Source organism: Pinus tabuliformis, chromosome 5_2 (genome assembly GCF_031772625.1).
Source record: "Pinus tabuliformis cultivar Carrire ecotype Pingquan chromosome 5_2, CPIR1, whole genome shotgun sequence".
Classification (NCBI taxonomy): domain Eukaryota; kingdom Viridiplantae; phylum Streptophyta; class Pinopsida; order Pinales; family Pinaceae; genus Pinus; species Pinus tabuliformis.
This window is the reverse complement of record NC_142306.1, coordinates 363,270,110-363,414,288: the sequence shown is the minus strand read 5'-3', so window position 1 is coordinate 363,414,288 and position 144,179 is coordinate 363,270,110. Positions and strand designations below refer to the sequence as shown.

The following is a 144,179-nucleotide window of genomic DNA, read 5'->3' as shown; positions in this document are numbered from 1 at the left end:
TCTTCAAAAATAATTTGAATCCACTCAATTTTCTTCCCCATCTTACTCAACATGAGGTTCAATGAATGTACAAAACAAGGGGTCGAGAAGATGTTATGATATTTTCCTTCAATAATTAGGCTTGTTTCTCTACACACCATTGCATTGTTAGTTATTACCTTGACAACATATTCAGGCCCCACAAACTCAATTGCTTCAATCAAGATGTTAACAATGAATTGCGAATCTTTCAACTACCCTTCACAATGCACTTCCTTCAAAAACATTGATCAATGACCTATTCCTTTTCATCTTTCCATTCACCAAAAATTATGGAAACCCATGAAATGCACAATGCATTGTGAATGAGGCTTAATTTAGATTCCAAATCTAACTTCTCGACACTAAACATTGTAGTGTGGACATTCTTATATCTAGGGCTCTAGTACACTTTTGGGGCTTCATTTCCTACCATGATCATATTCTTCTAGTAAGGAGATCACACAAGGTTAAAGGGAAGGACATTTACATAAATTATTTTACATATAGATGCATCTACCTTCTCTTGAGCATCATTATTGACATTCTTTTTAAAGTGGACCCGAATTAGACCACTTTGAACTAGGGTTGCCAATTCCATAAGAGGGAGGTGGAGCATTTCATGAATTTGTTCCCTACCATGTTGGTTGTTTGAATTGAGAGGAAAGATTTGCCTCATTTTCTTTAGCATCTGCCTTGTCTTGTTCTTTATGATATTTTGGAATTTTTTTTTTCTTAAATCTTTCCCATCTATCCCATCCAATTTAGGTGGGCCAATGCATATTTTAATGCCATTTCCTTTTAAACCAAGTAAATGTTCTTTATCATGGATGTATGATCCCTTAAACTCCTTTTTATACTCACTACAAAACCATTCCAATGATCCCCCTCCTCGGATCTTCCCAACAACAATTACATATTTCCAAAGTGGTGACTTTGGATCAACTTTAGGGGTAGATTCAATTTCATGTTCATCTGTCTCAGACTCATGAATAGATGAGCTTTAAGTTTCCATGATAATGATGTAAATGAATTATGAAACTACAAAATAAAATTAAAAAAATTCTTTGTAATAGAAAATGGAAATTAATACTAAATAGTCTCCATTCGAAATATTAGACTTTGGTCTATTGTGCACACAAATTTGATGGAAAAAAGATTGGAATCATATCAACCACCACTATTTAGTATTTCAATTTTCTATGAAGAAATTCATTACAAGGAGTTGGAGGCAGGGAATGGCTCATGTCTCTATGGAATTTACTACTTGAAGAGGGTATTGAGGATCTTCGCACCTTGCTAGGAATAGGTCCAAAGGTTGCAACTTGTGTTGCACTTTTTTTTTTCCCTAGATTAACACCATGCCATTCTCGTTGATACACATGTATGATAGGTGAGATGTTTTCTTATGTTAAGATTCACAATTTATGAAGAAAATTATTGAAATCAATCCTTCTTACAATGGCTGGGGTGAAATTGATTTCCAATTCTAGCAAAAACAACTTTAACCTAGGCATTAAGGTATGCTTTCAGCCTTCAGGTTACACATAAGTTCACAATGCACATTATTTTTTTTTTTGTTTATTGAATTTACAAATTGATGTTTAGTTTAATAAGTCTTTTTACTTGTGAACGCTGAAGAAATGATTTTTCTCAAGGATACAATTTTTAATTTAGAAATTAGTAATGACTATTTAGTATTTACAGGTGTTAAGTCCTAAATTTAAATGTCTTATTTATTAGAGCCTAGAGGTCTCCTTCATGCTTCTATGTAGGGTTTGAAACTTGAAAGCCTGAATAGATTTTCTCAAGCACTAAATTACTAATTGAGGTATTTTAATTTTCCTAGCTAATAGTGGGAAATGAGGAAGTGAAGGAAGACATAAATGGTAACTTACCTTAGTTAAATTCCCCTCTGGATCTGCCTTATTAAATTTCCCTTTGTCACTGTCACCCGTGGTCGCTGGTTATTTGAATTTAAATTTTCCTTCTGGCTCCAAGTTTCCAACTAAACCGGCAGCTTGGTAGCTTCAAGAATTTGGATTATCAACCTATAATCTAATCTCTTGGAGGCTCTAATCCTAAGCCTTATCTCCCCCCAACTCCAATCTTATCTTTGTCTGCGACTCCAAGGTTATCTCCCTCTAGGTGGTCATAGATGAGTTCAAAAATTCCAAATCAAGCAGTGAGCTCTGTTGGTGACTCGGGCGATACGTTCAATAGTGGTCAAAAAATTACAATATGACAACGAAAATTAGCATATGTGTCGTTCGAATGGGACTATTCATTATAATCTATGGTCAAATGACAAAGATGATTTGATCTCTGGTCGAATGTCGAGCTAATCACAAAAATTATGCCCCTTTCCCCGCATTAGGATTTTTCTAGAGTGGTCCTAATTTTTGTGGTCCGATTCCGGATTTCTAGAAACATATCCAAAAAAATTTGAAAGTTAAAAAAACATACTTGAAACCCAATCTACCATTTCTGATCTGATGAGTCATCTTAAATACATTTTTTTATCGTTTTCAAAGGGATCGTACAAGGATCATATCTATTTCCATATCAGAAATGGGGAACAGAGTTTCCGAAAGTTAGCCTAGTCATTTCTAGTAACTTAGTGCATAATAGTGTTACATTATCTTCATGAATCTAGTAACACGATAAGATGATTATCTTCACAATTTATTTGTGTTTCTGATTGTGTGTAGCCCCCGAATGATCGTATCTCAAGATTCTCTTTCAATCCAAAATATGACTATTTGGTGGCCACTTCTTGGGATAATCAAGTTTGTTCTCAATTGTCTTCATTTACCGTTTACTGAAATAAGGCTAAGTTATTATAAATGTAATGATAATTTGTCGGACCAATAACAAGATTGTATCTATATTTACCTCATGGTAAATATTTTAGATTGTGTCACTATGGGATCTTGGTTAGATTGTAAATAATGGGTGTTTCATAGTCCTCACCAAGGTTCAAATCCCCTACAAACACATTTTCCACTTTAGGTCCATCTTTCCTATGTCGGTGGGTTGTCCTAAGTGGTTAGTGCTTGGTTCAAGTCTTAGTTGACTTTGGCACAAAAAATAATCCTCAGCCATGACTTCTCAGCTAAAGGTATATTTTTAGAGTGTTTTAATTCGATTACATTGCATTGTGACATTCTCATATTAGAAAGGGCATGCTTGCTGCATAGTGATAATGGGAAATATCTTTCCAAAATAATTTATTTGGGAAACATTCTAGCTTGGTTTTGTGGTGTGGTTTTCATATGTTCACCTACAAAATTAAAATAAGGTTTTATATGAAATAAATTAGGCCCTTTATATTGGAGATTAGTTTGCCCGAGGAACTATTTTTGGTGAATGGACTAATACATGTATAATATTTGATACCCAACATTGCTTCACAAGCCCAAATGATATTATATTTTTCAAGGCATTTTGAAATTTCACCCTTTCGATGTTATAACCCCCCTGTTATTGAAATTGAACAAAACTCATGCTAATTTATGCGAATATCTTACTAATGTGAAAATATTGTTTTTGAAATGTACTATTGGGACTATGGCTACACCACCCTTTTCTTCATTGATCTCAAAGAAAGTTATTGATTTTATCTCATGTGACTCCAAGCTTTAGCATACCCTCAAAATTCATGGTAAGCCAATAAGTGGCATAGTGGTTTGATATCTAAAATACATGGATGGCATGATAAGCATAATAATGTAGCTTTGAGGTTATGCATGACTAGTCATACTAATTGGTCTGGATTCCCAAAGTGTAAGTAGTGGCATTTGCAATAACATCTTCTCAAATTATTGGATCTCTTATTTGTTCATCGCAAAGGATAAAAACCATTTTCTATAGTCATTTCTTATATGGAGGAACAACTGCAAGATATTCATCTTGCTACTCTAGTACTTCTAATTCTGATGTCCAAAGTGACATTTTACACATTTATTACATACATGGCTACTTCCTTGGGAGAAATTGTGCTTTTAATGCACTAGGTCATGATTTGGATCTATTCTGTGTGCATTATTTCTTGAGCACCTTTGGCACAAACAACTCAATATTCATGCCTAACTTAACTTCTAGTGTTAAATACAAGAAAAGAACAATAGTTACTTCACTCACTACTTGTCATTGGAACACCATTTGGATTTTCATTAGGATTTATTGCTAGAACAATACCATAGTTCCTCCCCAAAATATATACAAGATATGGAACCATTATTAATCAAATATGAGGAGTAATAGTGCCCTTTTTCTTGGTATGTTGATCACACCACCCACACTAAGCCTAGAGGGAACATTATTGTGAGGAAGAGGTTTAGACTTCCTTAGCTTCAACATGGTACCATAATTTTCTAGGAGGCTGCATTTCACTTACATTCTTAAAAAACATTAGTTTTGGTCTCTTGGGAAGCTGGTGGAATGTTTTCCTTACACAAAAACACACATATTGATGCTTGGTTATTAGGTTCACAGATCTCTACTCAATGGCTTAATTAAAGCATGATGTTGAAAAATACTTGGCGTTCCCTTTCTTAGTTCTCATAAACTTGAATTTTGGATAGTTTATTTTGGGTTGTAATGCATTGCACGAAAGCCATTTAAGTTCCCTTTTTCACAATTCATTTTCTTTGGGAAATTCTCAATGTGAAAACTTCACTAAGGTTAGTGCCATTGGTGTTATGGAAGTAGGCACATAAGGCACTGTTGAGATTGCGGTGGGAACTTACAGTGTCCATTTCCATTACCATTGGTGGCATGCCTAGAAAAATACCTGGCGTTCCCCACCTTTCTTCTTCTAATTTGCAACAATCCAATAGTAGTAGTCTTGTAGAAAATTTCATCAACACTGGCATGTAGCAAACCAAATGAGAAGGTGTTTTGTTGGAAAATAATGGTGATGTTGGAGCATCATTTGATCATGGAAATAATGCATCTAGACCTCCTATTCTCACAATAGAAACAACTTCTTTTCCTTTGAAATTTTAAGTGCAAAATTCACTCCTTTTGTTACATCACAACCAAATTCTAATTCTATGGCTCACTATAGTGACACTCCAAGTGTCATTTACTTATCTGATGATGACTAGAGCTATTGTAAAATATATATAATTTTTTTATTTCTTTTGCAGATAATACTGGAAAGCCTGCAATTTTTTTATGTAAATATATATTGTTTGTGATTTCTTGTTAGAAAATCTTATTTGTTAGATTAATAAAGTGGATAGAGATGTTGGAATTCTAAATTGCTATCGAGTTCTATGGGAGATCTCTGCCAAATTTTTCTATTCAAATTGTATAATTATTGGGAAAGTGTTCTCCCTTACCCAGGCTAAATGATTAGAGATAGTGAAGACTGTAGTAATTAAAAAGGTTCACCCAAATAGCTTAAAAAGGGGCCCAAATAGTTTTCTCATTGCAGTCACCATGCTGGCATTATGATGAAATATTTCATGCTTGATATGTATAATCTTCCAATCTCATGTCAATTTCATTCTTATCACAACTACCTACAACATTTACCGGCCATTGTACCAAGGTCATACCAGTTATGTTACTAGCTAGGGCATAGTCATTAGGAGCATTGTTGTAGTTTTACAGAAAACAAAAACCCCGTTGAAGGTAAATCCTGTGAAATACAATCTGTGATCTATTATCTATAGGCCCACAACTAAGGAAGGAGGGATGAAAAAACATCCACTTGAGTTCTCATTGGCATAAACTTATATAATGATTATATGTTCTTTCTCATTAGTAATTTTCAATCTCGGCACAAAGCTATCATGTGTTTTTATCCACCATTGAACCCATAAGTCCATGTAGATCTGTTGAAATTGATCCATTTAATACTGTATTCGGTATTCAATCCTAACATTCCCATCCAGCCCACAGCCTTTCCCCTTGTCTTGTGTTACTCCTAATATTTTTAGTTAAATTTGGGACCCTGGGTGGACTATGGTTAGGGAAAAATCTACGTGATAGATGTGAAAGTTTGTCCAATCTTAGATTGGTATGCTCCTTAGGAGATATTTGCAATTTGTTGCTCCATTAAGTATTTCTTTCTTGTTCTCTAATCTCGTGTTTTTAATAGATTTCAATTGATAATATCCTATATATATTTCAATGGTGATTCAACGAGGGGAATTGATTTCCATCAGATGATTTCAAAGGTCATTCAATAAGGGGTAGATGATTTCAAAGGTGATTCAACGAGGGGAACTGATCTCCTTCAAACACAAACATTTTTTTTTGGGAACGACCATTAAAGTTGTTGAATCCTATAGTTTTCCTTTTGCAAGTACACATCCAAATCTTTAATTTCCATTTTTTAATTAGGTAATCTATTGAAATGCTTCTCTAAATCTCCCGTGAAACCATTCTTGACATAATCCTTGCAACATATTCACTTTTTTCCTTAGATGATTCTGGTAGAAGAGCTATTGCAAATTCCCAATCCAGAGTTTCAGTGAAAGTATCATTTTTAGTATTTTCATTTAGTACCTTTTGAAAAGTATCAATTAGTATATTTAAATAGTTATTTTAGTTTTCATCTACAAAAGCCATATGATTTATTTATATATTATGGGGATCAACACTGAAACCTCTACAATTATGTCTTTGTTGTACATAGGGAAGTTTAATTATCACATGTTTGAAATTCAATGGAAATACATTGTGATATTAATGTTGTAAATTTTGTTTAATGTGTCCTAGTTATTCTTGGGAAAATATGATATTTTGGTTTATCCTATATCATCTTAATATGACATAAGTATTTCTACCTCTTTGTGCCTTGTCCAATCCTATAGATTCATATACGTGGAACTTTTGCATTATATTCTATATTATATAGGCATGCCAAAATTAGCCTTTTTCCACATTTCCATTTGGATGATGAGGAGCTTTCAACATACAACATTGATGATTTCCCTCAGACAAAGGCTAGGTCAAGGGTGAAACATGTGCTTGAAAAATGTAGAAGTTTTATCACTATGTTTCTTATTGTTGCTCTGATTGGCACATGCATGGTTATTGGAGACTGGGTGTCGACTCCCGCCATTTCTAGTATGTTGTGATCATATGATACATCTTCATAATATCTAACTAATTATATTTCCATTGCATAAAATACATTGATGTCTTCATAACATCTGACTAATTATATTTCCATTTCAATTTTTTTTGCAGTGTCAAGCATCAAACTCTCAATGTCACACCATGAATTTAAGAGCTCCTTTTTACATTATAACTCTCTTGATATGCCAACATTAAAATCAATTTTGAGGGAGCCTACTACACCTTGTGTATGCTCAAACCCCAAAATGATATCTTATGATGGTGCTAGAAATAGTCAAAAGTACTTATCATTGCTTTTACGTTTTTCTGAATGGATTGTGTCATAAATGATATTATCAAATGTACCTTCTTCATTAAACCATGAGAACACTATAAGGGATGCAAATTGTAGACCCTTTTCGAAAATTTAATCGTCAATGAATTTTGTACTATATGAAACCCTATCAATGGAGTTGGAGTGTAGTGTGGACTAACTCTCAAACACAGAAAGGAACTATTAAAAAAAATGACTCCCAAGACGCAAACCATGGAATTTTGTGAAGCTATTATAAGCCATGAACCAATGGAAATACCTCAATTTTCAGGAATAATGTTCACCCTGCCTGAGCTAAACTCCTGGTTTCATTTCCCTAAATTTTATCTCCCTTTTTCTTCGCCAATGAGGAAATTACAGAACCATTATGCTTAGGATTTTCTATGCACTTATATACTAACTTTCTTTATGACAGTTTGGTATAAAATTCTTGTATAGACACAATGCATACAATCCTTTCTCTTATATTCATATGCATCCAATAGCCTAGTGTTGAAATATTTCATTGGTAATGTAGTTGTAATTGTGTCCTAATTGTTCCCTATATGATTTATATGTTCACGTTCATTCATAGGCTTAGCGAAATAAGATGAAGTCATGCTATGACATTATTTGTTCATTACATTCCTCTAGTAATTGTTATCAGTGTTACCATTTAAATTTGAATGATCTCCATAGATTCTTATATGTATGTTACCACTAGTGTGTTTACATAAGTTCTTATACATTAGAAAACAATTTTCTTAGTATATCCCTATTTTATATTTTATAAGCCAATGCCATCTAGCTATTAAATTCTATTTTTTATTTATATACCTAATATAGGTATAATTGAAAGGAGTAAAAAGAAGGCTACACATTAGCGAACCAAGAACATTGTTGATGTCATATTTAAAAAATTTAATATGTTTATTTTCTAGTTAAAAATTATTGATATGATAAACGTCTAATGCCAAAGAAGTGTTATGTGATGTTGGGAATAGTTTAATCATGGCATTTGGATACAGTCCACTCATATTCTGTCATTAATGCATTTGGTTAGGCATTAATGTAATCATTTATTATACTACTAGTTTGTGGTTAATGCCAATCTAGTTAGCTTGATGTATGCCCATAAACCAGTGAAGGGATAGTTCCCAGCCTAATTGAGTTCTGTCTATGTACACTAGAAATGTCATTTGTAAGATATCATCTTGTGATCTTCTTGATCTCTCTAACAATTTATTTATGTGTAAGGTCAACTATATCAAGTTTTTCACTCTACTTTTCATGGGTTTATTTTGTATAGTGCTTGTTGCCCCTCTCTAGTGCACTTTATGGCTCATCTCTATTGTAGTCTTGTTTTTCCCCTATTTATTGTAGGATTTTGGGTTTGTTGTTGATTCCATTTGATCCCCTCTATTTTCTTGTGATATCAAGATGTGAAAGTATTTATTTCACTTGTAGTGCGACCTTGTCAACCATGATATCCAAAATATTGTAAGGTCTAGAAACGACTAAGTCTAAAAATTCATATTACAGAAGGAAAAAATGTCAGTAAATAATATAAATAAATATTGGCACGATAGAAGTCTAGGGAACCTTAAAAAATGAATTATTTGATTATCATAAACATAAATGATGGCATTTTAATTTTTAACATGGTAACATGTAAATGAAGATAGTAAAGAGTAATGTATTTCTCCACAACCTGAAGACCACACATGAACTCTTGAATATAGATCATACAAAAACTATCAAAAATAGCTCATCTTGTATGGGAAAATAGTTATCATGTTATCCCATTTCATTTATATTTCAATTCAAGTATGATAGACAATAACTTGGATGATAGAGAAAAATAAAAGCAAGATGTAGAAAGTCGTGCCCTTAAATTGATCGAGCATGTCTGAAGAGAGTCTAATCTACCATGCTTGAGCACATCGTCCATTGTAAGCAGGTTGTTCTACATGTATCTTTCCACACCAAGTTTAGAACCCAATTATTTTTCCGACATGGAATCAAGCATCAATAGATGTGAAATTATAGACACTTTCCTAGATATACTCTTATTAATATCAGTGAGAAACTAGAATGCACGCAATGAAATTTTGTGTATCTTAAAAGTTTTCATATCAAAGAAGCACTTTAATATGGAAGTTACTTGACAAAAGACATTGAAGCTCATCCAAGGTAATAAATGGGCATGATGAAGATACTTTGTGGAGTCTCTAGTGCTTGTCCCCCTGCCTTTTTCAACTCAAGGTTAGATTAGGATGAATTTCATTCTCAATTTTTTCTTGTTTTAGGTTATATTATTCTTAAGAAAATTAGGATGTTGTGCCAAGATCCAATTTGTTTTAATCTTGATATGAATCAAAATAAATTTGAAAGAGAATACTTCTTGCACACTCATAAGGACTTTCCAAGGATGCAGTTAAGTCTCAAGAGTTCTTGGAAAGGAGTAAAATCTAGCATCTAATCCACATTTCCATTATGATTTTTTATATTGTTTTAATCTATAGCTGAGTTGTTGAATAATAATAATAATGGTTGTAAAGGGTGTATTTGTAATCATTTGGGCTTGGATCATCTAGAGATAAGGTTTGCAAGAACTGGGATATTTAGTATTATTTTGCTATTAGGATGAAGTTGGTTGGTGGTGATTGAATCATTTACAAGAATTTCATATTATTTCCTATTAGTTCATCATGGAAAATTGAATTCTTTTGATAAGGGTATTCAAATGGTTCCATGGTTTTCCATGCTTGAAAAGTTGAAATTGGCCTCAAAATCGATTTTTTTTAAATCAAATAAAAGTGTGTTGCAACAAGAGAAAAATACATCAAAAAGATGAATCACATATTTGTTTATCTTTCACAGGTTCCTCAGATTAGGTATATAGAACTTCAAAAATGTGACCAGACTTAGTTAGATTTTAGAGGTTATTACATCCTTAGAGTTTACAAGTGTCTAGCAAACATTGGCATCTAGAATTCTACATTAAAGCTCGAAATATTCATCCTAAAGGGCTATCATCTATGCTATAGCCTCTTCTTCATCATCAAGAACAAGGTAGGGATTCTTGTCTACTGGTTGGAACTTGTAAAATGTGAATATATAGAAAGCAAGGGTTACATCCCCTTTTGCACCATTACTCACCCACCTGTACTTATACATCATGATTGTTATGAGGGTGTAAACAAATATTCTTGTAAATTACAAATAACTAAAAAAAACAATGTAAAATTGCCTGAAAAGGGCCAATTTTTCCAAGTTCCTAGTTGCCTTCCCATCAGTTTTGGATGCTTCATGGAGATTCTTCATTGACCAAACAATTGGAAAATTGATTGCACAACAACATATAATATCTATAAGCAAAATGCATGATCCCATGTAAACCAATCTTTTGTAAAAGGTCTAGCCTCAGTGATAACTATGTTCGCAATGTTAGAAAAAACTTGCAATGGGATCATGATCATAAGAACATTTTTCTCTCTTTCCTGAAGATAAGGCTTCAAAAAGGATCAACCAGTACTTATGATAACTATTACAGTGAACATCAGGATGCCCTTAAAGAACCCAAAGACATAGAAGGAAATGTCCCATCCATGGGCAGTCCCTGTCTTCTTAATATACAATTTATCCTCGGCTATAGAGGTCATATTTAGTTCGTTGAAGAGGAGAAATGCACACATAAGAACATGGCTTATATGCATTGTGGCCCTCTATTTTACATAGACATAATTAATCCAAACCACAAGGAAAATCGCATACAAAACAATGAAACAAAAGTAAAGTGAGCTCAATTGGGTCTGACCCGCAGGAAGGAAATCCTTCACATTTCCCTCCAAGTTGTACATTTCGATGTGGACATTCATTGCAGATCTACATTGAGTATGACAATTTGCAAAAAAAAGACTATACTCATTGGCATCTACAATAGGGTGTGAGTTATTATATGTATTGTCTACATGCAACTCCTTAAAGTTGAACAACGACTTGATGTAATTATTGTTGAGGACACAATAATTGACATTCTCCTCCAATTCTACCAGAATCTACACCAAATATTCATCGGATAATAAGAAAAATCCCATCATAGAGAGATCCAAATCAGGGCCTTGTAGTGTAGTCGCTCATTCCACATGTTTTACAAATATTTCAACATGCCCTGTGTGAGTGAACCCAAAATTTTCAAACATAATCATGGCTCTATAAACTGAATCTATTATAGACTCCCTAATCTTCGTATAGAAAATGGGTAGGATTGCAATCCAAATTGTTGCTATGACCTGAACATAGATGCATAATGTAGTGGGGAATTTGAGTTTTTAGAGATCTGTGGCTTGAATCTTTTGAATCAAAGACCGGAGAATCCACAGTTTTAACATTTTTGTACCAACGTTTCAAATCCCAAATGGGATCCATCATTAGGATATGAGAATGATGATGACAGAAGAGCAACAAAGAAATAATAAATAGTGATGAGGATAAAACTTTTAGAATGACAAACAGTCGGCTGAAATGATTTTTAATTAATTTTAATTAATTTTATAAAATTTTTTAATTAATTTTATATAATCTAAAATTAATTTGCTTTTTTTTTTTTTTTTTTTAACATATTAGATTGTTTTATTAATATATTATATATATAATATTAATCTGTTTTAATATTAATTTGATTTAATATATAGTATTAATTTGTTTTAATATTATTAATTTGTTTTATTAATTTGTTATAATATAACTTTGTTTTATTAATTTTATACCTAGAACTAAATGAAATTAATATTAACTCTAATATGAAATTAATTTATACCTAGAACTAAATGAAATTAAAATTAATTCTAATATGAAAATTAATTTATACCTAGATCTAAATGAAATTAATATTAACTCTAATATGAAATTAATTTAAACCTAGGGAAATAATAATTCTAGAATATTAATTTGTTTTATTAATATTATTATATGAATAATATTAATTTGTATTAATATTAATTTGTTTTATTAATTTGATATAATATTATTAATTTGCTTTATTAATATTAACCTAGATCTAAATGAAATTAATATAAATTCTAATATGAAATTAATTATTAACCTAGGGAAATAATAATTCTAATCTGAAAATGATTCTATACCTAGGGAATATTAATACTAAAATGAAATTAATTTTAATTAATATTAATTCCTAAATAATTTAATTAAATTATTAATATTAATTATATTATATTAACTATTATAAATAATTAATATTTATAATAAATTAATATAATATATTACTCAATAGCAATAAAGAAATTAATAAACCTAGATTTTTAATGGAAATTCTAAACCTAGACCTAAATGAAAACAAAGACTGAAGACACAAGAAAGGAGAGGGATAACTTACCTGCTGAGGCCTTAACCAGGGGATGCGCTTGCATTTGCGATTTTTATTTCCTTGATCAAGGGAAGCCAGCTCCCGCTAATCTCCACGCCATTATCTCTGTTCAGATTATGAGGATGTTTGATAATTTCAAGCGCTTCTCTGATCTTTCGTCTCTGATGTTGCTCTTCCTTAGCGATAATTGATGCGCTTTCCAGACGGATATGGTGTTTAGTTTTTAAGGAGTGCTCTGCCAGGGCTGAAGTACGAGATCTTCCGCTCTTAATATCCGCGCCATGTTCCTTGAGTCTTGTCTGGAGGGAGCGACCTGTTTCACCAATGTAGCTTTTTCCACAGGAACACTTTATTTTATAAAGTCCTTTAAGCTGATGGTTGTCGATATCATCTTTAACAGACTTCAAGCTTTCTCTGATAGTACCAGGAGCTGAGAAATGAGTGATAATGTTTTTCTTTTTTAGGATTTTAGCGACTTTGTCCGTAATCCCATGGATATACGGTAGGAAAACAATACCACAATTAGGCTGGTCTTGAGCCTTAGGCTCATGAGAAACCAAATTTCTTTCAGCTTTCTCTATGGCCTTTTTGATTTCCTGCTCCTTGTAGCCAATACTTTTAAAAGTTAAGATTAGATGCTTCTTCTCTTCTTCTGATTTATTAAGGTCCCTGCGCAGTCTATACTCCTACCTGCGTGGCTACTTCTTGTGTTGGCCTCTGCGTGGTTAATACCACCAACGTTCCTGCTACCATCTTCTACGTTGATCATTTCTGCGCAGTCATCTTCAAAGTCTTTGTGATCATCTTCAGTACTACCTACGCAGATAGGTTTTGTACCCTTCTTATTGCTTTTATTAATACCTGCGCAGATGGGTTTAATACCTGTGCCTTTACCTTCAGTGTTCACAAATGGACAGGCATTGGTTTCTACGTCTTTACCTCCAGCGTTCACAATTGGACAGGCACTGGTTTCTGCATTGCTGCCTTCTTTCGAATTGCTGATCCCTGTGCAATCTTTCTGGGTTGAGACTTCGTTATGGGAATGGACTGCGCAGTTACCAATCTTTACATTCTGCGTAGGGTTCAGGGATCCAATTTCATCAAACTTATTTAATAGTTTAGTCAATTTCTTGCGCTGCCTAACCAAAGCAATCTGTCCTTCATTATCAGCTTTGAGAGTAGTCCTTGCATCAATGATAGCCCAGAGATTCTTACTGATGCTGTTAGCAAGCTTAAGGTGGGAGGAGAGAGCTAAACGACCCAGGTTTTCCAGAGCAACTTTAACCCTTCTGATTTCTGACCGAACTAGAGAGCTTGATCAAGGGAAGCCAGCTCCCGCTAATCTCCACGCCATTATCTCTGTTCAGATTATGAGGATGTTTGATAATTTCAAGCGCTTCTCTGATCTTTCGTCTCTGATGTTGCTCTTCCTTAGCGATAATTGATGTGCTTTCCAAACAGATATGGTGTTTAGTTTTTAAGGAGTGCTCTACCAGGGCTGAAGTACGAGATCTTCCGTTCTTAATATCCGCGCCATGTTCCTTGAGTCTTGTCTAGAGGGAGCGACCTGTTTCACCAATGTAGCTTTTTCCACAGGAACACTTTATTTTATAAACTCCTTTAAGCTGATGGTTGTCAATATCATCTTTAACAGACTTCAAGCTTTGTCTGATAGTACCAGGAGCTGAGAAATGAGTGATAATGTTTTTCTTTTTTAGGATTTTAGCGATTTTGTCCATAATCCCATGGATATACGGTAGGAAAACAATACCACAATTAGGCTGGTCTTGAGCCTTAGGCTCATGAGAAACCAACTTTCTTTCAGCTTTCTCTATGGCCTTTTTGATTTCCTGCTCCTTGTAGCCAATACTTTTAAAAGTTAAGATTAGATGCTTCTTCTCTTCTTCTGATTTATTAAGGTCCCTGCGCGGTCTATACTCCTACCTGCGTGGCTACTTCTTGTGTTGGCCTCTACGTGGTTAATACCACCAACGTTCCTGCTACCATCTTCTGCGTTGATCATTTCTGCGTAGTCATCTTCAAAGTCTTTGTGATCATCCTCAGTATTACCTGCGCAGATAGGTTTTGTACCCTTCTTATTGCTTTTATTAATACCTGCGCAAATGGGTTTAATACCTGTGCCTTTACCTTCAGTGTTCACAAATGGACAGGCATTGGTTTCTACGTCTTTACCTCCAGCGTTCACAATTGGACAGGCACTGGTTTCTGCATTGTTGCCTTCTTTCGAATTGCTGATCCCTGTGCAATATTTCTGGGTTGAGACTTCGTTATGGGAATGGACTGCGCAGTTACCAATCTTTACATTCTGCGTAGGGTTAAGGGATCCAATTTCATCAGACTTATTTAATAGTTTAGTCAATTTCTTGCGCTGCATAACCAGAGCAATCTGTCCTTCATTATCAGCTTTGAGAGCAGTCCTTGCATCAATGATAGCCCAGAGATTCTTACTGATGTTGTTAGCAAGCTTAAGGTGGGAGGAGAGAGCTAAACGACCCAGGTTTTCCAGAGCAGCTCTAACCCTTCTGATTTCTGACCGAACTAGAGAGCTTGATCAAGGGAAGCCAGCTCCCGCTAATCTCCACGCCATTATCTCTGTTCAGATTATGAGGATGTTTGATAATTTCAAGCGCTTCTCTGATCTTTCGTCTCTGATGTTGCTCTTCCTTAGCGATAATTGATGTGCTTTCCAGACAGATATGGTGTTTACTTTTTAAGGAGTACTCTGCCAGGGCTGAAGTACGAGATCTTCCGTTCTTAATATCCGCGCCATGTTCCTTGAGTCTTGTCTGGAGGGAGCGACCTGTTTCACCAATGTAGTTTTTTCCACAGGAACACTTTATTTTATAAACTCCTTTAAGCTGATGGTTGTCGATATCATCTTTAACAGACTTCAAGCTTTGTCTGATAGTACCAGGAGCTGAGAAATGAGTGATAATGTTTTTCTTTTTTAGGATTTTAGCGATTTTGTCCGTAATCCCATGGATATACGGTAGGAAAACAATACCACAATTAGGCTGGTCTTGAGCCTTAGGCTCATGAGAAACCAACTTTCTTTCAGCTTTCTCTATGGCCTTTTTGATTTCCTGCTCCTTGTAGCCAATACTTTTAAAAGTTAAGATTAGATGCTTCTTCTCTTCTTATGATTTATTAAGGTCCCTGCACAGTCTATACTCCTACCTGCGTGGCTACTTCTTGTGTTGGCCTCTGCGTGGTTAATACCACCAACGTTCCTGCTACCATCTTCTGCGTTGATCATTTCTGCGCAGTCATCTTCAAAGTCTTTGTGATCATCTTCAGTACTACCTGCGCAGATAGGTTTTGTACCCTTCTTATTGCTTTTATTAATACCTGCGCAGATGGGTTTAATACCTGTGCCTTTACCTTCAGTGTTCACAAATGGACAGGCATTGGTTTCTGCATTGGTTTGTCATTCTAAAAGTTTTATCCTCGTCACTATTTATTATTTCTTTGTTGCTCTTCTGTCATCATCATTCTCATATCCTGATGATGGATCCCATTTGGGATTTGAAACGTTGGTACAAAAATGTTAAAACTGTGGATTCTTCGGTCATTGATTCAAAAGGGGAATTTGAGGTTTCCCATGGCTGGAACACCCAATTTTGGACGCAGGTCTAAGTTTTTGAGAAAAAACCCACAAGGAATCAAGACTTGTGGAACATTCTAAAGCTAGCTGAAAACATGGGAATTGTTAAACTATAGGTGAGTGAGCCAGAGAGGGAGGGAATCTATAAAAGGAAATAGGAATCCTACATGGATAGAACAGAGATAGATTGTTCATAAGGGGAAAATGGTAGTGAATTTTCTTGGCTAGGGTTATAAAACGATAAAAATCCAACTAACCCACCTCTTACTTCGAATCCAAGCATGCATCCACCTCAGTATCAATTTATGAACCAATTTGCTAGAAACTACATGAAATATTGATTATATATATAAACCAGTTGAAGTGGCTTGTTGCATTGGTTCTGTACTGAACCAACCAGTTTGATATGGAGCCAATCATTGAACTAGTTCAAGGGCCAAACCATCTTCTTTGAGGGTCAAATTGACTAAATTAGCTGGTTTTGGTTTTGGCTTTGGTTTGGTTGGTTTCTAAAACCCTTGTAGTTTGAAATAGATTTTATCATTTTAGGTAATTCTCTTTGACTTTTTACATTAGGTTCTGAGAAGTTTGACTTGAGTTGAAATTGACATTTTGCAATAATTATTCCTTACAATATTTATGTTTGGATTATGTTTCCGTTCTTGGTCAGTGGTCTTGGTTTCCAAAACAGAGGTCAGCCTTCACATACAAATGATAAGAATATAGAGCCTAGGTAATACTATTTATTGCAATAGTGTATCTGAGTTTGTTCATCAAAATATCATTTTACTTATTTATCTTATGTTGCAATTCAATTATTTTCTTTGTCCATTAGAGTTATGAAAATGAAGAATAGTTTACATACAAGTAGGAAGGAGGATTAAAAGCAATCTAGGTGATTACGTAGTTAACTGTAGACTTGAGAGTGTTGAGATCATTGAATTTAAGAAAACTTATTGTAACCATGTTATTCTCTTAAGTTTGCAGTGAATAACCCACTACAGTCACAAGATGAAGTAGAAAAGAGGGTAAGGAGAAAGAGGACCAAATCAGTAGTTTCCACCAAAACACGCAACTTGGATGTAGATGATAGAAGGATAAATGAGTTTGGGACATTGGCTTCTCTTGAATACCAGGCTTAAGGACTTGCATGTGAAAATAATAGAAGTGATAGTTTTCAATTAGTTTTTGGGGTCACAGGCCAAATTGAAGAGATATTATCAGTTCTATATCATGATGGGGACGTTTCTTTCATTTGTAATTCATGGGACAATAGGGTGAAGGGTGAGCAAATGAAATTATGTGACAAAGCAAGATTTGTCAACCAGAAAACATGTCATCCCAAAATTGTGAAATATATTGTTCCAAGTAATGAAGGCTATGAATATTGTGAAGGAAGCAGAGAAGGCCAAGTGGATGAAGAAAGGTGCCTTTAAGGAATTGAGGAGGATGGAAATTTTTTCTTCAAATCAACATAAAAAAATGACAGGGCTTACAAGGTACATTTTCATGTAATTCAACTATTTTTTTGTTTGTTTTAATTTCAATTGTATATAACATGTATATGATCATCAAATATTAAATCCACTGTATAAAATCCTTGACTCGTCCAAATGATTTGACAATGTCATCAAATATTAAGTTGTATAAATGTTGAGAGTGATGGCTTCGTCATGGGGCTAACATTTCTATCTAGTTTGCAGCAAAGTGAATGGAAAGTGGTGGCACAAAGACCTACAAAAATAGATAATGTAGTTGAGCACCATGGCTTTCTGATATATGAGAGTGAGATTCTTGCATATAGAGATATTGCAACACATATGAATGATTGGAAAGAATTGGTTGAGGAAAGCAAGCCAGGGACACTAGTGAAGGCACAATTAGCTAGGCGTATGAATTGTGGAGACCACTTTATCCATCAAGCTAAAGCCCATAAATCATTTATTTTCCCATAATTATTTACTAAAATAGCAAGTGAAACATAATGTAGTTATACAATTCAAACTTCATATGCTATAACTTATATGCACTCTTTGGGTGTTTTCATTTTTGTATATTGCAAAGCTTCTTCATTACATTCCTTGTTCCTATATATTTTTTGTTTTGCTATATTGTACACTTGTTTGTATTCTAAATGTGTGAATCTTTTTCCTCCATTCCTCACAATAGTGTATTTCCTCTTTGGAAAAAAATACCTCAGTGAAATGAATTAGTGTACCTAGGGCATTGGTGAGAAGCATTGGACCAACTGCTAGAAACAATTTTTTTTCCAGAATTCATTGGACATGTATGCCTTGCCCCTTGTGAAGGTTTGTGTGTAATAGGAATAATTAAAAATCCAATATCTATTAAAAGTATTCAATGCTCCATCATTCATAAAAGATTTCTAAGAAGCTAAATGGTTCCACGTCCACGTAAGAAGAGGAGAGGGTATGTGTATTTCCTTTATAATTCTTAATATCATTCTTATTATGCTTATCATTTGTAAAATAAATTTATTGTTTTCTATGACGTGGTTAAGTAGATCTTGATATGGATGGGTCATTAGATGTAGGAAGAAACTTGTTATAATGGGCAGTGGGCTAGCTAGTTTGGTTGTTGCCAATCAACTTAATAAAGCTTGTGGGAACTTTGTCACTGTTTATGAATGTGTTGATAGAATTGGAGGTCTAATGATGTATGGAGTTCTTAATATGAAAAACAAACTTGATTTTATCCAATGATGTGTTGATTTGATGGTAGATGAAGATGTTATTTTTGTTATGAATGCAAATGTTGGAGTTGAATGTCTTTTCTCTGTGGAGAAGCTTCACACTCAAAATGGTGTTCTTATTTTGGCATGTGGTGCACAAAACCAAGGTAAACTTTCTATATTTAATTTTAGTTCATATTGTTCCCATAGTGTTACAGGGAAAAGTGTCTATATAGAACTGCTCTATCCCACTAAGGTGTGACAGCTGCCTTAGAAACAAACAGATTAAAGCTACTTTCATTTTTCCTTTATGAATTATAAATAGAGAGGAACAAGAAGACCAACCTCTGTCTTGCGCTAATCTCTTGATTTGATTCCTCTCTTCTTTGATAGTCTTTCGCTACTTGCTCCCTTGCACGCCCAGCTTCACAAAGTACCTATAAGATCATAGTAGCATAGTACTATACAAAGACATAGATCTATAATCATAAACAATCTAGGATCAGATGTAAATTGACCATACAAATGCAACAAATATCAGTGACACAAGAGTATGGAGTAAAAACTAGAATAGCTTTTTATTGATAAATAAGAAAGAGCCAAGAGGAGTTACAACCAGTTGTTCTGACCCAGCATCAACCTCTCAGCAAAGAAGCCCCTCTTCACCTCATACAAAGCTTAGATCACCCAACAATCTGATGTTTGTCTCAAGAAACGAACAACAATTCCTTACAATATGCCAAATTCCAGCCTCTAGATCTCTGGGATGAGGGATCCATATATAGATATCTGTAATGGAGATGAGTCAGCTCATGATTTGATTAGTGTTTTCCCTTTGATAGTTCTTGCTTCCACTTGGAGATTGATGATCTCTTACTCATCCTTGGTCGAATTCAGTGAGGCAAGTGCCATAGGAGAAGTTTCTGGAAGCTTCCATTGCCTCTCCACCTCGCGGAATGACACTGCCATTTGTCATTTCTCGCCCATCGCACCCCATAGGAGGTCTTTTTGAAATGCAACGCACGCACACAGTGTATTTAGGTGAGATGCAACGCACCTGGCCAGTGGAGCAGCTGAAATGATCCTGTTTTGACCAATTCTGAACAGTTTTTCATGGAGAGCGTCTGGGAGAAGCTGTAATCTATTGACCTTGTTCCTTTAGGGGTTAGAACAACACTTTTAGGGAATTACGAGCCCTTGGTTTATGGGCATTTCATGCTTGGGGTTGTAGTGCCCAAAAATGTCTATAACAGTTGCCCCCTAAAGCATGAGGTCGTTAATCTTTTGATGTCGGGTGAAATGCTTTATTATGAGGATCCGAAGTTCTTTCAATGCTGGGAGGAGACCTGTAATAAGATACAATACAATACATTATCTTCATAATATTTTCATGATCTAGCTGAGGCGGGCATTCCCATGATTAGCTTTATAAATTCATTTTCATGTACATAGGACAGACAATCGTCTGAGTGAAGACTGATGATTCTGATAGAGCCATCATCCCTTTGATTGGATGATTATCTGTGCAGCCATGATGTACATTTGATGTTTTTATTTTCCTGAATGTATATCGCAACACGGATGGATGAAACTAGATCTGGGGTCTTCAATCTCGTTCGATCTTCACTCGAAGTACAAGCCTATCCATGTGAGAAATGTACTCAAGTCAAACATAGAAAGACATCACTTGATTACCAGCCAATGATGTAAGCTGTTAACAAGCGCGAGAGGAATCACCGATAATGATAATGACCCTCAAGGTACTACAGTACAATTCACATGGTGTGAATAAAGGACTTGGCGTTGAACACCACGCAAAATCTTTCGGTCGAAGGTCATTGATGTAAACCTGTCGCCGGAAGTGAGAAACTTGCCATTGAGGCATGCAAGCTTCAAAGTACTAAATGGGGTGTTCCTAGATCAACTTCTTGGATAATGAGCTGATGTCGACAAGAAGTGATCCATCATAGGAGGGCCTTAATGAATCCCACATCAATGACATGGAACGGTGCAAATGATTTTAATGGAGGTGAAAACGATCTGGTGATATAAAGTTCAGGGTGGCGGTCATGAAAGAATGGAGTATAAATGTATTGTAGTGGGTGAGACACAGGTGAATTCTCTGAATGACTTCTCTTGAACATATCAGTGACACTGACATGATGGATTGGTAGCATTACCCCAAATGTGGATGGTGTGATGGGACCATGGTGATGTGATCGGTGAATGAAACAACCCAACCCGACTTGGATGCAGACTAAAAGTGTCATGTTCAAGAGCGACTTGCTACCAACAAAGTTTCTTCAAGTTTTCTTCCCAATTTTCCCCAGTCATTGCTGACCAATACCTCTTTATTTTTGTCAAGCTTGAGGAGGATAACATATGCCTGTTCTATAATTTGTCCTTCAGGCAAACCCATCACTATGTTTTAACGAGCCTAACGATAGTGAAACTCGTTCTCGTCTATAGACAAGTTTGTCACTATTAAAATTTTAATGAGTTTAACGACAAAGATAACTCGGTCCTTTTCAATTTTAGAGAGTCTGAAAAGGAATGTAAAGGTAAATCCAAAATTCCTTTTTCGTCATCTAATCCCTTAAGTCCGGAAAAGTATAAAACAATACAGAAGGTATGAATTTTCGATAATTTTAACGAGCCGAACAAAACAAGTGCTTGATCGTTTTGTGTAATAATCCCTCAAGTCCAAAAAGATTAAAATTTAGAGGAGGGATAGCACTTCTGGTCCCTTTAACGAGCTGGAGAGACCAATGGCTCGACAATCCTTTCATATTTTACGAGTCAGTTGAAAAGAGCTTAAAGGAGACTTGTCTTTTGAGGAACAAGTGATAAAATGGGTAGCAACTGATTCCAGGTAAGGTTTGGAATTTTCCAATCATGGCAGTGTTATAAGGATGGCTAGTGAGATCACTCTTCGCAGCTGTTCCTCAACATGGGTAAACAATCAAATGGAGGTGAATGATCGGCCAATGCAAAAGTGGAGGTGACGGTGCAAACACGACCAAGGCTTTAAAGGCCGAAGTATTACATTCACGATGGTTATTTACCGTAAATTGGTTCATTTTTTAATGAGATTAAACACTAGGGGAACATGTGCTCATTGCTTATGTTTATTTTTTAACGGGCATGAAGTCCACGCTAAAACTGCTCGACTGAATGGTCTCTTTTTGACTTTACCATAAATAGCTTTGTTCTTTCAAAGATTGTACTGTATTTTCAAATGCTTCATCAAAATAGTAAAAAATGAACCATATATGCTTGAAAAATGAGTTAGAACACTAATATTTTACTTCAAACTACGTAAAAGGTAATGAAAAGTGTTTTTACCTCTCATTTTACCATTTCATTTGAGCTTTGGTTTGTTGGAGTTTTGAAGGTGCTTTCCCCCTTTGATTTTCATCAGTTGATTTCGGGAGATTTTGTGGACGATTCTCGGCGCCGTCTGGACCAGGTAGGAGCTAAACCTGAGCTCTTTCATTTCATGCTTTCCATTTTGCATTCTGAGCTTGATTCCTGGTTTTTTTGGGGTTTGAAAAACTCGTTCTGCCTTCAGCGCACCCTCTGTGTATCGAAAGGTGTGTTGGATGTTGGCCTGTCTAATGGCCATCTGACATGCAACGCACCCAGAGTACTACTGTAGGTGCGATGGGCACAGAGAAGGAATTTTATGCACAATTTTTGATGGAAATTTTGCCTGTTTCTTACCAAAATCAGGATTTAACTCTTCTCTTATTTTTTTTTCAGAGATCTTTGGAGTAAGATGACCATTACATGGCGAGAACGTGAGCATGAAGAAGAGGACATGTTTTCCCTACATGATCCGGTTACAGTAAACGCACTGCGGAACTGTGGCTTGCTGAAGCTTTTCTGCATTTCTAGCATGAGACAACATATCAACTTACTGGAGTATTTGCTCAATGCTTGGGATCCTACCAACCAGGTGTTCTAGATCAGGGGAAAATCTATCCCCTTGACTATAGTAGACATCTATTTCTTGACTGGCTTGTCAAGGCTGGGTGCCCCCATATCTGTATCGGGTTCGGTCCGAGGAGGTGAATTTGTGAGAGATTATGTTCGCCGGTATTGCAGAGAGGGATCTCAGCCGAGTAAAGACAACAAGATCATCATCCGTGATGTCACTGACAGGTCCCTCAGGACTATTCTGTTTACTTTTGGTAGGATGGCTGGTGGTGCGGCTCTTCATGTGGCCAACCGATCTTATATCCAGTATGCCTTGGAATGCCTCCAACCGAACGTGTTCAACTGGTGCGACGCAGTACTTCTTGTGATGAAAGAACAGTTGACCAAGATAAAGAGCGGAAGGTTGAAGAACTTTGGGTATGGTTCTATTTTTACCGCCTTTGCCTTGGAGAAGATACCATTGATGCAGCCGCAGTATATTGCACTCGATTTACCTTCACCTACTAAACCACGTATGCATAGATGGGTTGACCATATGTTTAGGCATGCTGGCCAGTCTCAGATTTCATTTTCTGATACCTTCTTCAGGTGGTTTGATCATCTTAGATGGTTTATTCGTAGTATCCATATGCTGGCATGGACTTCCGGGGTGATCCAGATTTAGTATTGCCGGATGGCGAACAGTGGGGCGCCATTGGTAAAATCTTTGACCATATTCCTATTTATCGTTTTTCATTTATAATGTCCTTGTGCTCTATTCTATCAAGACTTTAATCAAACTCATGTGTTCATGTAGATGTTGGTCCTGTTCGACCAGTAGTACACCTGAGAGTGCCAGCTGCCGCCCTAGCAGGAGAGGTTGTTGGAAGGGCTATCCTTCACGACCTCGATGTGGTCGAGACTCTCACAGCATTACAGGAGCAGGTTGAGGGCCTCACTCTTGATATTCCAGATGTGAGGACTAACGAGATGCCCTTGAGGTTGCAGCGGCATACTACTGGTGTGCCAAGACGATGGACTCGTCTCTTACGCATGATCGCACAAGCTGTGACTTGCTATCACGAGCATCATTAGACTAGGGTGCCCCCTAGCATTTTGCGTTTTTGGTCACTTGACCGATTTTGTCTTGGTTACAGAACATTATGTGTAAACCATAAACAGTTATATATATTTTTTATCTTCGGAGTTTTATTTTGGTTAAGTTACATGATCCAAACGCAAACATTGATGGTATGCTTCTTTTTATAAATGTTGCAAATGTCTATCTAACACATAATTTTCCAATGGGTCAGTTAATGTGTTTAAGTTTCTAGAAATATGTTGATATTGAATAAAATCAAATTGTCTTTCCAAAATCTTAACCCTTAGGAACATGCGATAAATAGCTGGATTTCGGACATAATAGATACCAGTGAGTTGTAGTATGACAAGTTGTGAGTCTAGCCTAACAATCAGTCGGCGTATACCATGTGTGATGGCATCAGAGAGAAGTTCTATCAACGCGCTATATTCAGCGATGTTATTTGTTGATCGACCAATACATACCCCTCTAAAACTTACTAACTCGCCGCTTGGATCAAAAATGGCCCAGGCCGCGGAAGATAGTTTCCGCGAACTACAACTCGCTCTGTCGGCATATCCAACACATGACTCCAATAGGTTTGACATCTGCAATAAATGTAAAAAGTGGATTACTTGACCAAAATAAACACTTTAGAGAAAACAAAAACATAACAAAAGCATACAAGTTACCATTACGCATAGTAACGCTTGAGGTACAACCCGTTACGATGTTGCGCCAGTGGAATTCTGTCATAATCCATTAATTTGTAGGCTCCTTTTGCTAACACTCGTTTAACAATATAGGGGCCCATCCCTAAAGACTTAAATTTACCTGCTCCCAATTTATCGGATTCTTGGTCATAAAGCAAGACCAAGTCACCTTCTGAGAAGACACGGGGTTTGACATTTTTGTCGAACTGCGCTTGACTCGTTTCTTATGGGCTTCGTTAGCCAAAGCGACATCACGACGGGTTTCATCCAATTGGATTAGTTCCAAGAAACGAGCTTCTTATTCTGAAGTTCCGGGGAGGAGATCAATTGCGAGTTTGGGAGACGAGATTTCGCACTGGATTGGTAAGACTGCTTCGAGGCCATATACCAGTTGGAAAGCTGTAAACCCGATTGCATTCCCTACTGATTTTTGGTAAGCCCACAAAGCTGAGTACGGTATTAGGTCCCATCTTCTTTTGTGCACTCCAATCATCCTTTGCAGTATGCATTTCAGGACCTTGTTGATTGCTTCAAATTTTCTGTTGGCTTGCGGATAATATGGAGTAGAGCTGTCGTGAGACAACCCTAGTTTGGCAGCTAACTCAATCATCGTGTGATTGCGAAAATGCGATCCATGATCTGTGACTATAGCTTGTGGTACGCCGAATCTGGCGACTACATGATTGAAAAGGAAGAGGGCAGTTGTTTCACCAGTATTATCTAATGTAGGCATTGCCTCGACCCATTTGGTAAAATAGTGAACGGCGACCAAGGATAATTTTAGGGGTGAATGTTCGCCCTTTGGCGAAATTAAGGGGTTTTAAATTTTTAGTGGGCGAATATTTTGTATCATAGTACATTTTTACAAATCACCTCAAATAGCCCACCTTATTTTAAGGGAGAGGGTAAAAAAGGTAAATTTAGCCCTTGAAATTAGGACTTACAACCTTCCATTCGCCCATTTTCGAGAATAGGTTTTATTTAAGTGAATCCATTCGTCCATTTTCAAGAATAGGTTTTATTTAAGTGAATCCTATGGGCCAAATACCATATTTATAAAAGAGGTATGGTAAATTAATAAAAATATAAATAAATGAGAGGTATGGTAAATAAATAAAACATTTTTTATATTTACTCCATAAGTCAGCTTATATACATGTAAGGGTGTAAACAAATAAAAATATAAGTAAAGTGGATGTATGGTAAATAAATAAAACGTTTTTTATATTTACTCCATAAGTCACCTTATATACATGTAAGGGTGTAAACAAATAAAAATATAAGTAAAGTGGAGGTATGGTAAATAAATAAAATGTCTTTTTATACTTACTCAAAAGGTATGGTAAATAAATAAAAATATAAATAAACTAGACGTATCGTAAATAAATAAAATCTCTTTTTATATTTAGTCCATAACCCTCGTTCTATTTATGAAGGCTCAAGAAAGAGGTTTTATTTAAGTGAATCCTATGGGCCAAATACCATATTTGTAAAAAAGGTATGGTAAATTAATAAAAATATAAATAAACGAGAGGTATGGTAAACAAATAAAACATTTTTTTATATTTACTCCATAAGTCACCTTATATTTACGAATACTCAAAAAATGGGTTATATTTAGGTGAAACCTATGGCCAAAATACTATGGGACAAATACCATGGACTAGATTTACCATGCAAAAAACCATTATTAACCCTAATATTAGAATTAATAAAAACAAAAATGGCACATGGTATTGACCCATGGTATTCACCAAAATGGCACATGGTATTGACCCATGGTATTCACGTGGAATGTAGCATATTTAAATGGGGGAATTAAACCAGCATGTAGCCTATGCTAAGATTCACTAGGAATTTACAAAGTTTTATTATTTATTGAAAGACTCGCCAAGATCTTACAAGATTTTATAATTGAGTAAAATATTCGCCATGCCTGGTGAGAGATTCGCCAAAAAATTATATATACATATTATATTATTGATAAAATCGCCTTCCATTTTTCCTATATACCATGGAGATTCGCCCATTTATTATATTTATAAATTTAGGGGGGTTCTTAAAATTTTCCCTGACGGCGACTATGGTATACCCATGCCCCCCGGTCGAGGTGGAGTTACATGTCATGAAATCGATGCCCCATTTGGCGAATGGCCCGACAGCAACTATTGGCTGCAGAGGTGCGGGTGGTCTTCTGGTTTTGCTATCAAAAATTTGACAAGCATGACAACTTCTGACTGCGTTTATGCAATCTTTAAACATTGTTGGCCAGAAGTATCCTGCTCGTAAGATTTTCTGCGCTGTAGCATAACCAGATTGATTCCCCCCACACGTGCCTGAATGGCAATCATTCAGGACTTTTTCGGCCTCCTCATGCATGAGGCACCTTCTCAGAACTATATCAATACCGCGACGGTAAAGTGTATCACCGACGATCATGTAGTTTTTTGCTTGGTATCGAATACGTTTTTGTTCGGAGCGGGAGGTGTTTGGCCTATATTTTTGGGTTTGGAGATAAATTATTATATCTCCATACCATTCATTGCTTGAAGATATCAGAAACAAACTTTCGTCCATGATTGTTTCTTTGGATGTTTCATCGTTGGACGACGATGGGAGATCGCATAATAATTCTGCAAAAACCAAAGCTCTCTTTGACTTGGATTTTACAAATTCCAGATCAAACTCTTGTAGGATTGCTATCCATTTTGAATATTTGACCCCCAGCAACTGTCGCGACAATATATAAGTCATGGGGTTGCAATCTGACAGAATGGTAGTTTTTCGAAAGAGGACATAGTGTCGAAATCTCTGTATCGCTTGAACAGCTGCGAGCACTAGCTTTTCAACATAATAATATTTGCTTTCTATATCATTTAAGTTTTTACTTAAATAATATATAGGATGTTCGATTCCGTCATCTTCTTGAACTAAACCATTGCGATGGTCGTATCCGCTGCAACTAGATATAGGTTAAAGTCTTTTTGATAATCGGGGGTGTACATTAATGATGCTTTCACTAGGGAATCTTTTAAAGCATCAAAGGAAGCTTGCGCAACCTGATCCTAGACAAAGGGTACTTCCTTTTTCAAAAGACGTGTATATCCTTTAGCAAGTTCAACGTAATTTGGAATGAACCTCCTTAGAAAGTTTTCTTTCCCTTGGAGTTTCTGAATCTGAAGCAAATTCGAAGGTGGAGGCAAATTTATGATTGCCTGAACCTTACATGGGTCGAGATGAATCCTGTCCTTTGAGACTACAAAGCCAAGTAAACGACCAAAACTGACGCAAAATACACATTTGTGTGGATTGAGTCGTATCTTGTAGTGTCAGCAACGTAGAAATATCACTCTTAAATGCTGCGGGTGATCAGTCCGCTTTCGCGAATGAGCTAGAAGGTCGTCGAGGTATGGTTGAACGATGTTTTTGATGTCATGGAAGGCATAATTCATTGCCCTCTGAAACGTCGCCCCTGCGTTCTTTAAACCAAAGGGTAATTTTCGATATGCAAATGTGCCCCATGGACAAATAAATGCAGTCTTTGAATGGTCCTGTGGGCGGATATTTATTTGATTATACCCGGAGAATCCATCCATGAATGAAAAGATTTCGCATCCGGCGCATTCATCAATTATCTGGTCGATGAAGGGTGTAGGGTAGTTTTCTTTTGGACAAGCTTGATTTACATCCCTATAATCAACGCACACTCTAATTTTTCCTTGTTTTTTCATAACAGGGACAATATTCGATACCCAATCGGTTAGAGGAACCGGGTAAATGAAACCAGCATGGAGAAGTTTCTCAACCTCTGCCTTAATGGCAATGGCTTTCTTGGGGTGAACCTACCGTAGCCGTTGTCGTACTAATTTGACATCTGGATACATCTTAATTTCATGTCCAATGATACTCGAGTCAATGCCTGGAATTTCACTATATGACCAAGCAAAGACATCTCTGAATTCGCAAAAAAGAGCATCATATATTTCCAGTTCTGAAGGAGAACAACATTTTCCAGCATAAATATTCTCTACAACATCTGTTTTGGTCGAGATATTTATGGCGATAGTCTCTTCAATGTTGGACAAGTTTCGCTCAGAATCCACCGTGTTTACAGTATTTGATAGAAAATCAAAAACTGAAGGATGATAAAGGTCATCCGGGGTATCTTCTCCACAATCCAGAAGAAGGGAACGATGGTGCGAATCATTCCATGGTGCTCCTTCAATTACCATTGATTGAACAATTCCTTCGTCAGTGATATGCACTAGCGACCAAGGATCTGAAGGGGTACCATATTCCTCAAACCTGCCTATCCAAACGCTTGATGAGCATTGATTTGGGTTTACCTCCCATGCTAGGAACATTGATTGCTACAATATTTCCGTTGGGCTTGGAGGAAAAACCATTGCATGATCGATGTAGATATCGTTTTCTGAGATCTTTTTAGAAGATATCATATTGTAGGTTCCTACCGACGCTACTTCCGCCAGATTGATTGGAGGTGGAAGGGTGAAAGTTCCCATTAATATAGGATCTTTTAGTAGGCCTACTCTGATATTTTGAAGCGAATGGGGGCTTCCATGGATCATAGGAATGCTTCCTGTAACTTGAGAACCATTGGGGAGGAAGTTTTGTTGATCGACGATTGTAATCCCTTCTTGGAAGGGAAATGCAATCTTTCTAAAATAGGTCGACACAACAGCAGCCATAGCATATATCCATGGTCTTCCTAGTAGGATGTTGTAATCGAGATTTCCATCGATTACTTCAACATCTATTTCTATTGTTTTCCCTCCTAGTTCAACCTTCAAGTTACTTAAAATACCATATGGGGTATATGTCCTTTCGTCGAAGATCGCGACAAGGCTGGAGATCCTAAAGTTTTCCAGCAACTCATCGACATAATGCATGTAGATTCCCCCTAATCAATAATTGTTCGATGAACGGTTTTGTTGAGGGCTTTCACTTGAACAAGAAAGCTATTTGAGCTGGTAATTGAGGATCGTATCCTTTATGATCGAAGGATACAAGATTGGAATCCTTTGGGTCTATCCCACCAATGGCTGATAATAAAGCCTGCTTTTGGGATGGGCAATTTTGTAGTACTTCAAGAGTCGACATAGCGGATGGCGATTGGGCCAAATCTTCCACTATATTATAATGCTATGCTGCTCAAGCGCGGGGATTAAATGTTGACTTGTGTACTACTCCCTTTGATGGTTTTATTGTCAACTCAGGAATGATGGGCGGCACAACTTCTGTCGAAGTTGTTGTCGAACTACTAGGTTGATCTTTATCCTTGTTGTTTGAAAGCTGTGGATTCCCATAATCTTTGTTCCTTGTCGATATCAAAGCATCATTTTGCTGTTTTGAAACCGACAACATTAGCACTTGAGACAGGGAAGCATTTCCACTTTCAACCAGATTTATTCTTGGATTTGGAAACGGATCAGTTAACAATGCAGAGGTTTTTGAATTCTTGAAGAATTTTTTAAGCTTAGCTCTATGTGGACAATCTGCGGTCCGATGATCCTCATCGCATATCATGCACGAAAATTTTAGTTTCCTACTTCCAGGAGGGTTTGCAGAAGATTTTTCAGGTGATGATTCTTCCTGTTTCTTCTTCTTCCCTTTGCCTTTCTTCTTGCCCCCTAGTTGATTGGTTTCTTTGCCTTTATCTATCGATACAGCATTTACTTTCGAGGCAAGAAGTTCATCTTTTGCATTTTGACCTGAAATCTTACGGGCCATTTTGGATGTAGCCTTTGTCGATTTCGTGTCTGTTGCACCAATCACGCCATCGCCGTCATGAGAGTCATTGTTTGATTTAGGAGGAGGAGGAACTGAGAATTCCGGTCTAGGGGCGTCAGGTATTTTATCGTAGAGCATGCCGGACTGAGTGTAAATCAAGTCCAAATATTGCGCACGAGCGATTACTTGCTCTTCTGTTACGACTCCCCCTTTTGCCACATCTTCCGTGATGGAAGGTAGTAATGACATGATAAACCATTTAGCTAAGAGCTGATCGGGAACATATGTTTTTACCATTCTACGGCGACATCGCCACTCATGTATATGATTAGATATGTGAGTGGCCGTTGTCTGTTTGAAGTTGGTAAGGAGTTCTGTTCCCGTTTCATACCTTATTGGCAATTGAAAATGGGTTAAAAAGGTTGTGGCTAAGGTACTGAAGTTTTCAAATGAAGCTCTAGGCAATTCGATGTACCATTTTGCTGCCGGACCAATTAACGTCCTCTGAAAAAGGTGAAGCCTAATCGAATCACCATTTAGGGTGTTTGATGAACACCACAGATGAAAGGTCATCATGTGATTCGACGAATCTTCACCCGGATTTCCATTAAATTTAGGAATATCTGATGGAAGTTTATGCGGAATCGTTGGCCACCAAGGGGCGTAAGTGATTGGATCATTTGTTAACCGATTTAAATCAAGTAACTCTAAAGTTGCCACGAAGGGTAATTGTTGCTTCAGGTTAGGTGAAGCATACCCAGGATAAGATGGGATTACCTAAGCAATTGGTCTTTGCATACCGGCATAATGCATTTGATGCTGGTAACTTTGGTAAGGTTGGTGGGCATGACCATTGTAAAATGGTTGATTTTGACCATTTTGAATATAGGGCTGTTCACTATTTGCAAAGATTTGTTGCTAAGAACCTTGGTATACTTGTTGGAATTGCGGTTGTTGGTATTGTACTAGCCATGGTTGTGAAGCCATATGCTGTTGCCCGATACTAACAGTTTGACCAAGATGAGGGGTAATTATACCCATCTAAACATGTGTTATTCCACCAGTCCGCGATTGTGGTTGAGTTGCAGGGTCAAGGGGCTGTTGCATTACAACCTGAGAAACCTGAGGTTGGCATACAATAGGTAGCGCTTGAACTTGCGACACTGTCACAATAGCTGGCGTAGTTGGTATATTTGACATAGGTAAGCATTGTTGCAATGAATATACAACTCTTGGTTGTTGAGGTAGCATCGGTACCCAACCGCTTGAGGTAATTCCAGTATACTGCCCCCCATATGGTGGTAATCCAGAACTCAAGGGAATGGTTTTCCCTTGAGGGTTGGACTACCCAAATTGACCTCCAAATGGATCAATTCGTTGAGACTCAACATAAGAGTTTCTGGATATTATTCCGGATGAACAAACAAGAATAGACCATACTGTCAAAATGGCCCCTGAGTGGGCTCCTTCTAGCGACTGGGAGCTAGTTGGGACAGATGGTATACCGGTGAACATTGTTAGAGTGATATCAGGGAGTTATGCCGTCGCTGTGTCAGACGACACAATCCTAGATGTTGATGGTCATTCAGACATTTCTAGTCTATCCAAAAGATTACCTAGCGATTCTATAGGAGCTTCCACTAGCGGTAGACTAAATTCTGATGAAGAAGGATATAGAGTGATCCTGAATCCAAATTGCAATGGAGTACTAATTGGAGGATCTTCCACAATCTCTTCTATGGCAATTAGACCAGGTGGAAGGGGTATACCATCAGGTCCGTAGAATATTTCTGGTGCCGAAGAAGGTATGGAATCGGCAGGGACAGATGTTTGAGGAGCAAGACTCTCCGAACCGGTTGTAAATGGAATTGGTTCGGTAACACAAGTGCTTACCCTCAAACTAGGATCAGTACTACTGTGCTTTTGTGGCTGCTGAACTTCTTCTGTAGAGGCAGGGATTCCAAAAATGTTTGGAGTAACCGGAGTCTCTGATGTTGTTGGAACACTTGTTCTAACTTTAACATGATATTTGGAACCGGTTAAACGAGTTCTTTTTGTCCGTACTAGCTTCAATTTTGGAGACAAAGACAGTTGACTCGTAAGCCTCCACGAACGACGGGGTTTCAATTGACTTTCTTCCGCGATTACGGATTACTCAATCAACTAAAAATAAAGGGGAAGTATGTTTCCGAATTAAATGAATTTTAGACGCTTTGACACAACTTGTTTTTTCAATTTTTAAGAGTCGAGAAAAAACAAAAGATGACTCTAGTCTCCTTCGATTTTTAATGAGCCTGAAGTGACAAGTGCTCAGATGGACCTTTTCTGTTAAAGAGCCTGAAAAGGAACGAAAGTGATTGCTCTGGAAATCTAGGTAGAGGGATTACCAAACCAATCGCAAAACTGCAGAATACTTTTTATGGTACGGCAGTCAATCTTCCCGAATGCTATGTTCAGTGCATTGCAATCGATAGGGCCACAAACACGGCTTCCTATGGATAAAGGATTAATCCTATTGGGGTCTCCCAAAATATACTCGATGGTACGTGGGAGCACAAGTCCGTACTGGCAATTATCGTCTCAAAGTGGAGGAATCACCCAACCATCAGTGAGAACAACAGTTACCAGGCTTTACAACGCCGGAATACGTCTCTAGCCTAGACTTCTAAATGTTGTGTGTTAAGTTCCAAAGCGTTGTTAGATTCATTGAATTTATTTTATAGTTGATCTTGTTTATGAAGTTTTCCTTTCAGGTTCACCGCGAGATGTAGATGTAATTCCTAAAATGCAATCTAAGATGACAAACAATCTTTTTATCTTCTTTGTGCAATGAAAATCCTAGCTACTAAGGAAAGAAAGACAGAATCTTTTCACAAAGAGCAAAGAGCACACTCTAAATGCACTTTCCTAAATCAAAACAATCAGACTGTATATATGCAAATGCACATGCATGTATTTGTTTTTCGACTTTATTAGTATATGAATGATAAAAAGAAAGTTGATGCACAAATCTGAATTTCTTTTCAAGTGACAAATATCAGCAAGTTTCTTTTCGAAATAAAAAATGGAGACGATCACAACACCTTATGATTTTGAAATGAATACTCGTTTTCGACACTGGAAAAATTACAACTTCAAACCAAAAACAATAGTAACAGGATAATCGACTATCTACAGCAATCAAACTCTTTCCTACGATTGAAATCGACACTTGCGATAGTTTCAAATCAAAGGACGACAGTACGATTATGCTACTTTTGCAAAGGAGAACTGAAAATGATTCAACAAACACACAAAAACATTTACAGTTATTTTGTACAAAGGAGGCGGAATAACAGCAAGGAAAAGGGGTCTGAAACAGACATATACTGATCACAAGCAGCAAAATTCAGGAATAGAACTGGAAAGAATGAATCACAGAAACCAACACTGCACAAAGCCTAGTATGATCAGCGCACCTGCAACACAGAGAATTTGAAATGCAGTGCACCTTCTCCACTCGGGAAGTGCGCTGAAGTTTAGATTCTCTGAACAGTACCTGCGCTAGGCTAGAAACAAGACTCTGTTTGGGTTCCGGGTCACAGTTTGCAGTTCAGTTCATGGGTTTTGGCCGAGCAAAAGGTAATCAATAATGCAACAATCAGGGGTAGATCTAAGGAGGATCTAAGAGCTATCACAAGGGCAATCAGAGAGTTTGTGAATAAGTTGTTTAAATCATAAACAGATCCAGTAGATGGATTGAAGTAGCATTTATCTACTTTGCATTTGCTATGGCAAATGCAGTTCGAATGCTACCTGTAAGTTTGTGAAATAGACAACAAGGAATGATAAACAAACAAACTAATTTCTCCCCAGTGGAGTCGCCATTTTGTTACAGGGAAAAGTGTCTATATAGAACTGCTCTATCCTGCTAAGGTGTGACAGCTACCTTAGAAACAAACAGAGTAAAGCTACTTTTTTTTTTTCCTTTATGAATTATAAATAGAGAGGAACAATAAGACCAACCTATGTCTTGCGCTAATCTCCTAATTTGATTCCTCTCTTCTTTGATAGTCTTTCGCTACTTGCTCCCTTGCACGCCCAGCTTCACAAAGTACCTGAAAGATCATAGTAGCATAGTACTATACAAAGACATAGATCTATAATCATAAACAATCTAGGATCAGATGTAAATTGACCATACAAATGCAACAAATATCAGTGACACAAGAGTATGGAGGAAAAACTAGAATAGCTTTTTATTGATAAACAAGAAAGAGCCAAGAGGAGTTACAACCAGTTGTTCTGACCCAGCATCAACCTCTCAGCAAAGAAGCCCCTCTTCACCTCATACAAAGCTTAGATCACCCAACAATCTGATGTTTGTCTCAAGAAACCAACAGCAATTCCTTACAATATGCCAAATTCCAGCCTCTGGATCTCTAGGATGAGGGATCCATATATAGATATCTATAATGGAGATGAGTCAGCTCATGATTTGATTAGTGTCTTCCCTCTGATAGTTCTTGCTTCCACTTGGAGATTGATGATCTTTTACTCATCCTTGGTCGAATTCAGTGAGGCAATTGTCACAGGAGAAGTTTCTGGAAGCTTCCATTGCCTCTCCACCTCGCGGAATGACACTGCCATTTGTCATTTCTCGCCCATCGCACCCCATAGAAGGGCTTTTTGAAATGCAACGCAGGCACACAGTGTATTTAGGTGAGATGCAACGAACCTGGCCAGTGGAGTAAGCTAAAATGATCTTGTTTTGACCAATTCTGAACAGTTTTTCATGGAGAACTTCTGGGAGAAGCTGTAATCTGTTGACCTTGTTCCTTTAGGGGTTAGAACAATACTTTTAGGGACTTAGGAGCCCTTGGTTTATGGACATTTCATGCTTGGGGTTGTAGTGCCCAAAAATGTCTATAACACATAATAGTCGAGGCCCTTGCTGTACAATGTCAATTTATTTTATATCTATAAATTGTCTAGATCTTCATATGCCTGACCATGAATTAATGGAATACATTTTGCTATGGAGTTCCTTCATTCGAATATCGATAGTTTTGTGCACAATGGATTGTGAGATGGAAAGCTTATTTCTGCAAAATGGAAAATCGTGGCTGTCATTAGAGGAGGAGACACTAGAACTAATTGTATAGCAAAAACCGTAAGACATGGATGTAGCAATGTTGTGAATTTGGAGCTCCTTCCACAACCCACCAATTCTCATGCTCCTGGTAATCTTTGGCCTCGGGTTTGTCTTTATTTATGTTCATCTAAATAAAATTTGGCTATCTATTATTTTCTAGCATGTTGTATCCTAGTACAATTCCATGATTATGGGTCTTTGTTCACTTTTTGGTAGTGGCCTCAGGTTTTCCGAGTAGATTATGAACACTAGGAAGTTATTACCAATTTTGGTAAAGATCCCAAGTCATATTAAGTGTTGACAAAAAGGTTTATAGATAATGACAATGGAGATTATAAAGGGATTGAATTGACCAAGGTCAAATTGGAAAAACATGAGCGGAAAGTTCCAGCTAAAAGAGATGGAGGGCACGAAGGAGATTATAGAAGCAAAACTTGTTTTCTTAGCAATGGGATTTCTTGGACTAGAACAGGTAAGCTATATTTTTTTAAGCATAAACATTGTTGCTAAGGTGATATAAAACTTTAACTTTTTTATTGATAAGAATAATGTAATGATTTGGGTCCAATCTGAATTTAGTTGACAACATTCATTTTTGAACTATGTTCTCTTCTTTGGAAAATTGAGTAATTCAGTGATATTGCACCCTTCCCAATCCATAACCTTGAATACATGTCTTTTGAACATTTATATTTTGTCTAAAAGATATTGGACATACACGCCATATTTTCTAGAATTTCTCCATTTACCTCCTCACTCTAATTCGAGTTTTTATTTGGTTTGACAAATTATTGTAGAGAAGTTTGATATGGAAAGGGATAACAAGTCAAATTTCAAAGCCAACTTTGGTGATTTTGCAACAACTATTGATGGTGTTTTTGTTGCTAGTGACTGTAAACATGGATAATCACTAGTTGTTTGGGACATTGCTAAAGCAAGACTAGCAGAAGCCCAGATAAATAAATTTGTGATGAAGGAACACCAATTGATCAAAACTTGTGAAGATAGTGAAGGACAAGGATAAACACCCAATGTTGACTTTCAAAACATAAGTTCCCCCTAGGAAACTTGTTATATAAACTCATAATCCCAGGAAAAATGGAAAAAACATACCTAATCTAGATTTAAATAGGAACGCAACAAATTACAGAGATAACCATAAAAACAAAGATGCAGTGAAAATAATACTTCATTTCATTAATGTAAAATACTGAAATATGCTTACAAACATAAATGGAAATAAACAGCTAGGGTGATGGTAGCTTATCTCTGAGAAGAGATGTGGCAGCTACATGCCTCTGAACTATGTTACAATGAGGCTCAAATGCCTATTTAGTTTAGAAACAATGGAAAACCCTAAACATCCAAAAACCTAACCCTAGAAGATGAAATGCCAAACTGTGCGCCACATTTTTGGTAAATTGGTACATCAACTTCCTGGGGTCATAACTTTGGCACCTGATCTCTGTTTCACGTGTACAATAGCTCGTTAGAAAGATCTATCCAAGAACTATAACTTTGGGATGAGAAACTTGGATTTTTGAACACATGTTGCTCATAGATTTCCCAAAACACGTCGTTTAGGGCCTCATAACAGCTCTGGAAGTTCAAGTCCCAAAAAAACTGTTAAAAATAGTAAATTATGCTACAATTACGGAAACTGAAACGCTGAATGAGATAATTGTGGGGGTCCAAGTGGGATATGTTGGTGGCCACCAACATCCACCTGGATCATTCCTCCCCTGTTAGCAAGAAATGGTCCCCATTGCATTAAGTTCCTCCATTTGTTGAACTTCGTCCCTGGTGAGCTATTCTACAATCTCTGATGTGTCCAGTAATGCTAGGAAACATGGCCGACGATGGTCCACATTGAACACTCGGTGCAAGCGAAGGAATGGGGGAATGTTGTGCTCTAAAGCATTGTTTCCCACAACCTTGGTAATGATTTAAGGACCATGTCGGAGTGGTCAGAGCTTCTCATGGGCTCTTATAAGGCATTCTTTTGACCAATGCAACCAAACTTTGTCATCCACCTGAAACTTGTGTGGTGCCCTTGTGGGTGAGGATAAGTTGTTCTTGTGTTCTCTGATGACCATATCCCTATGTTGCTTCTTCTGTGTGGAGGAACCCTTCGCGGGGGTCATGGATGTGGCGACGATCTTCCCCTTACTTTAGGAGTGAACCAGAAAGAAAATGAATTTCCTGGTCTAGGAGATGAGCTTGCTCCATTTCTTAGTAGTGATTAAAGAGGTGGTGATACGTGGGGCTACCTCCAGTATTCTGTATAATGAATCACCCAAGTAATAATAACAATGTGAGGCCTTGACTCATACACATCATGCCACCTCTATAAGTATGGCTGGCCTAATAATACATCACAAACATCCCGAGGTGCAACATCACACAATACCTCGTCTATGAAGGGTTTGATGTTGTAGGGTAGGTAGCACTGCTGGCGGACTTGGAGATATCATCCTTGGTGAAGCCACCCAATACTATATGACTGCAGGTGTGGTGTAGTCGGTAGGCCCAACTGCTTCATGACCTCTGCTAAAATGAGGTTCTTTTGGCTCCCACTGTCAACAATGAATTGCAGGGGCAAACCCTTCACCCACATCTGTGAGTGGAAAAGGCGCTCCCCCGACTATGGATCTTCAGGCTCATTCTTCTAGATCTTGGCGGTGGAAACAGTGGCGTTGGGCTCCATGCCAATGATCTGCTTCCCTTTGCCATTCCCCTTGTCGGGTTCTGACTCAGTGTAGGAACATGTATCTAATTTGAACCCTTCAACTCGGCCACTAGCGACTGCTTGGTCTAACACTCACTTGTGTTGTGAGTGGGACTCTTATGGATCTCACACCAATTTCCTGTGTCATTCTTCAACTTCGTGGTGTTGTCCTTTTCCCGCGGCTTCGATGGGTTATCTTGGGTCACCACTCCTTGGATTTGTCCTTTGGTCTTCGGATTCACAGATCCAAAATCTCGCTTCTTCTGTTTTAACTTTTGCTCAATTTTGACAGTGTATCGATATGTCGTGCCAGGTGAGGAGATGTTCAAGAACTCAATCACTTCCTGGATGTATCTGTGTAGGCAGCTATGGTATTTGAGTACGAAATGTAGCTTAGAGTCCTTGATACCCAACTATGTGTGAAGGGTATGGAAAATGTTTGTGAACTCTGACACATCTTGGTCCCTTCCCTGCTGCAACATGGTCCACTTTATGTATTTGTCCTTGTAGCTTTTGACAGGTTAGTAATGCTCCTTGATGGCATCCCAGAATGAATTCCAAGTGGGTGCAGCTGAAAATAGTGAGCCTGTACTTTCATCCTTCTGCTCACAGTAGGTTTCCCACCAGTCCTTGACGTGGGGGGCTACTTTGAGATGAGTGAAAATAATCTTTTCTCGACCGGAAAAATCATGAACAGAAAAATAAACATCTAGCAGATTTAACCATTTATCGATGGAATTTACGTATATCTGACCCTCGAATATGGGGATTTCAAAATTAACTTGTACCTTAAATGGTGTGGCGTTTCCAGAGTAGATGTTGGAAGCCGATGTGTTTCCCCTAGGTAGCCGGTGAAGGATCTAGGAAAAGTTGTTCGTCATCGCGTTCAGTTGTCGCTTGAGGGCTTCTTCGAGCAATATTTTGATAGGATCTCCTTCCCCCTTGTCTTTCTTTTCATCCGCCATGGAAGGCCGTGAGGATTTGTGAGGCTGGTCTTGCAAAGGTTCGACCAGTTCAAGCCCTAACTCCTTATATCCCGACCTTGTTGGGGACATGCAAAGAAAAACAGAGAAAGAGCAGATTGCTCTGATACAACTGATCCGGATTTAAACAGGAACACAACAAATTATAGAGATAACCATAAACACAAAGATGTAGCAGAAATAATACTTCATTTCATTAATGTAAAATACTGAAATATGCTTCTAAAAAGAAATGGAAATAAACAACTGGGGTGATGGTAGCTTATCTCTGAGAAGAGATGTGGCAGCTACATGCCTTTGAACTGTGTTACAATGAGGCTTAAAGGTCCATTTATTGTTGAGAAACAATGGAAAACCCCAAACATAAAAAACCCTAACCCTAGAAAGTGAAACACCAAACTGTGGGCCTTGTTTTGGGTAAATTGGTACATCAACTTCCCGGGGTCGTAACTTTGGCACCAAATCTTAGCTTGATGCGTACAATAGCTCATTATAAAGATCTATCAGATAAATATGACTCTAGGAATATCTAACCCATATTTCACAAAAAAACATCGTTTAGGGCCTCAAAATGGCTCTGGAAGTTCGGGACCTCAAAAAACTGCTAAAAATAGTATATTGTGCTACAATTATGGAAACTGAAAAACTGAAAGAGATAGTTGTGGGGGTCCAAGTAGGATATGTAGGTGGCCACCAACATCCACCTGGATCAATGCCGAACACGGTACTCACATGCCTTTTTATTGAATTTGTGAAAGGATTCAAAGGTCGAGTACTTTCATTCGAGTGTCTCACATTGATATTCATTGATACTAACAAGGAGGGTATTTTAGAAGCATTAACTGCTTGGCCCAAGGAAGTTGTCATGGAAAAAGGGTCTATACAATACATTTCAGTCCCAATGGACATTTCATCATTTTCATTTGTATCCCATTTTTTGCCTATGTACACTGGCTATGGCATTGTTGTTTGAAATCCATAATTATTTCCTTGGAGGATTGCAAATGCATTTTCCTAGTCCATTTTATTGAAATGGCACTTGAATTTTCTCTCAGGATTCTACATGGTGATAAATGTTTAGTGGTGTAGAGGGATAAATGCATCTTTGAGTGTATGGAGGTAGTTGACATGAGAAATTTAGAAATGTTATTTAAACAATTGATAACTTCTCTGTTTGAATGACAGAGACAAGAAGGAATGAAGACATACATGAACATAACTTCTGGTCGTACAACTGTTGCACAGGTTTCATTTTTTTGTTTATTTGTTTGTTTGTTTTGTTTCTTTTTTTTCTCAATTTTTTTATATGTTCTTTCTTAGTATACTATTTGATCTATTTTTTTAGTAACTTTCATGGAAGAAAATACAGGGACGAGGAGGCACGCGCTGCAATATTGTTGTCTTTAGGTTCCTAGATTGAAAATTCACTACATGGCTTTGTACAAAATGTTGCTTCCTTCTTCGTTATGGAACATAAAAAGAAGGAAAATTTGTGAAGAGCACACCTTCGTAGTCTAAAATTAGCATGCCAGAACTCAAATATTTCAATGCGGGTAAATATTGTGGTCTAGCTCTAATGGTTCAAAAGTTTCAAGTTATAAATGATCTTATAGGTTTCAATATTTTGTTTTAAATGAAATATGCCCATCTTGAAATTTCTTTGGAAGATGGTATTAATTGAATTAATTGCTTTGTATTTTTCAACCAAATGATACCTTTGGTGGAGACATTGATACAACTTGATAAAAGTGGTGCTTCTAAACCTGCACAAAGACTAGAGAGAATGTATGCTCTTATTCTTGTAGCAAAGATTTCAGATGTGGATATGAAAGCTAGTTAGCGAAAAATTGATCGTACAAGGAATTTCCTTTCCATCCATAAAATTTGGAGGCAAATAGTCACCCATATTCACATGATCAATAGATGTAAATTAACTATACAAAAGATTACAAATAATAAAAAGATGTCAATATCTGCATTCTGTTCTTATGTCAATGTGACAATGGTTTTTTGTACTAAGGAGATATATCCGGTTTTTCACTACATGTGAAGTCACAAGTAGACTCTAATGTCTCAAGGGTTATAGACATTGTTGAATTTACTTAACAACTGGTGCTTATGGTTGGAAGTGATCCTAACATACCCTTTTTTAAGAGTCTACTATATCATATCTCTTGCTCTGTATAAATTATGTTTATCCCTTATGGACTCATATGCTTTGCATCTTATCAATATGTGTGTATCTTATAGATATAAAATATATGAGGCATTCTCCATTCGCCAACCCTGTATTGATTGTTCATATTTTCACCTTTGATGCAAACAAGCATTGATCTGATTTAATCATAAACTTTCTTGTCCATGATAGTCTTGTTATAGGATGTACGATGCATTCATGCATGCTTAAGTATGTTTCCTTGCCTTGGAGAGAGAGAGAGAGAGAGATGTGAACACTGGTATTTGTTTCTTTCAAGAGTTGAACAACTACTGGGCTTGCATGTATACGTTGGGAGTGGAGGAGACAGGTAGCTCCTAGAGTGGTATTCTGAGAAAGGTGTGCATCTCAATCCTTTTCTATTATTTTTGTGCCATATCAGTTTCAAGGTTATGCTTACCTTATGGAAATGGAAAATATTGGATGTCTTAAGTTTGTAGTAGTTCGGGGTCCTCCTCTAATCAATGTTATTTGCAAACAAATTTAATGTCTTTATACATTTGAAGTCATCATTGTAGTTGGTATGATTAATAGATTATTTCCTACATAGTTTTCTTATGAATTTTGATACTATAGGTATAGAGATGATTCTTAGTGTTGAGGTGGTGAAATTTGAAATTGCCACCAAAACGTATAACTTTCAGATAGGCTACTTTGATCATTACAACAAGTTCCACTTTAAACGCTATATGAATTTATATATATTTTTCAATAGATTAATAATAAGATATTGTTATACAATTTTTAAAATAATATTTATATTAAAATTATCTATGTAGAACCAATTACTTTTCAAGTTACTTATTTTTTTATTTATTTAATTAAATTGCTTACTTCATAGTTTATTCTTCTAAGATATTATATTAACTATTTTTATCTTTTTATTAAACTTATTATAACAGATTTGGGTGGTGGCAATGTGAAAAAAATAAGAAGTAGTGACGTTGCCACCACGTGGATCTTGTTCATTATACGTTGGTTTTTTCTTTCCATTTGTTTTCACAAGTTATCAATAGTTTGAGATTTTTAGCATGTAACTTAATTGGAATGACTGTGCCAAAGGTTTTCCTAAAGGTTGAATACTAATTTCCTAAGGTGTCATTTTTTATGATGACATTTCTTTTTGTTTATACAGGTCATCTAGCCACATAATGACCACTATTATCTAATTGATGAAAACTTGTTCGAGTTTCTTGCTTTTCTGGGGAAAAATGACATTGACATCGTTGATGTTTAGGTATATGTCGTATACTTTTTTTATATTCTAATTTAGTTTATATTCTAGTGTTCATAATCTTTCGTGTCTTATACTCTACATTGCATCTTCTTTCATTTTCAGACGAGGAACTCAGTATTGAAATCTCCAAATGTGCTCCCCCTTTGTGTATGCCAAAGTGTACCAATCTATCCATCTGCTCTTGCTGAATTGTGCTGTTCATGCTCCCCTTGACTGTAGGCAAGATCTGCAAAAGATGTTCTTCAAGAAGAACAAAGACTTATACATCATAGAAGACCTTCCTATCACCAAAAGACTCAACATACATTCATCACCCAACCTAGTGGGGATATACCAATATTGACTCATCCACCTAACCATGTGAAGATACATGATAATACATGAACATTTCATCATTCATCCCAGGCATAGTGGGGAAACCAACATAGGCCGTTACATGACCTTGACATCATAAAAGAGATACATGACATAGTGATGAAATATCTAGACCAAGACTTATGAAAGCCACCAACAGCATCATGATCTGTACCATAAGCATCAGCCTGCAATACCATTCCTAAACAGTAAGATGTATCATTTAGCTTCATAGACTTTATCAACACCTTCTAACCATAATGCCAACAATGCATTATTTGAAGAATATTCTCCCCCTGAGTGTAAGCCAACCATGTCTGAACCATTTCCTGAGTCTGTTCTGCTCCCCCTGAGCCTGAGCCAACCATGACTGAACCTGGGTCTGTTCTGCTGCCCTTTCTCCATATACGCGACTTTGCAGCCTGTAACTCACGTATATACGCGGCTTTCCTTCATGAAACTTGCGTATGAGAATTAGAACACTGAAGTTTTACACCTTCAGCTCCCCCTGAGTTTGTTATGTCTGTGCTGTGCTGAGTACCCTGTGCTGTGCCATATTTTTCTGACTGAACTTCCTTTTTCTTCCATATCTTCAAGCATGTTGATGATTTCTTCTTATCATGAGCTTTGTTCCTGCAATCTCTTGCTTTATGTCAAAACTTGTTACATGCATAGCATCTTACATGTTTCATATTCCTCCTGTAGCAATCAGCAGCTTTGTGGCCAAGCATATTGCAAGAAAAACAATATCCATTAAAGTACCTCGAATGTGATGATCTTTCTGCATGATGGTCTTGATGTTGTTCTTCCTTTTCAAGACATTGCTTCTCCAAGGTCTCTTCAGCTTTCCTTCCTTCATCCAACTGATGCCTTAGTTTGAGGATCTCGTTTTCTTGCTCTTTATTCAGTGCTAGCAGCATTTCTCGAATTCTGGAGGCACATTCTAACTGATCTTCTAATCTGATGATTTCTTCCTTGAGGGCATTCTCCCTTTTGCTAGGTAGATCTTGTTGATCTATGATTTGATCTGATGCTTCATTTGCTTGTCCATCTTCAATCTAAGATGCTTCAGGATCTGAACACTTGCTTCCACTCAACGGCAGGTTGTCATTTTTCCTTTGAGCTGTCTTCTTCTTCTGACGTGCTTTCTTCCCCATTGTTCTACGAATCTCCTTCAAGCGATCAAGCTTCTCTGAAGGACCTGCTCTGATACCAATTGTTGGAAATAATACTGAGAGGGGGGGTGAATCAGTATTATTAGATCAGATAAAACTTTTCAATTTCATACTCAGAAACATATACGCGACTTCAGTTAAGTGAGCCCGCGTGTACACGCGACTGTGTCTAATGCAACTAGCGTATATCCAGAGATCTTATGATTCAGTTAATCTTATCTTCAGTAAATGCATCAGAACATTATTAAGCATATTAACAGTAAACAGGTGCAGTATAACAGAACAGATCATCACACAAAAGCCACACACATGAACACCATGATATAAGGTGGAAACCCAATGTGGGTGAAAATCACCTGCTGCAATTTGTCTCTTTCTTCTTTAATGAGAACTTCTTTTACAATGTACTGGTGCAGTCCTTTACCAGCACGCAGGCTACAACCTGCAGAGGGCTACAACCCTCTTAGCTCTTGTACTAGCCGATCCATTTACTAGTACGTAGGTGCCTACCTACAGAATGCTTCTTTACTCGTTTTCCAGCTGCTAGTGGAAGGGAGCTACAACCCCCTGGCTCTTGTACTGGCTGATATGTTTACCAGTACGTAGGTGCCGGCCTACGAGCTACCCGGGACCACGTTTCATACATTTTCATACTGGATCCATAAGACAATCATCATTGTAGTACAACCTGCATCATTAATCACTGAAACACCCAATTCTGAATCACTGTAACCCTATCAACAATAACCAGACAATCATAGCAACAACCAGATCCAGCTCCATATTCAAATATCATACTTCACATTGTATACGCTACTTGGATGAACCCAACCTGCGTGTATACGCTCTTTTACCAAAACCAACTCGCGTACAGATCTATAAATTCAACCTTAAAACTCTGCAGCTATATCAGACATCAAAACATACCCAGATCATAATAATAAACATGCGTCAGTAGATCTAGTCTATCCAGAGTCAAACCATATGAAGATAATCATTCCAAGCCTTGAGATCTCGTTCCATCATTCATCATCCTCCACATGGGTGAAACCTTGGTTCAGATCACCAACCCATAACCAGCACTTGGATCACACACTTTCTCAGATCTTCATCACTCACCCTTTGCCTAGTGATCTATGATAGCTGCTAGTGGAAAGCTAAACTTGTACTGATATGAGTACTCCTTCGCATACTGGATCCTGCTAGGATCTGTCTGAATCACTGATTAAAGTTGCACTCTACTGGATAGGACTGAGCACTCTGCAGGACCCAGATCAGTAGATCTAGTATGCATCATTCCAAGCCTTGAGATCTCGATCAACAAGATCACCATCAGCACGTAGCCTTAGGCCTTGTTCAATTAGAAACACAATACCATCAACTTCAAAACTAGGGATCGACACGCCCGTCGAGACACAATGGTCCGAAACCATAGGCACAACTTCCAAGGACTAACCGCCATGGACCAAAGGTACTTTTCCACATACACGCTTTTTCTGAAGCCAACCTGCGTGTACACGCGACTTGGTCTTAACAAACCTGCGTGTATGAACTTCCTTGGCAAGCTGTACTAGGATTTGTCTTCTGATTAAGTTTCCATCTCCTGTACCAACTTCTGAGCATCTGTACCAACCTCTGAGTGAGTTGCCATCAAGGACAACACTTGAATCATAATGCCAACAATCTCCCCCTTTGGACTTGATGGCAACCACCACACCAAGTCACTCTCCCCCTTTGACATCAAGGGCAAAGGGTGGACCAAGATATTCTCTTCTTTGGTATACCCTCTCCTGTCCATACTGCTGTCCATACTCCCCCTGAGTACATGCTGAAATCTCCAAATGTGCTCCCCCTTTGTGTATGCCAAAGTGTACCAATCTATCCATCTGCTCTTGCTGAATTGTGCTGTTCATGCTCCCCTTGACTGTAGGCAAGATCTGCAAAAGATGTTCTTCAAGAAGAACAAAGACTTATACATCATAGAAGACCTTCCTATCACCAAAAGACTCAACATACATTCATCACCCAACCTAGTGGGGATATACCAATATTGACTCATCCACCTAACCATGTGAAGATACATGATAATACATGAACATTTCATCATTCATCCCAGGCATAGTGGGGAAACCAACATAGGCCGTTACATGACCTTGACATCATAAAAGAGATACATGACATAGTGATGAAATATCTAGACCAAGACTTATGAAAGCCACCAACAGCATCATGATCTGTACCATAAGCATCAGCCTGCAATACCATTCCTAAACAGTAAGATGTATCATTTAGCTTCATAGACTTTATCAACACCTTCTAACCATAATGCCAACAATGCATTATTTGAAGAATATTCTCCCCCTGAGTGTAAGCCAACCATGTCTGAACCATTTCCTGAGTCTGTTCTGCTCCCCCTGAGCCTGAGCCAACCATGACTGAACCTGGGTCTGTTCTGCTGCCCTTTCTCCATATACGCGACTTTGCAGCCTGTAACTCGCGTATATACGCGGCTTTCCTTCATGAAACTTGCGTATGAGAATTAGAACACTGAAGTTTTACACCTTCAGCTCCCCCTGAGTTTGTTATGTCTGTGCTGTGCTGAGTACCCTGTGCTGTGCCATATTTTTCTGACTGAACTTCCTTTTTCTTCCATATCTTCAAGCATGTTGATGATTTCTTCTTATCATGAGCTTTGTTCCTGCAATCTCTTGCTTTATGTCCAAACTTGTTACATGCATAGCATCTTACATGTTTCATATTCCTCCTGTAGCAATCAGCAGCTTTGTGGCCAAGCATATTGCAAGAAAAACAATATCCATTAAAGTACCTCGAATGTGATGATCTTTCTGCATGATGGTCTTGATGTTGTTCTTCCTTTTCAAGACATTGCTTCTCCAAGGTCTCTTCAGCTTTCCTTCCTTCATCCAACTGATGCCTTAGTTTGAGGATCTCGTTTTCTTGCTCTTTATTCAGTGCTAGCAGCATTTCTCGAATTCTGGAGGCACATTCTAACTGATCTTCTAATCTGATGATTTCTTCCTTGAGGGCATTCTCCCTTTTGCTAGGTAGATCTTGTTGATCTATGATTTGATCTGATGCTTCATTTGCTTGTCCATCTTCAATCTGAGATGCTTCAGGATCTGAACACTTGCTTCCACTCAACGGCAGGTTGTCATTTTTCCTTTGAGCTGTCTTCTTCTTCTGACGTGCTTTCTTCCCCATTGTTCTACGAATCTCCTTCAAGCGATCAAGCTTCTCTGAAGGACCTGCTCTGATACCAATTGTTGGAAATAATACTGAGAGGGGGGGTGAATCAGTATTATTAGATCAGATAAAACTTTTCAATTTCATACTCAGAAACATATACGCGACTTCAGTTAAGTGAGCCCGCGTGTACACGCGACTGTGTCTAATGCAACTAGCGTATATCCAGAGATCTTATGATTCAGTTAATCTTATCTTCAGTAAATGCATCAGAACATTATTAAGCATATTAACAGTAAACAGGTGCAGTATAACAGAACAGATCATCACACAAAAGCCACACACATGAACACCATGATATAAGGTGGAAACCCAATGTGGGTGAAAACCACCTGCTGCAATTTGTCTCTTTCTTCTTTAATGAGAACTTCTTTTACAATGTACTGGTGCAGTCCTTTACCAGCACGCAGGCTACAACCTGCAGAGGGCTACAACCCTCTTAGCTCTTGTACTAGCCGATCCATTTACTAGTACGTAGGTGCCTACCTACAGAATGCTTCTTTACTCGTTTTCCAGCTGCTAGTGGAAGGGAGCTACAACCCCCTGGCTCTTGTACTGGCTGATATGTTTACCAGTACGTAGGTGCCGGCCTACGAGCTACCCGGGACCACGTTTCATACATTTTCATACTGGATCCATAAGACAATCATCATTGTAGTACAACCTGCATCATTAATCACTGAAACACCCAATTCTGAATCACTGTAACCCTATCAACAATAACCAGACAATCATAGCAACAACCAGATCCAGCTCCATATTCAAATATCATACTTCACATTGTATACGCTACTTGGATGAACCCAACCTGCGTGTATACGCTCTTTTACCAAAACCAACTCGCGTACAGATCTATAAATTCAACCTTAAAACTCTGCAGCTATATCAGACATCAAAACATACCCAGATCATAATAATAAACATGCGTCAGTAGATCTAGTCTATCCAGAGTCAAACCATATGAAGATAATCATTCCAAGCCTTGAGATCTCGTTCCATCATTCATCATCCTCCACATGGGTGAAACCTTGGTTCAGATCACCAACCCATAACCAGCACTTGGATCACACACTTTCTCAGATCTTCATCACTCACCCTTTTCTTTGCCTAGTGATCTTCTCCTTATATAGCCTTAGGCCTTGTTCAATACCAAGAACCAAAACCATAGAAACACAATACCATCAACTTCAAAACTAGGGATCGACACGCCCGTCGAGACACAATGGTCCGAAACCATAGGCACAACTTCCAAGGACTAACCGCCATGGACCAAAGGTACTTTTCCACATACACGCGCTTTTTCTGAAGCCAACCTGCGTGTACACGCGACTTGGTCTTAACAAACCTGCGTGTATGAACTTCCTTGGCAAGCTGTACTAGGATTTGTCTTCTGATTAAGTTTCCATCTCCTGTACCAACTTCTGAGCATCTGTACCAACCTCTGAGTGAGTTGCCATCAAGGACAACACTTGAATCATAATGCCAACAATCTCCCCCTTTGGACTTGATGGCAACCACCACACCAAGTCACTCTCCCCCTTTGACATCAAGGGCAAAGGGTGGACCAAGATATTCTCTTCTTTGGTATACCCTCTCCTGTCCATACTGCTGTCCATACTCCCCCTGAGTACATGCTGAAATCTCCAAATGTGCTCCCCCTTTGTGTATGCCAAAGTGTACCAATCTATCCATCTGCTCTTGCTGAATTGTGCTGTTCATGCTCCCCTTGACTGTAGGCAAGATCTGCAAAAGATGTTCTTCAAGAAGAACAAAGACTTATACATCATAGAAGACCTTCCTATCACCAAAAGACTCAACATACATTCATCACCCAACCTAGTGGGGATATACCAATATTGACTCATCCACCTAACCATGTGAAGATACATGATAATACATGAACATTTCATCATTCATCCCAGGCATAGTGGGGAAACCAACATAGGCCGTTACATGACCTTGACATCATAAAAGAGATACATGACATAGTGATGAAATATCTAGACCAAGACTTATGAAAGCCACCAACAGCATCATGATCTGTACCATAAGCATCAGCCTGCAATACCATTCCTAAACAGTAAGATGTATCATTTAGCTTCATAGACTTTATCAACACCTTCTAACCATAATGCCAACAATGCATTATTTGAAGAATATTCTCCCCCTGAGTGTAAGCCAACCATGTCTGAACCATTTCCTGAGTCTGTTCTGCTCCCCCTGAGCCTGAGCCAACCATGACTGAACCTGGGTCTGTTCTGCTGCCCTTTCTCCATATACGCGACTTTGCAGCCTGTAACTCGCGTATATACGCGGCTTTCCTTCATGAAACTTGCGTATGAGAATTAGAACACTGAAGTTTTACACCTTCAGCTCCCCCTGAGTTTGTTATGTCTGTGCTGTGCTGAGTACCCTGTGCTGTGCCATATTTTTCTGACTGAACTTCCTTTTTCTTCCATATCTTCAAGCATGTTGATGATTTCTTCTTATCATGAGCTTTGTTCCTGCAATCTCTTGCTTTATGTCTAAACTTGTTACATGCATAGCATCTTACATGTTTCATATTCCTCCTGTAGCAATCAGCAGCTTTGTGGCCAAGCATATTGCAAGAAAAACAATATCCATTAAAGTACCTCGAATGTGATGATCTTTCTGCATGATGGTCTTGATGTTGTTCTTCCTTTTCAAGACATTGCTTCTCCAAGGTCTCTTCAGCTTTCCTTCCTTCATCCAACTGATGCCTTAGTTTGAGGATCTCGTTTTCTTGCTCTTTATTCAGTGCTAGCAGCATTTCTCGAATTCTGGAGGCACATTCTAACTGATCTTCTAATCTGATGATTTCTTCCTTGAGGGCATTCTCCCTTTTGCTAGGTAGATCTTGTTGATCTATGATTTGATCTGATGCTTCATTTGCTTGTCCATCTTCAATCTGAGATGCTTCAGGATCTGAACACTTGCTTCCACTCAACGGCAGGTTGTCATTTTTCCTTTGAGCTGTCTTCTTCTTCTGACGTGCTTTCTTCCCCATTGTTCTACGAATCTCCTTCAAGCGATCAAGCTTCTCTGAAGGACCTGCTCTGATACCAATTGTTGGAAATAATACTGAGAGGGGGGGTGAATCAGTATTATTAGTGAATCAGTATTATTAGATCAGATAAAACTTTTCAATTTCATACTCAGAAACATATACGCGACTTCAGTTAAGTGAGCCCGCGTGTACACGCGACTGTGTCTAATGCAACTAGCGTATATCCAGAGATCTTATGATTCAGTTAATCTTATCTTCAGTAAATGCATCAGAACATTATTAAGCATATTAACAGTAAACAGGTGCAGTATAACAGAACAGATCATCACACAAAAGCCACACACATGAACACCATGATATAAGGTGGAAACCCAATGTGGGTGAAAACCACCTGCTGCAATTTGTCTCTTTCTTCTTTAATGAGAACTTCTTTTACAATGTACTGGTGCAGTCCTTTACCAGCACGCAGGCTACAACCTGCAGAGGGCTACAACCCTCTTAGCTCTTGTACTAGCCGATCCATTTACTAGTACGTAGGTGCCTACCTACAGAATGCTTCTTTACTCGTTTTCCAGCTGCTAGTGGAAGGGAGCTACAACCCCCTGGCTCTTGTACTGGCTGATATGTTTACCAGTACGTAGGTGCCGGCCTACGAGCTACCCGGGACCACGTTTCATACATTTTCATACTGGATCCATAAGACAATCATCATTGTAGTACAACCTGCATCATTAATCACTGAAACACCCAATTCTGAATCACTGTAACCCTATCAACAATAACCAGACAATCATAGCAACAACCAGATCCAGCTCCATATTCAAATATCATACTTCACATTGTATACGCTACTTGGATGAACCCAACCTGCGTGTATACGCTCTTTTACCAAAACCAACTCGCGTACAGATCTATAAATTCAACCTTAAAACTCTGCAGCTATATCAGACATCAAAACATACCCAGATCATAATAATAAACATGCGTCAGTAGATCTAGTCTATCCAGAGTCAAACCATATGAAGATAATCATTCCAAGCCTTGAGATCTCGTTCCATCATTCATCATCCTCCACATGGGTGAAACCTTGGTTCAGATCACCAACCCATAACCAGCACTTGGATCACACACTTTCTCAGATCTTCATCACTCACCCTTTTCTTTGCCTAGTGATCTTCTCCTTATATAGCCTTAGGCCTTGTTCAATACCAAGAGCCAAAACCATAGAAACACAATACCATCAACTTCAAAACTAGGGATCGACACGCCCGTCGAGACACAATGGTCCGAAACCATAGGCACAACTTCCAAGGACTAACCGCCATGGACCAAAGGTACTTTTCCACATACACGCGCTTTTTCTGAAGCCAACCTGCGTGTACACGCGACTTGGTCTTAACAAACCTGCGTGTATGAACTTCCTTGGCAAGCTGTACTAGGATCTGTCTTCTGATTAAGTTTCCATCTCCTGTACCAACTTCTGAGCATCTGTACCAACCTCTGAGTGAGTTGCCATCAAGGACAACACTTGAATCATAATGCCAACAATCTCCCCCTTTGGACTTGATGGCAACCACCACACCAAGTCACTCTCCCCCTTTGACATCAAGGGCAAAGGGTGGACCAAGATATTCTCTTCTTTGGTATACCCTCTCCTGTCCATACTGCTGTCCATACTCCCCCTGAGTACATGCTGAAATCTCCAAATGTGCTCCCCCTTTGTGTATGCCAAAGTGTACCAATCTATCCATCTGCTCTTGCTGAATTGTGCTGTTCATGCTCCCCTTGACTGTAGGCAAGATCTGCAAAAGATGTTCTTCAAGAAGAACAAAGACTTATACATCATAGAAGACCTTCCTATCACCAAAAGACTCAACATACATTCATCACCCAACCTAGTGGGGATATACCAATATTGACTCATCCACCTAACCATGTGAAGATACATGATAATACATGAACATTTCATCATTCATCCCAGGCATAGTGGGGAAACCAACATAGGCCGTTACATGACCTTGACATCATAAAAGAGATACATGACATAGTGATGAAATATCTAGACCAAGACTTATGAAAGCCACCAACAGCATCATGATCTGTACCATAAGCATCAGCCTGCAATACCATTCCTAAACAGTAAGATGTATCATTTAGCTTCATAGACTTTATCAACACCTTCTAACCATAATGCCAACAATGCATTATTTGAAGAATATTCTCCCCCTGAGTGTAAGCCAACCATGTCTGAACCATTTCCTGAGTCTGTTCTGCTCCCCCTGAGCCTGAGCCAACCATGACTGAACCTGGGTCTGTTCTGCTGCCCTTTCTCCATATACGCGACTTTGCAGCCTGTAACTCGCGTATATACGCGGCTTTCCTTCATGAAACTTGCGTATGAGAATTAGAACACTGAAGTTTTACACCTTCAGCTCCCCCTGAGTTTGTTATGTCTGTGCTGTGCTGAGTACCCTGTGCTGTGCCATATTTTTCTGACTGAACTTCCTTTTTCTTCCATATCTTCAAGCATGTTGATGATTTCTTCTTATCATGAGCTTTGTTCCTGCAATCTCTTGCTTTATGTCCAAACTTGTTACATGCATAGCATCTTACATGTTTCATATTCCTCCTGTAGCAATCAGCAGCTTTGTGGCCAAGCATATTGCAAGAAAAACAATATCCATTAAAGTACCTCGAATGTGATGATCTTTCTGCATGATGGTCTTGATGTTGTTCTTCCTTTTCAAGACATTGCTTCTCCAAGGTCTCTTCAGCTTTCCTTCCTTCATCCAACTGATGCCTTAGTTTGAGGATCTCGTTTTCTTGCTCTTTATTCAGTGCTAGCAGCATTTCTCGAATTCTGGAGGCACATTCTAACTGATCTTCTAATCTGATGATTTCTTCCTTGAGGGCATTCTCCCTTTTGCTAGGTAGATCTTGTTGATCTATGATTTGATCTGATGCTTCATTTGCTTGTCCATCTTCAATCTGAGATGCTTCAGGATCTGAACACTTGCTTCCACTCAACGGCAGGTTGTCATTTTTCCTTTGAGCTGTCTTCTTCTTCTGACGTGCTTTCTTCCCCATTGTTCTACGAATCTCCTTCAAGCGATCAAGCTTCTCTGAAGGACCTGCTCTGATACCAATTGTTGGAAATAATACTGAGAGGGGGGGTGAATCAGTATTATTAGATCAGATAAAACTTTTCAATTTCATACTCAGAAACATATACGCGACTTCAGTTAAGTGAGCCCGCGTGTACACGCGACTGTGTCTAATGCAACTAGCGTATATCCAGAGATCTTATGATTCAGTTAATCTTATCTTCAGTAAATGCATCAGAACATTATTAAGCATATTAACAGTAAACAGGTGCAGTATAACAGAACAGATCATCACACAAAAGCCACACACATGAACACCATGATATAAGGTGGAAACCCAATGTGGGTGAAAACCACCTGCTGCAATTTGTCTCTTTCTTCTTTAATGAGAACTTCTTTTACAATGTACTGGTGCAGTCCTTTACCAGCACGCAGGCTACAACCTGCAGAGGGCTACAACCCTCTTAGCTCTTGTACTAGCCGATCCATTTACTAGTACGTAGGTGCCTACCTACAGAATGCTTCTTTACTCGTTTTCCAGCTGCTAGTGGAAGGGAGCTACAACCCCCTGGCTCTTGTACTGGCTGATATGTTTACCAGTACGTAGGTGCCGGCCTACGAGCTACCCGGGACCACGTTTCATACATTTTCATACTGGATCCATAAGACAATCATCATTGTAGTACAACCTGCATCATTAATCACTGAAACACCCAATTCTGAATCACTGTAACCCTATCAACAATAACCAGACAATCATAGCAACAACCAGATCCAGCTCCATATTCAAATATCATACTTCACATTGTATACGCTACTTGGATGAACCCAACCTGCGTGTATACGCTCTTTTACCAAAACCAACTCGCGTACAGATCTATAAATTCAACCTTAAAACTCTGCAGCTATATCAGACATCAAAACATACCCAGATCATAATAATAAACATGCGTCAGTAGATCTAGTCTATCCAGAGTCAAACCATATGAAGATAATCATTCCAAGCCTTGAGATCTCGTTCCATCATTCATCATCCTCCACATGGGTGAAACCTTGGTTCAGATCACCAACCCATAACCAGCACTTGGATCACACACTTTCTCAGATCTTCATCACTCACCCTTTTCTTTGCCTAGTGATCTTCTCCTTATATAGCCTTAGGCCTTGTTCAATACCAAGAGCCAAAACCATAGAAACACAATACCATCAACTTCAAAACTAGGGATCGACACGCCCGTCGAGACACAATGGTCCGAAACCATAGGCACAACTTCCAAGGACTAACCGCCATGGACCAAAGGTACTTTTCCACATACACGCGCTTTTTCTGAAGCCAACCTGCGTGTACACGCGACTTGGTCTTAACAAACCTGCGTGTATGAACTTCCTTGGCAAGCTGTACTAGGATCTGTCTTCTGATTAAGTTGCCATCTCCTGTACCAACTTCTGAGCATCTGTACCAACCTCTGAGTGAGTTGCCATCAAGGACAACACTTGAATCATAATGCCAACAATCTCCCCCTTTGGACTTGATGGCAACCACCACACCAAGTCACTCTCCCCCTTTGACATCAAGGGCAAAGGGTGGACCAAGATATTCTCTTCTTTGGTATACCCTCTCCTGTCCATACTGCTGTCCATACTCCCCCTGAGTACATGCTGAAATCTCCAAATGTGCTCCCCCTTTGTGTATGCCAAAGTGTACCAATCTATCCATCTGCTCTTGCTGAATTGTGCTGTTCATGCTCCCCTTGACTGTAGGCAAGATCTGCAAAAGATGTTCTTCAAGAAGAACAAAGACTTATACATCATAGAAGACCTTCCTATCACCAAAAGACTCAACATACATTCATCACCCAACCTAGTGGGGATATACCAATATTGACTCATCCACCTAACCATGTGAAGATACATGATAATACATGAACATTTCATCATTCATCCCAGGCATAGTGGGGAAACCAACATAGGCCGTTACATGACCTTGACATCATAAAAGAGATACATGACATAGTGATGAAATATCTAGACCAAGACTTATGAAAGCCACCAACAGCATCATGATCTGTACCATAAGCATCAGCCTGCAATACCATTCCTAAACAGTAAGATGTATCATTTAGCTTCATAGACTTTATCAACACCTTCTAACCATAATGCCAACAATGCATTATTTGAAGAATATTCTCCCCCTGAGTGTAAGCCAACCATGTCTGAACCATTTCCTGAGTCTGTTCTGCTCCCCCTGAGCCTGAGCCAACCATGACTGAACCTGGGTCTGTTCTGCTGCCCTTTCTCCATATACGCGACTTTGCAGCCTGTAACTCGCGTATATACGCGGCTTTCCTTCATGAAACTTGCGTATGAGAATTAGAACACTGAAGTTTTACACCTTCAGCTCCCCCTGAGTTTGTTATGTCTGTGCTGTGCTGAGTACCCTGTGCTGTGCCATATTTTTCTGACTGAACTTCCTTTTTCTTCCATATCTTCAAGCATGTTGATGATTTCTTCTTATCATGAGCTTTGTTCCTGCAATCTCTTGCTTTATGTCCAAACTTGTTACATGCATAGCATCTTACATGTTTCATATTCCTCCTGTAGCAATCAGCAGCTTTGTGGCCAAGCATATTGCAAGAAAAACAATATCCATTAAAGTACCTCGAATGTGATGATCTTTCTGCATGATGGTCTTGATGTTGTTCTTCCTTTTCAAGACATTGCTTCTCCAAGGTCTCTTCAGCTTTCCTTCCTTCATCCAACTGATGCCTTAGTTTGAGGATCTCGTTTTCTTGCTCTTTATTCAGTGCTAGCAGCATTTCTCGAATTCTGGAGGCACATTCTAACTGATCTTCTAATCTGATGATTTCTTCCTTGAGGGCATTCTCCCTTTTGCTAGGTAGATCTTGTTGATCTATGATTTGATCTGATGCTTCATTTGCTTGTCCATCTTCAATCTGAGATGCTTCAGGATCTGAACACTTGCTTCCACTCAACGGCAGGTTGTCATTTTTCCTTTGAGCTGTCTTCTTCTTCTGACGTGCTTTCTTCCCCATTGTTCTACGAATCTCCTTCAAGCGATCAAGCTTCTCTGAAGGACCTGCTCTGATACCAATTGTTGGAAATAATACTGAGAGGGGGGGTGAATCAGTATTATTAGATCAGATAAAACTTTTCAATTTCATACTCAGAAACATATACGCGACTTCAGTTAAGTGAGCCCGCGTGTACACGCGACTGTGTCTAATGCAACTAGCGTATATCCAGAGATCTTATGATTCAGTTAATCTTATCTTCAGTAAATGCATCAGAACATTATTAAGCATATTAACAGTAAACAGGTGCAGTATAACAGAACAGATCATCACACAAAAGCCACACACATGAACACCATGATATAAGGTGGAAACCCAATGTGGGTGAAAACCACCTGCTGCAATTTGTCTCTTTCTTCTTTAATGAGAACTTCTTTTACAATGTACTGGTGCAGTCCTTTACCAGCACGCAGGCTACAACCTGCAGAGGGCTACAACCCTCTTAGCTCTTGTACTAGCCGATCCATTTACTAGTACGTAGGTGCCTACCTACAGAATGCTTCTTTACTCGTTTTCCAGCTGCTAGTGGAAGGGAGCTACAACCCCCTGGCTCTTGTACTGGCTGATATGTTTACCAGTACGTAGGTGCCGGCCTACGAGCTACCCGGGACCACGTTTCATACATTTTCATACTGGATCCATAAGACAATCATCATTGTAGTACAACCTGCATCATTAATCACTGAAACACCCAATTCTGAATCACTGTAACCCTATCAACAATAACCAGACAATCATAGCAACAACCAGATCCAGCTCCATATTCAAATATCATACTTCACATTGTATACGCTACTTGGATGAACCCAACCTGCGTGTATACGCTCTTTTACCAAAACCAACTCGCGTACAGATCTATAAATTCAACCTTAAAACTCTGCAGCTATATCAGACATCAAAACATACCCAGATCATAATAATAAACATGCGTCAGTAGATCTAGTCTATCCAGAGTCAAACCATATGAAGATAATCATTCCAAGCCTTGAGATCTCGTTCCATCATTCATCATCCTCCACATGGGTGAAACCTTGGTTCAGATCACCAACCCATAACCAGCACTTGGATCACACACTTTCTCAGATCTTCATCACTCACCCTTTTCTTTGCCTAGTGATCTTCTCCTTATATAGCCTTAGGCCTTGTTCAATACCAAGAGCCAAAACCATAGAAACACAATACCATCAACTTCAAAACTAGGGATCGACACGCCCGTCGAGACACAATGGTCCGAAACCATAGGCACAACTTCCAAGGACTAACCGCCATGGACCAAAGGTACTTTTCCACATACACGCGCTTTTTCTGAAGCCAACCTGCGTGTACACGCGACTTGGTCTTAACAAACCTGCGTGTATGAACTTCCTTGGCAAGCTGTACTAGGATCTGTCTTCTGATTAAGTTGCCATCTCCTGTACCAACTTCTGAGCATCTGTACCAACCTCTGAGTGAGTTGCCATCAAGGACAACACTTGAATCATAATGCCAACAATCTCCCCCTTTGGACTTGATGGCAACCACCACACCAAGTCACTCTCCCCCTTTGACATCAAGGGCAAAGGGTGGACCAAGATATTCTCTTCTTTGGTATACCCTCTCCTGTCCATACTGCTGTCCATACTCCCCCTGAGTACATGCTGAAATCTCCAAATGTGCTCCCCCTTTGTGTATGCCAAAGTGTACCAATCTATCCATCTGCTCTTGCTGAATTGTGCTGTTCATGCTCCCCTTGACTGTAGGCAAGATCTGCAAAAGATGTTCTTCAAGAAGAACAAAGACTTATACATCATAGAAGACCTTCCTATCACCAAAAGACTCAACATACATTCATCACCCAACCTAGTGGGGATATACCAATATTGACTCATCCACCTAACCATGTGAAGATACATGATAATACATGAACATTTCATCATTCATCCCAGGCATAGTGGGGAAACCAACATAGGCCGTTACATGACCTTGACATCATAAAAGAGATACATGACATAGTGATGAAATATCTAGACCAAGACTTATGAAAGCCACCAACAGCATCATGATCTGTACCATAAGCATCAGCCTGCAATACCATTCCTAAACAGTAAGATGTATCATTTAGCTTCATAGACTTTATCAACACCTTCTAACCATAATGCCAACAATGCATTATTTGAAGAATATTCTCCCCCTGAGTGTAAGCCAACCATGTCTGAACCATTTCCTGAGTCTGTTCTGCTCCCCCTGAGCCTGAGCCAACCATGACTGAACCTGGGTCTGTTCTGCTGCCCTTTCTCCATATACGCGACTTTGCAGCCTGTAACTCGCGTATATACGCGGCTTTCCTTCATGAAACTTGCGTATGAGAATTAGAACACTGAAGTTTTACACCTTCAGCTCCCCCTGAGTTTGTTATGTCTGTGCTGTGCTGAGTACCCTGTGCTGTGCCATATTTTTCTGACTGAACTTCCTTTTTCTTCCATATCTTCAAGCATGTTGATGATTTCTTCTTATCATGAGCTTTGTTCCTGCAATCTCTTGCTTTATGTCCAAACTTGTTACATGCATAGCATCTTACATGTTTCATATTCCTCCTGTAGCAATCAGCAGCTTTGTGGCCAAGCATATTGCAAGAAAAACAATATCCATTAAAGTACCTCGAATGTGATGATCTTTCTGCATGATGGTCTTGATGTTGTTCTTCCTTTTCAAGACATTGCTTCTCCAAGGTCTCTTCAGCTTTCCTTCCTTCATCCAACTGATGCCTTAGTTTGAGGATCTCGTTTTCTTGCTCTTTATTCAGTGCTAGCAGCATTTCTCGAATTCTGGAGGCACATTCTAACTGATCTTCTAATCTGATGATTTCTTCCTTGAGGGCATTCTCCCTTTTGCTAGGTAGATCTTGTTGATCTATGATTTGATCTGATGCTTCATTTGCTTGTCCATCTTCAATCTGAGATGCTTCAGGATCTGAACACTTGCTTCCACTCAACGGCAGGTTGTCATTTTTCCTTTGAGCTGTCTTCTTCTTCTGACGTGCTTTCTTCCCCATTGTTCTACGAATCTCCTTCAAGCGATCAAGCTTCTCTGAAGGACCTGCTCTGATACCAATTGTTGGAAATAATACTGAGAGGGGGGGTGAATCAGTATTATTAGATCAGATAAAACTTTTCAATTTCATACTCAGAAACATATACGCGACTTCAGTTAAGTGAGCCCGCGTGTACACGCGACTGTGTCTAATGCAACTAGCGTATATCCAGAGATCTTATGATTCAGTTAATCTTATCTTCAGTAAATGCATCAGAACATTATTAAGCATATTAACAGTAAACAGGTGCAGTATAACAGAACAGATCATCACACAAAAGCCACACACATGAACACCATGATATAAGGTGGAAACCCAATGTGGGTGAAAACCACCTGCTGCAATTTGTCTCTTTCTTCTTTAATGAGAACTTCTTTTACAATGTACTGGTGCAGTCCTTTACCAGCACGCAGGCTACAACCTGCAGAGGGCTACAACCCTCTTAGCTCTTGTACTAGCCGATCCATTTACTAGTACGTAGGTGCCTACCTACAGAATGCTTCTTTACTCGTTTTCCAGCTGCTAGTGGAAGGGAGCTACAACCCCCTGGCTCTTGTACTGGCTGATATGTTTACCAGTACGTAGGTGCCGGCCTACGAGCTACCCGGGACCACGTTTCATACATTTTCATACTGGATCCATAAGACAATCATCATTGTAGTACAACCTGCATCATTAATCACTGAAACACCCAATTCTGAATCACTGTAACCCTATCAACAATAACCAGACAATCATAGCAACAACCAGATCCAGCTCCATATTCAAATATCATACTTCACATTGTATACGCTACTTGGATGAACCCAACCTGCGTGTATACGCTCTTTTACCAAAACCAACTCGCGTACAGATCTATAAATTCAACCTTAAAACTCTGCAGCTATATCAGACATCAAAACATACCCAGATCATAATAATAAACATGCGTCAGTAGATCTAGTCTATCCAGAGTCAAACCATATGAAGATAATCATTCCAAGCCTTGAGATCTCGTTCCATCATTCATCATCCTCCACATGGGTGAAACCTTGGTTCAGATCACCAACCCATAACCAGCACTTGGATCACACACTTTCTCAGATCTTCATCACTCACCCTTTTCTTTGCCTAGTGATCTTCTCCTTATATAGCCTTAGGCCTTGTTCAATACCAAGAACCAAAACCATAGAAACACAATACCATCAACTTCAAAACTACGGATCGACACGCCCGTCGAGACACAATGGTCCGAAACCATAGGCACAACTTCCAAGGACTAACCGCCATGGACCAAAGGTACTTTTCCACATACACGCGCTTTTTCTGAAGCCAACCTGCGTGTACACGCGACTTGGTCTTAACAAACCTGCGTGTATGAACTTCCTTGGCAAGCTGTACTAGGATCTGTCTTCTGATTAAGTTGCCATCTCCTGTACCAACTTCTGAGCATCTGTACCAACCTCTGAGTGAGTTGCCATCAAGGACAACACTTGAATCATAATGCCAACAATCTCCCCCTTTGGACTTGATGGCAACCACCACACCAAGTCACTCTCCCCCTTTGACATCAAGGGCAAAGGGTGGACCAAGATATTCTCTTCTTTGGTATACCCTCTCCTGTCCATACTGCTGTCCATACTCCCCCTGAGTACATGCTGAAATCTCCAAATGTGCTCCCCCTTTGTGTATGCCAAAGTGTACCAATCTATCCATCTGCTCTTGCTGAATTGTGCTGTTCATGCTCCCCTTGACTGTAGGCAAGATCTGCAAAAGATGTTCTTCAAGAAGAACAAAGACTTATACATCATAGAAGACCTTCCTATCACCAAAAGACTCAACATACATTCATCACCCAACCTAGTGGGGATATACCAATATTGACTCATCCACCTAACCATGTGAAGATACATGATAATACATGAACATTTCATCATTCATCCCAGGCATAGTGGGGAAACCAACATAGGCCGTTACATGACCTTGACATCATAAAAGAGATACATGACATAGTGATGAAATATCTAGACCAAGACTTATGAAAGCCACCAACAGCATCATGATCTGTACCATAAGCATCAGCCTGCAATACCATTCCTAAACAGTAAGATGTATCATTTAGCTTCATAGACTTTATCAACACCTTCTAACCATAATGCCAACAATGCATTATTTGAAGAATATTCTCCCCCTGAGTGTAAGCCAACCATGTCTGAACCATTTCCTGAGTCTGTTCTGCTCCCCCTGAGCCTGAGCCAACCATGACTGAACCTGGGTCTGTTCTGCTGCCCTTTCTCCATATACGCGACTTTGCAGCCTGTAACTCGCGTATATACGCGGCTTTCCTTCATGAAACTTGCGTATGAGAATTAGAACACTGAAGTTTTACACCTTCAGCTCCCCCTGAGTTTGTTATGTCTGTGCTGTGCTGAGTACCCTGTGCTGTGCCATATTTTTCTGACTGAACTTCCTTTTTCTTCCATATCTTCAAGCATGTTGATGATTTCTTCTTATCATGAGCTTTGTTCCTGCAATCTCTTGCTTTATGTCCAAACTTGTTACATGCATAGCATCTTACATGTTTCATATTCCTCCTGTAGCAATCAGCAGCTTTGTGGCCAAGCATATTGCAAGAAAAACAATATCCATTAAAGTACCTCGAATGTGATGATCTTTCTGCATGATGGTCTTGATGTTGTTCTTCCTTTTCAAGACATTGCTTCTCCAAGGTCTCTTCAGCTTTCCTTCCTTCATCCAACTGATGCCTTAGTTTGAGGATCTCGTTTTCTTGCTCTTTATTCAGTGCTAGCAGCATTTCTCGAATTCTGGAGGCACATTCTAACTGATCTTCTAATCTGATGATTTCTTCCTTGAGGGCATTCTCCCTTTTGCTAGGTAGATCTTGTTGATCTATGATTTGATCTGATGCTTCATTTGCTTGTCCATCTTCAATCTGAGATGCTTCAGGATCTGAACACTTGCTTCCACTCAACGGCAGGTTGTCATTTTTCCTTTGAGCTGTCTTCTTCTTCTGACGTGCTTTCTTCCCCATTGTTCTACGAATCTCCTTCAAGCGATCAAGCTTCTCTGAAGGACCTGCTCTGATACCAATTGTTGGAAATAATACTGAGAGGGGGGGTGAATCAGTATTATTAGATCAGATAAAACTTTTCAATTTCATACTCAGAAACATATACGCGACTTCAGTTAAGTGAGCCCGCGTGTACACGCGACTGTGTCTAATGCAACTAGCGTATATCCAGAGATCTTATGATTCAGTTAATCTTATCTTCAGTAAATGCATCAGAACATTATTAAGCATATTAACAGTAAACAGGTGCAGTATAACAGAACAGATCATCACACAAAAGCCACACACATGAACACCATGATATAAGGTGGAAACCCAATGTGGGTGAAAACCACCTGCTGCAATTTGTCTCTTTCTTCTTTAATGAGAACTTCTTTTACAATGTACTGGTGCAGTCCTTTACCAGCACGCAGGCTACAACCTGCAGAGGGCTACAACCCTCTTAGCTCTTGTACTAGCCGATCCATTTACTAGTACGTAGGTGCCTACCTACAGAATGCTTCTTTACTCGTTTTCCAGCTGCTAGTGGAAGGGAGCTACAACCCCCTGGCTCTTGTACTGGCTGATATGTTTACCAGTACGTAGGTGCCGGCCTACGAGCTACCCGGGACCACGTTTCATACATTTTCATACTGGATCCATAAGACAATCATCATTGTAGTACAACCTGCATCATTAATCACTGAAACACCCAATTCTGAATCACTGTAACCCTATCAACAATAACCAGACAATCATAGCAACAACCAGATCCAGCTCCATATTCAAATATCATACTTCACATTGTATACGCTACTTGGATGAACCCAACCTGCGTGTATACGCTCTTTTACCAAAACCAACTCGCGTACAGATCTATAAATTCAACCTTAAAACTCTGCAGCTATATCAGACATCAAAACATACCCAGATCATAATAATAAACATGCGTCAGTAGATCTGATCTATCCACAGGCAAACCATATGAAGATAATCATTCCAAGCCTTGAGATCTCGTTCCATCATTCATCATCCTCCACATGGGTGAAACCTTGGTTCAGATCACCAACCCATAACCAGCACTTGGATCACACACTTTCTCAGATCTTCATCACTCACCCTTTTCTTTGCCTAGTGATCTTCTCCTTATATAGCCTTAGGCCTTGTTCAATACCAAGAGCCAAAACCATAGAAACACAATACCATCAACTTCAAAACTAGGGATCGACACGCCCGTCGAGACACAATGGTCCGAAACCATAGGCACAACTTCCAAGGACTAACCGCCATGGACCAAAGGTACTTTTCCACATACACGCGCTTTTTCTGACGCCAACCTGCGTGTACACGCGACTTGGTCTTAACAAACCTGCGTGTATGAACTTCCTTGGCAAGCTGTACTAGGATCTGTCTTCTGATTAAGTTGCCATCTCCTGTACCAACTTCTGAGCATCTGTACCAACCTCTGAGTGAGTTGCCATCAAGGACAACACTTGAATCATAATGCCAACAGTTTGAGGAGGAATATAATATTCTAAAGAACATTGTGCTTGTCATTCCATATTTGAAGTTGTATCAAAACATGTTGGAGGCATCGAAGACCTGAAGAAGTAGTAATGGACCTGCAAAATGTATATTTTGTTAGAATTAGTAATATGTAAATCAGTTGTGGAAATTTATTAGTAATACTTTGTAGGTGAGTTGTGTTAAAATGAATTTGGAATGAATGGAAATGAAGTTACCTTTGCTATGGGGATTTATATATTGTTAGTGGAAGATGCATGGTGAATAACGACATATTGAACACCATTGGAGGTCTATGCGTAGTTGGAGATGCATATTTTTTGCTTGCCATTCTACTTGTAGTTGCTTAGGTATGCTATTTTTGAGTCCATGTGTCCTGTTGCAAAAGAAAGAAAATGTTAGAATGAGATGTATAGATAATATAAAGACATTCTAATATTTGGTTAATTATTAATATTGATTAAAGTTGGTTGTTGTTGAAAGATATGAAAAGTACGTTATGAAATAGAATGAGGTAAATAAATGGAGGAAAGCTTTTGGTGATGTTAAAGTATGGGTTGGAGCAGATTATCTGGAGGCAGCATTAAATGGAGAATTTCTTTTGCGTGTTTTCTGCGAGCAATTTTTTTGTTTTCCTTCATTTAACTGTAACAATCGAAACTGAATGCGGGGCTAATCTGGAGATCTCGTAGAGAAGGTACTCTTGAAATTGTTGTGAATGTGAGACCTTGACATTCTGTTTTTCCAATGTCAATTGTTTCTTTTGGAAGTGTCATACCTTGAGATTTATGTATGGTTAAAGCCCAAGCCATCTTCAGTGGAATTTGTGCACGTCCATTTCTTTTTACTGTTGGAATAGGCAAGTGAGTGGGGTTTCTTTCATCCCAAGGAGGCCCGATGTATTTGGGAAAATATACGACAAAAAATGTTGGAATTTGTGGTGGTGCAGTTGATTCTTTGTAAAAGATGGTTACAATTTCTCCGAGGGAACCATTAACAAGTCCGGCTAAAACCCAAAGGTTGGAAGTCAACATAACTTTTTCGCCATTGCATAGTAATACAATTCGCTTAAGTTGCTCCTCTTCTGAGGAAATGTTGGAATATTTGTTTTCATCTTCAGCAATGGATCTTGCGATAGGAGTGTTTAGAAATTTCATCATTTGCTTATTATGGACCATTGTTTGAGCATTCGTTGGGAATAGATGCATGGAATCATGGAATGAACATATTTCTTCTTCTGATAAAAAGGAATCTGTGTGCGACATGAGTACGTTGTAGTCGTCGATTGTTGGATTTGCATCTCTAATGTTCTGGAGAATGTTCCTGAAAGTAACCTGTGCAATGTTGTCACCTTGTTGACGAAATATTGTGTCTAATGTGATGACTATGTTGAAGGTGTTCCAAAGTGTGCTTCCGTGGCTCGTCCCTGCATATAGAGGTATGTCTTTGACGGGTGGTAGCTGACCAAGATCACCAACCAATATAATGGAACAACCACTGAAAGGAGTGTTTCTTTGATGTGGAAATGCCTCTCGAACACGTTCATCAATATGGCTGAGAAGCTTTGGCCCAATGAAGCTCATTTCATCGATTAGTATGTATCTTATATGCCTGAGTTCTTCTTGGAATTTTCCAATAGAATTACCTTCTAAGGGCATAAGATCCTTTATAGGAAGGTGTATAGCAGAATGGATTGCCGATGCTTGTATGTTAAAGGTAGCAACCCCTGTAGGGGTGAGGAGCATGATTGGTGAATGTTCTAAGCTTGCAAGGCTTATGAGAATATCTTTGATGCAATTTATAAGGAGGGATTTTACTGTACCAACAGTGCCTTGTATTATCATTCTGAGAGCGGGTAAATAGTCCTTCTTAGCAAAATGATTAGAAATAATATTTAGAGCTTTTCTTTGCATTGGAGATAATGTAGTAAGGGTCGTTGTTGGCTGCTCGAATTGTTTATTTATTAAACAGTCGAGTACCACATTAAATTGTCAACCCGGGAAAGTCCTTTTGTTTCAAAGGTGACCACGTACTGTATGCACTTAATTATAAAAGTATTAAAGGTTGTAGTATAAGCAAATCTACTTTCTATCAAACCATTACTCTGTGTTACAGCAGTTATGATCTATTGCAGAAATGAAATGAAAACAATTAACTAAAGGTAACAAATCTGCCAAAAGAAATGATGGCTGTCTTGTAACAGAGGATCAGGACCCTATCCTCAGGGTAAGGATGTTCAGCACCTACCCCTGTGACCAATTTTCCAGTGCACACAACAATTCCTAATCACCGGTGACACACTCTTCTACAATGCCAATTGATTAAGAAAACGAAGTATCAGCAAAGGAAAAATATCAGAAGAAATGCTACACAAAAATCACACACACACTCAACAGAAAAGAAATGGGTGAATCTTGTGAAGAAGGTGGGCCCTGTCCCTCTCACAAGATTCCCCAGGACACAGATGCTAAGTAAAAATGCTCAGAACAGTGCTTTATTCATCTGCCAAAATGTCAAGTTACAATAAGGATTTAGACTTGTTCTGCACTACAATACCCCTGTTACAACTTGTTCTCCCCTAATGTAGATGTCTCCTCTTTATAGAGGAGACATCTATTATAATAGATTGTCATTACCCATTTAGTTGACCCTTTTGTACAAAAATAGGAAATCAATTCCTGTTACAAAATGCTGTTACAATAGTGTGTAATTTTATCATCTTTGTTAATCGGATCCTTTTGCTGTTGCAAAGCTGGTAGACCTCGACTGTCTCTTTAAGATCCTCGTACTGTCCTTTGCTGTTCCACAATTGTTGTTGATTTGGTAAATCTCAACTGTTCCCGTGAAGTTCTCGTGCTGCTCCTGGTGTTCCAATATCTGCGACTGTGTTTTGCCAATTTTGGACAGTGGCTAATCATGTTATGTCATCATCTGCAACGTATAGTTCTGGCAACTTCAGACGGTTACTGCTCCTGCTAGGCAATTGTTGTTCCAGATGTTTTAGCCATTGCAAAATGAGGTTTTACCCGCTTTAGTCAGTTGCTGTTTCTGGTATGGCAGCAATTGCACAGTTGTTGTTTCTGGTGTTCCAGCAACTGTGAATTATAATTCTGCAGACTTTAAACAGTTTCATCAATTGTCAGTGACTTAGTCAACTTCCAAAGATTAATTATAAAGATATCATGAATATGTGTTGAATAATTAAAAATATAGCAATGAGGAGAGTTACTTCACACCTTTGGAATAATTAGGTCAAAATGTTATCAAGGCTTTCAACTTATGGGCTAAAGAGGGTAATATAATGACAAAATACAAGGTCAAAAGTAGACAATATGGAGTCCTAACATCCCCCCCAATTGAAATGGTTGCATGTCCTCATGCAACGTTTATTCTGAATCAGAGTCGGAATACTGGGATGAAGAGTGTAAATCGCTGATACAGTAGCTAAAGAAGGTGTTGTCCATCCTATTTCTGAACCCACAAACATTCTGTATTTGCTGCCATACTGCCACCTCCTCCTTTTTGGTCAGTTTATAATGAGCCTTATATTGCTGACCAGGTATCCACAAGAGCGGAAAATGAAAACAATACCCAATCCACTTTTCAGCACACTATTCCATACATTTGACATAATGAGGTATGCTGACATTGCTACTGGAACATTGAGGGGATTGTAAGGATGATATTCTTGTCTCTCTTTCGGACAATGCTCCCAAAATAAATTGTTTGCTTTGATGGCGAGAGCTCCCTTTGTTTTCACATAATGTTGGCAGTCCTGCAAGACTGCTGCTTGTAGTTGCCTCATATGATCAAGCATCCCTGGTTTAGTCAGATTCTGTTGATGTTGTGCAATAAAGATGGCTGCATTCCATGGTTCACTTCGAATCCAGAGGAGGCAGTTCTGCTCATTATGTGTTGCTGACATAAAAGCATTTTTCCAGGTAAGTTGGTTGGCTAGGAAGGAGATGAAAGCTCTTATTTGGATATCACCGACGATAGGGAGTATATTCATCACTCTATCTTCAGGCATAGCCTCGTTGTGAAGATAGAGTTCACAGAGCAAGTTTTGATCATTATTTGGTGCTTCTGTGAATGTTTCAATAAATTGATCAGGTCTAGCAACTTGATAAGGTCTTTCATCTCTGATTGCCTTTATTTGTAAGAACGCTAAGTGTTCTCTCAGAAATGTTGCATAGTTAAAAGAGGGTTTTCTTGTAGCCAGTACCCTCTGGACCAAGTCAAAGATATTGGATAGCCTTTCTTTTAATTTCCTATTTTCTTTGCGTTGAGCTTGAAACTGTTCAAGTGCATCCCAATTTTTGTATGCATAACTGAACCAGATTGACTTTTGCTGTTGGAATGCCTTCCCTTGTGAAAGCTCATATTTTGTTCTCCATGTGTCCTTTAGTTCTTGAAAACTAGAGGTCTCAATGTGAGCATTGCTGACAGAGAGAGGTTCAGTCTGTGTAAAGGCATCAGTAAAGCATTTTTGTTCTGTAATAGTTCGGGTAGGCCGGGGTGGTTTTATGTCCTCCTCTACAATTCTTGAAAAACCTGTTGGTTCTTGTGCAGCAGCAGGTTGTTCTATTTCTTCTTTTTCCATTCTTAGAGATCCTGTTGGTTCTTGTGTAACATCAAGTTTTTCTGTTTGATTACAATAGGGGGGGTCTGTGAGCTGGCTCCAGTCATTGGAACTTCAACTATCTTGTATCCCACTTGAGTGTAAAGCTCACCACACTCACTACACATATATTCATTGTATTGACTCTTTTCGGCTGCAGATGCTACCCGTGCTAAGGTGTGCAGATTGAATTCGTTTTGATAAGATTCCTTAACCATTATTATCTCCTGTTGATAATCCTTAATTTGAGACTTTAAAAACTCAATTTCTTCTTGCAGGGAGGCTAAGGTGGCTGGGGCTTGTGTAGCTGCAGATTCCAGTGGAGGCAGGGGTTGTTGTTCATCATCAATTTGGTCATTGGCATCCCCAACAGGTGGTTCTTGTGTATCACTTGTTGGGTCAGTGGCTGGTTCTTGTGTATCAGCCACATGCAGGTCATTATCTTCTTGTTTCCCAACAGGTGGTTCTTGTGTAACACCTGTTGGGACAGTGGCTGGTTCTTGTGTAATAGCCACTTGCCCAATATCATTTTGGGTGTCTATTTTGGATTTTTCGGCAGCTGGTTCTTGTGTAGCAGCTGCCTCCTTTAAAGAAAATAATGTCACAAAACTGTCAATGCTCATTTCAGCAGCAGAGAGTTAGGGAGATGAATGCTCAGGGCTAGTTAGGATGCGGGATTTTAGGATGATGGGTGGGGAACTAGGGATAATGGTTTCAGTTGCTACAAACGATCCTGTTCGTCGTCTTGTTAAGGAGACAGGAAAATCAGTGATTTTTCTCTTACCACTAGTTTCCTTTAAAATGGGAGAACTATCAGCTATAGCAGCGTCTTTAAGTGAAGCCCTGGTTCTTCTTCTTTTTGGTGGGGTTACAATTTCTTGCTGCTTTTTCCTTTTACGAAAGATGATGGGGGTATTATCATTAGAATCATCGGTGGAAAGATGGAGTACAGGGGTGGATGGTTGAGCTTCATTGGGGGATGGGGTCCTCTGCAGGGGTGTTTCTGCTGCTGATTGTTGAATTTCAGCCACTTGTTGGGAAATTTCTTGGGATATTTGCTCTGATTGCTGGGGAATTTCCTGGGATACCTAGTGGGGAATTTCCTGGGATACCTGCTGGGGAATTTCCTCTGCTTGCTGAGGAATTTCCTCTACTTGCTGAGGAGGATTAATGAGGGGGGGTGGGTGGTTTAGAGCAAAGCCTCTATTTATCAGAAGTTGGGCTAAGCGATGGTGTTTCAGGGAAAGGAGTTGATGCTTTGCATTTACAGTATAATGTGACATATTTTTTAGACAATCCAATAGATAATAAGGCATATTTATTAACTGACCATGCCTCAAATGATTTAACAAAACGAAGTTGTATTGGTAAATTACATGATAACGACCTTCGCATGTCAAATATTGCTTAACGAACTCCGCAACCTTTGGCCACGGTGGGGGCAGTGACCGAAGTGCGACCCCTCTGCCTTTGGCTTCGACATGTTCGCCTGGTAGGAGAAAGTCTTGCTGCGCATTCAGAATAAGATGTTTTCTACTAAACCAGCGTGTACCATTGGTTGGTAACCTGGAAACTTGGGCTATGGCTTCTTCTGTCACCAAAATTTGCACTCCCTGGACGATGGAAAATCCTTCTCTTAAGTTGCATGCGAACTCCAGAACTTGCTGTGAGTTAAAATCCGGCAGTCTTCTGAAATACTCTACCCATCCTGCTTGAAGAAAGATTTGGTAGGCTTCCGGGTAGAGTTCCAGCAATGCTATTGAACCAGGTTCATGCGTAATTAGATTTCCCCCCATAGTTTCTAGTTCAAACAAAATACACAGTGCAGAGCTGAGTAGCCGAGGTCGAGACAGAGTAAACCGTTGCAAATGAGGTTATGACACGGTAAAGTACAGTCGAGGTGACTTAGATACTACCGGGAGAATTGGGGATGACAGTGATTGACGTGTTATGTCATCATAACAATATTTTGGTAATCCCCCCAAATCTACGGCAGAATGATCTGATTGGTAGTACAATGATTTCGGTAGTCGTATCAACGTCTCCACATTAACTATAATTTAATATCCACACTTTAAACATGCGTACATTTATATTTACCTTTAGTTATTGCGCCATAAAGTCTTATCTTGTCTTTTGCTGGATCAATAATGATTAAAAAGGGTCTAAAATTATGAAAATACAGCCAGTCTTTATTTTTGGCAAGAAGTAGTAATGGAGAAATGTAATTATCGGGGTGCATGGCTGGTTCCTTTGATGAAGAATGATATGTTCCATTAGAATAATGGTTCATTTTTCGGGAACACAATGAAGAAGTTGGTACTCTTTAGTAAAAGAATGAAAAAGATTGGTGTTAAGCATTGGAATGTGGTGTTTCAGCAACGGGGAATGGTGTTGCAGCAATGGGAAGTGGTGTTGCAGCAATGGGAAAATGGTGTTGCAACGGAAAGTGGTGTTGCAGCAACGGGAAGTGGTGTTGCAACAACGGGAAATGGTGTTGCAGCGACGGGAAAATGGTGTTGCAGCAACAGGAGAATGGTATTGTGGCAATAAGAAGTGGTGTTGTAGCAATAGGAAATGGTGTTGCAGCAACAGGAAGTGGTGTTGCAGCAACGGGAAATGGTGAAAGGAACGATTCATGGTCTGAAAGATGTTCCCAGGCTGCAAAGTGATTCTTTTGGAATTTATTTTCTCAGCCATCCTCCGAAACTAAGATCTGCAAAATAATTAATTGTAACATGGCAACACTTGACAGGGATTATTAGTTAAAAAAAATCTAATCTAAAAATAAATACATAAACAGGAAATTAAGTGCATTGAGGGATAGCAGATTCCCACAAAAAGGTATAGTGTATATCTTTCATGCAAGTAGCTTTGAAATCCTGTTTAGAAACAGGTCGTTGATACAAACGGAGTCGATACCCATTCGCTAATAATGGTGTTCTGCTATCATCAATCGTTAGGAGTCTGACTGTTCCATTTGGAAAAACATCATCTACTTCATAAGGTCCTAGCCACCTTGTTCTTAATTTCCCTTGAAAATTTTCAAAACGGGAGTCATACAGTAAGGCCCAGTTACCTTTTTGGAAATGCTTGTGCTTCATAGTTTTATCATGCCACCTAGTTCTTTGTTGTTGTATCATGGTTGTTTGATGGATGGCATCCAATCTTTTTTCATCCAATTCCTGAAGCTACTGCAACCTGGCTGCCTGTGCATTAGTCAAATCAAGGTTAACAGCTAAAGCAGACCTTAAGGTTTTGATCTCGAATTCCACAGGAAAAACAACATTTTTACCATAGACCAATTCATAAGGTGAAAAACCGGTAGTGTTTCTCCAAGTAGTTCTGTAAGCCCATAATGCTCCAGGCAACTGTTGAAACCAATCCCTTCTATTCTCCTTAACTGTCTTTGTTAAAATGGCTTCTATGACTTTGTTTGTACTTTCCACTTGCCCATTTGCTTGGGGGTGATAAGGTGTAGTCATCTTATGCTTAATGTGATATTTCTGGAGCATATCTTTGAAGCCATGAGAATTAAAAGGAGGTCCTCCATCTATCACTAGTTCTCTAGGCAAACCAAACCTAACAAAGATTTCTTCAAATAAAAAAGTTAACACAAATTCTTCATTAGCTTTGATAAGTGCCTTAGCTTCTACCCACTTAGTCATATAATCTGTGCAAACCAGTATATAAACTCTTTGATTGGATGGAGGATTGATGGGACCTATAAAATCTAGCGCCCATCTTTCAAAAGGTTCAAGTATTACCTGGGGGTTAAGCGGCATTTCATCCCTGTGATTAGGCTGGCCCATTCTCTGACAGCTATCACAAGCCCTAACATATTTCTTTGCATCCTTAAAAAGTGAGGGCCAATAGTAACCCATTCTGAGAACTTTGTGTGCTGTTCTTTTGTCTGCAAAATGCCCTCCACAGGGGCCATCGTGGCAAGCCTTCAATATATCATAAACTTCATCTTCTTTGATGCATCTTTGAATTTCCTGATCAAGTCCTATATGAAAGAGACACCCACTTATCCAGCTGTACCTAGCACTTTGCTGAACGATCTTTCTTTTCTCTCTGTGCGATAGGTGTGATGGTAGTTTTCCTACAACTAAATAATTGGCAATGTCTGCATACCAAGGTGAGTGAGCAGATACTGCAAATAAATATTCATCAGGAAAAGAATCATCTACTGGAATATTTTCATCAGTCTTTAATCGAGAAAGAAAATCAGCAACTACATTTTCTTTACCTGGCCGATCTACAATTGTGATATCAAATTCTTGTAATAATAATAACCATCTGGTAACTCGAGCATTTGTAACTGATTTGTTCATTAAATATTTAATGGCCGAGTGATCAGTATGCACAAAAGTAGTGTAACCAGTAATATAGTGTCGAAACTTGTTAATAGCATAAATAACTGCTAAGAATTCTTTCTCGGTGACTGTATAATTAAGTTCAGCAGGGGTCATATTTTTACTAATAAAATAGATAGCATAGGGAAGATTGTTTTCTTCTTGACCCAAGACAGCTCCTATTGCAGTGTCTGAAGCATCATAGGATATATGAAAGGGGAGTGCCTAATCAGGTCCTCTTAAAATGGGAGCTGTAGACAATTGATGTTTAAGTTCATTAAATGATTTTTGACAATCATCAGTCCACTTAAATTCAACATTTTTCATAAGTAACACAAACAAGGGAGAACCTATTTTACAAAAATCTTTGATAAATCTTCTATAATATCCAGCATGTCCTAAAAAACTTCTTCCATCAGTTTGTGTTTTTGGGATAGGCAAAGTCTGAATTACTTGTACCTTAGCTGGATCAACTTGAATTCCTAGGAATGAAATGAAGTGTTCCAAAACAATACCTTGATTCATCATCATATGACATTTTTCAGTACTTAAGGCAAGATGTGCTTCTATACACCGTTTAAGTACTTTTTCAAGATTTTGTAAGGCGTCTTCAAAAGTCACACCATAAGGAGTAATGTCATCCATAAATATTTCTAAGGAATCATTAAGCATATCAGAAAAAATTCCTATCACCGCCCTTTGAAATGTTGTTGGGGCATTACATAGTCCAAATGGAAGAACTTTATAGGTGAAAGTTCCTCATGGGCTAGTAAAAGTGGTCTTGTCTTGATCTTGGGGTGCAATATTGATCTGATTATAACCACTAAACCCATGCAAAAAGGAAAATAATCTTTTACCTGCCAAATTATCTAGCACCTGATCAATAAATGGTAAGGGAAAATGATCTTTCTGAGTAGCCTTATTCAAAGCTCTATAGTCCACACACACTCTCCATTTTCCATTTTTCTTAGGTACTATCACTAATGGTGAAACCCATTTGTTATCAGATATAGGATGTATGAATCCTGCATTCAACAGTTTTTGAAGTTCCTCTTTCACAATTTCCCTTAAATTGGTGTTCATTCGTGGTTGGGGTTGGCAGACTGGGGGAGATCCTTCTTTAATATAAATTCGGTGAGTACATAATTCAGAAGAAATTCCCTTCATATCTGTGTAATCCCATGCAAATGCTTGTTTATTTTCGTGGAGTAACTTCATTAACTGTTGTGTTTCAGCATCTGTTAAGTTAGGGTTTATATTTAATGTTTTGCCAGGCTCGATTTCGACTGCTAGACTTTTGGAGGGGGTGTCAGTTGATGTCTGAGATAAGTTTTCAGTTTTAAGATTCTGCTGTGATTCAGATTCCAAGATTGCAGTCAAGTGATCATGTAATTCAGAGTTAACCGAAGAAGGTTCAGAAATAAAACTACTAATTAATTCATCTTCGGTTGAATCTTTAAATGTTAGGGCTTGTCTGATAGTCAAAATGGGTTGAGTTTCATCATCCTCATAATCTAACCATACTGAATTATCATTGTTAATCATAGGTGTGGCATGAGGGTACAAAGTAAGCTGCTTGGTTTCAGATCCATTAGAAATTGTCATTGATCCTGACCTACAGCTAATGAAGGCATCTGCTGTAGCCAGCCAAGGTCTTCCTAAAATCAATGGATGACACCGCAACTTATTTTTGGTCTGTAACACAACAAAATCAGTTGGGTAGTTCCAAGATTCGACTGAAATTATCAGGTCTTCAATGACTCCTTCAGGTTTGATTGTGAAGCGGTCAGCCAACTCTAGAATGGTTGGGGTTTCCCTAATAAAATTTTTTAACTGCAATAACTGTGTTGTTTCAAGTGTCATGATGTTTATTGCAGCACCGAGATCTACCAGAACTCTAGAAACAAATGTTTTACCAACCTGAACTGTAACTGTAGGGTGACCAGGGTCACCATATTTTACAGGGGGTTTTTTTTCTGACATTAGAGCAGCTAGATCACCCATCACATGAACTGTGAGGGGGTCCTTAGCTTTTCTTCCAGGTTTCTTAATACAAATATCTCTAACAGTTCTAGCATAAATCGGTACATCTCTTAGTGCTTGTAAAAGTGGAATTTTAACATATAAATTCTGCAGTTCTCCTAACAAATTAAAAGCAGGTGGCTCAAGTGTTTTGGTAAGAGCCAAACGTTCAGGGAATGGTGGCTCTGCTGCTTCAGCAGTCTTTTTAGAGGATGTTTCAACTGTTTCAACATTATTTTTAGAGGATGATCCAACTGTTTCAGCATTAGATGATTTTTCTTTTTCGATTTCTTCTTTATCAGAATCAGAAGTGATGTCATCAATAATGGGTTCAAGTATCCTTCCTAAATGTAAATGAATGTCATTGCATTGCAGAGGGAAAACTAGTTGGTCTTGAACATCAATTACTTGTAGAGCTTTATTATTATTCGGGTTGGGGTTAGGTTGTACAGGCAACTGAGGTGTTATTGTCTGATTATTAGGTGGGGCATTTGATGAAGGAGAGAGATTGCTGCTATTGAGGTAATTGGTTTGGAAATGGGATCTGTGGAGCTGTCCAATTTGGGTTCCATTGATAGGGTTGCTGTAAAACCCGGGGATTCCACATTGTAGGATCAACAAAAGGAGGATTTAGTTGCTGCATGGGCGGGAAATTCATTTGATTAAAGGGTGGGTACTGCATTTGATTGAAGGTTGGGTAATTTGCTTGAAAAGTAGGATGATTATTCCAACGATTAAATGGCATGTTAGAATTCATACCTTGTCCTCGTGGTTGCCATTGCCTTCTCTGTGTGAGGAGGTACACTGCTTCAGCTTCTTCCTCAGTTGGCTGCAGTGCTGCTTTTATTCCTGGCAAAGAAGGGCATTGTTGGGTCTCATGGTCCTTTTCACAGATAGTGCAAATTGGTACCTTGTCCAGGGGACATTCCCTTAGTGGGTGTTTTTCCCTGCATCTAGAGCAGAAAATAGCCAGAACAACTTCTGCTTCTGCCTGCTTCTTTTTAACTTGCAAGGTATCAATTTGTGAAGCAAAAGAGCTTAACATTTCATTTTTAAATTATTCAAGTAAATTACCTATTTCGGCCCATGTTGATCCTCCACTTGCTGATTTCTGGACTCTTGAGTATGTACTATCTCTGCTCTTTGGTCTGCTTCCTCCTCCTCTTGAACATCTTTTACAGAGATCAATAATATCATCATAGGATTACTTAGATATTTCTCCTTTTCCAAGCATGTTTAACATATCTAAACAGTCATCTCGTACCCCTCTTAGCAGTATTGACTTGAGAATATCCTTACTCATATCAGGATGATCAGATCGCTGTAAGTTATATTGTAATCTTTCCACGAAGTCTTCTATACTTTCGTCCTCTTTCTGAGTCATCTTGAATAATTCCTCCTTCCTTTCTCTTGTTCGACAATAATCTTGGTATTTAGCCAAAAATTTCTCCTTCATCTGATCCCATGTTGTAATCACATGAGCTCCCAGGCTCATGAAGCATCTTAATGCATTCCCTTTTAATGTAGCTGGAAACAATTTTAATTTCTGAGCAGAATTAATATAGTCATAGCTCCTACACAGTATATCAAATTCAAAAAGAAATTCATCAGGATCTTCTGTGGATAACCCATGGAAGTTGGGTAATGCTGAAAGAGGGATATTCTTCATAGGAGTTGCTCCTCTGGGGAGATCTCCAATGGGGAATTCGAGGGTGGAGAGAGAATTTTCTCCCCTTCCCTCTATCCTACGTCCTCCACCAAAAATTCCTTCATTGTTATCCTCCATTGGTTGTTTCCCTGATGCGCTTGCCCGGTGTTCGGAGTTTTCTGTTGGGATTTCGATGTCCTGCACTAGTTCCTCCACCTTAACTTCCTCTATTGGTTCTTCTATTGGTCGTTCGTCTTCTTCCACCGGTTCCTCAGTGTATTTTGATGGTTCTAGAACCCTCTCTGGCCCCACTACTTCCTCTGTCTGAAAATCTGTCTGAGAAGAGTGTTGGATCTGTGGCCTTCGAGAGCTTAACCTCTAGGATGTCTCAGCTTTTGAAATAATATCGTCAATAAAAGTTTTTCTTCCTCCTTCTTTTCCTTTGCCACCTGAATGGTTAACCTTCTTGCATCCTCTCATGCATCCTACCTTTCTAAAAGAAAGAAAAATATGTTAATACCTTTAAAATTTTCAGTCTCCTTCCCCAGCAATGGCGCCAAAATGTTGGCTGCTCGAATTGTTATTTTATTAAACAGTCGAGTACCACATTAAATTGTCAACCCAGGAAAGTCCTTTTGTTTCAAAGGTGACCTCGTACTTTATGCACTTAATTCTAAAAGTATTAAAGGCTATAGCATAAACAAATCTAATTTCTATCAAACCCTTACTCTATGTTACAGCAGTTATGATCTATTGCAGAAATGAAATGAAAACAATTAACTAAAGGTAACAAATATGCAAAAATAAATGATGGTTGTCTTGTAACAGAGGATCAGGACCCTATCCTCAGGGTAAGGATGTTCAGCACCTGCCCCTGTGACCAATTTGCTAGTGCACACTACAATTCCTAATCACTTGTGACACACTCTTCTACAATGCCAATTGATTAAGAAAACAAAGTATCATCAAAGGAAAAATATCAGAGGCAATGCTACACAGAAATCACACACACACACTCAACAGAAAAGAAATGGGTGAATCTTGTGAAGAAGGTGGGCCCTGTCCCTCTCACAAGATTCCCCAGGACACAGATGCTAAGTAAAAATGCTCAGAATAGTGCTTTATTCATCTGCCAAAATGTCAAGTTACAATAAGGATTCATACTTGTTCTGCACTACAATACCCCTGTTACGACTTGTTCTCCCCTAGTGTAGATGTCTCCTCTTTATAGAGGAGACATCTATTATAATAGATTGTCATTACCCGTTTAGTTGACCCTTTTGTACAAAAATAGGAAATCAATTCCTGTTACAGCATGCTGTTACAACAGTGTGTAATTTTATCATCTTTGTTAATCGCATCCTTTTGTTGTTGCAAAGTTGTTAGACCTCGACCGTCTCTTTGAGATCCTCGTACTGTCCTTTGTTGTTCCACCATTGTTGCTGATTTGGTAAATCTCAACTGTTCCCGTGAAGTTCTTGTGCTGCTCCTGGTGTTCCAATATCTACGATTGTGTTTTGCCAATTTTGGACAGTGGCTGATCATGCTATGTCAGCATCTGCAACGTATAGTTCTGGCAACTTCAGACGGTTACTGCTCCTACTAGGCAATTGTTGTTCTAGATGTTTCAGCCATTGCAAAATGAGGTTTTACCCGCTTTAGTCTGTTGCTGTTTCTGGTATGGTAGCAACTGCACAGTTGCTGTTTCTGGCGTTCCAGCAACTGTGAATTATAATTCTGCAGACTTTAAACAGTTTCATCAATTGTCAACGACTTATTCAACTTCCAAAGATTAATTATAAAGATATCATGAATATTTGTTGAATAATTAAACATATAGAAATGAGGAGTGTTACTTCATACCTTTGGAATAATTAGGTCAAAATGTTATCAAGGCTTTCAACTTATGGGCTAAAGAGGGTAATATAATGACAAAATATAAGGTCAAAAGTAGACAATATGGAGTCCTAACAGTCGCCAAGATATGTTGATGTGTTTGAAGAATGTGGTGGATGGAGCGGCTATTCTCAATGAATTGTATGGCATTATTTTGTAGATCTAATGGGATAGTGGTATGATTCCAGTTATGGGTGTCATAAAAGCCACAAAGACCAAGCATGTCAAGGTCATTTATGAGAAGCTCATTTGTAGGGTGTAATTGGGAAAGTAATTCCCATTCATTTACTTCCATGGTGTCTAGAGGATTGGTTTCATGAATAATTGAGGTATCATCTACGACAGATTCAATATTAGATAGTGTGCAATGTTGATGCCAAGGTTTGCAGAATGGACGAAATGTTTGCCAATTTGTGATGAATTCTGTAGCAGAATCTCCTATATATTGTATGATATGGCGAAAAGGTTTGTATAGCATAAGTTCAACTCTGCAAAAGTCAGCGTAGCAAGGTTCAGTTGTGGATGGTATGGAGGAGTAACGTGGTATGACCTGAACAATTGCTTTTGTAGGTCTTTGTTTCCATTTGTTTGTTTTGCGACGAGGATCATATGACCAGGATCTTGCTAATTCTATTAATGATGTGGATTCTATGGTAGAAGGGCGTTGGATATATGTATCTATGATGTGTGGGGATGTAGTGGAGGTGGTGTTCGTTTGTGGAAGGCGCATAATAATTTTTTGCCTTACATTTAAAGAAATGAATGGTCGACTACATAATGTTAATGGTAATTTTTGCAGCATATGGTAGGTTTCTTGTGCTCCAATGTCACGATCAACAAGGGTTTCTACAAGAAATTTTCGAAATGTGGATGTTGCTGGGTCAGCAATGGGTGAAGCCAAGACAATTCTACATAGCATGTGGTGGAAGCTTTCAGATTTTTTTTCTGCTTTGGATGAATATTTGGCAATATATTTTTGTACAACGTGTATGGAGAGTACTGGTTGGCAGTTAGCATTTGCACGCCAAATAGATAGGATGGTAGGGTTATGGCTATTGAGTCGATCATCATTGCGAGTAGGGGTGTATGTTTTTTGGCCATTGGAATCAATGAATAAGGCCGATTTTGGATGTAATTCCCATGGTGCTTTATAACGACATTGGAATGAGGATCCATTTTTTCTTAGGCATGTGCTTTCTGAGCATTTTGTGTGATGTTAAACACAATTGATGAGCTATTCATAGTCATTGAAAGGATTGATTCTGAAGATTTGCGGTGTGGACAATAGACAAGGGTCTCTGGATTTGTCCAAGCAATTGGTTGGTTTGAAGTCGAAGGAGTACAAGGGTTCCAAGCGGAAATATATTTGTCGAAGAAATGCCTTGTAATATCAACTGCTTCTGTCTCTTCCCAGTTGAGGTCTTCCATATCAGGTGCATTTTCTATCCAAAGGAAACCATGGATGTGTGTAGATCCCCTATTTTTCCATTCATACCTGTCAAGTATGCGTTCTTGTAAGATAATTTTGTAATAGGTGAGGAATGTTGTTTCGAGTTTTTGGAAAAAAAATGCGGTAGAATGCATACCTGTACCAGTAATCTTTTGTCTTCAAGTTTTTCTCTAATATAATCTCACGAAATGTTGTGAATCTATGGTGCATATATAGTTATTTTAAATGTGGGTTAGAGATAATGTTATCATTTCTCCACTTTTGTTGTTTTGCAATATCAGAAGGAAGACATCCGGGCATGATTGCATGAAGATCAGGCCATTTTGTATCAGCTGCACTTAATGTGAAGAAGAACGTCGGGCAACCGAGTTGAGATATCATGTCCATTAGTTCATTTTTAGCTTTGTACCAAAACGATCCTATTCCGGGTAAAGAGCTGCCAAATCGTATGACTTGCTCTGCCAATTGCTCATTTGGGAATTGTTCTAATCGAATGTTCAAATCTTGAATAGATATTGGGAAGTTATCTGTGATGTTCTTTTTCACAAAAATTGATGTTGTTGCTTGACTGGGATGTCGCATCATGAGATTATATGTAATAATGAAGGCATGGGTGATTTCCAAATCTGTTATCATAGTAACGTATGAGATGAAGTGCATATTCATGTAACTACACTGCTTTCACTCTTGGCTGATTTGGCATTACAGCTCCGGTCAGAAAAAGGGTGGGGAAAGCCATAGAGAGTAGACCTTATTTGCTGTATTCATTGATTGGCGATAACCAATTGTTGGCCACTCAATTGTAGTCTCAAATTGGTTGTTTTAAGCATGTAAATAATAGTGGATTTGTGTATTTGTATTAGGTATGATGGGTACGAATGATGATGTTTGGTTTACGGATGGGTCTACGAAATCTTCGGTGAGCCGATGTGGTGGTTCAAGTGAAAGGTGGAGAGTGGTTTCTGTAGTATTGGAATGGTGAAGGGATGACGAGACATCGGTGGGGATTGCTGGTAAGGATGCCAATATGTTGTTATCAATACGAACATTCTTAGAGTATGGTTCATTTGCCAATTTGTATTCTAATGCAGCGAGAACGCAATGTCTACTGACAATGAGATCATAAGCCTTATGGTCATTACTATGACAAGTGACAACTAGGATGTCCAACTTTTCAACACGTCGTGGCAACATGTTTGTGATTTTTGTAATGTCTTGAGGAAAACAAATTGTGTGGCCACTGTATTTATATTGGCCACCATGTGCATGTGTTACTTGCAGTATAGGGTTAACCCTAGCAATGAGCATTTCTTCTATTTGTGAAAGAGATGTAAGGATAGTTGGTTGAGGACAGGGTCCATGTTGTTTGATAATGAGAAGCAATGACCCTTTGTTTCAGAGACGCATCTGGAGCAACAATACATGTGGTTGGAATTGCATATATGTATTCCAGGATATGATTCAAGACAAATGGAGCATGGGCATTTAGGTGGAAGTTTATCAATCTTTGCATAGAAATCTCGATGTGCTTGATTAGTATAAACGCTGTTGAAAGCATGGGTGAAGGAGGGGTTAGGGAAATGAGGTATCGATGTATTTGTTTGAGAGGTTTGCTAAGAAGATAAAGAGTTTGATAATTGCAAGGGAGGATTGTTTTCGAGGTGGGCCATTTCAGACGAGGAATGTCGGTTTTCCTTATGTTTTTTGTGTTTTTGACATTCTCTGATGTCTTTTTTTGCTTGATAAAGCTCACGACGATGTGGATTTATTCGTTCTTTATTTGTTGCATAGTATCTTTGAGCACGTTCATTATTAGAAGAAGTAGCCATTCACAAAATTTATGGTACCTATAAGCAAGAGAGGGTAAAAGAAGAATGTTATTTGGAGACAACAACCATGTTATTGTATGAAAGCGAAAGAAGGGTAAAAAGTTTAAGTGAAAGTGAAAGAAGGGAAAAAAATTGAAGTTTTGAATAGTAATGTGAATTTTTTTACTTGAATAATGTGTTTCAAAGAACATATTAGTATTTTTTATTTATACATGTAGATAGTTTCATGTGTAACGTAGGAAGTTACGTAATTTTTTAAAAGGAAGAAGATGATAAAATAAAAAAAGAATGTGAATTTGTCTACTCACATAATGCTAGATACAATGGAGGGTGAATACTTATTTCAATGGTATATAAGAAAATTTCATAAGAAGGCATGCAACAGTATATCGTGTAAAATTGTATTTATAAAATTGGACAATAGGAATTGTCAAAAAGCAAGGAATACATTTTGCGATATTTATCTACAATATCTAGATGTTCTGATTTTCTCGAAGGATGTTGTTGCATTCTATCGTGAAATGCAACTTTTCTTCTTTTATGATAATGCATTTCAATCGTGGCAGTTCTTTAAAATTTTTTGTCTTCACCGATAGTGTGAAGATATGATCTGTCCATAGAGCTTTAGAGACAGTTTCCTTGACTAGTTCTGGATCTGAAGATAATAAATAGAAGTCTTTGGCATTATTTCCAAGAATTGTAGAGCCCGCGTCTTCAAAAGCAACAGTTGAAGCTAATTCACCAGTGTGATCTTGTATGTCGATTTTCAATAAGTATCTGTAATCACAGTCACTTACTTCAGCATTACATTTTAGGCAGAACCACATCCCTGTATTTTGTGGAATAAGTTTTTTCATGCATTTTTTCCCACCAATGATTGACGGGCAATAAATGTAGTAAAAACTATCCATCCCAATTTTTGTTATTGTGCCCGTTAATTGGAAAAATGTTGGTTTCTCTAAGGAATCCATACTGTAAATATCAGCAATTGTTATTTTTTTTTGTTGATGGCCAAAAGGAGATCTTTTTGTCAAAGATATAGAAGCTGCAGTCGAACCTTATTTTTTAAACCATGACTTTAGCGCATGGGCCTCTTCAATGTCAGGATCTACAAGAATAATGGATCTCATTGTAGTGCCGATATTTTTTCGATTAAATTCTCCAACACGCACAGATTTGATTGCAACGATGGGGTTATTTCCTATAGCACATAGGGAGCAGATTTCCTGTGACACGGCATTAAAATTATCTCCCCAAAAGATTGCATCTATGTTATACCCTAACATGTCTTGAAGTTGCACTGTTTGTTTATTAACTTCAGAGCCGTCGTTTCTACGTATAGTGCATACACTGGAAATGTCAGTGACAATACCAAGAATATCAACAATGGAGTTGACGTTTGTTGTTCTAATACCATTAATTGATTTTATATTGAATTGCACTGTTGGATTATGTTTTTCTTCATTGGCAACATGTTCTATGGTAGATGTTGCATTCAAAAAAATTTCCCAGTCATTGTTCAAGTGGTTGTATTGCTTATTAGCCATTTTTACATTCCCTTTAGAGACAATGTAGACATTTCCATTTTGGGTTTTCTCGAAGAAATAATCTGCGACATTGTTGAAACATGTAATAGGTATTTCTCCACCCTCTCTATCGAACAGGTCAAAACCAAACACTTTACTGGGTCCATATTGATTATGAAACTGTCGAAGAGTTGTTTTCCTTTGGACGTATCCTTTTATGCACCAATTTGGGTGGTAAGGGTTTAACGATTTGATGGGAATTTGAACTGGTAGAACGAATGGAGTTGGAGTAGTTGGAAGAGGGCAGTGTCTTTTTGATAAAGGATTTGGGTTCGATGAGGATGGAGTGTTTTCATCAGATGTGATCAGGATACTCATTGTTTTTGGATTGCCAATTAAGGGTGCAAATGAAGTAGATATTTCAAAGTCTAGTAGCTTTATAGACCTACGCGACAAATGAGAGCCATAGGAATAACTGTTAGAAGCGGATGTGTTATAAATAAAAATGTTAAATTTGAAATAAGAAATTTATAACAAACTTACGTTGATGGACTGATAGCTAAGGTAGTCCAACTTTTAACATTTATAATGGAACCCTTTTGTAGCAAGCCTATTGCTACAAGATCATTGAAATCATTTGGAAGCATGATGTGTTTCTTATGTGTTCCATCTGAAATTGCAGTACGATATCGTGGAGTTAAATTTTGCATTGATTGTATTGGTTCAAGTTCAACAATTTGTAGGTATGGTTGAATATGAGTTGATCCATATAACAATGAGGAAATTGCATTATGAGTAAGGTTGTTTTCATTTTCTGATACAAAGAAAAACAAAAAAATCTTGTTTCCTTCACGTAAGAGGTTTAATATTCATTACATTCCTATAACATTACTTGAAAATATATGAATTAAAGGGAAAAGGGCAAGAAGCATTTTCAATTTGTTTCTAAATGAGTGGGTATCTAAGATTGTAAACATAATGAAGAAAGATATTTATTACAACACCTTTTATATGATCATTTTTTTTGAGACATAGTTAAAATTGTAAATTAACAACTTCAGAAACCTACAGATGTTAGAAACAATTAGATAGAAAAAATCAATTAGGGCATGATGATTGACTTTCCCGTGCCAAATAATGTATACATTTTTTAGGGAATTTGGTAGTAGCAACACCAGAGCTACGTTGGAGCTACGTTGTGGGTTTTGCATTGGGTAAATTTGTATTGTGGAATTTGGGTTTTGCATGAGTATTTTTGTCTCCAGAGAAAACGAATTCCATACATAATGGTGGAGAGAAGTTGTGCAATTGCACAGAATGCAATGATAAGTGGCTAATCTCAACATAGGTCCAATGACCAAGCACTAAAACTATTTAATGCAATGCCTATGCTAGATGCTCGGTTACATAAAATTATGTAATTTCAGGATTTGTAATTTTATGATATGCACAGAATGGGTAATGCCATGAGGCCCTAAATTTTTTTGCTCAAATAAGCAGATTGTTTCTAAGCCAAACAACTTCAGTTTTGGCACCATTGTGAAGGCCTGCATTGGGTAGTTCCATGAGGCCTGAAATGTTTTAGGTCAAATGAGGAGAGTGTTTTTAAGCCAAACAACTTCACCTTTGGCATGATTCTGGAACATCTAAAAGCTTAGAACAACTTACCTGCCTGGTACTTAGTATGTTGTACGGGCTTGCAATTAGATGTTTTTAATCCTTGGGATCAGTTGGCATTTGTTTAGTTGACATATTCACAAACAAATAAAGGACAGGTCTTGTGAAAGGTAGATGAGAGGATAAAATGAAGTATGTCATTAAAAAGAGTAAAGGAATATGCAATAGCCAAAAGTAGTGCTAGAAAGGAACAGCAAGTGGGGAGACCAGTCCCTTAAGATCCGTGGGATACAAGGACAATCTCGATGATTGTGATCTCCTTTACAAATGACAAATGGAGATTTAGGTTTGGATGGCGTAGTGTGTGGATTTTCGTCAGATGATGCATGGTTTCCCCCTTTCATCGTTGGCTTCTTCTTCTTCTTCTCCTTCCTTTTCTTGTTCTTCTCAATTACTTGGTTTTTATTTTGACTAGTTTCACCAAGTGAAGAGGAAGAAGGAGAGGGAGAAACAAAAGAAGTAGAAGGTTGGAGGGTAAATCTACTATCATCTGGTTGCTGATTTGATTTCTCAAGAATCATGGATTTTTGAACAATAGAGGTCAAGAAAATCCATACCGGCAGGCCAATTGCAAGCCCTGGAAAGGGACAATGTAGCCATATGAGGTGCACCAACATCTCCCCTAGAGGAAAAGGGAGTAGGATTCCCCCAAGGGGAAATCCTTGATTGGTGGACTCCATTTTCTCAACCTAATACCAATTAGGGAAAAATGACGTTATTCCGATTTAAATAAATTTTATGACGCTTTGACACAACTTGCTTTTTCAATTTTTAAGAGTCGAGAGAAAGCTAAAGATGACTCTAGTCACCTTCGATTTGGGTAACTCTAGTATCATTTGGGTGCTAATTTGATTGCTCAAGAATCACGGTGTTTTGAATGACAGAGGTCGAGAAAATCCATACTGGTGGGCCAATTGCAAGCCCTGGAAAGGACAATGTAGTCGTATCAGGTGCACCAACATCTCCCCTAGAGGAGAAGGGAGTAGGATTCCCCCGAGGGGAAATCCTTGATTGGTGGACTCCATTTTCTAAACCTGAGACCAACAAGGGAACAATGATGTTATTCCGATTTAAATAAATTTTATGATGCTTTGACACAAATTTCTTTTTCAATTTTTAAGAGTCGAGAAAAAGCTAAAGATGACTCTAGTCACCTTCGATTTTTAATGAGCTTCAAGTGACAAGTGCTCAGAAGTAACTTTTCTTTTAAGGAGTCTAAAAAGGAACAAAAGTGACTACTCTGGAAATCTAGATAGGGGGATTACCAAACCAATCGCAAAACTACAGAATACTTTTTATGGTACGACAATCAATCTTCCCGAATGTTGTGTTCAATGCATTGCGATTGATAGGGCGACAGACACGACTTCCTAAGGATAAAGAATATAGCCTATTGTGGTCTCCCAATATATACTCGACGGTACGTGGGAGCACAAGTCTGTACTGGCACTTGTCGTCGCAAAGAGGAGGAATCACCCAACCTATGATGAAAGCGATAGTTACCAGGCTTTACAACGCTGGAATACGTCTCTAGCCTAGACTTCTAAATGTTGTGCGTTGGGTTCCAAAGCATTTTTATGTTTATTGAAATTTATTTTACAGTTGATCTTTCTTAAGAAGTTTTCCTTTAAGGTTGACCACGTGATGTAGATTTACAATTCCTAAATATGCAATCTAAGATGATAAACAGCCGTTTAATTTCTTTTTGCAATGAAAATCCTAGCTACTAAGGAAAGAGAAGTGAAATTGTTTCAACATAGAGCAAGGAGCACACACGAAGATGCACTGTACTAAATCTATTTCTGCATGAACTCTAAATGCAAATGCACATGCCTGTATTTGTTTTCCGCTTTTTTAATGTGTGAATGACAAAAAGAATGTTAAGTACAGATCTCAACTATTTTTCTTGCAAAGCGATAGTAGTGATCACAAAATGTAAAATTGTAGATGAAATGGAAGAAAAATTAACACCGTGACAGGGATACAAGAGAGAGGTTAATGTAAAATTGTAGATGAAGTGGAAGAAAAATTAACAGCCTAACAGGGATACAAGAGAGAGGTTATGAACTGTACAAACCTTTCTTCTAGATGGGCATTTCCGATTATTCTATAAATAAATAACTGAAATTTTTATATGATGGTCAAATCCCTTGGTTTATGAATGATGTTGTTTCAGACTACGTAATTAGACAGATAACAGTGGGTTGTATCAAGTAATCTTACAGATTAGCATTTCCAGTTTTTCAATAACTTGTTAATTGAAATCTAAAACTCCAACATCGCCCCCGAATAGTCTTGAATTTTCAAGGAAAATAAGCATTTGAATGACTTGCAATAATTGTTTTTAAAGTGCCTCCACAATTCTAAGTCTAATTTTGTTATGGTGTTAATCCTTGGCATGTACTGAGAGGTTGACCCCCCAGTTTAGAATGAATAAATTCAACACCATAATACCCACTTACTATTAAGCATATAATCTAAACAGTAATCAAAGAATAGACATGAATCAATATACTATACAATAAAAAGGAAAAAAGGGAGTATGGGATAATGGCAATAGAGCCTTAGGTAATCCTAATGTATCTGTAGGGAAACAAACCCAAGTTTTAGTCCAAAATCCATATCAAGACCCTAAATTCAACATATCCATGTGGATATGAGGTGTGATGACTATGTATAAGATTCCAGGAAAAAGATGTTTGGAAATATTTTGTTTGGAAATTGACTATATTTTGTTTCTGATTTGTATGTTTCTTTAATTTATTTAACAATCTCTCTTTGAAAAAAACTTAAAACAGAGTAGGCCAAGGCTTTTTTTAGGAAGTGATGCAAAGTATCTGTATTTAACATTGTTGTGTGAGTAACCAACATAATCTGTACAGTGCTGTGGAAATTAATAGTCTCTGCTGGAAAAAAAACTAATATAATCCACACAATCTAATCCTCAGGCGGAAGGTTTTGCAGGAATTTAAAGGTTTTCTTATGTTATAAAATCCTAAGCTAATGTGGGTGCCCTAGAAAATAAGAATATAACCTCTTCCCTAATAGCTAACAAACGCAACGAAGAAAAACATGTTGCAAGGTACAAACACTTGGAAACCTAGGTAGGGACCAACCAGTCTCAATTTGTCTAATTCGTCTATATATTGCTACTTTAAGAATCATCCAAAATAAAGAAAAGATATACTAGAGTTTATATTTCTCTGAAAGACATTGATACACCTGTGACCTTTTAAGGCTACAGGAGGCCATGATCTAATGGAAGAAAAAATATGACAGTAGTGTTTATATTCCTCTGAAAGACATTGATACACCTGTGATCTTTTAAGGCTATACGAGGCCATGATCTAATGGAAGACATTTTGATACACCTGTGATCTTTCAAAGCTATAACAGGCCATTCTCTAATGGATCTAGGCAACAAAACATTCTGATACACCTGTGATCTTTGAAGGCTACAACAGACCATGATCTAATTGATGGTTCACAACTGGCTTTATTTCATTGAATAACTTAAGTATAACTCGCAGCAGTATTTGAGAAATGTGAAATCTCTGGTATGCTTCTCTTCTGGCCAATTATCAATCAAATATCATGATATCACTGGCAAGAATTCAATATGAAAATAATTATTTTTTACATACTAGAACCCATTATTTTTTTTCCATACTTGAACCCATTATTGACACACAAAAAAATGGACTAATAAATCTATGAACATTCCATTCTAAGATTTGTCCCCTGCTTGATATCAATAACAAAGTTGCAGTAAACAATAGATTTAACATAAAAAGTGAAGAAATATAACACTCTGGCATCTCCACCCATGTATACTGTGAAGTCTATGGGAATAATCTTGGAGGAATTGGCATCAGAGAAGAAATATGGATTCTGAGAAGCAGGAATGAAAGGAAATGGTTGAATTGTTAGGGTTGCAGAAAGATACTCTGTTTCCTCTTCCATTATCCGTCCTCTCGGAACTGAATTTATAATTCTAATCTGCGTACCATAGTAATAGAACACAATTGTGTTGTTGTCATATTTGAATCTCTCAATGTTGGGGTTCTTGACTGTTGTGTATATCGTCACTGTAAAACTCAAGGTTTTGCAGGAATTTAAAGGTTTTCTTATGTTATAAAATCCTAAGCTAATGTGGGTGTCCTAGCAAATAAGCATATAACCTCTTCCCTAATAGTTAACAAACACCATCAAGCAAAACATGTTGCATGGTACAAACACTTGGAAACCTAGGTAGGGACCAACCAGTCTCAATTTGTCTAATTTTTCTATTATATTGGATAATGATATATTGCTACTTTGAGAATCATCCAAAATAAAGAAAAAATATACCAGAGTTTATATTTCTCTGAAAGACATTGATACACCTGTGATCTTTTAAGGCTACAGGAGGCCATGATCTAATGGTAGAAAAAATATGACAATAGTGTTTATATTCCTTTGAAAGACATTGATACACCTGTGATCTTTTAAGGTTGTATGAGGCCATGATGTAATGGAAGACATTCTGATACACATATGATCTTTTAAAGCTATAACAGGCCATGCTCTAATGGATCCAGACAACAAAACATTCTGATACACCCGTGATATTTGAAGGCTACAACAGACCATGATCTAATGGATGGTTCACAACTGGCTTTATTTCATTGAATAACTTAAGTATAACTCACAACAGTATTTGAGAGATGTGAAATCTATGGTATGCTTCTCTTCTGGCCAATTATCAATCAAATATCATCATATCACTGGCGAGAATTGAATCTGAAAATAATTATTTGTTACATACTGGAACCCATTATTTTTGTTCCATACTCAAACCCATTATTGACATGCAAAAAAATGGACTGATAAATCTACGAACATTCCATTATAAGATTTTTCCTTTGCTTGATATCAATCACAAAGTTGTAGTAAACAATAGATTTAACATAAGAAGTGAAGAAATATAACACTCTGGCATCTCCACCCATGTATACTGTGAAGTCTATGGGAATAATCTTGGAGGAATTGGCATCAGAGAAGAAATCTGGATTTTGAGAAGCAGGAATGAAAGGAAACGGTTGAACTGTTAGGGTTGCAGAAAGATACTCTGTTTCCTCTGCCACTATCCATCCTCCCGGAACTAAATTTGTTGGCATTATGATGCAGGTTTGGTGCTATGGCACAGATGTTGTCCTTTATGGCAACTCACTCTTGTGACAAATCACAGTTCAGGCACTCAGAATGAAGGAAAAGATATATACAGAGGTTCACCTTCACGAAGCCGTGTATACACGCTGGTTAGACGTTCCAAAGTTGCGTATGCGTATACACGCACTTTCATGGAAGGAAAAGTGCGTAAATGTGGGAGAACTTATTTTTGGTCTATGGTATTTAGTCCTTGGTACTTGAACCTATGGTTTTGGGCCATGGTATCTCGTGAGAAGTGTTGATCCCAAGTATTGGGTCCATGGTATTGATTTGTTATGGTTTTGGACCATGGTATTGTGAAAGGCCTAAGACTATAAAAGAGGAAGGAGATCATTTGGCAAAGGATCATCTTAATTATTGAATATCTGATAAAGTGCTAGATCTGGAATATTGGTGATTGGGTTATGGTGTAGATCTGGATCTGAATGAAGCAGGAACCTGAGCACAAAGAGAAGGATAAGTTCTATTGATGGGTCATAATCTTAAGGCTTGAATAATAGTATCTTTGTATGATTTTTATCCGTTATATGTGGCCCATGCTTGATCTATAAATTTGGTATTCTTGGTTAATTAATAGAGTGAATTATCCTTTATAGATATTTATGCAGGTTCAGTGAAGCGAAGGCGGGTATACACGCTGGTTCTGTGAGTAAAAACAACGTATACGCAGGCTGGTCCAAACACAGAAGCATATGCATGCAGGTTTCTAGTTATTGAAGTAATGTACATCTCTTGAGTAGTGTTCTAGCTACTTCTGTTTGTTGCTGCAGTGTTCTAGGTTCAGAATTTGGTGTGTGGTAACTGTTACTGTGTTCTGGGTACAACTGTCAGAGAAGTGCCTACTTGATTCAGTTCTAATTGGTGAAAAGGAGATTGTTTGATGCAGAAATTCTTGATGATTGATTGATGTTCATGGATCGAGTCTGAAAATTTATGAAACGTGGTCCCTGGAAGCAAAGAGAAGGTTATAGCCATCTGCAGGTAGTAGCCTGCATACTAGTATCCCAGCTAGTACAAGAGCTAAGGGGGTTGTAGCTCCCTTCCAAGAAAAGCTAGAGAACGAGAGAGGGTTGTAGCTCTCTACAGGTAGCAGCTTGCGTACTGGTAAAGAACTGCACCAATACAGAAACATTGTAAAAAGAAGTTTCTAATTAAAAGAAGATAGAGACGAATTGCAACAGGTGGTTTTCACCCACATTGGGTTTCCACCTTATATCTTTTGTTCTTGTGTGTGATTGTCTTCTGCTCTATTTCATTGTTTCTGGTTACTGTTTATTTGATGCTGATACACAGAGTAATGATCAACATTTCTAAGATAAATTAAATTATAAGTCTGCATGGTATACGCGGGTCTCCTTATCTGTAGCTGCGTATATATGTGGTTTTAACTAACTGAAGTAGCGTATATGATCTGGGTTTGAAAGAGAAAATAATTGACTTGATAATACTGATTCACCCCCCCCTGAGTATTATTTCCAACAATTGGAATCAGAGTAGGTCCTTCTGAAGAATCTTGATCACTTGAAGGAAGCTCTATCATCATGAGCAACTACGAGAGAGGAGCATCGATCAGGCCACCAATTTTTGATGGGACCAACTTCGTCTATTGGAAGGTAAGAGTCATAGCCTATCTTCAATCTCTTGGTACAGAAGTCTGGGATATCATAGATACAGGGTACACTTTTCCATCAGCAACTCCTACAGATACGACTAGTAAGAATCAATATGAAACAAATGCAAAGGCTGTCAATACTCTATTAGGATGTCTATCTCAATCAGAATTCATCAAGGTTATGCAGTATAAATCTGCAAAAGAAATATTGGACAAGATTGTTCTGAGCTATGAAGGAGATGAACAGGTAAAATGAGCAAAACTTCAAACCCTCAGAATTTTGTATGAAAATCTCAGAATGCACACTGATGAAAGTGTGGCTAACTATTTCCTATGTATAGATGAGATTGTTAATTGTATGAAAAACTTGGGGGAAGAAATAAAAGAGGCTGTTGTGGTTGGAAAGGTTCTAAGATCTTTGTCCCCTAAGTTTGAATCAAAACTTTCTGCAATAGAAGAAAATGAGAATCTACGAAACCTTACCATGTCACATCTGCACGAAATTATAACTGCTTACGAAATGAGGAAAGGAGGACCATCAGATAGGAGAGAAGCTGCATTCAAGGCTTCAGGCAAAGGAGATTACTATGAGTCAGGACATATGTCAGAAGAAGAGGAAGAATCAAATTTTGTCAAGAACTTTCAACGAGGTGTTGGAAGATTCAGATGTAAGTTACCTTTCAAATGCTTTGCTTGTGGAAGAGTCGGTCACTATGCTACCAAGTGTCCTCATAAAGATAAGTGTGACAAAGGTAAGGAACCTGTTAGATGAAACAAGAAACATCATGTAAATAAGAAAAGCTATTACACTCATGAAGATAGTGATGGACGTTCAAATAGTGATGAAGATGAACAAGGTTATAATTATAAACTTTTAATGTCTTTTGAAGATGATGATTTTGTGGATGCTATAGATGAAGAAGGTCTTTATGAAGAGATTTCTAGACTCAAAATTTGTTTAGAAGTGAAGAATGTGATCATAGATAGTCTACAATTCCAACTTGCTAAAAAGGAAAAACATAATGAAAAGTTAGAATGTGAAATTGTGGGACTTAGAAGAGAGATTGAGAAAACAAATCTCTTAATCTTAGATTTGTTAAAGGATATGACACTTTAGATGAGATTATCAAAGTGCAACATTATCCACTAATCAAGACAGGTCTAGGATATAATGAAGAATCATCTCAAGCGCAGAAGCCATACATCTCCAAAAGTTATCTTGATGCAGCAAGGAAAAGTGAAAATGTTGACAATCAATAGCAAAGGCACAATGTTGCTCACCAGGTAAATCAGGGACAATTTACCTCAAGAAAGAATGAAGACTACTAGGTAAATCACGGGCAATCTACTTTAAGGATGAGCAGAAGCTACAACTAGCCACAGGTAAAACCTTCTCAATTTGCCTCAAGAATGGATATCAATAGAAACTACAATGATTTGGCTGGTAGATTTGATAATCGTAGGAATTTCTTCAATGGCCAATGTTTCTCTTTTCATAACTTTGGACACAAAGCAGCTCAGTGTGTTGCCTACAAAAATATCATGACTAGAGAATCTCAAAAATAGAGAAATATGACTGGGATCATGAAAAGAACCTACAATAACTTTTCTGGTCTTGAAAATGAAATAGAATGTTCTATTTGTAACAATTTCGGTCATGAAGATTCTGAATGCAAGAGCAGGTTTTGGTAGACAGCTCAAAAGGAGCAAGCCTCAAGTGCCAAAACATGGAGAATGAAAGAACCGCAACCAAAAAGATGTGGTATAGCCTTATATGTGGAAGGGTAAGAAAATCAATGGTACATCGACAGTGATGTTCAAAACATATGACGGGTGATAAAGAAAAACTTCAGTCATATTGTGCCAAGAAGGAGAAGAAGGTATCATTTGGAAATGACACCCTTGCGTTCATAAAAGGTAAAGGTTTGGTTTAGTTGAAAGAAAGGGTCAAAGACAGAAATGTTATGTATGTTGATGGATTAAAGCATAATCTACTAAGTGTCAGTCAAATGTGCGATCAAGGAACTGAGGTGATATTTCGATCAAATGGATGTAGTGTTCGTGATCTTGATACAGGAAAAAAATGATCAAAGGCATAAGAACTCCAAATAATTTATACATATCCAAAGAAGGAAAACATCAATTCTATCTAAGAAAGAATGATGAACACTGGCTATGGCATAGAAGATTGGGGCATCTTAGCTTCTCACAGATAAGGAAAGCATGCAAATACAAGGAAGTCTGTGGTCTTCCAGACATCAGAATTCTAGACAATACAATATGCAAATCATGTCAGTTTGGTAAGAAAACCAGAACTAACTTCCGTAAGAAGGAAGGATCAGCCAGCAGGCCGCTTGAACTTGTCCATACTGATGTATGTGGTCCATCTAGGAAAAGGTGACCTCGAGGAGAAGAATACTTTATATTATTCATTGATGACCTTTCCAGGATGTGTTGGATAAGACTTATGAAGCACAAATACGAAGCCTTTGAAAAGTTCAAATCATTCAAAGCCTTGGTGGAGAACGAATCAGATCATAGAATCAAATGCCTAAGGTCTGATCGAGGAGGAGAATTTACCTCAAATGAATTTTTCGATTTTTGTGAAGAACATGGAATAAGAAGGGAATTCTCTACAGCTAGGACTCCTCAGAAAAATGGAGTAGTGGAAAGGATGAACATATTGGTTCAACAAATGGTTCGTGCTATGCTTGATGAGTCTGGAACTGCCACAACTTTCTGGGGTGAAGCTGCATTTGCTGCAGTTGTTATTCTCAACAAGACAAATGTCTGGGTGAATAGCACTCAAACTCCTCATGAGCTCTGGTATGGTGAGACTCCTACAGTAAAACATTTCAAAATTTTTGGAAACAAATGCTATATTAAAAATAATGATGAAAATCTTGGCAAGTTTGAACCTAGAGCAGATGAAGGAATTCTCCTTGGATATTCTCCCCACAGCAAAGCATATAAGTGTTGCAATAAAAGACTTGGAAGAATTGTTTATAGCATTGATGTAATGGTGGATGAAGAAGGAAACATTCCTAGGCAAGTAAATCCTGAAGATTTTGAAAATGATGACAACTATCCTTCAACATAAAATCAGAGTTATGATGAAGAATAAGCTCAAGAGGCACCAAAGGAATAGATAAGGATAGAAGAGAAGACTCCATCCAGATACGTTCAAAAGAATCATCCAGAAACTCAAATTCTGGGGCTGAAAGAGGCAGGTATACAAACAAGAAGAACAATTGCAGAAGCCTCAAGCTATTTGGCATTGATTTCCTCCACTGAACCACAAAATGTAAAAGAGACATGAAAAGATGAATGCTGGGTCAAGGCAATGGATGAAGAACTTGAGCAGATCTAAAAGAATAACACTTGGGAGTTGGTTCCTAGACCAAAAGATAAGAATGTCATAGGGACAAAATGGATCTTTAAAAACATGTTGAATGAAAATGGGGAAGTTATTAGAAACAAGGCCAGACTTGTTTGTAAAGGGTATGCTCAACAGGAAGGAATAGACTTTGAAGAAACCTTTTCTCCCGTTGCTAGACTTGAGGCCATCTGTATGTTCCTTGCTCTCTCAAGCTTTCAGAAGTTCAAAGTATTTCGAATGGACGTAAAATCAGCTTTTCTGAATGGAGACTTAAAAGAAGAAGTGTATATTGAGCAACTAGATGGATTTTTTGGGTGTGGAGCCTGATTATCTTCTATATTCAAAGGTATTGCCACATAGGACCCCAGTTCGAAATGGGGGTGGAAACGCCGCTCGTAAAATATTTGCTGCAGGGGAGGTGCAGGGGGGGGGGCGACTACGACCTTTGGGAGCCCCCCTGGCGGGGGGTTTCAGGGGCAGTGCCCCCGAAGCTAAAAACAACTGTAAAATTGCCTTGTAAAAGTATAGTAATTTCTAGTCAATCTGAGCCGTTCATTAGGCGAATGATCTGACGATAGAACTTATGTTTAGTTTAGGGTTTTTTGCCCTAGAAGGCAACCCCCTCTCTTTGTATGAGGGTATTGTATTTGAGGCTGTGTGATAGATGTGTATTGTGTGAGCGAGAAACAAAGAGGTGAGACTGTGAGAGAAAACAGAGGATATTACAGTGGATTTGCTGTAGGTTGTGTCTCTTCATTTTGTTGGATAATAGAAAGGAAGGACTAGCTGTTCGGGGTGGACGTAGCCCAAACTGGGTGAACCACGTATATCTGTGTCTCTCTTGTTTTGTGCGTTTTCTGTGTTTATATTTCTGCAATATTTTATGTGTTCCATTGCTTCGTAATATATAATTTTCGAACAGGATTCATCCTTGGAAATGATCCAAAACTTGTATGCAGACTTAAGAAGGCTCTCTATGGTCTTAAACAAGCTCCAAGGGCTTGGTATTATCGCCTGGACAAATACCTTCATCAACAAGGTTTCTCAAAAGGATCAGCAGATAACAATCTTTATATAAAAATTGAAAATAAGAAATTTCTAATACTTGTTGTGTATGTTGATGATATCATCTTTGGAAACAATGAAGAAGCTATGAGTCAAAACTTTGCCTTGGTGATGCAGAAAGAATTCGAAATGTCCTTGCTTGGAGCAGTGACATATTTTCTTGGATTACAAATCCAACAAAGTGAAGGCGGTATCTTTTTATCTCAAACCAAGTACCTCAAGCAGATTTTGAAGAAGTATGGCATGGAAGATTTGAAACCAGTATGTATCCCTATGGTTACAAGATACAGCCTCAGTGCAAATGATGAATCAGCAGCAGTGCATCAACGAACTTATAGATCCATGATTAGAAGTCTTCTCTATTTAACAGGTGCCCAACCGGACATCATGCATGCAGTGGGAATGGTTGGAAGATTTTAGGCAAATCCTAAGGAAACTCATCTTCAGGCAATAAGGAGAATTTTCAAGTATCTTCAAGGAACTCAAAACTATGGCCTGTGGTATCCGAGAGATATAGATCTCACTCTTCATGCTTATACAGATGCAGATTGGGCTGGAAACGTGGATGACAGAAAAAGCACAAGTGGCGGTGCATTCTTTATGGGTTCCAGATTAGTATCTTGGTTCAGCAAGAAATAGAGTTCGATTGCCTTATCTACAGCAGAGGCAGAAGATGTGGCTGCCACATCTTGTTTCACATAACTCCTTTGGATGATGCAAACTTTGCAGAACTTTCAAATCGCTTGTACTCCACCTATCTCCATCTTATGTGATAATACAAGCGCTATCGGTATCTCAAAGAATCTTGTCATGCATTCAAAGACTAAGCACATACCAATCAAGTATCATTTTCTCCGGGAACAAGTATTGTAACAAAAGGTCAAATTGGAGTATGTTCCCTCTAAGGAATAAGTTGTTGATATTCTCACCAAACCACTGCCTAGGGAAACTTTTGAATACCTCAAACAGAAGCTGGGAGTAGTTGATGCATCATCTTACTATTGAAACTTGTCTGTTTCAGAGAAAAATGGGTGTACGCGAGTTACCTGAGGAGGATCCACGTACATACGCCGGTTTATACTGAGACAGTCGCATATATCGTAGTTTGAAAGAAATCAGTGGCGACAAACTCTGGTTGAAAAGAGTCTGATATGGGTCTGACAGATACCATCTGGCACAGCTTCAGGGGGAGAAGATAATCTTCTAATAATGCATTGTTGGCATTATCTTAGAAGATTTTGGTTCTAGTACACAGCTATTGTTGGTTTCAGGTGGAACACATGCAGAGGGAGAATAGAAGGAAAACATGGTTGCTGATCTGAATAGTGATTGACAGATGCTACTGATATTAGTTATTGGTGACTTTCATAAGTCTTGCTCTAGATATTTCATCTCTATGTCATGCATCTCTTTTATGGTGTCAAGGTCATGTAATGGCTTATTTTGGTTTCCCCACTATGCCTGGGATGAATGATGTAATGTACTTGGTTGTCATATGTAAATTTCTGATGTATTCCCACTTGGTTGGGTGGATGATCCCAACTTAGCTGGGTGATGGATGTATGAATAGAGTCTTTTTGGTGAAAGGAAGGTCATTTATGATGTATGAGTCATGGTTCTTCTTGAAGAACATCTTTTTGCAGATCGTGCCTACAGTCAGGGGGTGTTACACTAAAAAATGTCACCTTGACTACTTACAGTTAGTATGGCTCAAATCAACAAGTCATGCTACCCTCTTAGGCAAGTCTCATGCCTCTGTTATCCATCTCAAACTCAAAGAAGAGAGAAAGTCTTGTAAAAATCATGTTTATCTCTGGGGTCGCAGGTTCTCTCTAGCCTTACCTGCGGGGACGCTGACCATGTTCACAAAATCTGCGTCCATAGACGCTCTGTATGTTAAGGGACAGGTGCGTCCCTCTGTAAAAGGCAAAATGCGCGAGTTTTATCTTGAAAAAGTTACTTGTGGTTACTTCTAGAACATTCTAGAGGTCGGTTTGATGAAATGGATGCGCCTCCAGTTGGTTCATGTATCTCTATTAAGGGGGAACTTATCCCATCAATAAGGGAGCTATCCCACCCAAAGAGGGGGATGATCCCATTGATAGTGGACCTGAATAACCTCTTTACAGCACTATAAATAAAGGCATTGAGCCAGAAGGAGGAGAGGTTGGAGCTATACATTTTCTTTGGGTAAATGCTGCAGGATTTAGGTCTTCCATTAGAGCCTTTGTGAGGAGAGATTGTCTTCACTTGATTCTACTTGGGAGAGGGTGAGCTTTGTCAAAGTAGAGGAAAACCCTTGATGGACCCTGGGAGGAACTTGCACAACACCAAGGCCAGGTTGTAAGAGTTTCTTTGTTTCGTTATTAATACAAACTGGTTTATTTTTCTCAATAGCTTGTGTTAATGAGTTATTTCATGTGTTCCTTGGTCTGCATGTTGAATATATGTTTTATTATATGAAATGCAAGTGCTTGGTAATTGTTTGATTGTTTGTGGTTGCAGGAATTGACTTGAAGGAGGAGCTCATCCGGATCGTCAAGAACGGACTTCAACAACAGCGTTTTGGAATAAGGTAAGCCTAAACACTTGTAGTTTTCATGTTGTAAAAGGTGTATTTAGAGAAAGATCACTCCATTTTGTCTTGTTTGTCATTAGAATGTCTTAGACTTCTAGGAAGGTCAGTCGTGTCCGCACCCTTGACAGATTCCGTGTGACAAATTGGCGACTCCGCTGGGGAATCCATTAATGAGAGAGTCTTTTCCTTTATATGAACTTTGCTTTGAGAAAATCATTTTTATTTTCTGGTTTTTGACTGTGAGAATTAGTATTTGGGTGGCTTAGCTGTAGATTTAGTTGGCTTTAGTTTTTCTTCCTTTTTCCAGAAAGACGCAGTCTCTGTGTGCTGCACAGTGCGTCCTTGGACGCGCTGTTGTCGACTGCACAGTGCGGGGCCGCACCTGTGACAACGGGTGGCCTGCGTCTTCCTGTAAAAGTTAAGAAAATTCCATTTTTGCCTTAAATTACTTTTAGATTTTGTTTTTTCTTAGTGTTTTCTGCCCAGATCCTTTAGTACCCTGTCAAGAATTCTCACCTGAACTCGTTTTGTGAGCTTTGAGTGTTTTAGTGGTTTTCAACGAAGTTTAGACCTAGGGTTTGATTTTTGGAAAGGCTTTGTAGTGACTTTGAGCTTAGAAAGTTGTCCAGCCTTAGATATCTCTGGTTAGTCAACCTTCTTAGAAGTTGAGCCTGCCGTAAAGTCTCCTTGTTTGAGCAACTTGTCATTTGAGTTGTTTTGGGTCAAATTTCGAATTGCTTGTTTTTAAAGTATTGATTTCCATTTTCAAAAAGGACAAAAAGATTAGAATTTTGTTTTGACTAGTTTTTGGTTCTGCAATAAGCTAGTCCTTGATTTGATTGTGATCAAGTAAAACACCTTAGAAATAATCATTGTTAGTTTTGGCCTCGTTAAGATTGCTTAGAGTAAATTTGCCTTTAGTTTGCTTATGAGTGCATTTTCATAGATTTTAAGAGTTGTTAAGATTGTTTTTTGGTTATATTAGATTTATTTGCTTTATTAAAAGAAAAATACAAAAACATCTTCTTAAAAAGTCTTGTTTCAAGTAGCTTTTTGTTTTCAAAAGAAGAAAAGAGTTTTTTTCGTGCATGTAAAGAGAAGTTATGTTTTTATGCTTGGAAAAGAAAAACGAATTGTTTCTTTGATTGTCTTCAATTAAGAAGTTGCTTTTATAAAGATTGCATTCTCTCAACTTTTTAGTTAAGCAATTCATCGAAAAAGTAAAGTAGTGGATAAATCATTTTAGGTGCATTTTGTAGTGGTTTCGAGTCGAGTCAACACACCACTAGTTTCACTTCCATCACCTTTTGACTTAAGAAACAACCTTAAAAGTAACGCTTAAATTAAAATCAATCTAGTAATCTTTATTTTTCTAGGGCTCTGAAGCACCAACATAGCTTAGGCTAGGGTCTTGGAGTAGGTGAGTACTTAACTCTCCAAGACTACAAAACCAAACAGATAGTCTATCTTGAGTAGAACAAATCCAATTGTTTCAGTTACATTCTGGGAAAGCTCCTCTTAAAGGAGAAACACGAGCTCGTGTCCGAACCAGTGAGGGGATCATTCCTCCCTCGTTGGGAACGACGCCAGGCAGTACGTATTACAAACGGTAAACCTCGGATTAACCATTGTCGAGGAGCCAGGGGTCACTTATCGGTAAACCTTGGATTGTTGTCAAGGAGCCGGTAAGGGGATTGGAGCTTGCTACTCTGCCCTTGCGTGCTGTCGGAGTTTAGACTGTTCCCCCAGGTGTAATTGTTGTGATTGGTAACCTTAGTGGCCATAATATCTAGGATTCTACCCAAGGTGACGGTGGAGGGAAGGTCCCACTGTACCTGGAGCAGACGTCGGTTATACTCACTTGGATTTTCTGGGGGGTTCGCTTCACTTCGAGACGGTTAAAGTGGAGGAACTTGGTCCAGTCTATTCATTAAGCAGGTTGCCGGGGTAACTGTTCCACCCACTATTTCTGTACTGAATCCTGCGAGGTTGGGCCTAATCACCAACTAGCGCTTTTGGTCCGGAAGACTACTGTTTGTGTGTGGTTTGACGCTCTAGATTATTTAGGCGTGTGCTTCAAATTTGATTGGTTCTTTAGAAGACTTTAGGTGGTTTGATTTGAAATTTTTTACTTTGATTTCGTGTGTTGTAGTTAAAATCTTTAATTGTGGCGGAATTACCGAGACAGTCCCGTAGACTTCGGGGCAAGTCTCCTGAGATTGTTACCGGGATAGATTTGTTAAGAAAACTCCGTAAATCGCGGGGTGAATCTCCTGAAAACATTCCGGGTCATTTAGAAGGGTTAAAGGTCCTTGTAACTCCTCCTAGTGGCAGTAGAGTAGGTTCACCTGAAGAAGGAGAATCTTCTTTGGTAGTCCATCCAGATTACCAAAGATTAGAAACAGGTTACAATCCCGAAGCTGTTACAGTTTCCGAGCTTGCTGGTAGTTTTTCATCTGCCAGTGAAACAGGCGAAGAACCTGAAATTTCAGAACCTGTTACTCCAACTCCTAGTGTTCCTGATTCACCAAGAATAGAAAGAATTATCACCGAAAATCTTCCTGTTGGATTAATTGCTATAGAAGAACTTGTTCCAGAGGAAGAAATAGGCGTTTCTGATTCTGAAGATCTAATTACCCTTGATCTAAGGGAGCGTGAATCCATCTTTTACAGTCCTCCTAGAAGTGAGTCTTGGTACCTTGCATTAACCAATTTTTTAGACAACTCAGTAGGTTTTTCTACACCTCGTACTCCGGTTCCACCTAGAGGAATTCATTCTCCTGTAAATATGTCTGGTCAGTCGTCTGTGTTTTCACAAAGTCCTGAATCATTTTTACATGGCGGTCCTTCTGTTCCTACTGGGTATCAGTCACTTTCTGGTACCTTTGCGGGAGCATCTCCTCAACCTGTTGATCATGGGTTATTAGTTGGAAACAGTGGTAATGTACCATTGAGTATAGGTGAAGTTTATATGATGTCAGGTTCAACTCCCATTAACCAACCTCAAGGTGGCCAATTACCGCCTGGGGGGCAACCTTCGTTAATGCCTGGGGGGCAACCTCAAGGTACTTCATTTGTGACTGGGGGGCAACCTCAAGGGTATCAACCCCAAGGGTATCAACCCCAGCCTCAATACGTACCCCAAAGTCAACCTCAGTATCAGTATCAACCTCAAGGATGGCAACCTCAAGGATGGCAACCCCAAGGGTATCAACCCCAAGGGTATCAACCTCAAGGATACCAACCTCAAGGTCAAGGTCAACCCCAGTATTCGTATTTACCTCAAGGTTATCAACCTACGGGTCAATACCCTGGTCAAGGTTATCAACCACCTCAAGGGCAATCATATGGGACTACACCTTACAGTTATCAACCCTATCCTCAATACGGCTATGGATCTCAGTATCCTCAACCTGTTACGAGTCAATACCCTGGAATGTTAACATGGGATCCGTCACAGGGTCAACAGATGTCGCAACCAAGTATACAGTCGGTACCTCAAGCAGGACAACCTGCAGTTCCTGGTCCACCCCAGCAACCGCAACCTGTCCAGTCAAGTGTTCAGACCCCTGTAACTTCTGTAGTTACTCAGCCGCCAATTGCACCGAGTACTCCACCTCACACGGCTGCAGCAACTACCGCTTCATCTACCATGCTTACATCTGGAGTATCGGCAGCTCCGGTTTCTACTGTCCCTGTAACCGCTCCTCAGACATCTGTACCGTTGTCTGGACCCACGGTTCAAACCACAGTCCAGATGCCTGCAGGTCAACCTGGTACAAGTACGGTTGTTACTACTCAACCTCAATTTGTTCAACCTCCGTACCAGGGACAGTATCAACCTGGTCAAGCTGCCCAACAACCGGTTTACCAGTATCAACCGTATCCTGGGTACAATTATCAACCACCTCAACAACCCCAGTACGGTCCGGTTAATCCTGGTTTTCCAGGAGGATATAATATCCCCAATGCGAATCCTGTTCCTAGTTATCCTGGATATCCTCCTCCTGGGGCTGGTATTGTGACTCAGAGTTTCAGAGATCCTAACCGGCAGTTACCATTTATTGCGACTTTAGATTTACCCGACTTGACGCGCCTAACGAACGATCCAATTCAATATCTTCCGTTCTGGCCGCCAATGCCAAATAAGTTGCCCAGCGATATACCCAAGTTCGAAGGTAAGTCTGGAGAGGATCCGTCTAATCACGTGATGACTTACCACCTCTGGTGTGCATCAAATTCCATCTCAGATGATTCTATCCGCTTACGTCTTTTCCAGCGTACACTCATTGGTCTCGCAGCCAAGTGGTACATTGAGTTGCCACGGGCTTCTTTTTACAACTTTAGCCAGTTAGCTACTTCATTCTTAACTCATTTTCAGTTACCAGTCAGATACGATAATGGTACGGAATTATTAACTTCGCTAAAACAATCGACATCCACGTACATTTCTGATCACATCCATGAGTGGAGACGTCGAAGAAGATTAGTGAAAGTTTTTATCCCGGACCAAATTTTAGCTGAATGGTTTGTAAAATCATTATTACCAAGAATTACTGAAGATGTAGCTAAGGCCGGCGTAGTTACTGAGGAGCAAGTCATTGCTCAGGCACAATACCTTGACTTAGTTTACACTCAGTCGGGTACGTTACACGAGAAAATTCCGGATCTTCCAAAGTCAAACCAAATCGCTGCTGCTCCTTCGGGATCTCATGCCGCTGATGGTATGATCGGTATCGTGACTACGAAGAGTAAGAAGAAGTCTTCCAAGACCTCCAATACTCCAATTATCACTTTGCCTGATTCTCCGACAGGAGAGTCTTCTCCTCCTGAACTTACCGCCGACATTCACGCTGTAGAGTCATCTACGGCCAAATCCAAAAACGGTGGAAAGAAGAAAGGAAAGAAGAAGGCTAAAGCAGACAAGGCTCCAAAGGAGAAAACGGAAAAGTCGGAAACCAATGACGAAAAGCGCAAACCTCGTTATCCTTGTCTCATTTGTGAAGAAGATCATTTTACGAGAGACTGCCCTCATCGGGCCGAGGTAGTGAAAATAGTTAAAGGTTCTCCGACTCCTGCTGTGTTAAAGAATCCATTCCCCGAGCAGGAAAATAAGATGATAGGTTCTTCTTCGAATGCCAGTGAAGAACCCATTTTGATGATGTCTCATGTCAGGATTGCGACTCGATCGCAAGATTATGGTAGTAAGGCTCCTGTTGATGGTAAAGAAGCAGAATCTTCTAACTCTAACCCATCAACCTCAGCTCCTGGTTCCGATCCACTACAGATCGAAAAACCTAACCCAGACTTAGTGATTAAGCCGCCCGCCAAGGGTGTACTTCGAAGGTCTGCTTTCAATCCACATGCGAGAGCAGCCCAGAATTACAACATTGTTGAAGACTTAGCTGTTTCACCTTCAGCAATGTCGGCACTCGAAGTGCTGCAATCATGTCCAGCGCAACGAAAATTGCTTTTGTCGGCTATTGGAGCTGTCGATGTTCAGGACCCGAACCTAATGATCTTTGATCTAGAAAGTAGTACACCGCGTCTCCCCCATCAAATGGCTTTCCAAATTCCAGTGATAGTCAAAAACAGGCCTATTCATCGGACTGTGATTGATGAGGGAGCTTCTACGTGTATTATGTCGATTCAATGTTGGAGATCGCTTGGTTCTCCTTCGTTGAACCAATCCCCCACCATCCTTAAGGCCTTTGATGGCCGTGGGTTCCGTCCGTTTGGTATTCTACAAGAATTGCCTATAGGGGTCGAAGGTAAAACCGTTAGTCTGGATGTGGAAGTGGTTGATGCCCCTCTAGACTACAACCTTCTTTTGGGTCGAAGTTGGTCATATGCTATGACAGCGGTCGTTTCATCGGTCTTCAGAGTCATTAAGTTTCCACATAACGGTAAGATCGTGACTATTGATCAGCTGACATACTTTTCATCCGACCCAACCTCTTTAGAAACTATCCAGCATGTTGGTAAAACGACAATCCCTTATAGGGACATTGGTGTAGGTTTAGTTAAGGATTCCGGTTTACTGGGAACTTTTCCTCTCCCTCCACTCAATGCAGACCCTTCGTTCGCAACAATTCATATGATCACGTCAGAAAACATTATTTATGATGATCCTTGGTATGTTCCCTCTGACTCTGAGCTAGACTCACTCGGTGATGTTATGCCGTTGAGTCCGTATGAGATTGCTTATGAAGCTCTTATGTCTTTTACCGACTTTCATTCAACCGACCAAATGAATGTGGTCAGTGAAGAGTCACTTTTCACCTCACCCTTAGAACGGATAACGTTTCCCGAAGAAGTGTCATCTGACGAACAACTTCGCGAAATCCTAAGTGTAGATGATCTACCATGGGACGATCTCCATCACAGATCTTCGTTTTTACCTAAGGATGATGCCTTTGAAAATGATTTTTCATCTATCTTTACCGCTGAATATGTCAAAGACGCTCAGGATCCAACGAAACATTCTGATTCAGAGCTGAATTTAGGGAATATTTCTCGTACTATTCCCATTGATATTTCAGTGAAGCCCGGAATCAAGGAGAACATTCATATAGGTGCCGCATGTACTGAAGAAGAAATCCAAACTTACAAGGCCCTATTCCAAGAATTCCGCGACGTGTTTGCCTGGTCTTACGAAGAAATGCCGGGAATTGATCCTGCCATTGTTGTTCATGAAATCAAAACCTACCCGGATGCTAAACCCATTCGGCAACGGTTGCGTCAGATTCACCCTCGAAAAGCAGCTGCAATCAAAGCCGAAGTCGAAAAGCTGTTGAAAGCAGGTTTCATTTATCCGATCCCGTTAACGGATTGGGTATCGAATATTGTTCCCGTCAATAAAAAACAAGGAACAATAAGAATCTGTATCGATTATAGGGATATCAATCGAGCTTGTCCAAAAGACAACTATCCTACGCCTTATATCGATCAAATTATTGATGATTGTGCCGGAAGTGAGATGTTTTCCTTCATGGATGGTTTCTCCGGGTATAATCAAATCAATATTCTACCTGCCGATCAACCAAAAACGGCATTCATTTGTCCATGGGGGACATTTGCTTATTGCAAATTACCTTTTGGCCTTAAGAATGCCGGTGCTACTTTTCAACGGGCCATGTCTTATGCATTTCATGACATCAAGCACATTGTGCAACCCTATCTCGATGATTTGCCTGCTCATTCTTTACACCGAGCTGATCACCTTGTCCATTTACGAGCAATCTTTATGAGGTGTAGGCATTATCGAATTCGGTTGAATCCCCACAAGTGTGTTTTCTGTATAGAAACAGGTCGATTGCTGGGATTTGTTGTTTCCAAAACCGGCATTCGCGTCGATCCCTCGAAAGTCGAGGCTATCATCCAATTGCCTCCTCCTTCGAGTTTGCGCCAACTCCAAAGTTTGCAAGGGAAAGCAAACTTTTTACGCCGATTCATCCCTAACTACGCCGAGGTCACTAAAGGTTTTACACGGTTGTTGAAACAGAACGTACAATTCTTTTGGGACGAGATTGCTCAACAATCTTTTGATGCACTGAAACACGCGTTGACCCATGCACCGTTATTGCATCCTCCCAACTACAACCAGGACTACTTCTTATACCTCGCAGCTTCGCATTCCACCATTGGAATGGTGTTAGTTCAAGAAGATGAATTCAAGGCAGAGCATGTGATATATTACCTTAGCAGAACCTTAAATCCAACTGAGTTAAAATATTCACATGTGGAGAAATTGGCCCTGGCAGCCGTTCAAGCTGTCCAGCGTTTTCGTCACTACATTCTTCTCCGCAAAACTACTGTTATTTCGGATTGCAACCCTAAATGCTAGGGGGCAAGTACTCTAAATGGATCGTCATCCTGCAAGAGTTCGACTTGGAGTTTGAGAAGTCCAAGTCTAAGAAATCTTTAGTCTTCGCGGAATTGATGTGTGATTTCCCGAGTGCTGACACAGAGACTGTGGCAGAGGAGTCCATTGCGGACGAATCTTTGTTTCTTATTAGCACTGTAGATCCGTGGTATGGGGATATAATCATCTATCTCCAAACCCAAACCTTTCGGCCTGAAACTTCCAAGGAAAACCGTCGAAAAATTCGGTTTCAATCCCAGCAATACAGAATTATTGGAGATACACTTTATCGCCTGGGGGCAGACTTAGTTTTTCGACGTTGTTTAACTCACGATGAGGCTGAGAGAGTTTTGAATGATTGTCACTCTGGAGCATGTGGCGGTCATATGTCTGGGTATGCCACAGCTCAGAAGGTGTTGCGCGCTGGCTATTTCTGGCCGTCTATGTTTAAAGATTGTATCCTTGCCGTCAGAAAATGCCACAACTGTCAAGTGTTTGATCGCAAGATGCGCGCTCCACCTGCTCCTCTCCACCCTATAATTGCCGCTGGTCCATTCGCCAAATGGGGCATTGACTTTATTACTTGTAACCCTCACTCGGCCGGGGGGCATGCGTATATCATCCTTGCGGTTGATTATTTTACTAAGTGGGCCGAGGCGATGCCTACATTCGACGCAAGCGGCAAGACAGCTGCACTTTTCGTATTCAATCATATCATAACTAGGTTTGGTGTCCCACAAGCAATCATTACGGACCATGGAAGCCATTTTCGAAATGTCATGATGACTGAACTTACAAGCCAGCTTGGTTTGCGCCACGATAGCTCTACACCTTATTATCCGCAAGCCAACGGTTTGGTTGAGTCAATCAACAAAGTTCTAGTCGTCATGATTCGACGGATCATTGGTATCCATCGAACGAATTGGCATAACATGTTATTTTCGGCACTATGGGCATATCGAACTTCAGTGAAAAATTCAACAGGTTTCACCCCTTTTCAGCTAGTTTATGGCTTAGAAGCTGTGTTACCTATTGAGTGCGAAATCCCATCACTTCAAATGGCTGTCGAATTACTTCCAGCTACTTCCGAAGAGGAGAAACGGTTGTTATACTTAGCTAAATTAGATGAGACTCGACGTGACGCTACTTTAGCTATCGAGACTCACGCGAAACGAATGAAAGCTCAGTACGATAAAAATGTAACCCCTCGAAGTTTTTCGGAAGGAGACCTAGTACTATTATATGATCAAGCGAACGATAAGCTAGGTGCTGGAAAATTCGTTCCCATGTGGCATGGGCCCTACATTGTAAAGCGAAAGCTAGCAAAAGGGGCTTATGAGTTAGTTGATTTTGATGGGGACTCTTTGGGCAAACCCAGAAATGGACTTTACCTAAAGAGGTATTATGCTTAAAATGATGGATGGAGAAATTTTTAGATAGGTTAGATTTCCTTTCTAGCTAGCAAGTGTGTTAGTTTAGTCAGTGTGCTTAGCTTAGCAAGTGTGGTTTTTCGTCATTATTTTGGCTCATCTTGGTTTTACTCTTGATATTGTAGATGTCGACGCCTCTCCAAACATACATTGGATTTGCTGATGGTGCTTGTCGTAGTACACGGAATATCTCTTCCGCAGCTTGGGTTATCTATTCGCCCTCTGACGAGTTAGTTTCTATGCATGGGGTAAGCCTCGGTCAAACAACGAATAACATTGCAGAATACAGTGCAGTGGTTGAATTATTATCCGAATCTATTTCATTTGGAATTCGACGTTTGATAGTGAGGTTAGATTCTGAACTTGTTGTATTACAGCTTAATAGAGTTTATGCCATTAGAAATCCTGTGTTATTAAGGTTGTTTTTGAGAGTGCGTCTCTTGGAACGTGAATTTGATTACATTGAATATCAACATATTCCAAGGTCTTTGAATACATTAGCAGATGCAATTGCTTCTCGAGTGTTGGACAGACATTTATAATAATCATGCAAGTAAATTTAAAGACATTTCATCATACATGTTAAACAAGATAAGCCGATAATAGTGATATATAGATATAGATAGAAGTGTGTCCAAAAATATATACATCGTCTTCGATCATAGGTTTAACACACCTTATGATCGGCAAAATGATAGTGCAAAAAGTCAAAAATGTCACATGTGACTACAAAAGTGACTAGTCAATCACTGGTGGTGCTCTCTGTACGACACCACTGCGCGGGCTATCTTGCGCAGAAATCTCCTAAACGGTCCAGGGACCGCGACCACGAAGCGCTGAAGCCTCATTGGAATATCATCCATAGTAGTCTCAGGTATATCTGCCGTGAGACGCTCTAGATCATGCTCCAAATCGGCTAGTACTTCTGCTGTCGCATCCTGTAAGGCCGGTGCCGGTGCAGCTGGATGTCGTCTGTCGTAAGGCCGGAGATTGGCTGGACGCTGTGGTCCAACATCTGCATTTTTAAAATTTTACTGTTACTTTGAGACGATATATATGAAAAATAAAAAAATACATAATTAGAAAACTTGTGAAAATGAAAGTACCTCTGTCATCCCATTGTTCTCCCTGTGGAAGAACCATGTCCGGATCACCTCTGAAATCCATTCCGGCATATGGAAAGTCTTGTATCACAAAAAGCTGGCCCTCTAGCCAGTCGAAGTAACTGTCTGAGAATCGAACCACTGCAGCACCCTCGTCAGGATGCCGGGCCATCACCGCAACCCATCGAACAAGCTTTGGCTCCCGAGGACCCAAGTCATCAACAGTGAGTTGCTGAGGGATCAGCATAGGAACTCTCTCCAAGGCAAAGCTCACGACTAGAGGCCCATATCCAAAAGTCTTTAGTCGTCCGTTCTTTGCCTTGGTTAGTTGGCTCTTCATATGAGCCGACACAGCTTCGCACCAGTTGAAGATGGTGCCTTGGTAACAGTCAACTGCCATCCGCATTTGGGATCCGGAGGCAATGTGCAAGGCGGCCGCGCCACAAATCCTAGTGACCGTAAATGCAATAACTCTAAGTTCCGCCAGAGCGATGTGCTTTATCTCCACGCCTTTTTTATGGCGAGTCCCTGGTCTGCACCACTCCTCGCGGAGATCATCAAGGGATTGGCCACCCGGCCTGGTCCCCGCAAGGTTGAGTTGCTCACCTCTGTTTGGCAAGCCAGTGAGAAAGTATACATCCGAGGGCTCTATCTCGAGCTGGTGCCCTCCAATGTAAAAGCATTGATCTTGAACGTTCCATCGCTCAACCAGCCATTCCAAAAATCTTACCTGGCCCCTCATGCCCGGTATGGTCCAATATTTGTACAATCCACATGTTCTTAAGGCATCCAGAGAGGGTTGGTGGTTAATCGCAGCTTCATCGTCTTCTACGTGCTCTCTCTCTCTCCAGTCTAACATGTTTTGGGCCCTGCACATCAAAAGAGTCAATTAGAAATTAATTTGAGAAAATTTGGTGGTTTTTTGAGAGAGTTAGGGTTTTGAAATGCGCCCTTTGCGGAAGACGCACCCCGGCTTTTTAGCACAGGGCGTCCGGACGCAGCTCGCCTGAAGGCGGACTGCGTCCCCAGACCTTTTTCCCGTGTGAGAAAAAGTCGGGGGACGCGGGTCACCCGAAGGGCACCTGCGTCCGCCGAGGGGCGCATTTTGAACCCAAAACCCCCCAAAAAATGAAACAGAGACCAAAAACAAAAAACTAAACGGATAAAAATGAAGAGTGGGATGTGTAAAATACCTCGGTGAAGCGGCGTTCGATTCCGACGGTCAGATTTTCCGCAGCAACCACGGGAAGTTTCTTGTCAAAAGCTCCTTTTTCAACCTCAACAGTGAAACGGTAAAAATGACATGGTAAAAGGTCTTTTTATAGGTTTTTTGGATGAATTAGTTCATTTTTTACCATGAAAAGATGTTTTTAAATGTATTTTTGCCTATTTTAAACAGGTATGAGTAATGTGTCGCTTTTGTGCAGGACGAAGGGATTTCAAGGGAAATTGTAATTTTTCACAAACAAAATTTCAGAGTCATCTTTTAAGCCCTTTTCTGACTCCTAAAACATGAAAAGATCGCCGAGTGTTTCTTTTTCACTCGTTAAAACGGAATTAAAAGACGGTCCCCTTTTAGCTCTTTTCTGACCGCAAAATCAGGAAAAGATTGCCGGGTTTTTGTCGTTTCAAACTCGATAAGGAAATAAAACGACGTGTCTTTGATCGCTTTTTACTTTTCAGGTCAACGATACTATTATGAAAGTACTCCTTGGTCGCAAGATCAAGCGGTTCCCCCAGGTATTATTTTATACTTTTTCGGGCTTGAGGGACACAAATATACGAAAAAGTTCAACGTGGAGTTTCCTTAAGTTTTTCAGACTCTCTAAAATTGAAAAACGCCGAGTTTCTCCTATACTGGGCTCGTTAAACTTTTACAGTAAAGGACCTGTTCAATTACAAACAGGAACGAACCACTCCTTCCTAGGGTTCGCATTTAAACTAGGTTGGACTCGTCCGAAGGATGAGCTTATAATCAAGCATATGTTATCCTCCTCAAGCTTGTTAAAAATAAAGAGGTACTTGCCAGAAATGGTGGGGGAAAAAAGAGAAGAATGAACCTATTTGTCACCTTTTGCCTCAGAAGAAACTTTATTACCGCTCTTGAACACGACACTTTTCATTCACCTGGGTTGGGAAATCTTTTACCTCACAGTTGACTAAATCACTTTGAAAATCTTTAACCGGGTTCAGGGATCAACTTTGAGTTATTCGTCACCAAACCATCTGTTGTGTCGTTATGTGTTCAAGAGGTCTGCAAGCAAAACTTTCATCTGCAAAATACTTGTCATCCATTTGACCATCCCTGAGTCAGTCCTTACAGCAACATTTCTTCAACTTGAACAATGATTTCGTGTTGCGGGCTTGCCTGCAACGGGTCGCTTTCTATCGACATCGACACATTATCTAGAAAGATGACTTAGGAATCGACAGTACCTTGAAGTCTGCATGCATCAATGGCAGGTTTCTCGCCTTTGACGTCAGTTTACATCATTGACTTTCGATCAGAGGATTCCGTGAAGTGTTCGACATCAAAACATCTATTCACATTTCACGGGTTGTGCTTGGTACTTTGAGAACCATTGACATTACTGGTGGTTTCTCTCACACTTGTTAACAGTTTACATCATTGACTGGTAATCAAGTGGTTTCTACCATGTTCGACATCGAATCATTTAATCACATGCTAGAATCGTACCAATTCGGGAAGTAGAAGTGAAGACCCTGGATCTAGTTTCTACCATCCAGGCTGCGAGGAGTTTTGTATTCATTGTCTATGTAGACTTATCATAAACAGATGGCTGCGTCCATACTGTGTCTACAAAAGTCTATAAAAATAATGTACTGCAAGATCATTCCTGTATCAGATAGTTAGTCCATTAGTTAAAGTTTTGAATCTGAGTATGGGAATGCCTACCTCAGTGATGATATAATCTTATCCATGTATTTTGTGTTGAAAATTGCAGGTTCCAACCAGGCCATCCACAAGGCAATCCTTGAAATGATAAAGCGCTTCACCCTTCCTAGAATTACAAAACCCTATTCTATTCCAGGCTTCGCACTTTAGGGGGCAATCTGTTACACTAAAAAATGTCACCTTGACTACTTACAGTTAGTATGGCTCAAATCAACAAGTCATGCTACCCTCTTAGGCAAGTCTCATGCCTCTGTTATCCATCTCAAACTCAAAGAAGAGAGAAAGTCTTGTAAAAATCATGTTTATCTCTGGGGTCGCAGGTTCTCTCTAGCCTTACCTGCGGGGACGCTGACCATGTTCACAAAATCTGCGTCCATAGACGCTCTGTATGTTAAGGGACAGGTGCGTCCCTCTGTAAAAGGCAAAATGCGCGAGTTTTATCTTGAAAAAGTTACTTGTGGTTACTTCTAGAACATTCTAGAGGTCGGTTTGATGAAATGGATGCGCCTCCAGTTGGTTCATGTATCTCTATTAAGGGGGAACTTATCCCATCAATAAGGGAGCTATCCCACCCAAAGAGGGGGATGATCCCATTGATAGTGGACCTGAATAACCTCTTTACAGCACTATAAATAAAGGCATTGAGCCAGAAGGAGGAGAGGTTGGAGCTATACATTTTCTTTGGGTAAATGCTGCAGGATTTAGGTCTTCCATTAGAGCCTTTGTGAGGAGAGATTGTCTTCACTTGATTCTACTTGGGAGAGGGTGAGCTTTGTCAAAGTAGAGGAAAACCCTTGATGGACCCTGGGAGGAACTTGCACAACACCAAGGCCAGGTTGTAAGAGTTTCTTTGTTTCGTTATTAATACAAACTGGTTTATTTTTCTCAATAGCTTGTGTTAATGAGTTATTTCATGTGTTCCTTGGTCTGCATGTTGAATATATGTTTTATTATATGAAATGCAAGTGCTTGGTAATTGTTTGATTGTTTGTGGTTACAGGAATTGACTTGAAGGAGGAGCTCATCCGGATCGTCAAGAACGGACTTCAACAACAGCGTTTTGGAATAAGGTAAGCCTAAACACTTGTAGTTTTCATGTTGTAAAAGGTGTATTTAGAGAAAGATCACTCCATTTTGTCTTGTTTGTCATTAGAATGTCTTAGACTTCTAGGAAGGTCAGTCGTGTCCGCACCCTTGACAGATTCCGTGTGACAGGGGGAGCATGTTCAGAATAGCGGAGCAGAGATTTGAGCATGCACTCAGGGGGAGCATAACCCTTTTCCCTTGATGGCAAAGGGGGAGAATGACTTTGAGGATCTAGGGGTTGCCATCAAGTCCAAAGGGGGAGATTGTTGGCATTATGACGCAGGTTTGGCGCTATGGCTCAGTTGTTGTCCTTGATGGCAACTCACTCTGGTGACAGATCACAGTTCAGGCACTCAGAATGAAGGAAAGATATATACACAGGTTCACCTTCACGAAGCCACGTATACACGTGGGTTAGATGTTCCAAAGTCATGTATGTGTATACATTCACTTTCATGCAAGTAAAAGCACATACATGTGGGAGAACTTATTTTTGGTTCGTGGTATTTAGTCATTGGTACTTGAACCTATGGTTTTGGGCCATGGTACCTCGTCAGAAGTGTTGATCCCAAGTATTGGGTCCATGGTATTGATTTGTTATGGTTTTGGACCATGGTATTGTGAAAGGCCTAAGACTATAAAAGAGGAAGGAGATCATTTGGCAAAGGATCATCTGAATTATTGAATATCTGATAAAGTGCTAGATCTGGAATATTGGTGATTGGGTTATGGTGCAGAGCTGGATCTGAATGAAGGAGGAACCTAAGCGCAAAGAGAAGGATAAGTTCTATTGATGGGTCATAATATTAAGGCTTGAATAATAGTATCTTTGTATGATTTTGATCCATTATACGTGGTGCATGCTTGATCTATAAATTTGGTAATCTGGGTTAATTAATAGAGTGAATTATCCTTTATAGATCTATACGCAGGTTTAGTGAAGCGAAAGTGCATATACACGCTGGTTCTGTGAGTAAAAACAGCGTATACATAGGTTGGTCCAAACACAGAAGCGTATGCATGCAGGTTTCTGGTTATTGAAGTAGCGTACATATCTTGAGTTGTGTTCTAGCTGCTTCTGTTTATTCCTGCAGTGTTCTGGGTTCAGAATTTGGTGTGTGGTTACTGTTACTATGTTCTGGGTATAGCTGTCAGAGAAGTGTCTACTTGATTCAGTTCTAATTGGTGAAAAGGAGATTGTTTGATGCAGAAATTATTGATGATCGATTGATGTTCATGGATCGAGTCTGAAAATTTATGAAACGTGGTCCCTGGAAGCAAAGAGATGGTTATAGCCATCTGCAGGTAGTAGCCTACGTACTAGTATCCTAGCTAGTATAAGAGCTAAGGGGGTTGTAGCTCCCTTCTAAGAAAAGCTAGAGAACGAGAGAGGATTGTAGCTCTCTACAGGTAGCAGCCTGCATACTGGTAAAGGACTGTACCAGTACAGAAACATTGTAAAAACAAGTTTCTAATTAAAAGCATATAGAGACAAATTGCAGCAGGTGGTTTTCACCCACATTGGGTTTCCACCTTATATCTTGTGTTCTTGTGTGTGATTGTCTTCTACTCTGTTTCACTATTTCTGGTTACTGTTTATTTGATGCTAATACACAGATTAATGATCAACATCTGTAAGATAAATTGAATTATAAGTCTGCATGGTATGCGCGGGTTTCGTTATCTGTAGTTGCATATATACGTGATTTTAACTAACTGAAGTAGCATATATGATCTGGGTTTGAAAGAGAAAATAATTGAATTGATAATATTGATTCACCCCCCCTCTCAGTATTATTTCCAACATAATTGATGATTCCAATCTGCGTACCATAGTAATGGAACACAATTGTGTTGTTGTCATATTTGATCTCTCAATGTTGGGGTTCTTGACTGCTGTGTATATCATCACTGTAAAACTCAAGGTTTTGTAGGAATTTAAAGGTTTCCTTATGTTATAAAATCCTAAGCTAATGTGGGTGTTCTAGCAAATAAGCATATAACCTCTTCCCTAATAGTTAACAAATGCCATGAAGCAAAACATGTTGCAAGGTACAAACACTTGGAAACCTAGGTAGGGACCAACCAGTCTCAATTTGTCTAATTTGTCTATTATATTGAATAACGATATATTGCTACGTTAAGAATCATCCAAAATAAAGAAAAGATATACTGAAGTATATATTTCTCTGGAAGACATTGATACACCTAAGTTGTTGATTAACTGTAACATTGAGGCTTCTCCAGTAATTGAACGCATCAAAGTGTGATTTTATAATAGATTACATACTGAATGAAAAAATTTGTCCTGTCTCTGAGAATAATTTACCAGCTTAATTTTTCCCTTTCACATTGCTATATGCATCACATTCATTGCTATCGGAAACAACAGTAAGAAGCAGGTCTGTGAATTATCTATTGCAAGGTCCGTGAACTGTAAGGCATTCATTATGATGGGTTTTTATTACCATCCCCTTTCACTTGACTACCAAAAGGTATGCTTGGTGATGGAAGAGAAAAATACGAAGTATAACCCCCACATTGTGGATCCTTTCAAAGCAAGGAATTTGGATGCAGAGTTTTTCAGGCAAAGTCCTAATGGTAGCATTCCTGTACTAATCACTGCAAATCAAGTTTTTTGTGACTCACTGACTATGATTCAGTAAGTTTCTTTCACCTACAGAATGTATAATATTTGAATTATTTTCAGAGACCTTATTGATGTTTATTTAATGATTTGTATCCTATCAATTTTTATTGGTAAACGAGTATCTTGCCAAGATTGGTAAGCCTTTAAGCCATAAAAGGGTAGATCAAAGCAAGGTCCACAAGTGGCTAGAGAAGATTGATTCATGGGACTCGAAACTCTTCACGCTAAATCACTGTCCAAGTGATCATGCTATTCATTTTTTTAGCACATTCAAAGGAAAGTTGTCATTACTCGTCTTGTGGAAAATCCTGATTTGGCAAAAAAATATCACAACAAACTTCAAACCATGCATGCCATGGATGAAATGTTGAAGGACCGGGAGGCTTTGGCTTCAAACACGAATGAACTTATAAGGCTACTCAATGAGGCTGAGAAACAACTTACAAACAAACAGTTTTTGGCTGGAGCTCAGTTTTCTGTGGCAGATTGTGCATTTATCCCTATGCTTGCTAGAATAAAGGTTTTGAAGTTGGAAAAAGAGTATTTTCGGAAGCATCCTCTTCTTATATATTACTTCGAGCAGATGAAGGAAAGACCAAGCTATCAAACTAAGTTTCATAAACAAACAGTACTATTCTGGAAATACAATATGAGGTACTGGATTTCAAATTACATATTATAGATCTGATCAAACAGTTGGGATTTAAGAGACTCTCTTTGCCAAAAAACTTAATTAACTAAGTATAGCAGATGAATGCCTGTATAGAATTGCTCTTACATTAATAGAAAACAAAGAATTACCTGTTCTTGTGTGGAATTGGTTACCCCTGACGGTTAATCTGTGTAGAAAACATTGTGAGACTTAGCAATAACCTATTTTAACACTCTCTTGGACATGGCTTAATGTGTACATAACATGTGAATTTCTATTCTGCTTATATCCCAAATCAAAGGTACCTCCGGATGAAAATCTGTGCGTGTATATGCTAGATTGTATGCCTATATAAACTTCTTGTAGGAAGCACAAGGCTATGAAGGCTACGCGGCCCTCATGCAGGGAAGAAAGACACGAAACCAGGGAAGAAAGACACGTTTCGTGCGGCCCTCATCGGTTCAATCATTTCCAAGAGTCTCATCGCCAGGAGGCCTAGCCTTTCATAGCCCATAGCCAAATCCTCCCTTTATGTCTTCCAGCCGGTGGGAAAAAAAGACATTTTTCCATGAAAAAAAAAACATATTAAACCAATGGCGGAAAACACCCCAATCATCTAACACATAATCAATGGCTCAGGATCGCACACGTCACATTTTAGGGATGTCTTTCTCATAGGGAACACCTTACGGTGTAACTAATAAATTAGTATTTTATATTGATTAATGATGAACACAAATAAAATGAATAAAAATTTGACTAAATTAAGTGTTTATAATGATTATTAATGAAAGTAAATGAAATGAATAGAAATTACTAAATCAGTCGTTTATATAATGAATATGAAACTACAAAAAGAGATAAATGACTATCGTAAATGATAAATTTGTGATTACAAATGACGATTAAATGTTGCATATATATAACTATTAGTAGCCAATTGACAATATCTTATAAAAAAACCGAAATTTAGTCATATTTTTTCGTCATTTATTGGTTTCAAACAATGACTAAAATTTTCATATATGTGACTATTAGTAGCTAATTTACAGTATCTTATACCGCAACCAACATTTTGGTCATATTTCTTTGGTCATTAATTGGTTTTATTTGGTGATCATGTAGTAATATATTTTTTTGTATGTTTGGTTATTAATTGTTACAATTAATGACTAAATCAATGACTAAATTAATGACGAAATTTATGACTAAATATACTACTAGATGATAAAATTGAGAAGATCAATTAATGACAAAGCTAAATATGACTAAAAGTTGGTCACGTTATAAGATACTGTAAATTAGCCACTATTAGTCATTGACTAAAAAATGGTCGTTTATTTAGTAATTAATTATCCATTTTGTACTAGTGAAAGTATGGTTATAGTTGAAGAAGGAGAGGCTATAGGGGCTTGGTAAGAAAATCAAGGCTATAAGGTATGGTCCCTTTTAGATACTGTAAAATGTGGGTGATAATGCCTATCGACTCAGTTTACCACCATATATGCACATTTACTTAGTTGTGAATGTAGATAATTTGAAACTCTATGAACCTTCCATGCTAGAGCAAGAAGAGGAACAAGTCCTACCTTCTGTGGAGGATTTGGAACCAACTGTTTAGGTAGATTTGACAAAAGATACAATTTTGTAGAAGCGGTCTTGACCTACAAGAAAGGTGCAACATGATCTTTGGCAGATTGGATTGAAAGGACAACTTCTAAGCAAAGCTAAATGGTACACTAGAGAGAAGGTGGAGGAAACTCTTCCTCATCTCAATGAGTATAAGATTTTGGGGACCAAAATTCTCCTAGAATGGGGAGGTGTTATCTGTATTGGATCATTATCTTATTTTTTATCCATATCGATGCATTTGGAGTGGAAAAAGTGGAGGAATCATCTCACGAGATAATTTTTAACAACAGAACCCAGTTTGGTAAAACGAGGCTTGAAACCTTTCAGAGCATTTTGAGGCATCAAATGATGCTTTTTGGGGGTAAATATTCACTAGTAGAAAATGATGAAATTAGTGACTAGGTGACTAAAAAAGTTAGTCACCGCAATTATTTCGAGTGAATAGCCACTAAATTTGAGCAATTTTATGTGACTGAACTAAAAATGACTAACTTAAACAACAATTTTAGTTTGGGGATAAAATATATGACTAGGTAATAAGTGACCAAACTAAAAGCAACTGACTAAAATGACTAATTTAGTCCAGGACTAAAATATAAGACAAGAAAAGAAGTGACAAAATTAATAAGGATTAACGTAAATGACTACTATAGTCCAAGAATAAAAATATGACCAAATAATAAGTACACCAAGTATATGAATTAGTCATTTATGTTAGTAATTTTTAATTGTGTCACTTCGGAAATGGAAAATTGCAATTTTGATACTGAAGTGTTTCATTTCACTATAGGGGTCTCTTAATCTATAATCTATAGTGTTAAATTTTAGAGACAAAGGGGTCATTGAATCCATTTGCAATGTTAAAATTTTAAATACCCTTTTGTCTCTAAATTTTAACACTGCAAATGGATTAAGATATTCTCAACATCAGTTTGACCTTCCTTCGCTGTGGAGGAAAGGCTCTTCTTCAGTAGTTCATCCAAGGAGGGTAATGCCAATGACACTTGAGATGAAGGATAAGAAAACAAATAAACCAAAGAAATTCGTAACTTCTGAAAACCCTAAGAAAGTCATAATACATTGCATGTATTTCTCTAATCTCTAGGATGAAAGGGAAACCAAACTCAAAGTTAGACAACCCCAAGAAGAGTTTTTCATCCCCTCACAAATGGCCTCAAGCCCTGGGCTGGCCGAAACTAGAGGACCTAAACTGTGCACAATTGGAGTAGGGGTTAGGGCCTCTGAATCGCTAGAAGATTACTGTATCAAATTATTAACTTTGATTTCTAAAGACCTAGTAGGCTTGAAATATGAGGCATGGTGACTTTTCGATCTAACTTCCAAATGCGAATGGATAAATTCCTTGTGCTACCCAAATTTGTTGAAAACCCCCTCCTCCAATGCATAATCCATGAACTCCTCCTCCTTCACATGTGGTTATGATAGTAAGAAACCAAAATGTCATCTGAAAAAACATATTTGATGAGTAATTGTGTTTCTTCAAAGAATTTATCATGAATAAAAATCTCATGGTTATCATTTAATATTATTTTGCATTTTGACAAGGATACCGGAGCCTAACATTGTCCATAGCCCATTCAATTTTCATCAAAACAATGCCTCGCTCTAGTAAAAAACTCCACACCCCTTTGTTTTCCTGCAATTTTTCCATGGACCTATAGGGTTTCTCCATAATTATTGAATTCCTCCTCCATGGTAGAGATGTTGTGATATCCTCTTTAACATTTTGACTTCGTAAACATGAAAAATAAAATAACTTGTAAATTCAACTACCTTTCTTTTCGAAAAATATTAAAACATTTATAACATTAGATAACTTAAGAGAGAAAAAAGATATTATATTTGAAAACTATTTTTATACAATATAGTAAAAATTTTGGGGCTTTTCATTTGGAATTTCATTTTCCCACTCATCAAATCTTAAGATTTAATAATTCATTTTCCCACTCATGAAATTTAATATTTAATAGGATATGGCCAAAAAGGATTTGCGAGTTATGGCCAAAGAAGATTGGCTGGAAATAACAATAGGTTAACAACAAAATAGAGGGTATGGCCATGGAGGATTAGTGAGGAACATGTTGATAACATTCTTTAAGAGCATGAAAGAGCGAAGCCTTAACACTATAGATATTGCATAGGATAGTGCATTGTATAGTTTATAAAATTGAATTTGGGATCATAAATGGGATCAAAGAAAGGCATGTTGACAGTGTTTACACAAATAAATTACTTTTGCACATTTCCAAAGTAGTGGGAGTTTTCAGTGATACATAGCATTTGAAACACGAATATGAAGATTTGAAAATTTTATGGAAGATACCATATTCATAAAGCGATGAAGCAAAGGATATGCAAATGGAACAAATCATTCAATTGCTTCGTTCCTGAGATGTGGCATCTTTTGCGAAAGAGAGGGATACGATATATTAGGAGAAAAGGCTCTTTTTGGGAAGTCATTATTTGCCTACCTTACAATCCCACTATAATGTGGAAGCATTTGATGAAGACTCCACAGTCCAGTTAGTAATGGATATGGACTGTCACATACCAAAATGTCAACATGAAGCCACATCTTAGTAATGGATATGGACTAGAAGAGACCAAAATCTCAACAAGAAGCGACATCTAATGTAGAGATTATCAAAGCCATTTTTTTCTTCCTATGGACTGGCATTGGTGTCGCAGTCCAGTTGGTAATATTATGATAAAAGGATTTTATTGGGAAGTCATTGTTCACCTCCCTTACAATCCTTTTACAGTCCAATTTGTCGAGAGGTAATGGAAGATCCTGTTAAGATATCTTCTTGTCAAACGTTTTATAGAAGTTCTATTGAAGTATGGTTTGCAGAGGGGCACACTACTTGTCCCATGACTAATCAGGCTCTAATTAGTAAAGAGCTCAGATCAAATATCATACTCTGAAGGTATATAGAAGAGTGGAAGGATAGAAATACAATGGTCATAATATTTTCATTGAAACTTAATCTAGATTTTGATGAGGAACACACTCTGCTATATGATCTTAATTAATTACTAAGGTTAAGCGATGAAAACGAAAAGAAGGATTGATTCAAGAAGAACACAAGTTTTCTTTCGAGAATACTCATCCTCTCATTTTAGGTAACAACCCAAATGGCACACTGAACACTTTAGGGTGGCCATTAAATCTAGTAACCTCTATAACGTTTTGTAATATAACTCATGGTGACCTCTGTCAAAAACCTACGAATGTAAATTTTTTTCTCAAATATCTACAATGTAGTGGAGGGAAATGGAATTTTGTCAAAATTGCAAGGTTTTATCTTTTTTTTGTTGGGTGTTATTCGTGTTTTACATTCGGAAGTTATTGTGTTTGTTGCAGGACTACAATTGCAGTGTGGAATTTGTGAGGGAACCTTTCTTAGTTCAAGAAGGGAAAATTCCTTTTGGGAATGGTAGCATGAAAGAGACTCTCAAGTTGGATGTGATGGATAAATTTGTCTCCAAGTAGAAAAAAGAAAATTTCATTATTTTCAATATAGGACATTGGTGGTGCCAGGGCAAAACTTCTCGAGGGTATTTGTCCCCTTCTTGTTTTTCCATAAAAAATATGTAGTGGGATCCAGTGAGAGTCAGGGTCTCAGTGGCATAGTTTTGTTTAATTTGATTATTACTTTCTCTAGTCCATTTTAGATTCATTTTTATATCATGGTTGTATTGAACCTATAACAAGAAGGACTATTATTAAGAAGGGAACAATGTCTATCCACTATTGGATGGGCTTGAAGCATTCAGGAAGGCTATTAGGACATGGGCTCATTGGTTAGATAGCAGCATTGACTCAATAAGAGCACAAGTTTTCTTTCAGGGATAATCAGCCTCTCATTTCCGGTAACAACCCAAATGGCACACTGAACACATTAGGGTAGCAATTAAATCTAGTAGTCTTTGTAGCTTTTTGTAATATAAATCATGGTGATTTATGTCAAAAGCATATGAATATAATTTTTTTGCTTAAACATCTACAATGGAGTGGAGAGCAATGGAATCTTGTCTGTTGAATACTTCAAAATTGTAGGTTTTATTTTTTTTTTGTTAGTTTTTATTCATGTTTACATTAGGAAGTTATTGTGTTTGTTGCGGAACTACAATTGTAGTGTGGAATTTGTGAGGGAACCTTTCTTAGTTGAAGAATGGAAAAGGCCTTCTAGGAATGGTAGCATGAAAGAGACCCTTAGGTTGGATGTGATGGATAAATTTTCTCCCAAGTACAGGAAAGCTGATGTCATTGTTTTCAATACATGGCATTGATGTAGCCATGGCAAAGCTTCTCGAGGGTATTTGTTCTCTTCTTCTTTTTGCCATAACACATATGTAGTGAGAGCAAGTGAGAGCCAGAGTCTTAGTGGAATAATTTTGATTTATTTGGTTATTACTTTCTCCAAGCCATTTGTGATTCATTTTTATATCATGGTTTTATTGAACCTATAATAGGAAGGACTATTATCAACAAGGGAACAATGTCTGTCCATTGTTGGATGGGATTGAAGCATTAAGGAAGGCTACCAGGATGTGGGATAATTTGTTAGATAAAAGCATTGATTCAATAAGAACACAAATTTTCTTTCGGGGATACTCAACCTCTCATTTCAGGTAACAACCCAAATGGCACACTAAACACTTTAGGGTGGCCATTAAATCTAGTAATCTTTGTAGATTTTTGTAATATAAGTCATGGTGACCTATCCCAAAAATTTATGAATGTAATTTTTTTTCTTAAATATTTACAATGTAGTGGAGGGCAATGGAATTTTTTCTATTGAATACTTCAAAATTGCAGGTCTTATTTTTGTTTTGTTGGGTGTTATTTGTGTCTTACATTGGGAAGTTATTGTGTTTGTTGCAGGACTACAATTGTAGTGTGGAATTTGTGAGGGCACCTTTCTTAGTTCAAGAAGGGAAAATTCCTTCTGGGAATGGTAGCATGAAAGAGACCCTTAGGTTGGATGTGATGGATAACTTTGCTCCCAAGTACAAGAAAGCAGATGTCATTGTTTTCAATACAGGGCATTGGTGGAGCCATGAAAAACTTCTCGAGGGTATTTTTCCTCTTATTCTTTTTGCCATAACACATATGTAGTGAGAGCTAGTGAGAGCCAAGGTTTCGGTGGCATAGTTTTATTTAAATTCATTATTACCTTCTCTAGGCCATTTGAGGTTTATTTCTATATCATGGTTGTATTGAACCTATAATAGGAAGGACTATTATCAAGAAGGGAACAATGTATATCCATTGCTGGATGGTCTTGAAGCATTCAGGAAGGCTTTCAGGATGTGGGGTTGTTGGTTAGACAACAACGTTGATTAGAGAAAAACACAAGTTATCTTTCGGGGATACTCAACCTCTAATTTGAGGTAACAACCCAAATGGCACAATTAACACTTTAGGGTGGCCATTAAATCTAGTAATATCTATAGATTTTTGTAATATAAGTCATGGTGACCTCTGTCAAAAACCTATGAATGTAAATTTTTTTCTTAAATATCTACAATGCAGTGGAGGGAAATGCAATTTTTTTTGTTGAATACTTCAAAATTGCAGGTCTTATTTTTTTCTGTTGGGTGTTATTCGTGTTTTACATTGGGAAGTTATTGTGTTTTTTGGAGGACTATAATTGCAGTGTGGAATTTGTGAGGGCACCTTTCTTAGTTCAAGAAGGGAAAATGCCTTCTGGGAATGGTAACATGAAAGAGACCCTCAGGTTGGATGTGATGGATAACTTTGCTCCCAAGTACAAGAAAGAAGATGTTATTGTTTTGAATATAGGGCATTGGTTGAGCCATGGGAGAACTTCTCTGGGGTATTTGTCCTATTCTTCCTTTTCCCATAACACATATGTAGTGAGAGCTAGGGAGAGCCAGGGTCTCAGTGGCATAGTTTTGTTTAATTTGATTATTACTTTCTCTAGGCCATTTGAGATTGATTTTTATATCATGGTTGTATTGAACCTATAACAGGAAGGACTATTATCAAGAAGGGAACAATGTCTATCCATTGTTGGATGGGCTTGAAGCATTCAGGAAGGCTATCAGGATGTGGGGTCATTGGTTAGATAACAACATTGATTCAAGAAGAACACAATTTTTCTTTCGGGGATACTCAACCTCTCATTTCAGGTAACAACCCAAATGGCACACTGAACACTTTAGGGTGGCCATTAAATCTAGTAATCTATGTAGATTTTTGTAATATAAGTCATGGTGACCTCTATAAAAAACCTATGAATGTAATTTTTGCTTAAATATATACAATTTAGTGGAGGGCAATGGAATTCTGTCTGTTGAATACTTCAAAATTGTAGGTCTTATTTTTATTTTGCTAGGTGCTATTCTTTTTTAACATTGGGAAGTTATTTTTTTTGTTGGAGGACTACAATTGCAACGTGGAATTTGTGAGGGAACCTTTCTTAGTTCAAGAAGGGAAAATTTCTTTTAGGAATGGTAGCGTGAAAGAGACCTTATGTTGGATGTGATGGATAACTTTTCTCCCAAGTACAAGAAAGCAGATATCATTGTTTTCATACAAGCCATTGGTGGATAAATGGAAAAACTTCTCGAGGGTACTTGTTGTTATAGAAATTTTTAGGCACTATAACCTGAAGGATGAAATGTCCATTAATAAAGGGCTCCTAAGTCCCTAAAAGTGTTGTTCTAACCCCTAAAGGAACAAGGTCAACTGATTATAGCTTCTCCCAGAAGTTCTCCATGAAAAAATGCTCAGAATTGGTAAAAACAGGATCATTTCAGCTGCCCCATAGGTAAAGTGCGTTGCATCTCACCTAAACACACTGTGTGGGTGCATTTCATTTCAAAAATCCCTTCTATGGGGTGTGATGGGCGAGAAGTGACAAATGGCAGTGTCATTCCGCGAGGTGGAGAGGCATGGAAACTTCCAGAAACTTCTCTTGTGACACTTGCCTCTCTGAATTCGACCAAGGATGAGTAAGAGATCATCAATCTCCAAGTGGAAGCAAGAACTATCAGAGAGAAGACACTAATCAAATCACAAGCTGACTCATCTCCCTTACAGATATCTATATATGGATCCCTCATCCCAGAGATCCAAGGGTTGGAATTTTGCATATTGTAAGGAATTGTTGTTGGTTTCTTGAGACAACATCAGATTGTTGGGTGATATAAGCTTTGTATGAGGTGCAGAGGGGATTCCTTGCTGAGAGGATGATGCTGGGTCAGAACAACTAGTTGTAACTCCCCTTGGCTCTTTCTTGTTTATCAATAAAAGTTATTCAAGTTTTCCTCCATATTCTTGTGTCATTCATGTTTGTTGCATTTGTGTGGTCAATTTACATCTGATCCTAGATTGTTTATGATTATAAATCCGTGTTCTTGTATAGTGCTATGCTACTGTGATCTTACAGGAACTTGGTGAAGCTAGGTGTGCAAGGGAACAAGTAGCAAAAGACTATCAAGAGAGAGAGGAATCGAACCAGGAGATTAGCACAAGACAGAATCAGTAATGTAACAAAATGGCGACTCCACTGGGGACGAATTAGTTTGTTTGTTTATCTTCCTTGTTGTTTATTTTATAAACTTACAGATGGAGCCTAAAGTCGAGCCAGGTAGCTTTCGAACTGCATTTGCTATGCAAATGCAAAGTAGATAAATGTCTCTTCAGTCAATCTCCGGGATTTGTTTATAAATTAAACAACTGATTTACAAACTCTCTGATTGCCCTTTGTGATAGCTCTTAGATCCTCCTAAGATCTACCCCTCATTGTTGCATTACTAATTACCATTTGCTCGGCCAAAACCCATGAACTGAATTGCAAACTGTGACCCGGAACCCAAGGAAAGTCTCGTCTCTGGCCCAGCGCAGGCACTGTTCTGAGAATCTGAAATTCAGCGCACTTCCCAAGTGTAGTAGGTGCGCTACATTTCAAATTCCATGTGTTACAGGTGCACTGATCAGACTAGGCATTGTTCAGTTTTGGTTTCTGTAGTTCATTCTTTCCAGTTCTATTCATGAATTTTGCTGCCTGTGATCAATATATCTCTGTTTGAAACTCCTTTTCTTTGCTGTTATTCCGCCTCCTTTGTAGAAAAGAACGGTAAATGTTTTTGTGTGTTTGTTGAGTCATTTTCAGTTCTCCTTTACAAAAGTAGCGTAATTGTACTGTCGTCCTTTGATTTGAAAGCGTTGCAAGTGTCGTTTTCAGGCATAGGAAAGAGTTTGATTGCTGTAGATAGTCGATTATCCTGTTATTATTGTTTTTGGTCTGAATTTGTAATTTTTATAGTGTCAAAAACAAGTATTCATTTCCAAATCATAAGGTGTTGTGATTGCCTCCATTTTCTATTTCGAAAAGAAACTTGTTGATAACTGTCGCTTGAATAGTAATTCAAATTTGTGCATCAACTTTCTTTTCTCCATTCACATACTAAGAAAGCCAAAAACAAATACATGCATGTGCATTTGCATTTAGATTGTTTGATTGGTTTGATTTAGGAAACTGCATTTAGAGTGTGCTCTTTGCTCTTTGTGAAAGAATTCTGTTTTTCTTTCCTTAGTAGCTAGGATTTTCATTGCACAAAGAAGATAAAAAGATTGTTTATCATCTTAGATTGCATTTTAGGAATTACACATCTACATCTCGTGGTGAACTTGAAAGGCAAACTTCATAAACAAGATCAACTATAAAATAAACTCAATGAATCTAACAACGCTTTGGAACCTAACGCACAACATCTCGAAGTCTAGGCTAGAGACGTATTCCGGTGTCGTAAATCCTGGTAACTGTTGTTCTCACTGATGGTTGGGTGATTCCTCCACTTTGAGACGATAAGTGCCAGTACAGACTTGCGCTCCCACGTACCGTCGAGTATATTTTGGGAGACCCCAATAGGCTTAATCCTTTATCCATAGGAAGCCATGTCTGCCACCCTATCGATCGCAATGCACTGAACACAGCATTCGGGAAGATTGACTGCCATACCGTAAAAGGTATTCTGCAGTTTTGCGATTGGTTTGGTAATCCCTCTACCTAGATTTCCAAAGCAGTCCCTTTCGTTCCTTTTTAGACTCCTTAACAGAAAAGGTCCATCTAAGCACTTGTCACTTCAGGCTCATCAAAAATCGAAGGCGACGGGAGTCATCTTTTGTTTTTTCTCGACTCTTAAAAATTGAAAAAACAAGTTGTGTCAAGGCGTCTAAAATTCATCTATTCGGAAACATACTTCCCCTTTATTTTTAGTTGATCGAGTAATCCACAATCGTGGAAGAAAGTCAATTGAAACCCCGTCGTTCGCGGAGGCTTACGAGTCAACCGTCTTTGTCTTCGGAATCGAAGCTAGTATGGACAAAGCGAACTCATTTAACCGGTTCCAAATCTCCTGTTAAAGTTAGAACAAGTGTTCCAACAACATCAGAGACTCTGGTTACTCCAAACATTTCTGGTATCCCTGCCTCTACAGAAGAAGTTCAGCAGCCACAGAAGGACAGTGGTACTGATCCTAGTCTGGGGGTAAACACTTGTATCACTGAACCAGTTCCATCTACAACTGGTTTGGAGAGTGTTGCTCCTCAAACATTTGTCGCTGTTGATTCCATACCTTCTTCAGCACCAGAAATATTCTACGGACCTAACGGTCTACCCCTTCCACCTGGTTTGATCGCTATAGAAGAGATTGTGGAAGATCCTCCATCTAATACTCCATCACAATTTGGAGTCGGGATCACTCTCTATCCTTCTTCATCAGAAGTTAGTCTACCGCCAGTGGAAGATCCTGTAGAATTTCTAGGTAATCTTTTGGATAGACTAGAAATGTCTGAACAACCGTCAACATCTAGGACTGTGTTGTCTGACACAGCGACGACAGAACTACCTGCTATCACTCCAACAGTGTTTGCCGGTATACCTTCTGTCGCAACTAGCTCTCAATATCTAGAAGGAGCCCACTCAGGGGCCATTTCGATAGTATGGTCTGTTCATGTTTGTTCATCCGGAATAATGTCCGGAAACTCTTATGTTGAGTCTCAACAAATTGATCCATTTGGAGGTCAATTTGGGTAGTCCGGCCCTCAAGGGCAAACCATTTCCTTAAGTACCGGATTAACACCGTATGGGGGGCAGTATACCCTTTCATTATCCCCTCCGGGAGGACAGCCATACGGGAGTTCACAACAAAATCCAGGTTATGCTGAAATTACTTCAAGCGGTTGGGTACCGATACTACCTCAACAACCAAGAGTTATATATTCGATGCAACAATGCTTACCTATGTCAAGTATACCAACTACGCCAGCTATTGTGATGGTGTCGCAAGTTCAAGTGCTGCCTGTTGTATGCCAACCTCAGGTTGTAATGCAATAGCCCCTTGACCCTGCAACTCAACCACAATCGTCGACTGGTGGAATGACACAGGTTCAAACGGGTACAATTACCCCTCATCTTGGTCAAATAGTTAGTATCGGGCAACAACACATGGCTTCACAACCATGGCTAGTGAAATACAAACAACCGCAGTTCCAACAAGTATACAAAGGTTCTGAGAAACAAATCTTTGCAAATAGTGGACAGCCGTATATTCAAAACAGTCAAAATCAACCATTTTACAATGGTCATTCCCACCAACCTTACCAAAGTTACCAGCATCAAATGCATTATGCTAGTATGAAAAGACCAACTGCTCAGGCAATCCCATCTTATCCTGGGTATGATTCACCTAACCTAAATCAACAGTTACCCTTCGTGGCAACTTTAGAGTTACCTTATTTAAATCGGTTAACAAATGATCCAATCGCTTACGCCCCTTGGTGGCCAGAAATTCCGCATAAACTTCCATCAAATATTCCTAAATTTAATGGAAATCCAGGTGAAGATCCGTCGAATCATGTGATGACCTTTCATCTGTGGTGTTCATCAAACACCCTAAACGATGGTTCGATTAGGCTTCGCCTTTTTTAGAGGACGTTAATTGGTCCGGCAGCAAAATGATATATCGAATTGCCTAGAGCTTCATTCGACAACTTCAGTACCCTAGCCACAACCTTTTTAACCCATTTTCAGTTAACGATAAGATACGAAATGGGAACCGAACTTCTTACCAACTTCAAACAAACGACGACAACTGACATATCTGATCATATACATGAGTGGAGACGTCATCGTAGAATGGTGAAAACGTATGTTCCCAATCAGCTTTTAGCTGAATGGTTTATTAAGTCATTATTGCCTTCCATCACGGAAGATGTGGCAAAAGTGGGAGTCGTCACCGAAGAGAAAGTTATCGCTTGTGCGCAATATTTAGACTTGATCTATACTCAGTCTGGCATGCTCTATGATAAAATCCCTGACGCTCTGAGACCGGAACTTTCCGTCCCTCCACATCCTAAATCGAACAATGACTCTCATGCCGGCGATGGCGTGATTGGTATGATAGAGACAAAATCAACAAAGGCTACATCTAAGAAAGCCCGTAAGATTTCTGATCAAAATGCAAATGAAGAACTTCTCACCTCAGAGGTAAATGTCATGTCGACCGACAAGGGTAAACAACTGAAGCAACCAGGGGGCATGAAGAGAAAGAAAGGGAGAAAAAAGAATCAGGATGATTCATCTCCTAGAAAACCTTCTACAAACCCTTCTGGGCAAAGGAAACCCCCTGCAGGGTGTCATATATGTGATGAGGATCATCGGACGAGAGATTGTCCTCATAAAGCTGAAGTTAAGAAACTCTTTAAGAGTTCAAAAACCTCAGCAGTATTGACTGATCCGTTTCCAATCCTGGGAATCAAATCGGTTGCTAATCAAAATGCTTCCCGATCCCAAGTTCTCATTTTGTCTATCTCAGAGTAGAAAAATAATGCTTTGAAAAGGAATAAAGATTACGAGAATCCACAGCTGTCGATTAACAAGGCTAATGAACAACCTAGTAGTTTGACAACAACTTTGACTGAAGTTGTGCCACCCATCATTCCTGAGCCAATGATAAATCCGCCAAAGGGAGTAGTACACAAATCGACATTTAATCCTCGTGCCAAAGTAGCACAGAATTATAATATAGTAGAGGACCTAGCCCAATCGCCGTCCGCTATGTCGACACTTCAGGTACCGCAAAATTTCGCCTCCTAAAAGCAGGATTTATTATCAACAATAGGTGGGATTGACCCAATGGATTCCAATCTTGTGGCCTTTGATCATAAAGGATATGACCCTCAATTACCAGCTCAACTAGCTTTCCTTATTCAAGTGAAATCCCTCAACAAAACTGTTCATCGAATAATTATTGATGAGGGGGCATCTACATGTATTATGTCGATGAGTTGCTGGAAAAATTTAGGCTCACCACCCTTGTCGAGATCGTCAATGACGTTAAAATCATTTGATGGATGATCATGCACTCCATATTGTATTTTAAGTAACTTGCAAGTTGAACTAGGGGGAAAAACAGTAGAAATAGATGTTGAAGTAATCGACGGAAACCTCGATTACAACATCCTACTGGGAAGGCCCTAGATATATGGCATGGCCGCAGTTGTGTCGACCTACTTCAGGAAGATTGCATTTCCCTTCCAAGGAGGAATTACAATAATTTACCAACAAACATTTCTCCCCAACAGTTCACAAGTTATGGGAAGCATTCCAATGATCCATGGAAGCAATCATTCGCTTCAAAATATCGGAGTAGGTCTCCTAAAAGACCCTGCCTTAATGGGTACTTTTTCCCTACCACCTCCTAGTAATCTGGCGGAAGTGGCCACAGTGGAAACTTGCAATATGAAATCTTTTATATCTAATGGTTTCGGAAGATTCCTAAACATTTTGTCAGCATGGATCATCGCCATTTTAGAAATATTGTAGCAATCAATTTTCTTGGCCTGGGGGGCAAACCCAAATCAATGCTCATCGAGTGTTTGGATAGATAGGTCTAAGGAATATGGTACCTCTTCAGGTCCTTGGTCGCATGTACATTCTACAGACAAAGGAATCACTCAGTCAATGATGTTAGGAGAGGTACCATGGGAAGATTACCATCATCGTTCCCATCTCCCGGATTACAACGAAGATTATTCCAGTGACCTTAATAATCCTTCAGTTTTTTATTTTCTATCAAATAATGTAAATATGGTGGATTTCGAGGATGGTTCTTATCTCATGTCGACCTCATTAAAAAATGAAACAAGGAGTCATGAGGATAGTTCTTTTACTGTGTCAACCTCATTAAAAAATGAAACAAATCCCCTTTCCAAATCTCAAAGATAAACCTTCATTCCAGTCACCGAGTTGAAAGCAATGAAGCTTGGGGGGCATGCACCTCGATTTGCATTATTATGTTGGGGGCATGCAAGCTTATCACGAGTAGTGTTACTACAGGGTTCAAGCTCGTTAAAAAATAAACCTGCCATGAGCAGTGTTACCGCAGGGTTAAAGCTCGTTAAAAAATAAACCCGCCTCGAGCAGTTTTAGTGCATAGTTCAAGCTCGTTAAAAAATAAACATAAGCCATGAGCAAATGTTTGCCCCCCGTTTAAGCTCATTAAAAAATGAACTATTTCCTGGTAAACAATCATCATGAATGAAGTACTTCAGCCTTTAAAAGCCTTGGTCGTGTTCTCACCATCACCTCCACTCTGTATTGGCCGATCATTCACCTCCATTTGATTGTTTACCCCTTTTGAGGAACAACTACGAAGAGTGATCTCACTAGCCATCTTTGTAACACTGCCGTGATTGGAAAATTCCAAACCTTACCTGGAATCAGCTGCTACCCATTTTATCACTCGTTCCTCAAAAGACGAGTCTCCTTTAAGCTCTTTTCAACTGACTCGTAAAATATGAAAAGATTGTCGAGCCATTGGCCTCTCCAGCTCGTTAAAGGGACCGGAAGTGCTATCCCTCCTCTAAATTTTAATCTTTTTTGACCTGAGGGATTATTACACAAAAAGATCGAGCGCTTGTTTTGTTCAGCTCGTTAAAAGGATCGAAAATTCATCCCTTCTGTATTGTTTTATACTTTTTCGAACTTAAGGGATTAGATGACGAAAAAGGAATTTTGGAGTCTCCTTTATGTGCCTTTTCAGATTCTCTAAAATTGAAAAGGACTGAGTTATCTTTGTCGTTAAACTCATTAAAACTTAATACCGACAAACTTGTCTATAGATGAGAACGAGTTTCACTATCGCTAGGCTCGTTAAAACATAGCGATGGGTTTGCCCGAAGGGAAAATTATAGAACAAGCATATGTTATCCTCCTCAAGCTTGACAAAAATAAAGAGGTACTGGTTAGCAATGACTGGGGAAAAATTGGGAAGAAAACTTGAAATAACTTTGTTGGTAGCAAGTCACTCTTGAACATGACACTTTCACTCCGCATCCAAGTCGGGTTGGGCTGTTTCATTCACCAGTCACATCACCATGGTCCCATCACACCATCCACATTTGGGATTAGTGATACCAATCCATCACGTCGGTGTCGCCGATATGTTCAAGAGAAGTCATTCAGAGAATTCACCTGTGTCTCACCCACTACAATACATTCACGCTCCATTCTTTCATGACCGCCACCCTGAACCTTATATCACCAGATCGTTTTCACCTCCATTAAAATAATTTGCTCCGTTCCGTGTCATTGATGTGGGATTCATTAAGGCCCTCCTATGACAAATCGCTTCTTGTCGACATCAGCCCATTATCAAAGAAGTCGATCTAGGAACACCCCATTTAGTACTTTGAAGCTTGCATGCCTCAATGGCAAGTTTCTCACTTCCGGCGACAGGTTTACATCAATGAGCTTCGACCGAAAGATTTTGCGTGGTGTTCAACGCCAAGTCCTTTATTCACACCACGTGAATTGTACTGCAGTACCTTGAGGGTCATTATCATTATCGGTGATTCCTCTCGCGCCTGTTAACAACTTACATCATTGGCTGGTAATCAGGCGATGTCTTTCCATGTTCGACTCCAGAACATCTCTCACATGGATAGGCTTGTACTTCAAGTGAAGATCGAACAAGATTGAAGACCTCGAATCTAGTTTCATCCATCCAAGCTGCGATATATATTCAGGGAAATAAAGACATCAAATGTACATCATTGCTGCACAGATAATCATCCAATCAAAGGGATGATGGCTCTACCAGAATCATCAGTCTACACTCAGACGATTGTCTGTCCTATGTACATGAAAATGAATTTATAAATATGAGCATGGGAATTCTCTCCTCAGCTAAATCTTGAAAATATTATGAAGATAATGTATTGTATTGTATCTTATTACAGGTCTCCTCCTAGCTTGAAAGAACTTCGGATCCTCATAATAAAGCATTTCACCCGACATCAAAAGATTAATGACTTCATGCTTTAGGGGGCAACTGTTATAGACATTTTTTGGCACTACAATCCCAAGCATGAAATGTCCATAAACCAAGGGCTCCTAAGTCCCTAAAAGTGTTGTTTTAACCCCTAAAGGAACAAGGTCAACTGATTACAGCTTCTCCCAGAAGTTCTCCATGAAAAAATGCTCAGAATTGGTCAAAACAGGATCATTTCAGCTGCCCCATAGGAAAAGTGCGTTGCATCTCACCTAAACACACTGTGTGGGTGCATTGCATTTCAAAAATCCCTTCTATGGGGTGTGATGGGCGAGAAGTGACAAATGGCAGTGTCATTCCGCGAGGTGGAGAGGCATGGAAACTTCCAGAAACTTCTTCTGTGACACTTGCCTCTTTGAATTCGACCAAGGATGAGTAAGAGATCATCAATCTCCAAGTGGAAGCAAGAACTATCAGAGAGAAGACACTAATCAAATCACAAGCTGACTCATCTCCCTTACAGATATCTATATATGGATCCCTCATCCCAGAGATCCAAGGGCTGGAATTTTGCATATTGTAAGGAATTGTTGTTGGTTTCTTGAGACAACATCAGATTGTTGGGTGATCTAAGCTTTGTATGAGGTGAAGAGGGGCTTCCTTGTTGAGAGGATGATGCTGGGTCAGAACAACTGGTTGTAACTCCCCTTGGCTCTTTCTTGTTTATCAATAAAAGCTATTCAAGTTTTCCTCCATACTCTTGTGTCATTCATGTTTGTTGCATTTGTATGGTCAATTTACGTCTGATCCTAGATTGTTTATGATTATAGATCCATGTTATTGTATAGTTCTATGCTACTGTGATCTTGCAGGTACTTGGTGAAGCTGGGTGTGCAAGGGAACAAGTAGCGAAAGACTATCAAGAGAGAGAGGAATTGAACAAGGAGATTAGCGCAAGACAGAGGTTGGTATTCTTTATTCTTCTCTCATCTATACTTCATAAAGGAAAAACAAAAGTAGCTTTACTTTGTTTGTTTCTAAGGTAGCTATCACACCTTAGTGGGATAAGCAGTTCCGTGTAGACACTTTTCCCTGTAACACTTGTCCTCTTCTTTTTCTTTCCATAACACATATGTAGTGAGAGACAGTGAGAGCCAGGGTCTTAGTGGCATATTTTTGTTTAATTTGATTATTACCTTCTCTAGTCCATTTGAGGTTCATTTTTATATCGTGGTTGTAGTGAACCTATAACAGGAAGGACTATTATTAAGAAGGGAACAATGTCTATCCACTATTGGATGGGCTTGAAGCATTTAGGAAGGCTATCAGGACATGGGGTCATTGGTTAGATAGCAGCATTGATTCAAGAAGAACATAAGTTTTCTTTCAGGGATACTCAACCTCTCATTTCAGATAACAACCCAAATGGCACATTGAACACTTTAGGGTGGCCATTAAATCTACTAATCTATGTATCTTTTTGTAATATAAGTCATGGTGACCTCTGTCAAAAACCTATGAATGTGATTTTTTTGCTTAAATATCTACAATGCAGTGGAGGGCAATGGAATTTGTCTATTGAATACTTCAAAATTGCAGGTCTTATTTTTGTTTTGTTGGGTTTTATTTGTGTTTTACATTGGGAAGTTATTGTGTTTGTTGCAGGACTACAATTGCAATGTGGAATTTGTGAGGGCACCTTTCTTAGTTCAAGAAGGGAAAATTCCTTCTGGGAATGGTAGCATGAAAGAGACCCTCAGGTTGGATGTGATGGATAACTTTGCTCCCAAGTACAAGAAAGCAGATGTCATTGTTTTCAATACAGGGCATTGGTGGAGCCATGGCAAAAATTCTTGAGGGTATTTGTCCTCTTCTTATTTTTTCCATAACACATATGTAGTGAGAGCTAGTGAGAGCTAGGGTCTCAGTGGCATAGTTTTGTTTAATTTGATTATTACTTTCTCTAGGCCATTTGAGATTCATTTTTATATCATGGTTGTATTGAACCTATAATAGGAAGGACTATTATCAAGAAGGGAACAATGTCTATCCACTATTGGATGGGCTTGAAGCATTCAAGAAGGCTATCAGGATGTGGGGTTGTTGGTTAGATAGCAACATTAATTCAAGAAGAACACAAGTTTTCTTTCAGGGATACTCAACCTCTCATTTCAGGTAACAACCCAAATGACACACTGAACACTTTAGGGTGGCCATTAAATCTAGTAATCTCTGTAGCTTTTTGTAATATAAGTCATGGTGACCTCTGTCAAAAACCTATGAATGTAATTTTTTTGCTTAAATTTCTACAATGCAGTGGAGGGAAATGGAATTCAGGTGGGAAGTGCCACAAAGAATCTCAGCCAATTTTCAACGAAAGTTATATCACAAAATACCCACCAATGATGGATGTACTGGAGTCTGTGATGAAGGAGATAAAGACACCTATAACCTACCTAAACATCACCAGAATCACAGATTACCACAAGAATTCTCATCCTTTCATTTACTGCAAGAAATACCTTTCTCAAAACGAGCAACTAACTCCAGAAAAGTATCAAGATTGCAGCCACTGGTGCTTACCTGGAGTTCCAGACACATGGAATGAACTCTTGTATGCATCATTATTGATGACAAGGCAAGGTTTATGGGCACTCTGACCATACCATGCATTTTTCTTAATGTAAACTAGACTACAATTGTGCTATTAGCCTTGACAAAAAGTACAAATTGTCAGGGACCTGAACCAGAGTGAATCTTAGTGGGTCAATAGTTACTTATTTTATTGGTACTTTATGACTATTTTCCCCCAGTCATTCTAGGGTAGGGCCAGTGAAAACACAACACCAACAGTGCCAAGAAAGCTCCTTTTTGTAGGTGTACCCATTTCTCTCTTTAAATGAAAGGTTGGTTAAAAAAGAGTGTTTGGGAAGATTCTGATGTATCAATTAATCTACTCAAATCACTCAATGCCTTTCAAATTCCACTTCTGGTAGCATATGTGTTGAGCTAAGTTTTGATAGCTTGGAATCACATGAAGTACATTTTCCAAGGATTTTATGTATGTTATTGAAACAATGGATTGTTTTTTGTCCTTTCCCCTTTAGTTAATTTAGTTTGGAAAGAAATATCTATAATATTATTCTTGAGCTCATTGACATGCCTTCAGCCTTGTATTAGGTCTTTGTCTTCTCACAGAGAAGTATAAAAGGCTACAAAAGGTAAAGTTTACTCAGCCCTTGTGGCATCAATCAAGAGGGTTTAAAAAAGAGTAGTGTTCAGGGTTTTCTATTTGGAATATGCTTATTGAAGGTAAAGGATCAACCTATGCGCATCTCTGAGATTTTGGTATCAAAGGAAAGGGGGTTCATGAAAAATAAAGATTATTCCAAGTATCTTGAAATCTGAAACACCATGTTCTAAAATCTCAGGAGTTGCTCAGGGAACTTCAACAATTACAATAGATTTGTTGCACTTTGCAACGCTTGAAGAGATAGGATGGCTAAGAAAAGACAAACAAGTACGTGTGGATCCTTCCTAGCCCCATTAACATTAAAATCAAAGTATTCAGGTGATTATTCGATGCATCAAGCTATCTCTTGTTGAAATTGTCTGGGACAAGCGAAATTTTCTGGCTCTTCTTTCAAAACAACGAAATCTGATAGCCTATTATTCTAGCCTCAAATCGTTTGCAGTAAATCCAAGTCTTGCATTAAGACTACTGTGTAGATGTATCATATCTACAACCTGCAAATATCATCAAAAAATCTCATTTGTATGGAAATCTATGGTATGTTCTCAATTCACAACATGCTCATTAGTCATCATATGCAACTCAAATATGGATGGCTTTACAGAATTGATATAGCAGTGAGGCAAATTTACATTAGCAAATGGAAAATTGCAATTTTGATACTAAAATGTTACATTTCACTAAATTTTAACACTACAAATGGATTCAGAGACCCCCTCCATCTGAAGTGTTAAAATTTAGACACCTCCTTTACATGTCTCTTCCAGGTAACATTATGGTATTACCATCTATATAATCCCATTCTGATCATTTTATTGATTGAGATTTGGATTTTGCTATGATGTGTCTATTGTTCCTTTACCATTTTGTCTTTTACATCAATTGGCTCCTCTACCTATTTCCATATCTATGATTCCATCCCTAAATCTTCATGAGACATATGTGGGTATCAACTGATTCAAAATATCAATCCTTAGTGTGTTTTCTCGGTCATCAGTTCTAATTCACTGTGAGTCTCCTCCATATTTAAATCTCTTCCCCTCCTTGGCTAGAGAAACTTGGCCTTTGTAAATTCTGAACCTATTGGTTTCTTATCCTCTGATGTAGAGAATAGGGATGATTCTGGTATTCTTTCCTCTTCTGTTGCGGTCAAGGATGACTTGAGTGGGGGTCCAAAACTTTCCCATATCCAATTTGGGTCATATTATAGGGATATGTCTCTTACCAATTATTTTGGTAGTGACATCGAGCTCTTGCAGCTTCACCTAGACATTGGTATCAAATCTCTGCTGGTTCATTCTTCTTCTTCTCCTGTAATCATGGTTAGCCCTAATTCTTGATAAAGTGTGACTCTGTGAAGGAAGAGGAAGCTTAAGACTCGAGCTACACTTACCAGGGATAATTTTTTAATGATTTTGTTCTTCATTTGGAGATCAACTCCATCTACATTAGATTCTCAGTCTACTTCTCCTATCCAGGCTCTTAGAGACTTTTTCTTGACAATTTTCTTATACATGAAGATTACGTCTCTTAACATATGAGGCTTCCGGAACACCCATCAAATATTCTCTCTAAGGCATATAATTGGGGTATATCATCCCTCTATCATTCTACTACAAGAAATGAAGTTGGTTTGTCATAAGGTGTGGCCTATTTTTCTTAATATTTTCCCCAGTTGGTGCATATGTGATATTGATTATTTGGGGTTATTCGATCGCCTGGCTACATTTTGGGACACAAGGGTTGCTAATTTTTTAGCCTACAAAATAGTTGTAGGTATCCTTCATTCGGAATTTACTAGGGGCTCAAATTACAGATTTAATATACTCAACACATATGTGCATTATTCTTCTAGAAAATGCTACTCGAATCATCTAGAATCATGTGACATTTGGAAGATGGGTTCTCTAATGATGGCCGGTGATCTTAATCTCACCATGGACTCAAAAGATATTTGGGGTGTTAGATTTAGAATGGATCAATTGGATAGGTATTTCAGGGATCTTTTTAGAAGGAACCATTTGGTCGACATATTGTTTGTTCCATTAATGTCGACTTAGAGGAAAAGCCAAACTGGTATTCAAGGTATTGTGAAGTGTCTAGATCGCTTCATGATACATGAAAAATTGGTTGAATGCCTTGGCATTATCTACTCATGGGTTATTCCTTTGGGGTTACCAAATCATGACCCTATCATCTTACATTGGTGGGCTTACGGTGAATGGCAAGGTCTTCCCTTCAAGTTTAATCACCATTAGCTAAAAATACTTGGATTTGATACAATGGTTCACACAATTTGGGCATGAGGATTTGATCCTTCAATCATCTCTCCCCTCGAAGTTATTGGCCATAAGATCCAGGAACTTAAGGAGACTATTTGTAACTAGGTTTAGATTCATAAAAGGAGCCATTTAAAACAAATTGAAGAGACCGATTTGAAACTCTCCATCCTGGTAGATCCATCCCATAAATATTATTTCTCGGTAGCTCAACACTTATAAGCTAATTCTATGAAAGGGTGTAGAAGGGAAATTTTTAATTTCCTGGAGGAGGAATCACAGCTGAAGAGTCGGGCCATTTGGATCGTTGAGGGAGACAATAATAAAAAATTTATTCATAACTGTACCTCCAAGAGAGGGCGAGAACACCATAAGGGAAATTAGGGATATCAATGGAAAATGTTTATCATCCCTATAGGAAATATAAGTGGAGGCTATGAGGTATTTTTTGGCAAAATATATTTAGTGCCCTCTTAAGGGGGAGGTGTGTGATTCCAAAAGAATTTTTTGTTTGAGTTGTGAATTTTTACAGAGATATAAATGATCTTTGTACCATAATGAATCAATTTTCTAGATAAATATACCAGATGTACTGGGATCTTGTTGCGACTTTTAAATTAGTGTCCATACCCCTTCATCATTCTTCCATTCATCCCTTGCTTCAATCATCGAATTAGGTTGGATAATAGAAATGAAACATAACAATGCTTTCACATCCTCATCCTTTCTTGAGAGTGCATCTATAGCAACATTTTTCTTCCATTTTTTTGTAGATGGTTTCAAAGTCACATAACCCAACAATTTTGCGACCCATTTTTCGTTGTTATTCTGAAGATAATATTTGTTCCAAAAAGTATTTAAGACTATTGTGATATGTTTTTTCCTTGAACTGTCTTCCCATTAGGTAAGGTTGCCATTTGTAAGGTGTTCATTTGCCAAATCTATTTGGATTATAGTTTTAAATTTGATGAATATGTAAGCGGATTGGAATTTCTCTTCATTGGAAGACTGCCTTCGAGATTGGATTATATATAACATGGACTTTGGTCATCTTCCATTATATATAATGTGAAGTATTTGGAGGAGTCACAACTATTTAATATTTGAGAACATAAATCCTAATATTAGGATTTGGTGCATTACGATTGTGCCATTTTACAGAGAAGCAGGCTTTGGAGGCAAATTATCATTAGTGAGACATATCACTTCTTTGTCTTTCTCATATAATATTTCATGTGGGATTTTTTATGGAGCCGAAAAGGAGGTGATGTGCGGATGTGGTGCATACATATCCTTTTTAGTGGGTATAATGTATCATTTTAGTTCAAATGGAAGCAAGGGGTATCCTCTTTATGGATTATTATATTGTGCTCAAAGTTTTGATATTGAGATGCTGAATGTATTTGATGACTCCTGGACGATAGAGGATTGGGCAACAAAAAATACATCTTTCAATCCACCTCTTTTATACAATTGGATGAGGAGGTCTGGGTGATTATTGAACAATTCAAGGAGGTGAATTTTTCTCATACACTCCGAGAATTCAACATTGTTACGAACAAGCTATCAAAAGATGGTATCAATCTTCCATTTTGTGAGATATACTATACATACTTTGTAAACAACAATATAAAACAAAGAGGTTAATTCTGCTATATATGATTCATTCGGTGCTTTCCATTCGGTGATTTCATTACATAAGTGATTTTTGTTGACATGGCTTATGATCTTGATTTCTGCACTTCTCTATGTTTGGTAGCATGGTCTTTTAGGTACATTAACACAGGGATGTTGCTAATCTCTCTTGGATTGGTTTTATGCTTTAGGGCTTCTAGTTTTGATGGATATATTTATCTTCTGGATAATGTACATGTTCTTATGTAAGGCTTGCAGCTCATAATATTTTATCATATCTAATTTGTGGGCCTTAGATACTATCTTTATAACTCTCTCATCTTAGATGAGATGTTTTGACGGTTTTTGTAGATTTTTAAAATAAAACTATTCTTTAAGACATATTGATACTTATATGGTGACATAATGACTTATGGACTATGTAAACAATGAATTATTACACCCAAAGGTGCTCCCTACGATAGAGATATTGTAACATAATGTTTAACATTTTGACTAAGTCAAATTATATTAAAAATAAAAAACAAAAAAATAAAAATATTGAAAATAATTAAATTAAATAAAAACATTAATGTAATCTAATGTAAATAAAAATAAAATTAGTCCTATAAAAATAAAATCATGATAAAAATTAAAATGGCATCAATGTAATGAAGAATGAGAGGATCTGAAACCCTTCTCGATCAGTTAAACTCCATTTATTGAATGATTTGCGCAATTGGTGAAACTCCATTTATTTGACTCGAGTAATAGGAAGAGTTTTTCAGATCTGGAAGGAACACCCTCAGTTCAAGGGCATGAGATCAAAGTTGTTAGGCATAGAAGCAGGTTCATAAATGTGAAAGCTAAAAAAATTTTACATATCCACATGGAGACAGAACTGATGCAGCCATAATAAGAAAAGTGATGTCAGAGAGCTAGCTATTCGATAGAGCTTTATCATTCTGACATTATCAACAGTATCCTGAAACCATTCTCGATTGGTGAAACTATGTTTATTGAATTATTTTCCCGATGGACAAAACTCCAATTATTTGAGTAGAGTAATAGGAAGCGTTTGCCTAATCTGGAAGGAAAACCCTCACAATTCTAGGGTGTGATATCGAAGCTATCAGGCATAAAAGCAGTTTTAGAAAAGTGAAAGCATGTCAAAGTTTCCATATTCACATGGAAAAAGAACTGATGCGGTGACAATAAGTAAAGAAATATAAAAGGGCTAGCTATTTTCCATGGATTTATCGTTCTGGGGCTTTGGCATTCTTCACAAAGTCCTGAAACCCTTCTCGATTATCGAAACTCCATTTATTGAATGATTTTACAGATCGGTGAAACTCTATTTCTTTTATTCAAATAATAGGAAGTGTTTTCCTGATCTGGAAGGAAAACCCTCACAATTCTAGGGCGTGAGATCGAAGTTGTCAGGCATTGAAGCAGGTTTAGAAATGTGAAAGCAGGGAAAAAATCTACATGTTCACATGGAGAAAGAATCAATGTGGTGATAATAAGAAAAGAGATATCAGAGAGCTAGCTATTCACCAGTGCTTTATGGTTCTGTCATTCTCGACAGAGTCCAGAAACCCTTATCGATCGATGAAATTCCATTTATTGAATGAGCATGGCAGTGAAAGCAAGCCCCATGGCATTGGGAAAATCAAAATCAGACACTGTATCTAAAGGCTACAACTTCACTTCCACTTGGTACCATGTAATCTTCCTCCCCTATCATACCGAATCTGTAGGTTTTCTCTTAAGTTCTTTTGTTATAAATTCGTTCTAAATTCTGATAAGCATCTCTAAGAATGCCAAAATCTTCTTTGTAACCAACTGATCCATGGAAGTATGCTAATAAACATGATCCATGGGCCTACATGTAATGCCATATATCGAAAATAACATCTATGAGTCATTGTGAAATCATAAAATTTCATCTCTTCCTTGCTTCAAATTAATTTTCAATTTCTTCTATGGGAACTTTGACTTTCATCGTCCAATTCATAGGACTTTCCACTCTCAACAATTCAACAATTTTCTTCCCCAATTTTAGGTTATTTTCATGAGGTTGGTGGAAGATTATTCAATACAATTCATTTTTGACTTTGTTACCGGAGAATCCACAGTAAGAACCATTTTCTGCCAACGTTTCAAATCCCAATCGGGATCCATCATCATATTGAGTGTTTGTTGGGCTGTGGTAGAGTAATTTTGTTTGAGTTGTGGCATTTCCATGATTAATTTCTAGGTTCAAATCTCAATGGTCATAAAGCCCTAAAATATAAGTTGTTCGAATGTAGTATAGTGCTTGTGCTTGAGTCATGGTGTTGCCATGATGATGATGAGCCCGGTTTAAATCTCAATGGGCATAAAGCCCTACATTATCAATTGTCTAAGTCTGAAGTGTTTAATATGCAATAGTATTTCATATAAAATAAAATAAAATCAAGGCAAGTAGAAGTGTAAACATATGATGTAAGGAAATTGGTGACGATGTTTCCCTTGACATTAGTAAATAGGATCCCATCACCGCTGTGGACATTTCCAAGTTAGGGACTGTAAAAGTAGAACATTCCACTATTGGTAGTTTTGAAGATAGGGAAGGTGACATACAAAGATCTTGTCTAAGAATAGACTCCGCAATAAAATTATCCATGTTGATATAATTATTTGGCAAGACTCCTACCAAGTTAGCTAATATACATGGTTTCCTATACATTCTTAGAATATTTAAATAACCTATAGAAGGAGAATGTAAGAGTTTCATTGAATCAAAAATAGAGCTTGGGAGTTCTAAATAAAGATGGAAACCTTGTTGGGTAGCAACCACAAAAGAAGAAAGAGTATTGGTGGTTGACTCAAATCAAGAGGTTCTAAATAGGAATGGAGACATAATTGGTTGGGGAGTTATAAATAAATAAGTAAACATAATGGAAGAACTATTTCTT

At 38.6% G+C, this 144,179-nt stretch overlaps 1 pseudogene; it reads right to left on the bottom strand.

Moving 5' to 3' along the window:
* Positions 1-10,447: 10,447 nt before the first annotated feature.
* Positions 10,448-11,715, bottom strand: LOC149158975 (protein CANDIDATE G PROTEIN-COUPLED RECEPTOR 7 pseudogene; annotated as a pseudogene).
* Between the last annotated feature and the right edge of the window lie 132,464 nt (positions 11,716-144,179).